This window comes from Trematomus bernacchii, unplaced genomic scaffold (genome assembly GCF_902827165.1).
Source record: "Trematomus bernacchii unplaced genomic scaffold, fTreBer1.1, whole genome shotgun sequence".
NCBI lineage: Eukaryota > Metazoa > Chordata > Actinopteri > Perciformes > Nototheniidae > Trematomus > Trematomus bernacchii.
The window spans coordinates 12667-156845 of NW_022987637.1; the positions used below are offsets into that span (position 1 = coordinate 12667).

The following is a 144179-nucleotide window of genomic DNA, read 5'->3' on the forward strand; positions in this document are numbered from 1 at the left end:
TCCATGGGTTACCACCTATTGGCAGTAGTTTACAGTACCAGTCAAAAGTTTGGACACACCTTCTCATTCAATGGTTTTTGTTTATCTTACATTTTTTCCACTTTGTAGATTAATACTGAAGACATCAAAACTATGAAAGAACACATATGGAATTATCTAGTTAACAAAAAGTGTTAAACAATCCAGAATATGATTTATATTTTATATTCTTCAAAGTAGCCCCTTTTGCCTTGATGACAGCTTTGCACACTCTTGGCTTCTCTCAGTCAGCTTCATGAGGTCGTCACCTGGAATGGTTTCCAATGAACACGTGTGCCTTGTAAAGAGTCCATTTGTGGAATGACTTGCCTTCTTAATGTGTTGAGACCATCAGTTGTGTTGTGCAGAGTTAGTGCACAGTGGAAAGCCCTATTTGACTGCTGTTGTAATCCATATTATGGCAAGAACCACTCAACTCAGTAAAGAGAAACATCATTACTTTAAGAAATGAAGGCCAGTCGATCAGGAAAATGTCAGGAACTTTGAATGTATCCTCAAGTGCAGTCTCAAAAACCATCGAACGCTATGATGAGACTGGCTCTCATGAGGACCCCCCCCCCGGGACAGGAAGAGCAAGAGTTACCTCTGCTCAGAGGATAAATACATCAGAGTTACCAGACTCAGAAACTGCTAATGAAAGCACCTCAGATTAGAGCCCACATAAATGATCACAGAGCTGAAGCAGCAGACAATCTCAGCATCCACTGTTCAGAGGAGACTGCGTGAATCAGGCCTTCATGGTCCAATCGCTGCAAAGGTCCACTACTGAGGATGAACAACAAGAAGAAGAGAATAGTTTGGGCCAAGAAACACAAGGACTGGACATTAGACCAGTGGAATCTGGACTTTGGTCTGATGGGTCCAAATCTGAGGTTTTGGTTCCAACCTCCGTGTCTTTGTGAGACGCAGAGAAGGTGAGCGGATGGTTTCTGGATGTGTGGTTCCCCCCATGAAGCATGGAGGAGGAAGTGTGATGGTGTGGGGGGGCTTTGCTGGTGACACTGTTGGTGATTTATTCAGAATTCAAGGCACACTTAACCAGCATGGCTACCACAACATTCTGCAGCGCCATGCCATCCCATCTGGTTTGCTCTTACTGGGAGCATCACTTGTTTTTCAACACACAATGACCCCAACGAATATCGAATCCAAGTTTTGCGCTGCATTTTGAAAATATATATTAGGAATGACATGAAAAGCGGGAGAGATAGAGGGGGTGTGATGCATGTCATACTAAATCAGTATCATCCAGTGTGTGTGAGTGTCTCTCACCTGGGAGGTTGTTGACATCCTCATCTTTATTTATATATATTCAAACTATCATTTGTATTGTCTATGTTTTAAATTATCTAATTGAACATCAATTTAAGCACACACAACAAAACAGGCTTGTGTGCATACTATGGTTTTGAATAAAACACATCAGTATTTTATAAAGTAAAATTATAAAGTGCATCGGACAACTCAAATAACTCCATTTGAGCAATTTATTTAGAATGTCACTAATTGAACTAAAGTGTATAACCTAAGTGAAGCCAACCTGAGGAGTGGGCACTACAGTCAGGAACTAGCTTACTTTTTAAAATTCCACTCCAAGGGCCAGTAAATATGACCTCCGCCAATCGCATGGCCCGGGTATATGTTGCTATCCCCGGGATGACCTTTACCTTTAAAAGGTAACCTCTCAGAGTGACAGTTTTTCACTCCGTTTATACCATTTTTTTAATACACACACACAGTACAAATACACAAAGGTTTAGTTGCATTTAGAGAGGCCAGGGAGCAGTTCGGGGTTTGGTTCCTTGCTCAAGGACACCTTGGCAGTGCAGGAAGTGAACTGGCACCTCTCCAGCTACAAGTCCACACTCCATATTTTTGGTCCGATCGGGACTTGAACCAGCAGCCCTTAGGTTCCAAGGCCATTTATTTGAAATGTGCAACAGTCACATTACAATTTTAGCAGCACTGTTGAGCATTTTGAAAATGTATTTGTAAGCCTCTTTGCATTTCTATCTTTATAGCCAGTGGTGTAAAGTAACTAAGTACATTTACTCAAGTAAAAGTACAATTTTGAGATACTAGGGCTGCAGTCGAATTGTCAGTTTCTCTTAGGAACCTTCCTAACGGAGTGAAATGACCCGGAAGTACCTCAGTAGCAGCCATGATAAGAGCCGTTCTAATTCTAGTCTAAATGATAGGAAAGGAGGTTTCAAACTTCCTTTATAACCTCCTTTAGCTTAGGAAACACTGGATCTTCCTTTACGAAAGAAAAAGAGACAATTCTGCCCCACAATGCCTTGCGGCCGCAACATTTAAGGCGAGGGAATATTCGGCCGTTCACGGAAAAAAACGATTATGACCGAGAAATGATATCATGAAAGTTACGGTGCTTATTAAGCATTTTAAAACGTATGTAGTAAGTTGCTTAAGTGCTTTTTTTTTTAAACGTTCATCAGTATTATAATCAAAAAGAGAAATATGAACGTTAGTTTTTACTGAAATGATCAAATAAAGTCAACATTTCACAGTCTTTACTGAGCTGTGTGGGGTTTGTTCAACTTTGAAAAGATGTTTGAATGGTGATATACACAGTGATAGATGTTAAGGACTAACGTTTATAATAAATACATTTGTATTGATTTTAAGATCTTTTCATACAATCATACGTATTGGGATCATTTGTATTAATGTGGACCGGAGGGAGAGGGAGACGAGCATAAGTTTCACTTTCCTTTTTTATTTCAATTCCAACTTTGGTCATGAAGAATATGTTTCTCTGTTGTCCACGTTCATAAAGCATAAAACAACAGCATCAGAGCACGGTGCAGAGTCTCTAGATGAGTTTACAGTAGTCCCTCATTCTTATTATACATCCATGTAGTCTGATCACTCCGCTGTATAGAAAACTGTAGTTTCCCACAGCAGCAGATGCATATTCATGACGTCCGCTGGCGCATCATAAACACGTCGGATAGTGAAAGTGCAATCGGATTCTCTAAAGTACCGCAGTCTCTTCTCCTAAATCCTTTTGAATTCTCCTATCCACTATTCCTTAACCCCGTGACGTTTCCCCACAGAGGTCAAGGGATAGACGATAGGAATAGACGATAGGAATAGACGATAGTAGCAGATTTTTGGACTATTCGACTGCAACCTAGTACTTTACCCGAGTATTTAATTGTTTTGCTACTTTATACTTCTACTCCACTACAGTTCAGAGGTCAATGGTGTATCTGCACAATGAATACTTTTACTTTTGGTACTTTCTGAATGCAGGACTTTTACTTGTAACAGAGTAATCCTACACTCTGGTACTCAAGTACAAGATCTGAGTACTTCTACTTTGACTTAAGTACAAGATCTGAGTACTTCTACTTTGACTTAAGTACAGTATCTGAGTACTCATCCCACCTCTGTTTATAGCCTTAATGTGGGTTTTAAAACATATCAATATTGACATGTGATAGTGTGTAACAATGTACCCATGAAAAGAATCAATTAGAAAACACAAGCTTAAGCTAACGTTAGGAGTTTGTGACAATGTCTGCTAGATAGCAGGCTAAACGATTTATTAAATCATATTGCGAAACATTCACTACACATCACTGCTGCTCCGACACTGAGCCCTGCTCACACAGTGCTCCGAGACCACCGACGCTCCGACACTGAGCCCTGCTCACACAGTGCTCCGGTTCCTGCCGGAGTGACTCCGGCGATCACAGTGACCAATACCAAACGTAGTTAACGTACCTTTATACGGTCTGTGTTAACGTAGCTGCCTGAAGGGAGTCCGTAATCAGGAAGAGAAATAACACCCTGCGCATCATGATGGCATAGAATAGAAAAACACAGACGGTGTCTTTATTCTTTTTAATGTTTTTGTAACAAAAAGACAAAGGTGAAGAGGATGAATTGTAATGACTGTGAGGATCTTCTCATTTAGCTCCACCACAAGTTAAAGGTGTCATTTGGGTTGTTTATTAAGACTAAAAGCATTTACACAGCAAAAACACCAAACAAGCTGTTGAGTTTAGGTGGGAAGGAGTACAGGAAGAAATGACAACTTAAATGTTACATTATTTTTTATGAAATGAGCTCTGAAAACCGTTTCACCAACATCCCTCTCCCATTTCATGCGAGTCATGGGTAGAGTGCACACACACACACACACACACACACACACACACACACACACACACACACACACACACACACACACACACACACACACACACACACACACACACACACACACACACACACACACACACACACACACACACACACACACACACACACACACACAACACACACACACACAACACACACACACACACACACACACACACCACCACACACACACACACACACCGATTCTGCCGTCCATCTTTCTCCACAGCATCTGAAAACACACATCAGATTGAGTTGAATGGTAAACAAAAGGTACATCACAAAAATGTGGGGAGATCTAAGAATTTCTACTCAGATTGACCTACTGTAAAACCCCACTAAAATCAAACTTTTTAGAATTGTTTAATAGTACTATAATTTGCTTTAAATTGGAATAATGCTACCTACTAGCTTGAAGCCCTAATTACTAATTGGTGTCAGAAAAGTAATGGAAATAAAATATGTGTGTATTCTTTAGCTTCAAAGTCAAATGGAATAACAAATATAAATACACATCTCTGTTTCTAAATCTTAGTTTGTTTGTGCTTATACTTTTAAAGGAATTGGTCAACATTGTGGATAATAATTGTTATTTCAAGATTAATCTTGGGCTAGATACCCGATGGTTAGCCCAGCTTAGCCATCCTGGGTTCTTTCAAATTTCACAATACACAAAACCTCTTAAGCTCACTAATCATTATTATTATATATTTATTGAACAAGGACTAGAATAGATGGCGCCTCAGCGGGGTAAATCTCCGTTTAGAGCAGATCTTTTGTTCTGCTCCGAGTGGGGACAAAGCTTCTCAAAGTGCAGTGGCATGATATCTGATCTTGGAAACCAATCACATCTTTGAGAACAGAATGAGATCGTCAAAGCTGAGGAGATTGAATTTGGATTGTATATTGCAATGATGGTGTTTTACTGAATTATTCTAAAAATGTGAAAGCTTGTTTGAAAAGAATCTCAACCGGTTTAAGCAAAGTCTTACTGACCTGAGACCAGCAGGTGATACAATGCTGAAGATATGAGTCATGCTGTGTTTGATGCTTCTACTGTTAATGAGTTCCTAATATGTCTACATTCAACTGGTTAACACTATGGACAAGCTTTACGTGATGCCATCTTGGCATCATTTCACCAGATCTGCACTGCCTGCCCTATATGAGAAATGCCGTGGGGAAGTTGAAAAAGATGTGGCTTCAACTGAATACTTTGCAGTTGAATTATACTTAAATGTAGGGTAGGTAATTTTGGAGAAACCAGCTCGAGTGCTCTAGAATTTGAAAATACACAACCAGAAAAAATCTGCCACTTCCTTACAGAGCCCATCCTCCAACACACACGAACGCGCACATGACCAATGAGGGCACGAGATAAGTTTGTGCACAGATGGAAGGCTGACAGGCAGGTAGGCCATCCAGTTATTTTAGCGGGGCCGGCTAAAATGATTGGTCGTGCTTTTTACAGTACTACGGCTTCCACAGATGATATTTTTGTATGGATTTTTTTGTCAAAGCACTTAAGATATTCATTGCTATCGGGATGTTAAGAGCATTCCATGGAATATAACAAAGAGTGTATCTCGAGCCGGTTTCTCAAACTTACCTACCCTACCTTTAAAGTTCAGGGGGTAATCAACTGTTAAAAAGATACTGTTCAAATTGTTTTTAAAGTTCAATAAATGGATGTTTTCAAAGTCAATGAATAATCGTATTTAATAATCGTGATATCAAAATTGACCAAAACAATCGTGATTATGATGATCAGCCCTACATCTACATCTTCCATTCCAGTGATCTTCATGCTGTGTTCAATTACTTTTCAATGTATTGGATATTCTGCCATTATCTGGACGCTGGTCGCTTTCACTCCCAAATCACTGTTTAGTTTATAATAGTCCATGTTTGTCCTACTGACGAGAACAATGTACACTTTACCCTATTCTGTGTGTGTGTGTGTGTGTGTGTGTGTGTGTGTGTGTGTGTGTGTGTGTGTGTGTGTGTGTGTGTGTGTGTGTGTGTGTGTGTGTGTGTGTGTGTGTGGTGTGTGTGTGTGTGTGTGTGTGTGTGTGTGTGTGTGTGTGTGTGTGTGTGTGTGTGTGTGTGTGTGTGTGTGTGTGTGTGTGTGGTGTGTGTGTGTGTGTGTGGTGTTGTGTGTGTGTGTGTGTGTGTGTGTGTGTGTGGTGTGTGTGTGTGTGTGTGTGTGTGTGTGTGTGTGTGTGTGTGTGTGTGTGTGTGTGTGCACCTCACCACTTGGCAGCAGTGCTCCTCCTCTGCTGAGAAACACTGTAGATCTCCTGCAGCTGTTTCTTCTGGTCGTCGCTGAGTGGCGCAGTCAGACTCTGGTACCATGCTGCATCAGCATTCTGGATCCCTAACACACGTGGGTTTGGATCAGGAAATGTCAGATCAAATAAATAGTAAGTGTTTCAGTGACAAAAGCAGCTGTGGTAAAAACAAACCCGCGTGTGATGTAGCATGGAGACAAATCCCTAAGCAGTATCTGAACCTGAAAACTAAATTAAAAAAAAATTATATCTGCAGATAACTCCAGCTAACAAATATTGGGTATTCATTTTTTTGTTTAGAAATAATACCTTATCAGTTTGTTTATATGTTCTACATTGCTTTTTATAAATTGTTTCCTTCTTATTTATTTTCATCGTTATGGGGTTGAATTATTATTTCAGCCCTGGAAATTGCCTTGCAATATTTGTATTGGTGTATACGAGTGCATGTGTGTACTTATACACTTGAACATATGGTGCTTATGTATATTTTGTGTGTGTGTGAACATATGAATGTAAAAAAAGTAACTTGAAAATAAGTGTTCACAATGTTTATATGCATATATTATTATATGCATATATTATTATTGTTGTTTATTTGCCAAGTACATGTGTACATATGTATATATTTATATATAGTATTTTCCTTTTCAAAAAAGATAGTCAACTGCTATTGACATGTGCAGAAAATGACCCTATATCTAGTTTTCATATATATATATGCATTTCTTTTTTTCTTGCCCTAACTTTTATTTATTTTTTCTCCAGTTTTCTTTATTTCTTTGTACTCCTTAATTTCTATACGTTTTTGACGCAATAATGCCAATGTTGTATTAGGATGATTCACGGGAGGGCTACTTCCCATAAGCTATGCTTCAGCCCTCCCGCTTCTACTAATTGTGTTCATCTTTGTGTTTATGAATTATACTTTTTTTTATGAATTAGTAGAATAAAAAAAACCCTCACTTACTTAGCAGGGCGGAGGTGAAGAAGCTATACTCGTCCTCTCCGTTGTCGTAGTCCAGCGGAGTGCTGTACTCCTCCAGGGGCGTTCCCTCAAACCCGTCGTCATCCCAGTAATCCTCTTCGTCGTCGTCGTCCTCCTCCTCCTCCTCCTCCTCCTCCCCGGCCTGACTGCTGGACTGATGCTGCATGGCGCTCTGGTTCTCGCTCACCTCATCTTCATCACTGGGAATCTCCTCTGTCCATACACAACATCATACAATCATTTGGATCACAGCCTTCATAATTCCCTATGTCTTCAGACTTCACTCTCTTGAACCCAACGACAGACACTTTACTTTACAAAACAAGCGCACGGAACGGCATGATACGAATGTTTATCTCATTTTTAGCAGGAACCGTACTGGCAGCAAAGCCTGGCAGCTGTTAGGTCACTGTAGAGCCATTTTACAATGAAAGGTACATTTAACATCACATCATCTCACAGAACACAAACACAACTACCTCACTCATTGAAACACTTATTCCTACACACAAAGTCAAACGCAATGCGATCTGAATCTGCTCGTTCATGTTCAAAAAGTATTGTTTTCCCTGTAAGGAAAACATGTCATTTTGCTTCTGTTGAATGTGATGAAATCCATGTACTTCAAATACCCGGCCGCAGGAGAAACTCTGAGCTCAGTGTGCTACAAGATTAGTAGACAAGCCTTCATCACCGAGCCAATCGGTTTTCTTCCCTCTGCTCTCTGTCTTGTTATACTTAGTGTACATACTCTAACCCTGTCCTGCACACTTCTTTTATGTTATCTTCATTATCCTCCAATCGTCCTGATTATTTTCTCACCATTCTGGTCTTCGTCCTGTGCCCCTGCATTGGCCAGCAGCTCTGGTTTGTTGACGAGGCGGGAGGCGTAGAGGTGTTTGAGGCCCAGGAACAGAAGCAGAACTGAGGGGAGGATCTGGGCAGAGACCCCCTCCAGCACTGGGGGCCGGTGGGGCAGCTCCATCAGCACGCTCAGGCCAACGATGCACATCTTACGGTCATGGAGCCTGGGGAGTGGAAGAGAGCCCAACGTTTAATTAAAGACACAACATATAAACGGACATAAATATGTTGACCAATCAAACCTAAAAAAAGCAGAGTTTGTCAAGGATCAAGGTCGATTTATTATTGTTTAACAGTGCTGACCAACGGTTGGAGGGGTAAATAACTCAACGATATGGCCACAGCAGCTTGAATTATTGTCTAATGTGCTATGCTATGATCAATCTGGCTGGAATTATTATTTATTTATTGGGGGGGTGCAGACCTGGTACACTTTCAAGAGCCCCTGCTTGTCAGTGTGTGTGTGTTAGTGTTTATTTGAGCACTTTGATAGTGATCTCTTGTTCCATATCCAGCCAAACGCAGGTAGGGCTGCTGCCCTCCCGCCTTATCCTCGCAGGGGAACTTTTCTGATCTTATGGGATTTAAATATTACAGTTAAAAAGGGAAAATAATTGAGTCCAGTTATGTAAAATATAATTTGGTCAGATATAAAGGTCTATTTTGAAAGAAGTACGACAACTGAGGGAGAAAGATCATTTAACTGTATTGATTGTACTGAACGAAGACATTTGTTTTCCAAAATTTTAATTTGGTCCTAAATTTGTCTGAAATGGCCAACATTAGCTCCAAAGGACGACTTTTTGGGGATCTCTACTACGCGTCGTTGCAATGTTCAGGCAGTCCAGTTTTTCTTATATCCCAAAAAACGATTCTATTGTCTCTAGTAAAATAAGTCTGTGGGCTGAATATAAACATTCAAAATAAATTGTCTGAGCAAACACTAAGAGCACATCCCTACCAATTACCCAGTTTAGGTAAGGATTCCCGTATTATGGTTGGAATATAGCGATTTAATCCATGAGATAAATCTCACTCCAAATTAATTTTTTCAAGAACTTTATAGATTAAGGACTATTACTATTACCTGGCAGCCTCTCTGCCACCTCTCCTATCTGCATGTGGGTTGTGTGTGTGCATGTATATCCTCTGTGTTTCTGCATGTATATCCTCTGTGTGTGTGCATGTATATCCTCTGTGTGTGTGCATGTATATCCTCTGTGTTTCTGCATGTATATCCTCCCCTGTGTGTGTAATGTGTGTAAACATAACAGAGTGGAGAAAGAAATGTCCCTGTAAGGGATTAATGAAGTATATCTTCTTCTACTTCTTTCTAAACACAATCAAAGGCCATTCCTTAATCTAAACTCAAGATAAACATATCCTGTTTAGTGCGTCTAGGAGAGCACATATTATTTAGAAGATGTCAGAAATTATGAAATGAGTGTCCTTCGGGACCGTTTGGTTATTGTTTAAGCAAGTCTTTTAGATAAGGTCTTTGCCACTATGTCCAGGGGCCTCATTTATAAAACTTTACGTAGGGTTCACGTGAAAAGATGGCGTACGCAGGAACAAAGGATATTCAGCCCGGTTGTTGGCCCGGTAAGAAACTCGATTTTGGAGGGCCAGAGAAAAGGAGAAAAAGTAGCCCTGAGCCGGAACTACACCAGTGGAAAAGCAAAGAAAAGGGGGCCGGGTTTGGCACGGCACGCTTCAACCATGCTACGCGCTGCAGTGGAAATGCGCAATAAACGTCCCATGTGGCCCCGGGCTTTTAGCACTTTTAAGGAGTAAATTGTTTTTTTTATTTCCTCCATGTCATTTCCTTCTCCAATCTGCTTAAATGTAAGGAATTAACATGCCTATATAAATGAGTCCATAACTTCAGGTGGTGCATGGACTTGAGGTGAACAAATCTTCATATAAATGCCAAAACGTATTTGTGATATGGCTATGAGGGGTCAAAGGTGAAGTAAGTCTGTTTAGTAAATATAAAGGCTTTAGATTTCTTAAGTGTGTTTTATTTTGATTATGCAACTCAGTGGATGGCTGGGCGGCATGTTCTGCACATCTAGCTTTTGCATGTGGTCCTGTAAATGTGACCGTTCTAAGTGGTCTTGTTTCTATCTTGTCAATTTGTCAAATATTCATCTCTCTCGTGTGAGCGGAGAGGAGGACTCGGTGATACTGGCGGAGATACGCAAGCTAAGAAACGAGCACACAGAAGCTGCTAACGACAACAAAAAGGCTCTGGCACGACTAGACAATGTCTTTAAAGAACTGGTGGAAAGAACAGCCTTGTTAGAGCAGCGAATGGTGAATACTGAAGAGAGGCTAGGGGACACGGAAGACAGGACGGCGCGGCTGGAACAATCGGTTGCCTTCCTGCTTCACCAAGAGGCAAAGTTAGCTGCCAAGTGTGACGATTTGGAATCAAGGTCGAGACGCAACAATGTGCGGATACATGGCATACCCGAGGGCTCTGAGAAAGATGACACAATAGGGTTTATATCTGGCTTTATTCGTTCATCACTGCAAATGCCGGCGGAGGTGGATATTCTCATCGAAAGAGCGCACCGCTCGCTGCTCGCCAAACCGAAGGAGAACACGGCTCCTCCGAGGGCGATAATTGTTCGCTTTCTAGACTATAGGGTGAAAGAGCAGGTCATACAGCAGGCATGGAAACAAAAGACCACATGAGGGACGGACCATCTACTTCAATCAAGATTACACGAATGAGGTTCAGAAAAAGAGAAAGCAGGTGCGGGACGTAATTAAAAAGTTAAAGGACAAGAACGTCAAGGCACAGTCCCCATATCCTGCACAGCTAAAACTTTTCCTGGTATCAGGGACTAACCCCTAATTTCCACTGGGTCCGTCTGCGTCGCGTTACGGCTGCTCCGCGGCGTTCACAAAGATCGCGGCCACTCTAGTCAATGGGTGCTATTCCACCACACGCGCGCGTTACGTCCCAGAAGCGGCTCGGCGCAGGGCTCCTCTAAAATTAGGATGAATCCTATTTTTGACGCGACGCAGCCGTAAGGTAATGTCGGGCAGGCAGGAAGTGGAACGTTCAGAGCATATAGCATATGTATATATATATATATATATACACACACACACAAACTAATTTTGCAGACCCTATCCCTCCGTAGTCTTTCAAGAGGAGAAATGCCAGCGTTCTCCTCCGGTTTACAGGCACTGTGTCAATTATATATATAGAATAATTATGATGATGAATGCATTTATTTACCACTAAAATACAGCAACACATCTTTGATTCATGTCGTTTATAACTGGAATATTACAGTTATTATTAACTTTGTCTGTACAAAGTAGCCTGTCCAGGAAATATGCCCAAATCAACAAAAACTGCGAGCTGGCAGGCAAGACGCTCCGCTTCTGAAATGCTTCTGGAATGCGCCCGGTGGGTTATGATGCTAGAGGAGGTCGGACCAAATCCGCGGCGCAGACGGACCCGGTGGAATCTAGGGGTAAGACATTCACTACATTAACGGAGGCTGCGCCTATGCTGAGGGACATGGGGATCCATGTGCAGGAGGAGGAGAGGGATGAACTACAGAGGCTGAGAACGCAAAGCAGTCGGACAATGGTGACGAGACAGAAGGAGAAGAGGAGTCAGCCTCACACCACAGGGCCAGACCCACAGGCCGTCACTGAATAAACTCACGGTCATGATCCCCATGGTAAGGACGAGAAAAAGGACTAGATACAAAACCAGGAGAAGGTCCTGAAACATAGTGAGACAATTAGAGATATGCCTAACATAATGTACATATAACACGAGCAGAGCTTTTTAGAGTAATATACTCCCTGTGCAAACTACTGAACATGTTGGTAATATAGAGCAAATTCACAACTCACTTGGAGTAAGTAGCAACTTTACATAACAGCTGGAAGTTGCAGGTGCACATAGTGCTATTTCCCCAGGGAGAATTCGCCACACCTCTCTGGTTATGGGACTTTTGGGAGTCATGTTGTTTTGTCATTGTTTATGTGTTCTGATGGAGATGTTTATTGTTTACCTTTTTCGCTGTGTGTCGTTTTGCACAGTTGTTTAGATTTATATGAGGTGCAAAGCTGAGGGGTTTCAACATAAATCAATATGAGTAGGTTTAATATTGTATCCTATAATGTCCACGGTTTAAACCACCCCGTAAAAAGGAAAAAGATAATGAGCCAACTAAAGAAACTAAAATGTTCAATTGCGTTGCTTCAAGAAACCCATCTTGTCGAGGTTGAAAGCCAAAAGCTAAAAAGAGAGTGGGTAAACCAAGTATTTCATGCTTCATATGGCAAGAGAAGGGGCGTGGCCATACTAATGAATAGATCTTTGCCATTTTCAGCAGAGAAAGTGATAAAAGATAACATGGGAAGATTTGTGATGGTAATTGGCTCTATTGGAGACATGGCTATTTCCATACTGAACGTGTACGCCCCAAATGAAGAGAACGAGGATTTATTTTTAAACATAGCTAAGATTATTACTACTAATGGAAAAGGCATGATAATAGTTGGAGGGGATTTTAATACTGTACAGAACGGCAAATTAGACAGGTTGCCACCAGAACAAGGACCAACTTCCAAAAAATCTAAGGTGTTGAACAATGTTGTTAAAGAGCTGGGTCTCACAGATCCATGGAGAAACAACAACCCCAGAGGGAAGCATGTGACTTTCTATTCTAATCCACATGGTAGCTATTCAAGGATAGACTTGTTTTGTGTGTCACAACAACATATACACAAAGTCTTGAATTGTGAGAGAGACTATAACCATAAGTGACCATGCTCCTATAACATTGACTATAGACATGGGAAGAGAATCTTTTTTCAAATATTGGCGGCTTAATGTGTCAATTTTATCGGACCAGAAAGTGGTGAAGGAGATCAAACAAAATCTAATGGAATACTTTCAATTTGAATGATAATGGAGAAGTATCACCATCAACTTTATGGGAGGCTGGAAAAGCAGTTATTAGAGGGGAAATAATTGAAATAACATCTAGGCTGAGAAAGGCTCGTCTGGAACAGCAAAACAGTTTGGAGAGTACAATTAGAGAATTGGAGGCAGAACATAAAAGAACATCCAACAATAGCACCTTACTTGAACTAAAAAGAAACAGATGTAAATTGGATGAACTTCTGACATACAAAGCAGAAGGAGCTCTACGTTAGAGATACTATCAGATGGGCAACAGAGCAAGTCGCCTTCTCACATTCCAACTCAGAAAGGCCCAGACAAATAGGATCATAATAAATAAGACGCCCTAATTCTAAACAAATGTTTGCAAACCCATCAGAGATAGCAGGAGCATTTGCAGATTATTATGAAAAGCTATATGATGACTCAGACTCTGAGTTTACAGAATCCAAAACACAACAATTTCTTCATAGATTACATTCACCATCATTAACAAAGGAGGAGGCATCTCAAATGATACAGCCAATTTCATTGCAGGAAATATCTGACACTATAAAAACTTTGAAAAATAACAAATCCCCTGGTACAGACGGGTTTCCAGGTGAATTTGTTAACGTCTAAAAGAAGAGATTACACCAATATTATTTAAAGTTTTTAATGATGCTCTATCTTCAGGTAATCCACTGAAAACTAGGTCTGAAGCCATTATATCTGTCTTACATAAGGAGGGCAAAGATCCGACTTCATGTGAGGGATATAGGCCAATTAGCTTGCTTTGTAACGATCTAAAAATATTGACGAACATACTGGCTCGGAGAATGCAAAGATGTATAACCAAACGTATCAAACCGGATCAAACAGGTTTTATCCCATGTAGGCAAGGGGCTAATAATATTAGAAGAACATTAAATCTCATATCATGTACTCAAAACAATCCTCAGCCAACCATGTTACTAAGCTTAGATGCACAAAAAGCTTTTGATCGGGTCAAGTGGAGCTTTTTATACAACACACTGGATGCTTTTGGGTTTCAATCGACCTTCATAGATTGGATACAAATTGTGTACAGCTGTCCAAAATCACGTATTAGAGTAAATGGTTGTTGCTCAGATTTTTTTAACCTTAAAAGAAGAGTTAGGCAAGGAGATTGTTTAAGTCCGTTACTATTTGCCTCAAGTATCGAACCGTTGGCCGAATTAATAAGACAAAATAAAAACATGAAAGGAATAAGAGACAATGGGGGGAAAGAACACAAAATGTCATTATTCGCGGACGATATATTAACATATATAAGTGAGCCTTCCTCATCTATTCCAGCTTTGTTGAACAATCTTATACGGGGAGATATCAGGTTATTTGACCAATGAAGCAAAATCTGTAGCTATGATGATCTCAGGTGACCGTCCAGCAGGGTTGGAGGGTCAGGTTAAATGGGCCACAAAAGGATTCAAATATTTGGGTATTAGTATTACTCCTGTCACATCTCAGCTATTTGAGGCAAACTATGGGAAACTGATAAATGAGATAAAAAAAGATGTTGACAGGTGGGGAATTCTACCTCTTAATCTAATGGGGAGAATAGAAACGGTTAGGATGAATATACTGCCAAGACTTTTATTCCTGTTCCCGTCATTGCCTATTGTGATCCCTGAATCTATTTTTAAATTACTGGACAAAATAATATCAAAATTCCTGTGGCAAAATAAAAAACCGAGAATTAAATATAAGACACTTCTATGTACAAAAGAGAATGGTGGGTTGAATCTACCTAATTAAAAAAATTACTATTGGGCGACACAAATTAGAGCAATAATCATGTGGATAACTGAAGACACGGAAACAATTTGGGTTGATATTCTTTTTAATGTCCTCAACTCGATCATTAATCCCTGTGATGTTTCTTCTATTGTGCCATCACCGACTCTCTGTGATAAGTTTCTTACATTTTTTATTGAAAAAGTATCTGCTCTTAGGCTAGCCCACACTAGTGCTACCCCAGATCCTGCTCCTTTTCTGTGCCCTGCTGTCCTCGACCACTTTGAGCCTGTATCCCTCTCTTCTCTCTCGGATGTAGTCAAGCACCTGCGGCCGACAAACTGCACCTCAGACAGCATTCCCTCTCGCCTTCTCAGAGATGTTTTAGAATCAGTTGGTGCAAGTATGGGATGTGTCCCAGCTGCCTTCAAACATGCCGTGGTTAAGCCACTACTTAAAAAGAAAAATCTCGACCCCTCCATTCTCGCAAATTTTAGGCCCATCTCCCAGCTACCTTTTTTATCTAAAGCCCTGGAGCGAGTAGTCTACGCCCAGCTGCAGTATTTCTTAACCATCCATGGAATCCATGAAAAGTTTCAGTCTGGCTTCAAACCCATGCACAGCACTGAAACAGCCCTTTTAAGAGTTTTTAATGATCTGCTCCTAGCCGCCGACTCAGGTAGCCCAGCTGTCTTGGTGCTGTTAGACCTGACAGCTGCCTTTGACACTGTGGACCATAGCATCCTGCTGTCACGGCTTGAACAGTCCGCTGGCATCACAGGCTCTGCCCTTGCATGGTTCAGGTCCTACCTGACAGACCGTAGCTTCTCAGTACAGCTAGGTGCCTTCTCCTCTGCCAAAGCCCCTCTTACCTGTGGGGTTCCCCAAGGCTCTATTCTGGGCCCCATCCTCTTTTTACTGTACATACTGCCCCTAGGTTCAATTCTCACTAAACACAATATTCCCTTCCACTGCTACGCCGACGATGTACAGATATATCTGCCTCTCAAAGCAAATGTCAAACACTCACTACAGCAGTTGATGGACTGCTTAACAGAGATAAAATCCTGGCTGAGCAAAAACGTTCTCAACCTCAACGAGAGCAAGACTGAGGTCATCTTTTTTGGACCCCAACCTCCAGCCTCTCCGGTTGATATTCTGGGCTCTCTCAATAAAAACATCCTCCCCTCTGTCATGAACCTTGGAGTGACCTTCACTAGCACTTTTAAATTCGACAAGCAGGTCAGCACCGTAGTCAAATCCTGCTTTTTTTAAATAAGACTATTGGCCAAAACCAAGTCGTATTTATCTTGTAATGACTTAGAAAGGGTTATTAACGCCTTTGTTACCTCGAGACTGGATTACTGCAATGCTCTGTATGTGGGTATGGACCAGGCCTCTATTAAAAGCCTGCAGCTAGTCCAAAACGCTGCTGCACGTTTGCTGACTGGCCACAAAAAGCGTGACCACATCATCCCAATTCTGGCCTCATTACACTGGCTTCCAGTTCGGTTCAGAATTGATTTTAAAATCCTTTTATTTGTTTTTAAAGCACTAAATGGGCTGGCTCCGGCTGAACTCCTCCAGCGCTACACCCCAGCCAGAGCTTTAAGGTCTGCTGACCAGCTGCTGCTGGTAGTGCCCAAGACCAGGCTAAAAACCCGAGGGCACCGAGCCTTCGCAGCAGCTGGCCCTAGGCTCTGGAACACTCTGCCCCTCCATATGAGGTCGGCCCAGACCCTAGGGGTTTTTAAATCTATACTAAAAACACACTTCTTCTCTCTGGCCTTCTAGTCAGAGCGGAGCACGACTCCTGACTTTTCCCTGTGATTTTTATATATATGTTGTAATTTATTGTCTTTTATTGTGATTGTAGTAATGTGTTCTTATTACATGTACAGCACTTTGGCTCGACCTAAAATCGCTTTTAAATGTGCTTTATAAATAAACCTTGATTTGATGGGGAAATAAGGGGTTCATATATATGACACAACTCTTTACTGGACAAACCATTAAATTATTTGAACAACTGAAACAGGAATTTAACCTACCATCCTGTGACTTTTATAGATTCCTGCAACTGAGACATTAGCTTCAGAAGCATAGGGAATGGGGAAACATTCGCAAAGCCCCATCTAAACTAGAGGAACTGTTTGTTTGTAGCCTTTATTTAACCAGGTAAAATCCCATTGAGATCAACGATCTCTTTTTCAAGGGAGACCTGCAGCACATTGGTTACACATGTAACAGAAAACAAAAAGGACATCATACAACATAATTACAGGGGTACAAATTACAACCTATTCACAATGACAGGTATCAAATAACATTTCATCTATCCGAGCTTTAAAATGATGCAGGGGAACCAAAATGCTCAGTTTAAAAAAAAAAAATGGCATAGTGTTCCAAGCTAGAGGAGCTGCACACATAAAAGCTTTTGTACCTAAAACAGTCCTAGCACCTGGCACATGTAATAAAAACACATCCTGGGATCTTAGGCAATAGCTACCTGCCACTCTCTGTGAGATCAGAGAGCAGTTATAAGATGGTAGTTTACCCAGCATGGCTTTATAGATGAACATGTACCAATGACTGAGCCTCCGAACAGTAAGTGATGGCAGACCTGCCCTGGCATACAGGGTACAGTGATGAGTAAGTACTTTACAGTTAGTAACAAATCTCAGCGCACTGTGATAGGCGGCATCTAACTTGATCAGGTGCAGGTGCATTCATATAGATCAGATCCCCATAGTCCAGCACAGGTCAAAAGGTCACAGAGACTAGCCTTTTCCTGGCCTCAAGTGAGAAACAGGACTTGTTCCTGAAAAAGAAACCTAGTCTAATCCTCAGCTTTTTAAGCAGGTTATTGACCTGAAGTTTAAAAGTAAGACAATCATCAAGCCAGATACCTAGGTATTTATAACAGGTAACCACTTCAAGTACTTTTCCTTGCGCAGTAACAATATCCAAAGCAGTCTCCGGTGTCTTTTTGGCTTTTGAAAATAGCATTACCTTGGTTTTATCAACGTTTAAAATAAGCTTAAGCTCAGAGAGCTGAGTCTGAATAATATTAAAAACAGCCTGTAATTTAACACCAGCCTCCTTAATGGAGGGACCTGCACAATACATCACGGTATCATCCGCATAAAAATGTAAAGTAGCTTCATCCACATTTTCACCTAAACTGTTGATATATATGGAGAACAAAAGTGGACCTAAAACAGAACCTTGAGGAACACCATTAGCAATGTTTAACCACTCAGAAGACAGCCCATCAAAGTGAACACATGTGGGACCTTTCAGAGAGGTAGTTCACAAACCACCCCACTGCATGGCTGGATATGCCAATACTGAGTAGCCTCTGCTTTAGGATTTGATGATCGACGGTATCGAACGCTTTGGAAAGATCAATAAATAGAGCTGCACAACTCTGCTTTTTGTCTAAGATATTAGCAATATCATTCACCACTTTCATTGTCGCAGTGATGGTGCTATGTTGCTTTCTGAAACCTGACTGATGTTTACATAGTAGGTCATTTTTACATAAAAACACCTTTACCTGTTCACTCACTAGGCTTTCAAGAACCTTGGCCAGAACTGATAATTTAGAGATGGGCCTATAATTATTTAATAAAGTGGCCTGCCCTCCTTTTAGTAAAGGCAGGACATACGCTGACTTCCACATTTTTGGAATTGTGTTTGTGCTGAGGGAGAGGTTAAGAAGAGAAGTGAGAGGTGGTGCAATAAAATCTGCAGCTATCTTTAAAAAGAAAGGTTCTATGTTGTCCGGACCAGTTAATGACATATACAGGGGACGAGACAAAAAAAGGGGCTATATCAAAACTTTACAAGGAACTACATTATGAATGTAACAGCAACAATAAGGATGTCAAAGAAAAATGGGAGTTAGAAGCGAATATTATAATATGTGACGAGGATTGGGAAGAAACATTCAAGGTGGGACATACAATAACAAACGGTCCAACATGGAGGGAATTTGATTGGAAGGTGAAAATGAGATATTTTAACACCCTATCTATCATTTCAAAATATAGCAATACCTCTAATTTGTGCTGGAGGGGCTGTGGACGGGTGGGAGACTTCACACATATATTTTGGGACTGTCCAAACATTCAGGGCTTCTGGAAGGATGTTCAAAAGGAGATGAAACGGGTGCTGGGCATTACCTTTACTTTGGACCCAGCACTTTATATACTGTGTATACTGCCCAGTGAAATGGACAGAAATGTAGCTTTCTTACTAACAATTCTTCTTCCAATTGCGCAAAAAATTATAACGGTCTCGTGGCTGAAGCCGCAGCCCCCCAGCATAGTCCATTGGAGAAACAGGGTAAAAAATGTTTATTTAAAGGGGACCTATCATGCAAAATGCACGTCTTTTATACATGAATATGTGTCCCCGGTGTTCCAGGGAACTCACCAAGTGTCAGAAAACACAACCCTCTCTATTTTCCTCCATACCCAAATCTCTAAAAAAGGGGCTGCAACGGATCTGATAAAAACTGATCCAGATTTGAACACTGTCCTGACGTCAGGACAGTGGCGCTACGGCTATTGGGCCAACTCCACCAATTGTTTGTTTGTAGCCTTTATTTAACCAGGTTAAAAAATCCCATTGAGATCAACGATCTCTTTTTCAAGGGAGACCAATCAGGAGGAGACAGCCACGGCCATTGCCGTTCGAAAGCGCTGGAGACGCTGTAGTACATATGCCAGGCCAGTAGGTGGTGCTGTTCTCACAGAATCAGCCCTTGCAAAAACAGAGCTAGAAATTGTCAAATTGAGCAAAATGAGGCATGGCTAAAATGCATGATCTGTTTGGTATTTTGAAAAAAAAAAGTATGCCTTATATAGGCATGGTCCTACACTATATTATTCAAATATATCATGATAGGTCCACTTTAATGGAGAAAATCACAGTAAGACTACAGCTGAAAACGGATACATTCAAAGAAAGATGGTCCCTAATACAAGCAACACCAGAACTCTACAGTAGCAGCCCCTCTTTATTTATTTTTTTCTTTTTACTGCACTTGTACTTGTTTCATCTGGATGGTAAAGCACTGGCTCTTACTATCATAATGGTTCAGGTATTGTGCGATCATGTTGCCGATGAGGTGGAGTGATAATGTCTGTAATATGTTGATAATGTTTGCACAATATGGAAATTGATATCAAGAAACTGTATGTCCTTTTGGTGCCCAAGGAGGGCATGGATGATTAACCCTGATGTAGAACAGCCGCAGTTATGTAAGCATATCCATGTATGTTCTATTGATGTTATGTATGAAAAATAAATAAAAAGTTCAACAAAAAAACAAAACAGTGTAAGTTTAAAGTTTCAAATGATCTTAGACTCCAGCACTGTGAGCCTCCTTTATTTCATATCTGGAGTACGAATGGCGCTCTGTATACCAACAAGCCTCCCCTGGATCCACAAAGAAACCCTCTGACCCGTAGTGTGAAGTCCAACTTCTGGCTGAGGTGAAAACTGTCCACCGAAGATCTGTTGACCTTGGAATGTCAAATCCTTAATGAACATCTCCTTTTGTATAATGCCTTTGTAACGGAGGTGATCTCTGGGGCCGTAGATCTCGGTCTCCGTTACGTAGGATATAGCTTGACTATTGGCGAAGCATATTCATTTGTTCCACGCTAAAACATTGCACAGGAAGCATGTGAATATATGTAATTTATGCATCTATTTGTCACGATCTGTCTATGTTTTAGTTTGTCTGTCTCGGTTTCCTGTTTTAGTTTGAAAAGTGTTCCCTTCTGCCTGATTACCCGATTGTGTTCACCTGGTGCCCCTGTGTTCTCTCCTCCCTCCTCACCTGTGTCTTGTTGGTTTGATTAGTCCTGTGTGTATTTAGGTTCTGTTTTCCTGTTAGTGTGTGTGTGTGGGAGATCCTTGTTGCTGGTGACTGTGTTCACGTGAGACAGTAATATTGAGGCTGTGTCATGTACCACAATGAGTAATAAATGCCCACACCGGGTTGTATTTGGACGTTCTGCCTCTGCCTCCTTGCTTGGTCGGGCCGCTCAATGGTCAGCCTCACAGTCTTCATAACCGTGACCGTGATGAAAACTGCAGAATGGAGCGCTGCCATCACAAACAGTATGTCTCTGTTGTCCACTGTACCAGAGAGCTCTGGTGTTTCCTTTAGAAATTGAGCACAAGGCTTCATTCGTGACTACTTCGCTGCTCAGGTCAAACTTTTGACAGGTTTCTCTCAGCCTTAGTTTCTACAGTTGCTTAAAATACAGTTAGAAAATGTCTTAGCTTACACTTAAAAATGGAATTTTAAGCAAAAGATCTGCTGGAGCAACCAGTGAGTGTGTCCTCACTGCTTATCACTCAACCAGGAAGTTCTCTGGGGTATTTTTTACCTGAAATTATTCTAACGTGTCCATTTGCCAACAACAGAAACCTCCCACTCACCCCAGAAAGAACTCTGTGTCGTTCATCCACTGGTTGATGAAGTGGGCAGTAATGGGCTGGGGGTTGTGCTGGAAGTGCATATTGTCCAGAGTGTGGATGAGCAGAGCTGGGTTATAGTACAGAGCAGCAATGGCTACCTGCAGGCACATGGTCCTCAGCTCACTGGACTTCACCCCCCGCATCAAACGTTCCAGAACTACCTCCACAAACAGAGGGATGCACTGCAAGCAGGGAAAACAGAGGAATGAGGGAGGGGTTACTCTACAGATAAATCTTTGGTGGGTCAATCCATAAGGAGTACTTGTATTCTACAATTTAAGGCTAACACAGCTGGTAAGCAACAGTCTCATTTTATTATCTTACTCTCTGAAGGATAACAAGTAAGGACATTTCCCAAAATGTTGAACCACTGCTTTAACATGGTAATTGTAGGATGGAACATGTTTTTGTTCAATAAGTGTTGCGTGCAGGAATATTTGTTGAAAAGTATGATGATAGACTGTAAAAACAGTCCTGCATGTAGGTTAAACTGGTTCCAGTACACCTACTGTATTGAATGTACCATAGTTGTTTGTAAAACCAAATGTTTGGCGAGTGATTTAAAAGGAATGTATTGTGCTCAGTCAGACCTGGTCAATGCCTCTTCCTCTGCACTGCAGGATGATGACCTCCAACAGTTTGGCAGCGTGACACTCTGCATCCTCCCCTGCATCTATGGTTAACACCTATAATATGACAATGGCAGAGTAAGAATAACACAGGATCATGTTCACATTATATGGACTAGTGAACAGCAGGTAAGGACAGTTATAGCCTGACCTTTTTGCACATGCTGTAGATGACTTCCAAGTGCTTAGGGTTCGACAGGAGCATATCTGTATCCACGGTAACATAGTTGTGCAAAAGAGGCATCATATCTGTAACAAAAACACAGAGCACCTTTAACATTACCACCATTACTTTAGGGTTGATGCATCGACAAACAGCAACATTTATTTTAAAACGTGGATTAAGTATTACGGTTTCATTTTTTTATAACACTTTGAAACTCAGAGGAAATGAATTTACAAGGACAAATATTTGGGAGAATGTAAATAACATATCTATATGTAATAGAGCAAAGCAACTACAACGTAGGGTGTTACAACGTCTTCAGATATCGCCTCAACTCAGGAATAAGATGGACCCAAAGAAATCAGCTTTATGTATGACGTGCATTACAGAAGTGGGTCGTCTTTTTCATACTATATGGACCTGTGTGCATATTCAAGATCTCTGGGGGAAAGTTGTTTCAAAGTATAATTACATTTTTCATAAAGAACGGATACAAATGTAAAACTTGAGTATATTGGATGATACATCATTTATGCACAATTTATAGTAAAGATATTTTCCCAAAAAATATTTAAAAAACTCAGATGAAAACAAAGTGGTTACTAACATGAGAATGCAAAAAGCAGCACAACAGTAAACCTAGTCCTATTTGTACCATACATTAACACCAACCAAAGGATGGCATCTTCTACTGAAAGCGTTGAAGTGTTCACATACCTGTGAAGTAGTCAAAGCAGTCGTGCTGGAACACCTCATACAGTACGCCAAGTAGCTGCCACATCTGAGGGGAGACGCTCTGACAGGTGAGGCCGAACGCCAGGGACAAGATCTCCTCGTAGAACTCTGCACAGTTCAGGGATACTGTTAATCACTCTCTCTCTCTCTCATGTATGTATACTAATTCACAACAGAGACTGTATAACTTCCCCTGGAGTGGGGATCTGTAAGTGTAATGATAGGTGTTTGTATATGTGCTCAACGTGTCCTGAGTGACATGAACATGGAGCCGTACACACAGCTGAAGCTGGAACGTGTTTGAAAACCACAATGAGATGTTCACTTGTGGGAAATGTGTGAAAAGCATGGTGGTGTCTTGCTTATGGGAGGCATGGTTAAGAGTAAAGTGCTTATTTATAATAAATTAATTTAGCCATGGAATGACCTCAGACGTACTCAATAACAACAACATACACCGATCAGCCATTACATTATGACCACCTGCCTATTATTGTGTAGGACCCCCTTTTGGGTCCAGAACAGCCCTGACCCGTGGAGGCATGGACTCCACTAGACCTCTGAAGGTGTGCTGTGGTGTCTGGCACCAAGACGTTAGCAGCAGGTCCTTTAAGTCCTGAAAGTTGCGAGGTGGGGCCTCCATGGGTCGGACTTGTTTATCCAACACACCCCACAGATGCTCGAATGCATTGAGATCTGGGGAATGTGGAGGCCAAGTTAACACCTTGAAATCGTCGTTGTGTTCCTCAAACCATTTTTGCAGTGTGGCAGGACGCATTATCCTGCTGAAAGAGGCCACTGCCATTAGGGAATGCAGTCTCCATGAAGAGGTCAGCATGGCCCCTGACAGGTCTGCAGCTACGCAGCCCAATATACAACAAACTGCTCTGTATTTTCTGACACCTTTCTAACAGAACCAGCATTAAGTGTTTCAGTAAATTGAGCAACAGTAGGTCTTCTGTTGGATCGGACCACACAGGCCAGCCTCTGCTCTCCACACCCATGACCCTGTCGTCAGTTCACCAGTTTACCTTCCTTGGACCTCTTTTGGTAGGTACTGAACACCCCACAAGAGCTGCAGTTTTGGAGATGCTCTGACCGAGTCGTCTAGCCATCACAATTTGGCCTTTGTCAAAGTCGCTCACATCCTAATGCTTTTCAATTTTTCCTGCTTCCAACACATCAACTTTGAGGACCTAGCCTAACATATCCCACCCACTGACAGGTGCCATTGAAACGAGATCTATGCTCTTCACTTCACCCGTCAGTGGTCATAATGTCATGGCTGATCGCTGTATAAGCCTACGGTTTCAGAATCAAACAATACATTTATTTATCATACATTTATTTATCAGACTCATTATTTATTTATATGAAATCTGAACCAACAGACAGATCTTAGACATGTATTGGAGTATAAAGTTTTGAAATTTAAAAAAAGAATCACAACACTATTTCTCTGTGAACTATGTTGTGAAGGAGATCAGTTGGGGAACATTACTTTTATAAATGGACAATGGCGCTTTGGAGGAAAGGACACAAGAACAAACGTTTCAATGCCAGGTTGCCATGGGGGCAGCAGAACGCCAAGAAGGAACAGCCAGAACCCTGATTGAGAGTATGTTTGTAGGAATGAGTACGTTTATGTAACACCGAGGCGCCTGTGCAAACACACCTGCCATACCTATGATGGGCTTTTGCAAGACCAGACCGATCACCTGCAAACAGATCCCCTCCAGCTGCTGAGTGATCTGAGAAGAAAAATATATAAAAAAGGTATCAAATATCACATACAAGAGCAAAACAGTTCAAGTTTCTATGTGTGTGTGCATGTGAGACCTCCTTGTGGTCCTCCATGACGGTGAGGATTGTGTCGATGGTGCTGAGGATGCCCAACGCCATGACGGTCTTGTCCTCGTTCTCCTCATACTCCTCACTTTGTAGGACTCTGGTGAAAATATCTGCCTGCCAAACATACACATGCACACACAGTAGTTACACACACTGCAGATCCACCTCACAATATGTCTTTAGCTGTAACGGATGCAGATAAAGAGACCAAGCCCCCAGAAAGGGAGCCAGGCATTGAATCCAATTTTCGTAGTGGCAATATGGTAGCAACATGCACAAAAAGCAGAGTCCAGTTGTTATCCCTTTATTGAACTGAGCCGATACGGGACATGACGGTGCCGATTGGGGGCGGGCATGAGGGTAAAGATGATTGCGCATGCTCTATCTATGAGCCTCATGGATGTGGAAGATCCAGGGAAAAGGAGGGAGGTTGTGTTCTTAAGAGTCAGGCTGTTTTGGCTTCATGCACCACAGAGCAACTCTCATAGTGTCTGCAACACTGAATCCAGTTCTTTATACATCCATGGTACAATCACCATGCATCCAAAAGTTTCAGGGATCAAAATGAAGACTATTGTAATACTACTATCTATGCAGCGTTGAGGGAATGCCACCCCTCTGGTTCCCCCCTCGTTTGAGACCAGTTTCATTCTTCTTGCTGCCAGCAGAGTGGGCGCAGTGCCTGCATGAAACAGTTCTGTTGGGTTCCATTGTTAGCAGTGTGTGCTATGTGCCGACTCATCCATCTCATAAGAGACATGTAGAGGCATACCTCAATAATAGATATGCTCGAAATTAGATATAAAGTACCTTTATGAATTTGTCCTTGGTAAAATGATAAGAAATGTGTTTGTGATTGTGTGTCCCTACCAGGTTCTGTGTCATGTCCACAGCAATGGCAGCCACCTCCTGGTTGTACTCGCAGATCATCTTCTGAATGACATTGGTCAGGTCGTCATTCTCCGTCTCTTTGACCACGTGCAGCAGCTCCTGCATGACGGGCCTGATGTGGGCTCTGATGTAGATCTTGGCTGCACACAAACACAAAGCATGTGGTTGCAAGAGGACCTCTTAAACTCATAGGATAGTTATGCTTATTATTATTTTGAAAAAATAGTAGAAGTAATAGAAGTAAACATAATTATTGAAATCAAACTTCAAGTACTTAAGGCAGGGACGGACTGGCCATCTGTTCAGGACAATCACAGAACCAGCAGCCATACATTTATGTTTTTTTCCCTTTAAACATCATCATTTATGTTGCACACTGACAGAGGACGACAGGACTAATACAAACATGTAGTGCTTACTCGACAAGTAAAGACCTCTCTGATAATATTATGAGTGCAGATTATTGTGTTGTGACTCCGCTGCTACGGACTTCCATGTGCAGTGCTGCCGGAGCGCACCAGAACAACCCCGGACTTTGTTTCAGAGGAAAAATATTATTTGTGGTTCACAAGGGGCCGTACACATGGCTTTTCTATGTGATCAAGTCCAGGCACAGGGTCATTTGATATGTAATGGTATACACAGATGAAGGTGGGATTGAGCAGTGGGAAGGCTTGTGTTTTTTTTACCAGGGCAAGAGAGGAGGTAAAAGCTGCTGTTCATTGTGCTTCATTTTTGTTGAAAAGAGTATAAACAAACACGATCTTCCTCTCTGGACATTGGATTTAATCCCTGCTTAAGATATAGATCTATCTATATATCTATCTATATATATATACATTATAACATATACAGGCCCTTTAAGCGATGCAATGCAGCTATATATATACTGTATGTTGACCCTCCCCTTGCTTTTTGCCTTTATGATATAGAAGGCTAACCACTTCCTGACTCAGATTGACTGATCTCTCTTTGTCACATGCACTTTTTTGTATTAGCCATATTTATCCAGTAGTTTGCTTCATCCTTTCAATTACTTGACCTTTTTTTCTTTATAGAATCTTAGAGCAGTAAAAGCTGATTGAAGTGGTAAGGTGGTTGATGTTAGTTAAACAAAAAAGTATATGCCTCCAATGACCTTGTTCCTGGTTGCTGACCAGGGTCTGCAGAGCAATGGCGGCTTCAACCTTGACAGGCATCTCTTTGTCCTCGATCAGATCCTGTTTGACCAATTCCACAGCGTTCCTCAGTACGAGCTCATCGTGAAAACGCAAAGGGCTGAAGGAGTGAAGCACCCAGCACGACTGGCAGGACACAGCAAAGGAGCAAACATTAGTGCAACAAACAGTCTTCAAATATGATTCCAATAGTTAAGAGGCGCACACCATTAACACCAAAGAAGATCAAACAAACCAATTGTAAGTGGCAGCACTGAGAGGGTTTGTAGTGTCAGCTACAGTTCAAACATTAAACAGATGTGTCAGTTGTAGTGTAAGAGCAGAGCTTAAGAGTCAGAGAATATGATCTATGGTCTGGTTACAGTACCTAATCACCCAGTGCTTGTATGTTCTGTATATAAACTATCCAGGTTAAAAGCATTCTCCAGAGAACTGGTGTCTCTCTCTTGTATACCGTGGACAAAGAGATATAATCCCTGTGAAGGAATGATGGGGGGGGGGCACTCACCCTGGCTCGAAGGTAACCCATAGGAGAGTTGAGCAGAGGGAAGACATAGTTCTGCAGCATCAGCTCCATCTGCTCCTTGTACCCCCGCTTCTGTAGGATGAGAAGCATACATACAGCACATCCAAGACAGATTAACACACGAGCGGTGACAAGATCATTTTAATCACTAGCAAGGCTCTGATGCAGGGCTGACCTTCAGTAAGAGCTCAGCCAGAGCTCCAATGCAGTGCAGGGCCCCGTCCTTCCTGCGGGGGTCGGCCGAGGGGTCCCTCAGTATCTGGTGGCAGAACTCCATCATCTGAGGAAGAACCTGCCAAAAGGAAGCGCAAAGGTCACATGGAGGAAAGGCTGATGCAGTCATTGATGCGGTATTGGACATTTCAAAGTCAACTTTAATGTCAATCTTTCAGTTTGTGTGTACACAGAGAGATCGAAATAACGTTTCCAACAATCCCGAATACAAAAATACAAATATAATATGTATACAAATATGTATTAAAATGTAAATATTAGATGGGTTTCACTGTAATAGAAATATACATTTAATGCGTTTTGCTTATTCTCTCTATCCAAGAGACAAAAAATGCCTCATCTGTGTGTTAGTCACCCCCAGTGTTTCCCCTATATATAAATAGTATGCGCTGGTAGCTCTGGGAGGGGAAAAAACATGCCAAAAACATTTTTGACCGTTGGCGCTCATCCTAATTTTCGGCCTTGATGTAACAACATTCATAATTAAGTAAATGTAACACCCTTTTCACCCCGGTTACACTTTTCATTTGCCCTGTACGATGGGCGCTGTAAGTGATGAAAGTGGGGGATGTTTGCTTATCAGGCGCCCGCAGCTCACAGCCAAAGTGCGAGCGTGGGAGCGAGAGAGCGAGCAAGGGAGAGAGAGAGAGGGCGCACCGGTACCGGCGCTGTTGTTATTAGAATCTGGTGCTAGCTGCGCTAACAGATATAAGAAGTAGATGTTTCTACAACCAGGGTGGAGGAGAGCTCTCCTGTCAGACTGAGAGGCTCAGTGAGGTAAAGGACTCTCTGAGTGTGTCAGGGTTGAGCGAATCAGGCAGGACCCAAATGCAGATTTAACAGAAAAAAACTTTATTTCAAGGCTACAAGAACATACAGAGCAGAACTCTCTCCCCCGTGAACACAGTCAACAACAAACAATCTCACAACGACAGACAGAAAAACAGAACTTAAATGCACACAACACTAATCACACAAACAAGACACAGGTGAGGAGGGAGGAGAAAACACATGGGCACAAGGTGAACACAATCAGGTAATCAGGTAGGAGGGAACACAGAGGCAGGAAGCAACAGGCAAGACGGCGGGGGGGGGACACTTTTGAAAATAAAACAGGAAACCAAAGACAGATCTAGACATGACAAAACACACCACAGACAGATCGTGACAGAGTGTTTAGATAGGTCATTTTAGTCTAAGTTATCTCAGTGGGTCTCAAACGTTTTGACCACAAATGATGTAAACACATATTTCCAAGGCACTCCTTTATAATTATTAGGATAAATAAAAACAGGTTTGAAATCAGTCCAATGTATACTATAGGACAGTAAACCAAAAATATTTGTAAAGTTGGAGAGATACAAAAATATGCATAAATAAATAAATGTTAACAAGGTGAAATAAGATATGAATGAATAACAAAAATAAAATAAGTTACATTTATTTGTTATTGGCTATGGTAGGTTATTGGTTATGTTCACATACTTATTTGATTATTAATATGTAAACCGATCTTTTTCATATGGGTGTTTTAGAGTTGTACCTCCTAGATCAGGTCTCTAGTAATTGTGTGCTCAAAGTGCACCAGATTGAGCATACCCCCGGACCCCCCTAGAGGATGTGACGTCCACCCCCCAATTCAAACATGTTCATACAATACTGAATACATTTGAAGCCATTTTGACGTCTATTACCTATGTCAATAAGTTTCTGTTTTTGTAGTGTATTTGTCTTTTGTAGAGATTTTTCATTTATTCTTTATATATAAAATCTCGCCTGGGGCAGCAAATTGGCTAGAACTAGGCCTCAAGAGCCTTTCTTGTGCTGGCAGACACATAGAAACTAATTGGCGGGGCACACTTCGCACGTGCACACACTAAAAAATTCCACACGCTCCGCGCTCCCATTATGCTGGACCCACGTGCCTTAGCACCGCTGCTATGACTCCATCCTAGGGGAAACACTGACCCCCTCAAAGACCAACACTGGATAGGCTTCTGGGCTTGAATCCACATCACTGACATCAGCAATGAGGGCAGACTCTAAAGGAAAGTTTCACTATACAATGAGGATGCCTGTGACGGGGAGATGTGAGACATCAACTTCTTCCTCGAGTCCGTAGCAATCTCAGATGTCGTTCTGCCAGTATCGGGCACAGGCCACAGCTGATGGGGTAGGTTCTGCCAGGTCTTCTGGACTGCACCGGGGGGCATCGGCACATTCCAGTAGGTGGGACATTGTCTGCACTGATCCACAGCTGCACGTGTCTTCTGTGGTGTAGTTCCACACTTTCATCAGTGCTTTGCACCTCCCCTGTTCCACACGCAGTCTATTAAGTGACTTCCAGGTTGTCCAGCCAAGGTCGTGGCCACTAGCAAGGCTTTCCGTTGGTGTGATTCCTCTGTCCAGCCATTCAAGAGCTCGTGTGTCATGTCTTTGCCATTCATCTTCCCAGATGTTGGTCCTTGCTGCTTGTTTGGTTGTCTGGAGGGGCAGGACTGTCTGCACAAAACTGGCTCTGGATCGGAGCCTGCGTGGGGGTGCTACGTGGCCATGCAAGGGGTGTCTGATGTCTGTCTCCTGTGTTCTCCGTTCATCTTGAGCGATACCCAGTCGTCGAGACATCAACTGACCTGACGTAAGCATGTCACACCTCCCTCTCCTTTGTCAGAGAGGGGCCCACATTTTAGACCAACTACAGCCGAACTCTGAAAACATCTGAGGAAACAATTGTTTCCAATGCTCATTTAACATTATTGGTATTGGAAAGACAAAAGTAAAATGTAAAAGGTTTAAAGAAAGATATTGGTCAAATCAAAGCTTTCCCACATTAAACACATTCAGCAGGAGCTTATGTGAGGGCTCCATGATCGCTTCGCCTCAGGCTCCATGATCACCCTGTCGGGTGTTATTTGTTCAATTATGGCCTCCTCGCTGCACATTATCCCGCTTATTACACGGCGCCACATACTAAACAAACTAACGACTTGACTCCCAATAGTAATTGAAAATTATTTTATTGACTTGAAAATAATGGTATTGCTTTCGCTAAGAAAAAGACCGCCATTGCATGGCGCACCACCAGCTGGAGCTGTGACCACAATAACTTAGTTTAAAATGACTGCAGCACTGATCGAGGTTTTCTGTAACTGTCCGAGTCTGTTCACAGTTTCTGTTCCACCAACAAGTCCTTAAACACTGCAGAGCCCATACCGTGTTCCTGTTCCCTAGATCCCTTGATTTGGGCATATTTCCTGGACAGGCTACTTTGTACAGACAATGTTAATAACAATTGTAATAGTCCAGTTATAAACGACATGAATCAAAGATGTGTTGCTGTATTTTAGTGATAACATTTTTTATTCATCATCATAATTATTCTATCAGTGGCGGCCGGCCCATAGGGGCGCCGCCCCCCCTCTTCCCACATTAAATTTAAAAAAAAAAATATATATATATATATATATATATATATATATATATATATATATATATATATATATATATATATTTAAAAAATATATTTTTTATTTTTATTTTTATTTTTAATAAACAAGGTAAATATTATATAATTGGTATCAGTAAAATGTATAATCTACAATAAAATCTCGTTTAAAATTGTGTTACGATGTCTAAAGTTACTGATAAGTCACATGTTTCCTGCCCGGCCTTGCCCGTGTATCATTACTCCCTCTCGTCTGGGCGCTATGCACAGCGCCCAGACGAGAGTGCAGCAAGTGCAGCAGAAGCCAACTGTTGCTATCTTTAAACTATGCCGCCGAAACATAATTTCAGCCAATCAGCGTCGTCAAATCTGATGGTCACAGGGCTCCTACGTGAGCGGCGGTGCAGTCTGTGAGTTGTTTGGACTCGTATCCAAGGAGACAAAACAGGAAGCTGTCATACACTCTGGAAGCTACCATTAGCAGCTAATGAAAACTCAGTTTTTGACATAAAAATTGAATTATGGATCATCAATCCTTTTTTCAAAGTGACAGACACATTGGATTAACCTTCAGCTGCGTTTTTCTCGTTTTTGATCAGAATTGTTATTCTGCAAAAGGTGAGCATATCTCCGTGTTTTGCTACCTAAAGCTGCGTCGTGTGATGTCTGTATTTGCTTCCCCTGTCGCGAGTTCTGATCGCTCAGTGATGATACTTATATTTCTAGAATCTGTGGAATCTCAGCTTGTTAGCACAGTTTATGCTGTAGAAACTATGTCCAGGACAAGGTGTTTGGAAGTTTTGGAAGATTCATAGCTAACCACACTGAAGTTATGGAGGTATTAATCAGTCTTCTCATATTTTTAAGCCTCAAATTGTCCTTCCCCCCCCCTCTAACATCACCAGAAGTCATAATTTAGGGGGTCTTTTCTCAAAAAAATGTACCGCGGGACCCCCCTAGTATTGTTTGATCACCATTTCCACAGCCCCACCTAAAATATTTTCCACCAGCCGCCACTGTATTCCATATATATAATTTACACAGTGCCTGTAAACCGGAGGAGAACGCTGGCATTTCTCCTCCTCCTACCATTGACTAGAGTGGCCACGATCGCTGTGAACGCCGCGGCCGTAACCCCTAGATTCCACCGGGTCCGTCTGCGGCGCGTTACGGGCGCGTAACGGCCCCTACACACGGCGGCGTGCGGTGACTCTTCAACGCTTCTGCCCATTCACTTTGAATGGGGTGACGTCACGATTCGCCGAACTGCATTCTGGGAGCAAAGCGTAGCTTTCCTCGCGGTGCTCGCTGCAAAAGTAGAGAATGTTCTACTTTTGAAGCTGAGGCGGAGGCGGCAGCCAATCAAATCCCGCGTATGCAAATCTGACAATTCACGCGCTAGCCAATCAAACCGCGTGTATGCTGGCAGAGCCAGACCGCAGTTCATTTCCTCATATGCCAAAAAATTGAGGAGAAAATAATCGTAGCGGTAGGGAATCACCCGATGCTTTCAGTCCCTGTTCACCTACCGGGATACAAACCGGAGGAGCCAGGCATGGAGGGAGGTGGTAGAGACAGTGGGTGAAACTGGTAGGTTTTCGCCTGTTTGGGGAGTTTATATCCAGTGTACTTCGTTTGAATGGACAGCAGGCATAGACAGTATATTTAGCCACCATGCAATGTTGCATAAAATAGCACCATAGACATGAATTAAAAATCGCTTTTTAGATATTAATGTCTATGGTGAGATTCATACACGGGAGCCTTTTTAAAGCCTTTTTACCCCGCTGCAAACAGAACCCCCCCCCCCTTCCCATCACAAACTTTACACAGATCCCCCCTTCCAATTATCAACTCATGTCTTGTTTCCGCAAACTCTTGTGTCCTGCAGCAGCTAAACGTTTTGCAAGCCCCCGTTCGTTTAGTACCTAAAATAATAGACATCGCTTTTTCCAGCTGACAAACCCGACTTTCTGGTCACTTCTTCAATTTTCCAGCCCTTGGGGAGAGACACGGGAGATTCATGTGATTGGTTGTTGGTCGCGTTGCTCGCGTAAACTCCCCAAGCTCAAGACACGCCCACCGCCAAGCGGCAACGCACGCTGCCGTGTGTAGGCTGCGTTACGGCTGCGCCGCGGTGCTCGTGGCGATCGCGGCCACTCTAGTCAATGGGTGCTATTCCACCACACGCGGCGCGTTACGGCTCAGAAGCGTCCCAGAAGCGGCTCGGCGCAGGGCTCCTCTAAAATTAGGATCGAATCCTATTTTTGTCGCGGCGCAGCCGTAACGTAAGGTCGGGCAGGCAGGAAGTGGAACGTTCAGAGCTATATAGACCTATATATATATACACACACACAAACTAATTTTGCAGACCCTATCCCTCCGTAGTCTTTCAAGTAGGAGGAGAAATGCCAGCGTTCTCCTCCGGTTTACAGGCACTGTGTAAATTAAATATAGAATAATGATGATGATGAATGCATTTTTTTACCACTAAAATACAGCAACACATCTTTGAGTCATGTCGTTTATAACTGGAATATTACAGTTATTATTAACTTTGTCTGTACAAAGTAGCCTGTCCAGGAAATATGCCCAAATCAACAAAAACTGCGAGCCGGCAGGCAAGACGCTCCGCTTCTGAAATGCTTCTGAAACGCGCCTGGTAGGGTATGACGCCGGAGGAGGCCGGACCAAAACCGCGGCGCAGACGGACCCGGTGGAATCCCGGGGTAAGGCTTAAAACACATTATTATTTGAACACATTACTATGATGAAACTCTTATGAGGACCCCCCAGGAAAGGAAGAGCAAGAGATACCTCTGCTACATAAGAGTTACCAGCCTCAGAAACCAGAAATGAACAGCACCTCAGATTAGAGCCCACATAAATTATTGTAGGAGACACATCTCAACACCCATTGTTCAGAGGAGACTGCTTGAATCAGGCCTTCATGATCCAATTGCTTCAAATAAGCCACTACTGAGGATGAACAACAAGAAGAAGAGAATTGTTTGGGTGTGATTGTGAAGCGTTTGTGGTTTGCAAGGGAGCTCGGTCGGCCCGGTTAATTTGGCTGTGCGTGGATGAGGACCTTTTTAATGGTTAAATACATTTATCATGTGAATGTTACGTCACATGTGAGGGATTCCCTCTGGTGGCAGTTACGTATGTGGCCTTTTATGGTAATGTGGTTGCGCACCTGAGGGGTTTATTTTGAAGATATCCAGTGGCGTATCCTCAGTGGGAGAAACCATTTAAACTTTAAGTGGATGCAAATTACGTGGGTGCAGGGGCAGTGCTGTTACAGCCTGATGATTTAGGTGTGGATAGGCAGGTTTGTTTCTTTTCAAAGAAGTTTAACAAACATCAGCTGAACTATTCAGTGATTGAGAAGGAAACGCTAGCTTTGATTTTGGCATTACAGCACTTCAGTGTGTATGTTAGCTCTGTGCCTGTTGTGGTCTTTACGGATCACAACCCGTTAACCTTTCTGAGTTCTTTGCAGTGCCCTATCCAAAGGCTGATTCGCTGGGCCCTGATGCTCCAGTATTATAATTTAGACATGTCATATCAAGGGGGGGAGCAATGTGGTGGCAGATGCATTAGGCGCTTTCACACCGGAGTACTTTTCCCAGGAATAGTTCCAATAGTTCCTGGGATTTTGCGTTCACACCAAAAAGATCTGGAACTAGAACTTTTTTTTGCGAACCTTTTCACTCCTTTTTAGTCCCTGCTCTCTAGCAGGGACTTTCCTGGGGAGAAAAAGGTTCCACTTTCTGATTGGCTGGGCGAATTGCAAACCACGCCCCCTAAAACTCTGAAAAGTTTTTGTGAAGCCGCCATTTTATTTGCTCGCATTAGCATTATTAGCATTAGCATTAGCCCAGCGCACCAACGGAGAGAGACTAACTTATGGCAACACAAAAGAAAACATGGGAGCGGTGGAGTGATGAGGAGGTGTCGGCGCTTCTGGCGATTTACTCGGAAGGCTTCAGTAACACAACTCCGGGGACTTCGGGTAGCAGTATACACCGTGAAGTTGTTTGCGGCCTGCCAGTAAACCCAAAGCAGAAGAAGAAGAAGAAGAAGTGACGTCAGCGGCTCCGTCAGGGAGTTAACGCGATTTTCTAGATAGTTCCAGGAAATAAAAGTTCCAGGGAACTAAGTTCCGGGAACTATTCCTGGGAAAAGTACTTGGTGTGAAAGCGCCTATTAGCCGCGTTCACACCAAGTACTTTGCCGTACTTAGTGCCGGCACTCAGTGCCCCGGCACTTATTACCCCAGGGCCCTTAGTACAGATCGCGTTCACACCGGAATAAGTTCCCTGAGGGAAGATTACGCAAATGAGCCGCTGACGTCACTTCGTCTTCTTCTGCTTTGGGCTTACTGGCAGGCCGCAAACCACTTCACGGTGTATACTGCTCTCGAAGTTCCCGGCCGGAAGTCCCCGGAGTTGGGGACTGGCTTCAGTAGAAGCCTTCCGAGTAAATCGCCAGAACGCCGACACCTCCTCATCTCCACCGCTCCCATGTTTTCTTTTGTGTTGCCATAAGTTAGTCTCTCTGCGTTTGTGCGCTGGGCGAATGCTAATGCTAATAATGCTAATGCGAGGATAATAAAATGGCGGCTCGACAAAACATTTCAGAGTTTTACGGGGCGTGGTTTGCAATTCGCCCAGCCAATCAGAACTGGGGCACTTTTTTCCCCCAGGAAAGTACCATCTTTCAGCAGGCACTAAAAATGGGGGTAAAAGTTCACGGCACTAAGTACTCTTTATGGTGTGAACGCGACATAAGGGGTACTAACGGAACTAAACGCGAAAAGTACGGGCCAAAGTACTCCGGTGTGAACGCGGCTATTGTCTCTGGCCCCCGGTGAGTAATGCCCTGTTAGTGTGTGTTTATGTAGCCGTTCTAGTGTCCAGTTGTCTCTTCTCTTCTTTTTTTCTAAATAGCTTCAAGGATCCGGTTGCAGGGGGTCGAGAGAATGGGGTGGGAGTTGCAGAGCAGTTGGGAGAACAAACGGTGAGGCATTTCTTTTTCTCGTTGTGGGTGGAGCTGAGGAGGCCAATCAGCCTAACTGGGGACACCTGGCCAGTGCCCCAGGATCTACGTAAGCCCAGCTGCCCGGAGTCACGGGGCTGACGCTCTCTCCAAGATCCCCTTCCCCTCGTCCAGCCTGGGCCATTTTAAGTTAAAAGAGTGTTGACAGAACCCCACTGCAGTGACATTTCTGATTTATATAAATAAATGTGCCGTTGTTATTGCGGAAATCCTTGTGCGTCTCCCTCTTTTTTGTTTGTCATAACCGGTCAAACTTGCTCGCCTACAGCTTCCACTGGAGAAGGGGGGCTTAGCTGTTCATAACATTAAACTGCATCAACTCTCATGTCTCTGCAGATATATTACAGACTGGTTTAAAGAGGACCCAGAGTCTATATGGCTTGATATTGAGGCTGACCCAATAAGCCCAATACCTCTGAAAAATGTTATATTTACTTCCAGGAAGTGGGTTGGTTCAGCTGTTAAAGGCAACTTTCTTTTACAGAATACCCTTAACGTTTGGAGATTAACTAGGGAGATGGAGGGCATGGACGGCACTACATCCCCGCTGACGCCCCTGTACTCTAATCCAGACTTCCCCCCTGTTCTGGAGCATAACTCTTTCTGGTCTGATAAAGGCATAAAGACACTGGGAGACATTGTGGAAAATGGCTAAATTATGACCTTTGATATGTTAAAAGATAGTCACAAAATCCCAGCCTCTCATTAGTATTTTGGTACTTGCAATTACACAGCTTTTGTATATCCAGACTCAAACCATTTTAATTCTGTGGTGAAATCTTCTCATTAGAACAAATACTTATTAAGAAGGACTCAACACAATTAATAACACGGTTCTATGGGTTACTCTCCAGGATAATGTAAGATAAAACATTGCGTTTTACTAAAGTATGTGTCGGAGGAATCCCCAAATGTCACACAGTGGATAAGTAGTGTGTTAGAGTTCCTGCCTCTTGAAGCTCTCAGCTTTTATTTAAGAGATGAACCATTTCAGTTTCATAATGTTTGGAGTCCCTTTACCACTTATTTAGGACCTGAGTTCCAACAAACTATAACAGCAGGGCTCTGTGGTCTGGCATGGGGACAATAGATGTTTTGTCTTTGTTTTTTTTTATTAATGATATTATTTTAATGTCTATACATTCTTGTATAATGTGGTAAACATTTGTTTCATCTATTGAATCTGTAAACCTGTCTTGTTTGGTTGTAGTTGGGTTAATGTTGTGCATGTAAATGTGTTCAGACCTAATGCAGCTCCTCACCTCCTTCCTCTTGCGAGCAGCTTTACACAGGAAGCTCTGGGCAGCAGTGGCTGGTAGGGCATGGTCATCATAGAGGTCTGCAACAGACAAAAATACACACTCTCAAAAAGAATGGGAAGAAAGAATGCGTTCAAAAACATGGTGGACATCCTTCCTCCACCATTACATATAACTGAAATGAATTAGCTGAAAGTATACACAAATATATACATATATACTCACGGGCCACTTTATTAGGTACACTTAATTACTTGTGGCATAGACTCAAGGTGCTGGAAACATCCCTCAGAGATTCTGGTACATATTAAAATGATAGAATCATGCAGTTGCTGCAGATTTGTCCATGATGTGAATCTCTTGTTCCACCACATCCCAAATGTGCTCTATAGGATTTAGATCTGGGGCCCTTTGAGTACAGTGAACTCATTGTCATGTTAAATAAACCAGTTGGAGATGATTTGAGCTGTGTGACACGGCGCGTTATCCTGCTGATCTACACTGTGGTCATAAAGGGATGGACATGGTCAGCAACAAAACTCAGGTAGGCTGTGGTGTTTAAACCATGCTCAATTGTTACAAAGGGGACCAAAGTATGCCAAGAAAATATCCCCCACACTATTACACCACCACCCCCAGCCTGAACTGTTGGCACAAGGCAGGTCGGATCCATGCTCTTATGTTGTTTACGCCACATTCTGACCCTACCGTCCGAATGTCCCAGCTGAAATTCAGACTCTTCAGACCAGGCAACATTTTTCCAATCTTCTATTGTCCAGTTTTGGTGAGCCCGTTGAATTGTAGCCTCAGTTTCCTGTTCTTATCTGACAGGAGGGGCACCCGGTGGGGTCTTCTGCTGCTGTAGCCCATCTGCTTCAGGGTTCCACGTGTTGTGTTCAGAGATGGTCTTCTGCACCTTGATTGTAGAGTAGTTATTGGAGTTACTGTTGCCTTTCTATCATCTTGAACCAGTCTGGCCATTCTCCTCTGAGCTCTGGCATCAACAAGGCATTTTGTCCCAGAGAACTGCCGCTCACTGGATATTTTCTCTCTTTCGGACCATTCTCTGTAATCCCTAGAGATGGATGTGAAAACCCCATCAGATCAGCAGTTTCTGACATACTCAGACCAGCCCGTCTGGCACCAACAACCATGCTACGTTCAAAGCAGTGACGTGCAGTGAGGTTCATGGCTGGTGAGGCACTGACTCTTTCAGAGTCAGATTTACAAATATTATATTTTGACCTTAATCTGAATATTCTGTTATTTTCAAAAGCTTTTTTAGTCTGATGCTTCGATTAATTTTAAACAGACCGTTCAACAAAAGGATACCCAAAATCTAAATATTAGATTGTTCTTCTTAGTAAGATCCCATTTTCATTACAGTTGTGGTCTTACCTTGACTTGAAGATGAAGTCCATGCTATCCTTCTGGACAACAATCTCTATTACTGTTTTGTAAAAGTCCTCCTTATCTTCCTCTAGTTTCAAAAGTCTAGCTTGTTGTTTGCGTCTACCGTCTCTGCGTAGAATAACAGTAGCAACAAGAACCTGTGGGCTCACGTGCGCCCCCTTCAGTGCGGCAGAGGTTATGGCTGCCTCTCCTGGTGCTTTTTTCATTGCCGTTGTATGATGAGACCAGCGAGCCTAAATATCATATATACGTGAAATAAGTTATTTAGAGACTATGGATGGCGAGGATAAATGTAATACAAGGGATCTACAAACATTACATTTGTGACCTACAGTGAGATGGTAACAGGCATGCGCTTAGGGCCCGCTTTCCAGCCAGTTTCTGTGGGGTGACGCATCTGAGATGAGGCCGATCTCATCTGTGCCTCACCTCACCCCACAGTAACTGGCTGGAGCGCGGGCACAAAATAAGTGCCCGCACTAAATTAGTGCCTGCGCTCCAGCCCGTTTCTGTAGGGTTACGTGAGGCAGAGCTCGTCCCTGCCTCACTTCTCATCGCTCCCATGTAGTTGTAGCGGAGCTCGGTAAATTTGCCGATTTTGACTATAAAAAGTGATTGGAATCATACAGAAATCACATTTACAACACAGATCAGTGGAGACATTTTATTATTATTATTATTTCTTTAGTTTTTTTTCCGTTACATTGGAGTATGACAGGTGAGGCTCTGCCTCCCCTGCCTCCCCTGACTGCACGTCGCTGGTTCAAAGTCACTTAAATCACCTTTCTTCCCCGTTCTGATGCTCTGTTTGTACTTCACCAGGTCGTCTTCACCATGTCTACATGACTAAATGCATTGAGTTGCTGCCCTGTGATTGGCTGATTAGATATTTGCGTTACGAGCAGTTGAACAGGTGTACCTAATAAAGTGGCCAGTGAGTATACATATACATTTTCATACATACAAACAGTATATTTAGGTATATGTATACACGCAAACATACTATATACATATACATTATTAACATATTAATTATTTGTGTGCGTTTGTTGTGGAAATGATGAAGAATGACATCCATAGCCTACATTCTGGTGACTTTAAGCCACAATATACAAGTCATACTATCATACTCATCTGAAGCCTATGATAGAATACATTAGTATAACAACACAATCCAACACATTCTATTAAATAACTTGCTGGCTCATAGTAAAGGATGAAGGTTTATTAAATGCTTGTTCCTCTCTCCTCCCATGCTTCCCTTACATTTCCCGTCGGCAGCACTGACGTGGTGAGAGGAAAGGAGGCAAACTGGGAATTGGGAAAGGCTATGGTGTTGCCGGTTAGCCAACCACTCTTGCATACTGGTTTTGATAGTATAATATCACAACGGAATGTTGCAGTACTCACTGAACTTCATGCGGATGTACTCATAAGGGTCTTCCTGCCAAAGCTTCTCATCCTCATCTTTGTAACACATCAGTGGAAAAATGACCTCCTGGCATATGGTCTGTAAGAGAGGATGATTTTCATAAGCTCAGGAGGAGTATTACATGGGCTTAAAAACAACAAACAATACCAAGGAGAAAAATCAATCACAAAGATGGATGAACATTTGCATTCCTATGCCCACCTTTAATGTAACGTGGACAGAGATATGAATGTATGAGGTTTGTTCAGGTCTGATTCTTAAGCATATAAAAGAAAAACTTTAAATTAGAGCTGCGAGCAGCATTTAGCGGGCCCTCGCTCTCCCACGTGAGTCAAGGTAACTGGCGGGTAAAGTTTCCATGCCAACCCTCAGCTGAGGTAAATTGTCCCTCCCGCAAGTGTCAATGGCCAACAGTTCATGGGTTCATAATGACGTAAACACTCCCGACTGTTGATTGGTCAGAGAGAATCGTCACAATTCTTCGGTGAGACAGTCTCCAAGCGTTGCATAAGCACCATTTTTAAAAACAGACGAGCTACCGTCAACAAATCCATAAAGAAATGGCAGCAACAACAAAAACACGCCGTGGTCGTTGGACGAGGTACAGACGTTACTCCATCTTGTTGCGGATGAAAAAATACAGCGGGGAGCTCGACGGCACAACGCGAAACGACGCCTGGACTCGGCAACGACAGGGACAGTTGAAATAAATAAACATTGCAGTCAATGCGCCAGTTAGCCAAGAGGCTACTTTCAATCTATAGCCCCTGGACAGATGCTAAAAACGTAGTGTTGGGCAGCGATGAGAATGAATAGATCTTTGGGTGTTTATACAAAGGCAATAGTGGTTTCATACTTGTACTGGCCTGTGAGAAGTTGTTAGACAGTAAGTGATGTGAGAGAGGACCATATAATACATGTACACCATATCTATAGTACCTGTCAAAAGTTTGGACACATCTTCTCATTCAAAGGTTTTTATTTATTTGAATATTTTTCTACATTGTAGATTAATACTGAATACATCACAACTATGAAATAACACATTACTACAATTATGTAGTAAACAAAAAAGTGTTAAACAATCCAGAATATGATTTATATTTTATATTCTTCAAAGTAGCCCCTTTTGCCTTGATGACAGCTTTGCACACTCTTGGCTTCTCTCAGTCAGCTTCATGAGGTCGTCACCTGGAATGGTTTCCAATGAACACGTGTGCCTTGTCAAGAGTCCATTTGTGGAATGACTTGCCTTCTTAATGTGTTGAGACCATCAGTTGTGTTGTGGAGAGTTAGTGCACAGTGGAAAGCCCTATTTGACTGCTGTTGTAATCCATATTATGGCAAGAACCACTCAACTCAGTAAAGAGAAACGACAGTCCATTACATTTCACTTGTTAGACGCTTTTATCCAAAGTGACTTACATACTCAATACTGTGGGCAATCCCCACAGGAGCACTTTGGGGTGAAGTGTCTCAGGGACACAACGACATGCTGACTGCAGTGGGGTCTGATCCGAACACCAACGCACAACCCACTGCACCACACGCCTCCCACCAGTCCTGTCCATCATCACTTTAAGAAATGAAGGCCAGTCGATCCGGAAAATGTCAGGAACTTTGAATGTATCCTCAAGTGCAGTCTCAAAAACCATCGAATGCTATGATGAGACTGGCTCTCATGAGGACCCCCCCCCCGGGACAGGAAGAGCAAGAGTTACCTCTGCTCAGAGGATAAATACATCAGAGTTACCAGACTCAGAAACTGCTAATGAAAGCACCTCAGATTAGAGCCCACATAAATGATCACAGAGCTGAAGCAGCAGACAATCTCAGCATCCACTGTTCAGAGGAGACTGCGTGAATCAGGCCTTCAGGGTCCAATCGCTGCAAAGGTCCACTACTGAGGATGAACAACAAGAAGAAGAGAATAGTTTGGGCCAAGAAACACAAGGACTGGACATTAGACCAGTGGAATCTGGACTTTGGTCTGATGGGTCCAAATCTGAGGTTTTGGTTCCAACCTCCGTGTCTTTGTGAGACGCAGAGAAGGTGAGCGGATGGTTTCTGGATGTGTGGTTCCCCCCATGAAGCATGGAGGAGGAAGTGTGATGGTGTGGGGGAGGGCTTTGCTGGTAACACTGTTGGTGATTTATTCAGAATTCAAGGCACACTTAACCAGCATGGCTACCACAACATTCTGCAGCGCCATGCCATCCCATCTGGTTTGCTCTTACTGGGACCATCACTTGTTTTTCAACACACAATGACCCCAAACACACCTCCAGGCTATGTAAGGGTTATGTGAGGGCTAAGAAGGAAAGTGATGGAGAGCTGCGTCAGAGGACCTGGCCTCCACAATCACCGACCTCAACCCAATTGAGATGGTTTGGGATCAGTTGGACCGCAGAGTGAAGGAAAAGCAGCCAACAAGTGCTCAGCCCCTCTGGGAAGTCCTTCAAGACGGTTGGAAAACTATTCCAGGTGACGACCTCATGAAGCTGACAGAGAAGCCAAGAGTGTGCAAAGCTGTCATCAAGGCACAGACATTAAATAATCTAAAATATAAATCATATTCTGGTTTGTTTACTACATAATTCCATATGTGTTCTTTCATAGTTCTGATGTATTCAGTATGAATCTACAATGTAGAAAATAATTCAAATAAATGAAAACCTTCGAATGAGAAGGTGTGTCCAAACCTTTGACTGGTACTGTATATACGCAATGGAAACAAAAGTTATATGGACAAAAAACAGAAGAACGTTTTATTGACAAAGTAGTTAATGTATTTGAATTATAATTTTTTTTCTTCTAAATTTAGAACATAGTTTGTTTTCTCACAACAGAGGCGCATCTTAATTATGGCGGGTAGTGCCAGTGCAGTCAGATTCACTTATGGCGCTTTTCCACTGCAGGACCTAGCACGGCTTAGCACAGCCTTGGTAGGCCAGGCTCACTTTGCGTTTCCATTACAGTTTAGTAACTGGGGTAGTTACTATAGTAACGCAGTGTAGGCGGGGTGATCGGCTGTTCGGCGGGCGGAGCGACGCTGCGTAAAGCTGCCGTGACGTCATCTTCAATGCGAACCAGAAAACCAAAACATCAGCCGTTAGCTGTTAGCACTCAGAGCTCACAGCTCCTCATATCTGTTCAGAAACTAGACAAAAGTTAAACAAGTACAAACCACAGACTGTCTGTGTCATGGTGAATACAGTCGCTGGTTTATTTATGTCTGTCGGACGTTGTTGTGAGTGTGGACGGAGCATCAGCATATACAACGTTAGCTTAGCATGATCGATCCGATCTCCATTCAGAAAACACGCATTTTAAAAAGGTTTTTCGCCTGCCGTCTTGTCTGCAGACCGGTATCAGTATGTTGTTACTTCGGCATCATTTTGAAACGTGTATTACAATTAAATCACGGTCAAATATGTTCATGTTGTTGTAGTTGTAGCCCCCTTGCCAGCGATTCTCTCTGACCAATCAGCAGTCGAGAGTGTTTACGCCACTAGTTTAGCATATTCAGCCCGGTTGTTGGCCCGGTAAGAGCCTCGATTTTGGAGGGCCAGAAAAAATGTGAAAAGGTAGCCCTGAGCCGGAACTACCCCTAGTGGAAAAGCAAAAAAAGCTTAAACCGTGCTACGTCCAGTGGAAAAGCGCCATTAGTGTACCCCTGATCAGTCCATATCAGGGGGTCAAACTCAATTTCATGGCGGGCCACATCAGCATTATGGTTGCACTAAAAGGGGCGGTTTTAACTTTAAGACTATATAAATATACATATATAATATATATCAAATAATGTATTACATTACATTATTGCCTCTGCATTGGATTATTATCGGTTTTGGTAATAACTTAATAAATAACTACATCTGAAAGCTAACCCCAAGATATTTTTCACTAAAGTTGAGGAAAACTGATTTCTTTTTAAAAGTCAACCATGACCAATGTTTTCTCCTGAATGGTGACAGGCACGAGGTCTCCAGCTTCCCTGGGGTCAAACACCATCTCCTCTGTGCTTTTAACATTTGGGAGAATAAACCTTTACATCTCTTCATAATAGTCAGATAGGTCACTATCCTTTTAAGAAATCAAGATAGAGGATTAACTGAGATTGAATGATGTGATCATTATGGTTATATCTTCTACACTAGTTTGTGTAGAAGGTCAAAAAGGAAAGAGGAACAGACACAGCCCTGGGGGGCTTCTGTGCTCAAGGTTCTAGTTTCTGTGAGAGTTCAACAACTGCTGACCTAAAAATAAGTGGTACCATTCAATAAAGAGAGGGCTTGTGGCAACATCTTATGGTAAAGTAATGGCAGCTCATAGTAACTTCTTACAATGAAAAATATAACTTTTCAATATAATTATGCAGCATAACCATATGTCAATTCTTAATGACTGTCCTACCTGCATATGTGGTTTCATGTGTTTCCAGGTCAGTGAGTGTGACAGGCCCAGGTTGAGGTAGTTGAGGCACTGCTGCAGGACACGAGGGGTAACGTACTGCTTCTGTCTGTACTGGTCCACCACCTTCAGCAGGACCTGGACACGCAACACACACACACATGTTGTTTGATGGACTACAACGTAAAGACACCATCAAATCCTGGATCAAACACTTGCAAAGCACTTTAAATTACCTTTTTTTGAAATGTGTTACATAAATAAACGTGCCATACCTTTGTAAATTGACACTGTGATATTGATAACTGAATTAAACTAAAATGTTTAAGTCTTAGGAACACATTCTTACCTGCTGTATGCCCATTGCGTATGTCTTTAAGAAAAAGTCTGCAAACTCGTTATACTCCTTTGTCACATTGCCAGGGCTTCCATACCTGTAAGTGACACGAGAAGCATTTGAGTTTATGTGACTGTCCCTCTGCTTACCACAAATCTGTCTTTAGTGAAGTGAGAGCAGGTCTGGACCCACCGTTCAAACAGTCTGGTGATGATGCGTAACGCCCACTTCTTACACTTCCACCATGCCAGATCAGGCCGGTCGTCCTCATCCACCTCTAGGGTCTCCTAACACACACTTCATTTTAGACATCCAGCATATATTGTTAAATAAGACTTCTCCTAATAATATGATAAGTTAGCATGTTGTAAAAGAAAGTTCCTTTTGATGTTTAAAACAGGATTGGTTGAGCTTCTACTGCCCACTGCAGCGGGAGGGGTCTGGGAATAGCTAATCATCTTCAGTGAGGTCACAGTTACCTTGACCACAATTCTAGATGGTTAATCCTAGAGTCAGAGTAGACCTGTGTCACAAAGTCCATTGCCAGATCAGAAGCACACACATTTAAGTAATTAAGAGTGAAGTCATTGTTGAGCTATTTCCTATCTAAATAAATATTTGAGAGGATTGCTGGGCTTCAGAATGGATGGCAGCATGCACACATCACTGTGTTTACCAGTGTCATCCACCTTGATCAAGCTTCAATTAAACCTTCAGTTTGCCAGACATCGGATCGCTCTCCAGTCTCCATCACAGTAAGTCAAACTATTAGTACAAGTGGCCTAGTGTGTGTGTGTGTGTGTGTGTGTGTGTGTCTCACAGCTGGGACGCCTCGGTCCATTATCGCTCGAAGGATTTCCATCCACTGAGTCATCACTGTGTTGTTGATCAGCTGGAGAGGCAGCGAGTACTGTTGGACATCATCATTATCATCATCATCATCATCATCATCACCACCACCACCACCATCACCTGAAATGTTGTTCTTTGACCATCAGGGTCACCATAGCATTCCCAGTGCAGACTCTAAAATGTATCAATTATGAATTTGAGGGACACTTGTTCCGTTCTGACAGTGTGACAAATGAAGTTGATCTTAATACTGCAAGTGTTGCTTGGATTTGGAACCAACAATGCAATAGGAAAGACAAGGGTTTTCATTTGGGATTGTTGTTTGATTAGTTTCTCACTTAACTTCAACTCCTAATACACTAACCCCTCGCCCCTATTCCACCCAGCTAAGCACTTAATTAACTAAGAGGCAGGCACGTTAAACTAACAGGATGACTGAGGAGTAGGGTTGGGTACCGAAATCCGAAATTTAATTTCCATCGGTATCGTTTAGAAATGTTAGTTTCGGTTCTGCTTATCGATGCATCTCGCCGCTTTCTGTACTGTTACGGGGGTGGGGCGGGCCGTGTAGCACAGTTGCAGGCTTGGGAAGCAAAACTTTAAAATGAATAGTTGTGAGGACAGGAGGACCACAGCTCTCTCTCTCTCTCTGCTGCGGATCAGCTGATCGCTGCACGGTGCAGCTCAGAGTCTCTCTCTCTTTCTCTCTCTCTTTCTACACACAGCGGCTCCGCTCCTTTCTTGTGTTCTTTCTCTAACACGTAATGAAGGTTATTAAGCGTTTTAGCTCCTATGCTGTTAATATTGACCACCATTTCCTCTATGAAGTAAACCAGCCTCCCTGTCTGTGTTCTCGCGCTGTCCTCCCCGGACTGTGAGACAGACTCGGAGGAGCACAGGGAAGTCAGTATTGTTTATGACGCAGGGTATAAAAAGCACATTATTTAAATGAAAATACTATTTATTTACTTTTACAAACAGTGAGCAGCTGGGCAGCTGTAGCATGTGTATTGCAGGTCATGTGTTGGACACAGACTGTATGGTTGGACTCTGTGTCACACAGGCAGGTTGCAGTGTAACTTTAGAGAAGACTGGGCCAATTGTACATTCTCAAACTGCACCACTTAGAAGTAATTAAACAATGCAGAGATTATTTTTATATAATTTATTTTCGTTGTTTTGGGCAATACTAAGCACTCCCTCAGACCTTTTTGCTCAGAAAAACTCAAGTGAAAAGTAACAAATAAAATAATAAAAGTCTTGATCTCTAACTGCTTTTAGCATTTCATTCTTCCATACCTGCATTTGTCTTTCCACCTGCAAGAAACTAAACTACAAATAAATATGTTCCTTTTAAACTTGTGATTAATCACAGAATTTTATTGTGATTAATCCGATTAAATATTTTGATCTATTGACAGCACTAATTTCTTCATAAAGATATTCCCAAGAACAGGTCTTAAGACATTACGTTTCTGAATCAAGTCAAGCTAAAAAAAAACACACACATGAACACATGCACACGCACACACACCTGTACGAGAGCGTGAAAGGTCTTAAGGATCTGTTTCTGGATGAGGACAGAGAAGATGGTGGCGTCGGCCAGCAGCTGGCTGATGAGCTGCTGAATCCTCGGCAGAAAGATCTGCATTGCTGCCAACAATGGTTGCCTCTCATCCGCCTTCCTGTACCTGGAACATGTAGATATGCACACAATCAATAATAGAATGGATCTCTTCTGCACATTTTTTTTTTTTTTTTACTTTAAGCGTTCATTTTATCTCCTGTTTATAACTTCTGCTAGTAACTTATTAGGATGTGCCTTCTATAAGTTTTGGAGGGAGAGATTTTGAAGTTTATTTTGCCATTGGGTGCTGCTGTTGTGCATCCATGCCACTGTTGTGCAGCAACCCCACGGCTGTCTGAAGCCGGCTAGCATGGTCATATTTACTGATTTGAATATGGTGCAACTGTCACGAAACCTATTTCCCCGGGGATTAATAAAGTATTTTCATTGATTGATTGTACAAAAAGTAATGTTTTAATAATTGTAATGGCAATAAAATGCCTGATCGTAATGAGACTTGTGTGTTGCCAATTAATGCTGCTTGATTTGGGAAAAAGGTAACAAATATGTTTGACTGATATTGTGATAGGGTGGTAAATTACCTTTTTTTTTTTTTTTTTACACACAATCATGGAAAAATATATTGAAATGGTGATTTTGTACAAAAAAAAAAAGATTTTTTATTTCATACCTGCAAACTCACAAGATAAGCATTTTTGTAAATTGAGCATTCTGGTAAACTACAGACTTATTGAGCTCATTTCTTCTGTCTTTTTGCCTGCATAGACTTCTCAAAGCTTGTTGGTATTTGTTTCAGAGGAAAAATATGATTTGTGGTTCACAAGGGGCCTTTGCAAGTCAGAAGGAGGACTTCTCCATCATCAGGAATCAGAATATGAAGTACTAAAGTAATAACCGAGCCTGTGTATAGAGTTCGCTGGTTATACTGTAGCAGCAGCTGTTGTTTTTAACAGATCTAATGAGGGTTAATAGTGTCCGTCCTGCATGCTTCCGCAGCACTCGGACAATCTAGTATTGTTGTTTGTGCTGGTAAATGTGACTGGTCTTCCTAAAGGTATTCAAGAAGGATATTTGTATGTGGTGTTGAGGCTGGATTTGTATTAAAGGGGTAGTTCATTGAAATTGATTATTTTGCTTTATATTGGAAATAACAGAGTTCAGAGTCATTCTCCCAGCATGGGAGCCTCCTCCTTTAAACCTGTAGTTGTGATGTGAGGGCTAATGACTCCCCAGGAGGGTCCTTCTCAGCAGTGAGGTGATGCAGATGAAAATGAACAGCTTACTCACTCGTATGTTTTGACCAGCTGGTAGAGAGCCAGCAGGCTGCCGTACCAGCTGCCGCTGCTCTGAGACTGCAGGTACGCGCCGATCTTATCCACTATGGCTGTCCAGCGGCCTGGGAAGTCGTGTTTGATGACAACTCGCAGACACATGGTCAGCTGCGAACTGTGGACAGTGCATAAATATATGAAGTCAGTTATTGTATTAGTCAGGAGGAAAGTGTATTCTTTCAATGCATACATTTCAGGTTCCCACTGTTATCTAAATATAAAACTAATCGCAATGTTTAAAACGATTTTATAGATTAACAGGACTATCCATTACAAACACTACAGAAGAGATGCAGACATCTGTGATGAATGGCAAGTATGTGTGCTATATATGTGCGGCCATGTTCTGTCTATTTACCGTATTGACTCAGGACAGCGGATGATACCCTCCACTAGGTGGTCTCTGATTTGCTGCCGGTCGTTCTCGTGGATGTTGAAGGGAAAGATCACTTCCCCCAGAGAGGGCTCCCTGTCCTGCCAGTACTGACTCACCATGTTCTTCAGGTAGATGGCCGCTACACACAGAGACAGACAGAGTCGGACAGACACAGACAGAGTCAGACAGAGACAGACAGAGTCAGACAGAGTCAGACAGAGACATAGTCAGAACCCTAACCCTGTTAGGAGAGCTCACAGAGCAGCAGAATATGTTTTTATACACACATACATGCTTATGGCCTTTATTGATCCAACAGGAAGACATTAAATGTGTATAAAAGTGAGCATGTGCCAGCCGTGCAACAGCCTGTTGCAGTGGCTCCTGCTAGATTTGTAATCATTTTAACTTTATGCTTTCTTAATTGATTTGGTATTTTTCTGTTAATAACTTCTATTAGTCACTTATTAAGTTGTGCCCTCTCTAAACTTTGTTTGTTTTGATTCGCCGTTGATTTGATGCTTTTGTGCAGCCACACCGGTGATGTGCAAACTAAATGTGTACTTTTACTCAGATACATTTCCCCTAAACATGCACCAGCACGGAGCTAGAACCAAACTGACTTTCAGTGGAAAAGGGGTACGTTTGGGGCAGTGTTTACACATTCTGACAAAATAACTGTTTAGCAGGGATATGCGAAGCAACCAAACAACAGTGTGAGGTTATGGACTACTGAGCCTTACCTGCCTGGCGAACAGGAAACTCCACCTGCTCCGACACGATTATCTGAAGCAGGGTGGGGGCGAAGTTGATGATCTTGTACGACTGCAAAACAGAGAAGTAGCGTGAAACAACCAATTTTTAAGATTGGATGGGATGGATGGATGAATTTTCAATTCATTTAAATAAGTATCACCAGGTTTCAAATCTAAGATTGTAAAACATTGATGATTGTGAAATCAAATGTCAAAGAGATGGTTTACTGTTAAAGGTCCCCTATAATGCAAAATGCACTTTTTAATTTACATAAATATCTGTCCCCGGTGTGTAAGGAGACTCACAAAGCGTCAGAAAATAAAAACCCTCTCTCTTTTCCTCCGTACCCAAATCTCTAAAAACGGGGGTACAACGGAGCTGATCCAGATTTGCGTCCGATATGACGTAACATTGGAAATGTGGGCGGGCTTTACACCAACGGACCTATCAGAAACGTCGCTGTATCAGACACAATGCGTGACGTGTTTTTGAAGTAATATGGTCTGTGTTTACATTAGCAAGCATCACTAACACTCAGAGCTAACGCTGTACTGGAGAGAATATGTTTAAAGAAGCTGACTATAAAAAAGGTAAACCCGCAAGAGAGAAAGCGTTTGAAATAATGCTTGATGTGGTTTGGAAGAAGTCTGACTTCAAAGGCTGTAACACCCGGAACATGTGGGCGGGACTAAGAACAATGACAGATTACAAAGGAGCAGCAGGGGGTGCTGCGGGAGTGTCTGCGTGCGCATCTCTCCCAGATGAGCTGAACAGTTTTTTTGCACGATTCGAGAGCAGCCAGGCTGTGGAGGCACAGAAGGATCAGGGGCCCTGCCCTTTTGTTTTAGACAGGGCAGATGTGTGCAAATCCTTTAAAAGGGTTAACCCACACAAGGCTCCTGCACCTGTTCTCAGGGTGTGTGCAGTTCAGCTGGCAGAGGTGTTCACAGGACATGAGTGAGAGTGATGCGCACGCAGTTTGCCCAAACCGAAAGCTACGTTACGCTCTGAAAACTGAAAACTAGGCTTATTGCCATAAATATTACGATGGATTATCAGTAATCATTTCAAAGTGACACCGAGACATTGGATAAACCTTCAGCAGCGTTTATATGCGTTTTAATGCCATTGAACACAACTTTTGATCAGAAAACAGCAAAGGTAAGACATATTTGCCTAACCACCCTATAGTTACCTCAAATCATGCCCCTGTATCTGTTGAAATCCACTTCCCTCTTATGGCACATTTCCACTACAGCGCGGTGTACGCTCTAAGCGTGCTGTGCCCGGCCCGTTTTTGGTTGCGTTTCCACTTGGCGTAGTACCGGCTAGCAGGTACTATTTCACCGTTTTTCTGGCCCCATAAAATCGAGGTTCTTTCCGGGCCAACAAACAGGCTGAGTCGGGCTGAGTATGCTAAACTAGAGAGAGAATCGCTGGCAAGGGGGCTACAACTACAACAAAATGAACATATTTTACCGTGATTTAATTGTAATACACGTTTCAAAATGATGCCGAAGTAACAACATACTGATACCGGTTAGTAAAAACCATGAATTAATGCTTTGACAAGTCTGCAGACAGACGGCAGGCAAAAAACTTTTAAAATGCGTGTTTTCTAAATGGAGATTGGCTTAAGCTAACGCAGTATATGCTCCGACCGTCCACACTCACAACAATGGCCTATACAGACATAAATAAAGCAGCGACTGTATTCACCATGACACAGGCAGTCTGTGGTTTGTACTTGTTTAACTTTTGTCTAGTTTCTGAACAGATATGAGGAGCTGTGAGCTCTGAGTGCTAACAGCTAACGGCTGATGTTGTTTTTCTGTGGTTCTCATTGAAGATGACGTCACGGCTCCGCCTACACTGCGTTACTATAGTTACTGCCCCAGCTACTAAACTGTAATGGAAACGCAGCATAAAGTGAGCCAGTCCTAACGAGGCCTAACGAGGCCTAGCCAAACCGAGCGAGGCCCTGTAGTGGAAATGCCCCATTAGTGTATCTCCTTCTAAAGTATGGCGGTTCAGCTCTCACCTACTGTCTGGTTTCAAATTTAACGATTTTGTGGCCTCGCAGGTTCCTCTCTATATTGAGTGTAATGACGCGTTAGACGTTAGCAGTGGTACGCTGTGGGAGGCTCTCAAGGCCTACTTTCTGGGGCACGTCATTTCATATGTTTCACAACTAAGAAAGACTAAAAAGGCTCGGCTTTTGGAAATAGCAGATGAGCTACAGAAGATTGATGAAACTTACTCCTCATCCCCTTCAACTGCCCTTTATAAATAACCTCTTTTATTGCATTCAACACATGACCTTTTAATGACACAAATGGTGGAAAAACAATTAAGACAAACCAAGAAACGCTTCTTTGAACAGGGGGACAAGGCTGAGAGGCTCCTGGCTCAGCAGGCTCGTGCAGTTTGTGTAGTAAGTCCCCGCATCCCAGTCGGATTTTACAAGGCATATTCGGCTCTTTTGGTCCCAATTCTAGCAAGGATGTTTAATGATTCCCTTGAGGTAGGCCAATTACCTGCAACCCCATCGCTGGCATCCATCTCTCTGCTTCTGAAGAAAGGCAAAGACCCTACTCTTTGTAGTAACTATAGACCAATCTCCCTTTTAAATGTGGATTGTAAAATACTGGCTAAGATCTTGTCCCTCCGCCTCCAACTAGTGTTGCACGGTGCACCGATACTAGAGATACTTTAAGAATGACATTGTTTTAATAAGAGCCGTATTTCCTATGTGTGTTCAGCGCTCCGTTTCCACTCCCTGCAGCCGTGCCTGCAGTGCCTCCCTGTGACGTGACGGTTTTTTTCTCTCATGCAAGCTCTAGCTGTCATATCATGTGACAAAACGAGAAGCATGGCTGCAAGTGCGAGTGCTATTGCCGATGCGCCTCAGCTTGTAGACAACAAAGACGCAAGAAACGAAATTTTGAAGTATTTTGGTTACATCTCCGACAGCGAGGGCAAGCCTATATGGACACCACGAGGCGTTCTAGACTGAGTGAGGAACATTTAGAAACCCTTGTTTTCTTGGTCAAAATCAGGGGCAGACTGGCCATCTGTTTGTTCAGCGGGCCGTTGACGGCCGGCTCGGCTCACTGACGTTTTGTTTTTTTAACGCCATTTTTCATAAAAGTGGCGCTGACAGGCGACAGAGGTCCACAGTTTCCCCGCAGCGTGGCTCCCCCCGCCCCCCGTTGACAGTTCACGTTGTTCTCTCATTGTGTTGAATGTCATTTCTTATTGTTTAAAGGTCCCATGACATGCTTTTCCGGTTATTACCCGTCCCTTTGTGTGTTATGAAGGTTTTTATGCTTGTAAACGGTCTGCAGAGTCAAAAACCCTCAAAGTACACCCTGTAGGGAGTAAAATTCTAACACAGAAAAGACCTCCCCAAAACGCCTCGTTGGAGATTTCTCATTTTCCAATGTTTTCTTCCTGGGCATCGTGACGTAGGGATACCCAGTAGCCACGCCCAGAGCTATAGCCGCACCCTCTGCCAGCCGAACATATATACTGTTGGAAGCTCAGGTTCATTTCAAAACTGTATCCAGTCATGCCAACGAGGGTCTGTTTCCTGTCTTGTGAGGGGAAATCTTCAATGTATGCCTTACCGAGGGCAGAACCACGACGAAGTAATTCTTGTTAACACTGTTCCTTCAGATGTTTGAGCCGGTAGTGTACTGTGTGTGCGGCATTTCACGGACCAAAGCTTCGCAAACATTGCAGCGATTCATGCCGGATATGCACAGCGTAGGGCACTGAAGGACGATGCTGTTCCTACTAATTTGTTTGGACCAGCGGGAGATTCGGGTACACAACCTGTAAGTATGCATTGTTGTTTGTGTATTTATGATGTTTAAAACAAACAAGGTATCTACCACGACTGTTTAAATGGGTAAACGTTTTTCGGGCTGCTAAGCCATTGACACAGTGCTAACTGGGCTAACTAAGTTGCTAGCGTTACCATATATCAACTCCAATGTCAGCAGATGGCCTTACATGCATCTCATAGCAGGAGAATGTCTGCATTCACACACGAAATACTCATAGACAGTATACTCCGGGTGATTTACCGTACGGTCAGTCGCGAAACTTAATTACATTATAGTTGGAGTTCCTAGCGTGTATGCTACCGAGCTAAACAAGAAGGCTACCAAGAGCTAGACATGCTAGGGAAAACATTGTTTTTATGCCAGCTACAATGAATGACCGAACGTAGCAGACTACCCGTATAAGATTGCAATTGTAAACATGTTCTTGCTAGCCTAATATGAAGTGCCACTAGCTGTTGTTCATAGTAGGTTGGCATATTACACTGAACAACTAGCAAACGTAGGTTAGCATATTAATCTAGCTGGCAAGCTAACAAACCTAAAACAACTAAGTTTCTCTAATATTTTGTGATTTGCATTTGATTTCGTCCAGCCAGATCAGGAAACTCCTGGCGTATCCGGCGGACAACACATGACGGGACAGGGCTCGACAGTAACGGCAACCCTTCAGAAAAAATGTCAACCACTTCTTGGACTTTGGTTGCAATCAGTGGCAACCAGTTTTTAACATAAAGAAATAAGGACAGCAAACAGCTAAATGTGCACCCCAAAAGAGATAATGTTAATTATCTATTGTATTAAGAGTGATATTTAATTATTGTTGTGACCAGTCGGAACCTGATACTTAAGTTGCACGTGCATTGGTGTGATTACGGAGCCAGAAAGCGCTGCACGTTTACTCGTGTGCGCGGTGAACGCATAAGGCAAAACGCATAGGATTAACGCAAACGCAATCGCCAAAAAGCTTAAAGTTTAAATCTTCCGTACAAAATTATAAAAGTGCCGGTCAAAGGTCTTCTTTGTTATTTATTGAGCTTTAAAACAAATGAATAACGACTCTATATAATGATATATAATAATAAAATACACGGAGCCTGTCTCTTTTTCCTCTCTTCTGACAGCGTCAGTGTCTGTCTCATGCAGCAGCTGATCCAGTTATGATGACTCGACAGTAAAGATAAACATATTTATAACTAGTTTAGGTAGTTTGAGAGGTAATTAAAATAGCTAAGGGTGATGATCTGACTTGAAGTGTGTGTTTTGCTCCCGCTGCATCACAGCGGGAGGAGCTGCGTGTCTCCGTCCTGTCAGATTAGACTTCACTCGCGTTTATGTCCATATCGAGATAAAGATAAATAATCTGAATTCAGTGTGCAGTGTACTTTTGCGGGGTTGAGCAGCAGAGGTGGGGAGAGGCGGGGCTATTGCGTCGTCATTATCAGAAAAGGATGACCGTATAGGCTACCACACGGCCCCGTTGGACCCCCCCAGAGCGCTCCATTCCCAGATCTATCCACCTTTGGACCCGTTGTCGTTTGCAGGGTCCGTTTCTACCGTTCCGTTACGGCGTCGTGTAGCAAAAAGGGCTATACGCAAGAGAAATATGCGGATACAACCCGTTTTCGTTCCCGTGGGGCCTGGGCCTAATATTAAGAGTTGCATGAATTTAATTCAAGGCAAAGCAACGCAACTTTATTTACTTAACACATACAGAGGGTAAATTCAAAGTACATTCACTGACATGAATGACATGGATATGGCGCCACCTTGTGTCCATGTTTACAATGCCGATTATTAACATTAGGTCTGGCAATACAGTCAATCATTATCCTGGTGATTATTTTGCAGATAAACCTAGTAACCCCGCCCCCTTTAAAAAGAAGGGGGCTCTTTTGAACGGCTCTTTTGAACGGCTCTTTGAAAGGAACGGAGCCATAAGATCTGGCTCCCTTCAAAGAGCCATAATTCCCATCACTAATGTACATTCTGCTCCGTTGTCCATTCACTTTCGGTAAAAGTTCCTTCAAAATAAGAGTCCCGATCTTATTACTACCAAAATAAAATTCTGTGCAAAACGAAACTTTACCATAGGAAAATATTGGCATAAAAATGTAATCACTTTTATAAAAAGGTAACACGTTTTAAATATAGTTAGACATATTAAAGGTAACTTACAGCATTAATAATTCATATCTAATTCTTAACTGTGAATGGTTTTCATTTATTTAACATTAGAAATATATTAGTCTGGGCAATCCAAGACTTCAATGCTGAAGGGCCAATGGATCTATGGTGGGGTCAGCACAAAGGTCAAGGAAACCCACATTTGAAAGGGAGACAACGGATGACCAAGAAACTAGTGATCTAGTTTAGTCTAGTCTAGGGCATATACAACACCCGCCTCACCCGCAAAGCACTCAGCATTGTGGGTGACTCCACCCACCCCTCCAACAGCCTCTTCAGCCTCCTGCCTTCAGGAAGAAGGTTCCTCAGCCTCAGCTCGCGCACCTCCAGGCTGGGCAACAGCTTCCTCCACCAGGCGGTCAGGATGCTGAACTCTCTCCCCTCCCTCCCTCTCTCCCGCCCTCTGACATCTCTCCGCTGAACTCTCCACCCTGCCTCCGACCTTTGTCCCATGCCCCAAATGGTCCTGGACTATAACCCCCTAACTCACTTTTCTGCCCATCTCCGCTGCTACTGCACTGAAACTGTACTTTTGAACACTTAAATTATATTATTAACATTTTAAACTGTATACCCCGGTTAACTAGGCCCTTTGTTTTGTTTAATGTATACCATGTTTATCTAGGCCCTTTTTGTTTTTTGTTTGATGTATATATATATATATATATATATGTCACACTGTAGGACTGCGGGAAACGATATTTCGAGATTTCTGGATGTTCAACATGTAGAATTCTTGACAATAAAGCTGACTTTGACTTTGATCTGTGAAGAACAGAACAACAGCTGCATTACTGGTGTTTTGTATACCAGCAATTGAGGGTGGACAAGTTTACTACCACTTAAGTTTCAAATAATTGTGTTAATTACTTATTGTAAAGCATTTGAACATTCTTTTGTGTCACATGTTCATTATTAAGTTGATGTATAACTGTATAGTATCTTAATTATTTAAAATGTAAGGTGACTAAAAATGGCAACCGTATTTTCAGTTTTGGCAACCAAAAGCTGATGCCTGGTTGCCTGCCTGGCAACCACTTTTAAAAGTTAGCGTTGAGCCCTGCGGGATGACCACTCTGATGCCTCGTCCTAAAAAGCCCCAGCACCAGCTTATAAAGCTGCGATAGGCAAGATGCCGAAAACGCCTATATGAGGAGGAATGGATGATATACAGTGTATATATGTATATTTACACATGTTCATTTTGTACATTTCTAAAAATAAAGTTTGATGGAAATACTTAGTAGCCTTTCTTCCCTGAATTATTTGCTCCTATAACATATCATTCATATATAGCAAACCATGATTTGATTTTTCATCAAAACACAGTAGTAGTTTATTACAGGTAAACATAACTTACTCTTCTTCCGTTCTACGCCTCAAAGGTCTATAATCGAATCTGTACATGTAATGGAGGTTCTGCAGGGTGTGGGGTATGTATGGTGTGTTGGGGAAATATTTTCCAAGGTCCATAACTTTGACCCAGTTTATCAGTTCATACTGTCCTGACTGAGCAGACGCACCTGTAACCTTGGCTGCTGTGCTCTCAGTGTTTTGTCTCCCTGTTCCTGCCTGTTGGCGTCAGCTGATAGAGGTGTTATGATTCTATCTTGTTATGCACAATGGTGATTATTCCCTCTGAACTAGCTAAATACATGGGTCTGGGGTAGGGTTCTTCAGAATTGACGTGGCAACTCTCCCGTGAAGTCAGACCCTCTGGCTCGTGACTTGTGATGTGAATTCTCCGGCCGAAACTCCTAATAAACCATCAGTGTTTGACATCAAAGCTCCAGCTCTACCCCGTGTCTCCTTCCTGAGTCGGTGACTCCCACTGCATTGCTACACAGAAGTTTTCCCCCACATGGTGTAGATCTTGGCATATAATGTTGTGTGCTACTGTTGGTGTTTTCAGCTAGCTGGCTACATAATGTTGTAACTGTCAGCTAGGCTACCTTTCTAATTTCTTTGCAACAGACGTTTTCCACTTCGGTAGGCATCATGGCGCAGTTTCCACAAGTGCACCTAAATAACAACAGTTGTAGGTACAGTTCGGTTAGTTAGTATACGGCTGTACCGACGCCATTGTAAAACTGATGTTCCGCTCAGAGCCGAAAAAAGCACTGTGTTTAGACATGGGCGGAGTCTCCCTGGTGGTTGACTAATCAGAACAGAGTGGCCGAGCTGACTGACGGAGCACACTGGGCTCACAGGGAGGGGGGGGGGGGGCAGGAGCTCCAACAAGCCGTTTAGGACAGAGAGTGAATACACAAACTATACAGAGATGCTGTATGAGAAACCAATGTGAGTTTGGAAAATTGCACAGTATAAATCTATTTTAGTAAACCTCAACAATGGAATTATGATCAGTATAAATGGACATGACATGGGACCTTTAATATACAAATCTATTTAGAATTTTGACAAAAAAGTAGTTTGAGATGATGCTTTATGTTCTCATTGTTCAAAAGTTTGTGTTATGACTGAAAACACAACACAAGGAGACGCACAATAAGGACATTTAAGACGGGTTCCCCTTTTTTAAGAAAAGTATCGAAAAAGTATCGAAATCGCAATTCTTGACTTGGTATCGGTATCGAAACAAAAATGTTGGTATCGTTAGGCCTGTCGCGATAAGCAATTAATTGACTTATCGTACGATAAATAAAAATGAACTCGATAACTTTTCTGACCTCGATAAATTGCCGTTTACATGCGTGTTTGTTTACATAAGGATGTGACCAGCATTTTTTGCCAGGCGCGCTGTGGCTGCCGGCCAGGCGTGCTGTGAGGGGCGGGGCTCACACACAGCCAGGTCAGGACAACCAGAAGCCATGGCTGACAGGAGAGGTCCACGGGCTGCTGAGGGCCCGCAACATCGCCTTCAGAGAGGGAAATCCAGCTGGTCTCAGAGCAGCCAGGGCCGACCTATCCCGTGGCATCCGGAAAGCCAAACGACAGTACACCCGGAAGATTACAGCACACTTCAGTGACAGCAGAGACACACGGAGCCTGTCCTCAGACATATTCAACATCTCCCTGAGCCAGGCTGTTGTTCCCTCGTGCTTCAAGGTAACCACCATCATACGTGTACCGAAGAAGTCATCACCTTCCTGCTTCAATGACTACCACCCCGTAGTAGGGATGCCAGCGATTATTCGATTATTCGATTATTCGTTATAGTCTCCATAATCGAATATTATTTTTAAAAATCGATTTTATTAATATATTTTTTTTATTAATATTTATGTTTTTCTTTTTTTTCCTGGTTTGGTTTCAACCAAAATATAGACTAATGCTAATAATAGTAATAGTATTAATAATTGTAAATGACCATTGATCACACCACCAGTTTGTTTTACTGTAAACTTGGAGGAAGCCAGCAGCGCAGAGTGCAGACTGCTGCTGCACACCGACCCCGCCCCTCCCTCTCCGTCACACGTGCGATTGATTTATTGGCGACAGAACAGTGAGAACACAACGAAAGATGAACAGAGCGGCACGTCCAAAGAAGAGTTCCTCGTGGAACTACTTCGAACTGACATGTGCCAAAGAAGTCAGATGCAAGCTCTGCGAAAAGACGTTGGTCTACCACGGCTCAACGTCATCAATGCGTTCGCATTTGAGTGCGAAGCATGCCAAAGAAGTGCCTACAGACACAGACGCAGCACAGCCGGCCATTACCAACTTCATTTCAAGGCCACGTCGTTGTGATAACAGGCGTGCAGGTGACATAACTGCACTTATCACCAATATGATAGTGAAGGACATGCTGCCAATAAGTTTCGTGGAAGGAGGCGGTTTCCTTGAGCTTATGGCAAGCGTGGAACCAGATTACAGGGTCCCGGGCCGTACTACAATGACCAAACGAATTGAAAAGCTGTACAAAGATAAGGCAGAAGATCTGCGCAGAAGCTTATCAACTGTCTCAAAGGTGTCGATAACCACCGACGGGTGGACGGCACTCACAACTGAATCTTATGTTACCATAACCTGCCATTATATCGATAGTGAATGGGAGATGAAGAGTGCGGTTCTACAGACCCGTGCAACGCCCGAACGGCACACGGCAGAGAATTTAGCTGAGGGGCTCCGCAGTGCTACCGAGTCCTGGGGGATACTGGAGAAAGTGACTGCGTGTGTGCATGACAACGCGAGCAATGTTACTCTCGCCAACAATGAGTACTTGGATTGGGATTCAAGTCCATGTTATGCCCATACACTCCAACTTGCAATAAATGATGGATTCAAGCTGAAGCCCATACATCATATTGTCGCCGGTGCCAGTCGACTTGTGTCACATTTCCACCACAGCACAGTAGCAACACAGGCGCTTTGTCAGAAACAGGTTGATCAAACACTGCCAGATCACCGCCTGATACAGTACTGTCGTACGAGGTGGAATTCCATCTACGACATGTTTGATCGCCTGCTGGAGCAGCGCTGGGCTGTTGCTGCGGTTCTTTCGGACCGAAGTGTCACAACTCTGTCAGACGCTAGGACCCTTGACCTGGCCGATGACAGCTGGATCGTGATGGAAGAGATGCTGCCAGTGTTGCGCTCCCTGAAATGCGCTACTACTGCCCTGTGTGGAGAGTCAGGGGTTTCCAGCTCTATGATTTATCCTGTCACAGCAACTTTGCTGACCAAACACCTGCCTGTTGCTCCAGAAGAGTCTAAAAAGGTTGCGGAGTACAAGCAAACCGTGTCTGTGTCACTGAAACGGCGACTGAAACCCGACGAAGTGGAGAGTGCCAAGAAAGTTCCGTTCATCGCATCGTTTCTTGACCCGCGGCATAAACATCTAAAGTTTGCTAACGATGCGCTCAGGGATGCTGTCAAGGCCAGAGTCAAGGAGCTGCTTTCAGCCTTAGCTGTGGGAGCAGACGCCAAACCAGAGATCACCGAGGAGGACTCCTCTGAGTCTGAATCAGCGGGGGGGTCTGCAGCGGGGGGGTCTGCAGCGGCCAAGAGACCACGATACGACAACAAGTCTGCAATGCTAACATTGTTTGGCGAAGAATACCACGCGGAGACACCTGTAACGCCTGAAATGGAATTAAGCCACTACTGTGATGAAAAGTGCATCGCTCCCCATTTGGATCCCCTCGATTGGTGGAGAGTAAATGAGACGAAGTACGAAAGGTTGGCACAACTTGCGAGGTCATATTTGTGTGTGCCAGCCACGTCTGTGCCCTCGGAAAGGGTTTTTTCGGCGGCAGGACTAATCCTTAACCGGCTGCGCTCTCGCCTACACCCTGACCACGTCGACCAGCTCATCTTTTTGAACAAGAACTAAATAGTAAGACGTTTTGTTGTTGCAAGTGAAGCTGATTTAATTTGTATTTGGAGCCTAATTTTCAATCTATAGCCTAAAAGACTCACTCGCTACTGTTTGTTAGAATGTTCAATACAATAGGCCTACTGTTATTTATAGACTATAATGCCATTTTGATTTATTATTTTGATGCATAAGCAAGTGATGCTATTGTTTTTGTTAACTGATTACTGCAGTATTATTTTATTCGTGATTGTTTACTAGGCTATGAAGGTGAAATTGTACGGCCTATTGTTCTAAAGTGCCTGCCATAGCCTTTAGTTGAAGATGCGCGATGCACGCACACACATAAAGTAGGCTATTTATTTCAATGATGCTATTATTAATACTGTTCTACCTGAAGAGCCCTTTTGTACCATGTACACGTTCCAGTAAAAGAAAACAACGGAATACCATTTGTCAGTGTTTTTTTTTCCTCCTCCGGGGGGGGGATGGGGGGGGGGCGATTAATCGATTAATATTCGCCAGGGCTGTCCGATCTTCGATTTTGGTCATGGTCAGTTTCTGGCATCCCTACCCCGTAGCGCTGACTTCCACCATCATGAAGTGCTTTGAGCGGCTAGTCATGAAGCAAATCAAATCTGATCTCCCCCCCTCGCTGGACCCGTTTCAGTTTTCATCGTGAGTGAAGCGGTCCACTGAGGATGAAATCTCTTCTGCTCTCCACCCAGCCCTCACCTGGACACTAAAAACTCTTATGTTAGGATGCTGTTCATAGACTTTAGCTCAGCGTTCAACACCATCATCCCCCAGCAGCTGGTTTGCAAACTAACAAACCTGGGCTTCAGCCCCTTTCTCTGCAATTTGGCTGCTGGACTTCCTCACTGCCAGACCCCAATCTGTACGAGTCGGCAACAACACATCAGGCACCATCACACTCAGTACGGGGGACCCCCCAATGGTGTGTGCTCAGCCCCCTGCTCTTCACCCTGCTGACCCACAACTGCACACCCACCCACTTCATCAAGTTTGCGGATGGCACAACTGTGGTGGGTCTCATCAGCAACAACGACGAAACCCACTACAGGAGGGAGGTGAACCAGCTGGCAACGTGGTGCAAAGATAACAATCTCTTTCTCAATGTGGAGAAAACAAAGGAGATTGTTCTCGACTTCAGGAGAACCTACGCCCAACACCCCCACCCATTGACCATCGGTGGTGCTGCTGTGGAGAAGGTGAGCTGTATCAAATGATTGGGGGTGCACATCACCGAGGACCTCTCCTGGAGTAACAACACCACGTCAATCACCAAGAAAGCCCAGCAGCACCTCTACTTCGTCCGCAAAACTGTGGCACGCTTCATTGCGCCGCATTTGCGCATAGGATGAGGCTCCCTCCGCAAGATGAGGACCCACGCAGTCTGCGTGATCTGCGTGTAGGGAGGGGCGGCCCTGTTCATATTGACCAATACTCTGTGTATCCTTTATTGTTCTCCCATGTCTTTGGGTATTTTTCTTTCCTTTAACAGACAAATTGTCTTGTACTTTGTTTAACTTGCTGAAAGTGCCATGTCTGCAAAAAAACAAATAAAAAGATTTTGAAAAAATAAAATAAGGTCTGTGGAAAACGAACCTGTTTGATAAATGCACGTTTTGTTCAGCCGGATAATCTTCACATGTCTACCCTACTTTTATAATTTGCGAATCATAAATCTAATCGCCATAAGCAAAATGCTAACGTTATGCTATAAACGAACTACAGCCGAGTACAGCAGGGTCGCACGACTTCAACGTCACGCCAACTTAAAGGTCCCATGTCATGGCCATTTCTACTGATCATAATTCCATTGTTGAGGTATACTAGAATAGATTTATATTGTGCAATGTTCCAAACTCACATTGGTTTCTCATACAGCATCTCTGTATAGTATGTGTATTCACTCTCTGTCCTAAACGGCTTGTTGGAGCTCCTGAAACCAGGAAGAAAAAGAGAAATGTCCAACGAGGCGTTCTGGGGCAGCATAGACAGGTCTTTTCTGTGTTAGAGTTGTACTCGCTACAGGGTGTACTTTGAGGGTTTGTGACTCTGCAGACTGTTTACATGCAGAAAAACCTTCATAACACACAAGGGGACGGGTAATAACCAGAAAAGCATGACATGGGACCTTTAAGATCGATATTCAAAAATACAGATTCAAAATTGTACAAGTTAAAGCGTTTGTTTTAACAGTTTGCAAGAGCGCAGGTAGTTGCTTTCAAGCAGAACAGGGGCAAACAAACTTAGAGGAGTGTTTACTTGTTCGGCGTAATGACGTACAACATCCTCGACAACTTCTGAAGTCCTATTCAGCCAATTGTTAACAACCATCGTTTTTCAGACACATAACTCTTCAAAAATCACTGCTGTGCTGATGTATTTAATGTCGTAGAAAAAAAACGTGATCAGTTTCTTACATTTGTGTCAACCACAGAACTTATTTCGAGCTATTTTCCAAAGTCCTATGGAGAAATCCCATTGACTGAGACGAGGGAACCAGAAGTGGTAAAATGCTAACTCACTTCCGGGTTTTAGGACTCGTTCCTGCACCACTCTATACGTGATGTTCATACTTGCAGCCAGTCTCCAGTGGTTATGGCAGTTCACTGCTGCGTCCACAGGGATCCTGGATGTACCTGGAAGTGCATGGATTTGCGAAGGCCTGATTATTGCTGCTTGAAGCTTAAATTTGAATTGACATCTATGTCTTCCATTAGGATAATCAGATGGAGAATTAAATCCAGCAGAGAGGGGAACCCAGCAAAGTCCCAACAGGCAGGAACCAAACTGTGTTCAGCTTGTTGAGGTAACTCATTTCATGAGAAGTATCAGAGTGGCTGAGTTTGTAGAGTCAATGACCCAACTGCATGCACACCCTCAAATACCTGGTAATGTCTTCATGTACACAGCGGAACAATTACCTAGGTTTTTCCTTTTCAATACACATTATGCAAAATGTTATCAAAATCAGGATCAGTTTCAGAACAGTAGATAGCTCGCATGTAAACATACTCACTTTCTGACTATTGAGTGTTTTTAGCTCATCTTATTCTATTTTACATATGTATTTAATTTACTTAAATGTAAAAGTAAATGTAGTCATTGTGCAGATTGGTCCATGTCAGAATAATATATATAATATGTTTTATAATGATTGATCATTAAAGTGTTCTCAAAGCTGGTGAATTTTCAGCTAGTTTGAATGACTTTGCAGGGTAGCTTGTGAATTTACTCCAGGTGGAACTAAAGTCTGATTTAACACTTGATTAGATTTCACATCATTAATCAAAATCTGTAAAGTAATTAAAAGGTATTAAATATATATAGTGGAGTAAAAGAACAAAGTAGCATGACACGGAAACACTTAAGAAAATAATAAGTCCCTCAAAATGTTACTTGAGTAAATGTACTTAGTTACTTGTTTACACCATTGCCAATAAGCATCATATATTGACCCAGCCGGTCCGTGCAGCCCCCCCCCCCGCCTCTCAGCTCACCTGGTTGAGCTCATGCTCCCCCGCTATCCTCAGGTTCGGGTCGATGGTTCCCTTCAGGGCCTGGATGATCCGGTTAGGATCCATTTCAGCTGAATTTCACAGTTCCTTCCGTGTTTTTAGTATCACATACATGTAGCGTTAGCATGCGGTGCTGCATTCACTGCGGCCGGGACAGCGTCGGCGCTCCGAGGCACACACAGCTCCCGGGCGTCACATGCAGCACCCCCGGCGGACGGGTGAGCTCTGAGCCGCCTTATTCTTTCCTCTGGGAAGTTCTGGCTGTCTTGACGGAGACGATGGCCCTGCCCGGTTGTACCGGCTGTCAACTATCGGTGGACGTAAAGCAAAGTAAACAAACGCTTTACGGTTTCCTCCTCTTCTCTGTCCACATAGCACAACACTGGGAGTGCTGCTGCCCCCTGGAGGGCTGGCGTAGTTATTGGCTACTTTGAATGAACAGGCAAAATGAGACAGTTGATAAAGCATGCCTCTAACAGTTAGAGGCATGCTAATGTTTCTGTGCTTACTGCACAAAAGCCGTCTTGACTTATACATTGATGTAGTTTTTAGATATTAAATGTAATGACAAAAAAGAAAACATATCTTCCAAAAATATTCAAGTAATTCTATACTGTAATAGAGATGAGAACCAGTTACCTTCCACCAAAATGTTAAAGAAATCTATTTAAAATCATGAATGAGATTTACCCTTGCAATAATTTCCTACACCGATCCAATTCAGTAAAGACTTAAATAAATGCTCCTTTTGTAACTCAGATATTGAAACACTTCAACATATTTTCTTTTCATGCATTATAGTTCAAACATTTTGGGATGCTTTCCAGTATTGTTCAACTTTGAATGAGCAAAACCTTTGCGATCTTATCATGTAATTATTTAAAAGTTGACCTTCAATTTGTAAAAGAAAAACCGTATTAATCTGTAGGCTGTCTGTCATTTTGACAGATTAGAAAAATGGGAGCTATCCACCCTTATCCACAATTCAAAGTCATTTACTCACGCCTTCTCTCTCTTCTCTTCTCTCTCATTAGACCAGTCAGTACAGTCGTCTATATAAATAAAACTCAGTTTTGTAAGATTGCATTAATTTTCCTGGTGTGGCACCAGGGCAGCAGTGTATTTAGTCTTATTTTTCACGACCTTTTAAATGCATCATCTATAAGCTTGATCTGTAAATTAACTATATAAAAGGCAAAATGCATACGATGATGGAAGTGAGTGCTGTCAGAGGGATTTATTATTTTTGGGGACAGGAACGATGGTGGAGTGTTTGAAACATGTGGGGATTACAGACTTCAGCAGGGACCTGTTGAAGATGTCCGTAAACACCTCTGCCAGCTGAACTGCACACACCCTGAGAACACGGCCAGGGATGCCATCTGGTCCAGGAGCCGGTGTCTTCCCGTTTCGCCCCTTCCCTATTCGCCCCTAAATTATTCCCATTTGGCCCCTTCTCCATTTGGCCCCTTTCCCATCTTGCCCCTTCCCAATTCGCCACTTCGCACCTTTCCCTTGTCGCCCATTTCCCAATTCACCCCTTACCCATTTCGCCCCTTCCCATTTCGCCCCTTTCCCATTTCGCCCCTTTTTTTACATCAGGCCACATAAGAAATTATACTTGTTTTGCTTGGTCGTGGGTCTTAGCTTTCTAGACACCCTTCTTACAAATACTTCTCAAATGAGCTACATTTGACATGTACTGTAACAGGTGCTTTATTAAAGAATACAAATAAAACAAAAAACAAAAAAAATGATCAGGTCATTTGACTTTAGAAAAAGATGAATGAATCGAGGGAAAATAAGGGACATGAATATCAAAGACCATATGATAAGAAAGAAACTCACTTAAATCTTGCACTGGTACCCTGTTGCACATATGCATACGCAGCAGAACTTGTATTGCTGGTCAACAACCAGGCTTTCCGCTCCCCGGTTTGTTTGAATGAATTCTATTGCATTCTCCATCATGCCTTTAGACTTTGTTTGGCAATTCACTGATTCTGTGATTGCAGATTCCAGGAAACAGACTGCAAGGGAACAAGTTTAAGTTTAACTTTTAAATCCACGATATAGCCCAGCGCCACACCTTCATTATAAATGTTGCCGCTTGTTTGTACAATTTTCAGGCAATTTGTAATCTATTCTAGAAAAACAATGTTTTTTTGTTTTTTTCAAGAAGTGTATAAACAAACAATGGATGTCTTTTATGAACATTTATCCATGTTGGAAGTATATTTAGATGTTCTAGGAGTTAGATAGAGTTTATAGATCTAATGATGCATCCCATGAAGCATTAGGCGCTTTCACACCGGAGTACTTTTCCCAGGAATAGTTCCGATAGTTCCTGGGATTCACCAGGCTCACCGTTCACCCACACACTAACCTCCTTTTCCCCTCTCTCTCCAAGTGAGGTTCTTACCCTCATTACCTCTGCCCGTCCTACCACCTGTCCTCTGGACCCTATCCCCTCAAACCTCCTTCAGACTATTGCTCCTGATATTCTACCGTTTCTCACCCATTTCATCAACACTTCTCTAACTTCTGGTCACTTTCCAAACAGTCTCAAGGAGGCAAGAGTAAACCCTCTCCTAAAGAAAGTTTGAAACCCACTCTCAACCCGTCCAATGTTATAAACTACAGGCCTGTCTCTCTCCTCCCGTTCCTGTCTAAAACACTTGAACGCGCTGTCTTTAAACAACTCTCCTGTTATCTCCATCAGAACAAACTTCTGGATCCGCACCAGTCTGGTTTCAAGGCAGGTCACTCAACAGAAACTGGTCTCCATGCTGTCTCTGAGGAACTGCACACTGCTAAAGCAGCCTCCCTCTCCTTTGTCATCATCCTTTTGGACCTGTCTGCTGCATTCGACACGGTGAATCATCAGATCCTCCTTCGCACTCTCCAAGAACTTGGAGTTTCAGGCTCTGCACTTTCCCTCCTCACCTCATACCTCGAAGACCGCACCTACAGGGTAACTTGGAGAGGGTCCGAGTCCGACCCTTGTTAATTAACTACAGGGGTCCCTCAGGGCTCTGTCCTTGGTCCCCTCCTCTTCTCTCTGTACACAAACTCGCTCGGATCGGTCATTAGCCCGCATGGTTTTTCATACCATTGCTACGCTGACGACACCCAATTAATTCTGTCTTTTCCCTGTTCTGAAACCCAGGTCGTCGCATGCTATCTCTCTGTGGATGTCTGCTCACCACCTCAAGCTCAACCTTGACAAGACTGAGCTGCTTTTTCTTCCTGGAAAAGATTGTCCCACTCTTGACCTAACAATCAACATCGGCCCCTCTGTTGTTTCCCCGACTCAGACTGCAAGGAATCTGGGTGTGACCCTAGATAACAACCTGTCCTTCACAGCAAAATCGCTGCCACAACCCGCTGCTGCAGATACACTCTTTACATCAGGAGGATACGTCCCCTCCTGACCCAGAAAGCGACGCAGCTTCTGGTCCAGGCTCTCGTCATCTCACGCCTAGACTACTGCAACTCCCTCCTGGCTGGTCTACCTGCATGTGCCATCCGACCTCTGCAGCTCATCCAGAATGCAGCGGCTCGTCTGGTCTTCAACCTTCCTAAATTCTCCCACACCACACCGCTCCTCCGCTCACTTCACTGGCTTCCAGTAACTGCTAGAATCCACTTCAAGACACTGGTACTTGCGTACCATGCTGTGAATGGATCTGGCCCTTCCTACATCCAGGACATGGTTAAACTGTACACCCCAGCATGTGCACTCCGCTCTGCATCAGCCAAACGGCTCGCTGCACCCACACTGCGAGGGGGACCCAAGTTCCCATCAGCAAAAACACGTTGGTTTGCTATCCTGGCTCCAAAATGGTGGAATGAGCTCCCCATTGACATCAGGACAGCAGAAAGCTTACACATCTTCCGGCGCACACTAAAAACTCATCTCTTTCGACTCCACTTCGAGCGATACAATTACTAACAAAGCACTTATATACTAATAAAGGACTGGCTTATCTAAAGCTAGTTGAGTAGCACTTGAAATGTTTTGGCTCTATGAAACCTGATGTACTTATATGATTCTGTTTTCTTCTAGTTTGTATCTTCTTGGTCGAATGCACTTATTGTAAGTCGCTTTGGATAAAAGCGTCAGCTAAATGCAATGTAATGTAGTAAGGTGAGCGTCAGGCAGGACCACAGCAACATGGACAGCCTCGACTCAGGATGCAGGCAACACCTCAATGCTGACAACTGCGAAGTGACAGACACAAACGACTCCAAGGATGCTGGGTTAGTAGCATACATATTTGGGACGAGAGTATACAGGTACAGAGAAAGAGAAGAAAGAACTAAGATTACGAATACGATACCATCTGTCCTTGGACCTTCATTTCGGAGAAGGAAAAACTTCCAACAGAACCCCACAGTTGACGGGGGAAACAGACAGTCCTCGGGGAGAGCCACAGAGGAGGGATCCCTCTCACAGGACGGACAGACACGCAATAGATGTCGTCTGTAAAGGAAAAAGATAATACATATACAACATATGTAGAAGATAGGAGAAGGTACAAGATGAAGATCAATCCAGGTGGATGTCAACATCCTCCTGCTGCCATCAAAGAAGTAGTAAGGTGAGCGTCAGGCAGGACCACAGCAACAGGGACAGCCACGACTCAAGATGCACTTGAAAGACTACGAAGGGATGGGGGGGTCTGCAAAAGTTGACCGGTCCTGTTTTAACTGCTATTACATTAACACAAAAACCATTAATCATCACCACATTTCATTTAACACCCTTTCAAACTGTAAATATTGTATCAGACTACTGGCATACATGAACAACTGCAGTAAATATGCGTGCGTGCGTGCGTGCGTGTGTGGGTGTTTGTGGTTACTAATTCCTTTACTTTATGGCGACCGGGAACACCATGGGTGTTACAAAGTTGACTACATCATCCAAAATGCAGTGAAAGTGGTGATCAGCAATTTTATATTTTCAAATGTCTACTGTGAAGGATATCATAAAGCCTTAATGCAATCGAATCTAAAACAAAAAAGTTATGATTGATGAAAGTAGTAAATCGGTCAGATTTGACCCGAAGACAACAGGAGGGTTAAATACAGATAATAGTGTAGTTTCATTTTCAAAGTTATACAAAAAAATATATTACCAAATTCACATACTGCCGTGGGTCAGGGGTCACAGGCCGATGTGGCCTCTGGAGGTAGAGTCTGTTCAGAGGAGAAAAACACAATGTAGGCTTTGAATTGATGCACTTCATTGACATGTTCATTTTCAAATGATTTAAAGTGGACCTATCATGCTATATTTGAATAATATAGTGTAGGACCATACCTATATAAGGCATATTTATACTTTTTTTTTTTCAAAATACCAAACAGATCATGCATTTTAGCCATGCCTCATTTTGCTCAATTTGCAATTTTTTTGCTCTGTTTTTGCAAGGGCAGATTCTGTGAGAACAGCGCCGCCTACAGGCCTGGCATATGTACTACAGCGTCTCCAGCGCTTTCGAACGGCAATGGCCGTGGCTGTCTCCTCCTGATTGGTGGAGTTGGCCCAATAGCCGTAGCGCCACCGTCCTGACGTCAGGACAGTGTTCAAATCTGGATCAGTTTTTATCAGATCCGTTGCAGCCCCTTTTTTAGAGATTTGGGTATGGAGGAAAATAGAGAGGGTTGTGTTTTCTGACACTTGGTGAGTTCCCTGGAACACCAGGGACACATATTCATGTATACAAGACGTACAAAAGTGCATTTTGCATGATAGGTCCCCTTTAAGTTCAGCAAGTTCAGGCAAATGGTTGAAGACTTTAATTCACAATCAGAATACTTTTTTTAATACCGGGGGAAATTGGGTTTCATTATAGATTTTAAAAGATGTCCCTGGAATGGCAAATTCCTCAAACGTGTTCACATACTTGAGAAGAGACAGATCACGTTTTGTTCAGCCGGATAATATCCACATGTCTACTCTACTTTTATAATTTTCTAATCATAAATCTAATTGATAGATTTATCATCGATAGATTTATGACCTCAATATATTTCAACAAGCAATATATTTGATTGTTGAAATATGTTGCTATAAATATTTCCTTTCCGGTTCTTGAATGTACTGCAGTGAGCAAAAGGGAGCAAGCAATACCTAGCATGCCATCCAGTGGTTTCGCTACGTTGGCCGACACGGGCAATCGCTCTTGAACGGCCCAAAACACTTACATTATGACAAACGTGCTGCACTGGGACCAGAGCGCTTGTTGGCGCTCAGGGATTATAACTTGCCTAAAATGTACGTTTTATTGGCTAATCTAAAATGTGTGATCGCATGATTCCTTCCAATCTTATTGCAGATATGCTGTAAGCTAGCTAGCTAACGTAGCTAACCTAGTCATTTCAAATATACTGACAAAACACTTCCGGAATTCCGTTATGTGGAGATTTGACATTTTTTCCATAGATCTCAAGGACAGACATCCATACGGAGAGAGAATCAATTCCATTTAAAGTAGATGACAACATTGACAGGTCTCTCTTGACATTAATTTGATTTACGAGTACAATGTCATTATTAGTGATGGCCACAAGTATAAAAATAAATTTGACACGTACTATCATTATACAGATGGTCTCTGCTTTCCACAACAGGGAGGAATCTACTACTTTCACCTTTTTTATGGCTTTGTTTTGGTTTCCTTTATAAAGATCCTAAGCCTAGTCTTTAGCTGCTAAATGCTCATGGTGACCAGCTATTCTTTTTTTTAATGTCTAACATTTGGTGCTGGGTAGGTATTATGCAGTGGATTTATCATCGCCAGCTAAAAATAAGGTTAATGAGAGCGTAAACTGTACACAAACATTTACTTTGAAGGCAATAACATAATAATGAGCAATGTTTTTCACATAACATATGATTTGAACCTTTTTTTTATCATGTCAAAGTTTTGCAGCTTCCAAGACTATCACTACCGTGCATTGTTTCTCAAATATTTAGTACTGCAACAAAGCCTGCATATTAGAAGTGATTAATAATAATAATAATAATAATAATAATAATAATAATAATAATAATAATGCATTACATTTTTATTAAAGCACTTTTCCAGGTGCTCAAAGTGCTTTACAATTACACATTACACATATTAGACATGTAACACTCATATACGTGTTGCCCCAAACTTCTATACAATAAATAAAAAATGGCAAAATGTGTGAACAGTACAACATTCTCAATGCCTTGTAATCTAGCAAATACTTGTTTAGAACAGAAATATTCCTAGACACTTTAGTTTAACATGTGCTATTTGTGATTTCCACGTCAGGTTTTCATCCAGTGTCACACCTAAAAATCAAAATTCAGAAACCCTTTCAATAAAAACTCCATCAATGGACAGTGACATTTTTTCATCTTTTTTTCTATTAGCAAAAACCATAAACTTAGTTTTATTCAAATTTAGGGTTAACTTATTTTCATCAAACCATCTTTTAAGTTTGACCATTTCATGTCCAATACACTAATATACAAATAATCTCTTGAACAAAAAATGTTTGTGTCATCTGCAAACACAAATTGCAATAATGTGGACGTTTCACATATGTCATTGATGCACAAAATAAAAAGTTTAGTCCCTAAAACCGAGCCCTGTGGGACACCACATTCTATGTTATACACTCCGATGTACTACCAGCAAATTGTACATATTGTTGTCTGTTATCTAAATAACTTTTTAACCAATCTAGAACTACTCCTCTCACACCATATCTATGTAATTTCAAAATTAATAGGTAATGGTCTATGGTGTCAAATGCCTTTTTGAAGTCAATAAATACACCTATTGTGTATTTCTTTTTTTTTTTATAGCTGTTGTAATTTCTTCTGTTATTTTCATTAAAGCTAAAGATCGGTTTTCCCTAAATCCATACTGACTCTCACTCAACTCATTTTTTTCAATAAAATTATCACATTTTTGGACAAACTATTTCTCAAGGACCATTGAAAATTGTGAAAGCAAGGACACTGGTCTGTAGTTAGTACATTGGCTTTTGTCCCCTGTTTTAAAAAGTGGGATAACTTTAGCTATTTTCATGCTATCTGGAAAAATACCTGTCTGAAGTGAAAGATTAAAGATGTAGCTTAGCGGTTTAATTATACAGTCAATAGTCGTTTTCACTATGGTCATGTCGATCCCATCACTATCAGTCGAAGTCTTATTTTTACATTTGTCTACAATGGATCTAATTATTTAGTTTATCTCTCCCAGACACATTGACTGCAACACTTTACTTCCCCCGATTCCGCCACCTTCTTTTTGCCCATCGTTTTGTTTTGAAATAGTCTTTGCAAGATTAGGTCCGACATTTAGAAAAAAATAGTTAAATTCATGTACCACTTTATTCATGTTTTTTACAACCTTATTTTTGTCATTAATGAAATGACTGAGCAGGCCAGTGGATACAGATGTATTTCCAATAACATTATTTAAGATTTTCCATGTGCCTTTGATATCATTTTTCTTTTAACATATAATATTCTCTTTTTGCTCGTCTCATAACTGTCAACTTATTTTTATATGCCTTGTATTGCTTTTCAACTGCCTTTGTCCTAAATGTTATGAAGTCTTTATAAAGTTTATTTTTGCAAGCATTTTGTAAGCCCTTTGTTATCCAAGGCTTTTTATAATAAAGTACCTTTATATTTACAGAGTACAGTGGGACAATGTTTATCATAGTGATATGTAGATTTTTATATAATTTACACAGTGCCTGTAAACCGGAGGAGAACGCTGGCATTTTTCCTCCTACAGTACTTGAAAGACTACGAAGGGATGGGGGGGTCTGCAAAATTAGTTTATTTTGGGAATTGACCAGATGCTTTTGCCCTTCCACTTCCTGCCCGAAGCTATGCAACGCCTCGCGTCTCCGTCAAAACTAGACCAGCCGCATATCTTTAGTGGAGCCCAGCCCAGTTTGATCCATTCACAGCATGGTACGCAAGTACCAGTGGCTAGAATCCACTGGTACTTGCGTACCATGCTGTGAATGGATCTGGCCCTTCCTACATCCAGGACATGGTTAAACTGTACACCCCAGCACGTGCACTCCACATCAGCCAAACAGCTCGCTGCACCCTCACTGTTCATTAGAAAATTCAACCTTCCTAAATTCTCCCACACCACACCGCTCCTCCGCTCACTTCACTGGCTTCCAGTAACTGCTAGAATCCACTTCAAGACAATGGTACTTGCGTACCATGCTGCGAATGGATCTGGCCCTTCCTACATCCAGGACATGGTTAAACTGTACACCCCAGCACGTGCACTCCGCTCTGCATCAGCCAAACGGCTCGCTGCACCCGCACTGCGAGGGGGACCCAAGTTCCCATCAGCAAAAACACGTCGTTTGCTATCCTGGCTCCAAAATGGTGGAATGAGCTCCCCATTGATATCAGGACAGCAGAAAGCTTACACATCTTCCGGCGCAGACTAAAGACTCATCTCTTTCGACTCCACTTGGAGCGATAGAATTACTAACTAAGCACTTATATACTAACAAAGGACTGGCTTATCTAAAGCTAGTTGAGTAGCACTTGAAATGTTTTGGCTCTATGAAACCTGATGTACTTATATGATTCTGTTTTCTTCTAGTTTGTATCTTCTTGGTCGAATGCACTTATTGTAAGTCGCTTTGGATAAAAGCGTCAGCTAAATGCAATGTAATGCCGAGACGCTTCTGAGCCACGATGGACACGTTGACTAGAGTGGCCACGATCACTGCGCACCGCACGGCGCAGACGGAACGTGGCGCAGGCGGACCTGGTGGAATCCAGGCGCGTGACTCACTGAGCAAGGGTTTGACGATTTGGTTTCGATTGCAATATGAACATTTTAGCAGTTTTCAGAATTTTTGTTTGATAACTCTTTAACTACGTCAGAGGAACAGGTAAAAGGCCCACAGTGCCTGAAGTAAGTTATAAAATGAGATGTACTGTGCTGAATACCTTTATATTAAATGTATGTTACTTGCAGACATTCATTGGTAAATTATAAAAAAATAAAAAATTAACCACCAAAAATGCACTGCTCCTCTTTATTTAGACACATCAATAGGACCACAACGTCTCTTTAGGCCAAAGCCCGATTGGTTTAGCACCATTCCCACCACCAACATCATATTTTCTTCCTTAGCGTCACATTCAGTTACACTGAACACATAAGAGCCTAGCAACGAGAAGATAGTAGTCAACTAGAAATTAATTAGATAAATCAGACAATGATTAAGTTCATTATACATAAACCCATCTAGTAAGTTGTCCAAAGCCTTCCAGAAAACAAAAAGGCACAAACTCATAAGATTGAAATCAATGACCTGGTGAATGTATAGGTGATAGAACACAGATTTATCAGTTTATCATTGTGGTAGTCACCCTTGCGACTGTGAAACTAGTAAACTGCATTCATGGACATCAACTATATTTGGTTTATGTCAAGTCACAATTCCAATTTTGTATATAGATAATGGCTGTGGGCACTGATCATACGATTAATGGGCTTTATGCTGAAAAAAGGCCATTGGCATGCAGCCTGACCAATATCTTGAAATGTCCGTTTTTGTATTGATGATTAAAGGGAACTGGTCCTCACACTGGAAGAATATAGATGTTCAGGTTGCATCCTGGTAGAGCAGGAAGCCAGAGAAGGTGCTGTACTTCCAGGTGCTTCCATAGATTGCCCCGCGATGCAAACGGAGCCACACTTGGTCTCCCTGAAAGAGGGGCAGGATAGCGTGGTTGCTGGCTGTCTCGTGATCTGGGGCCCCATCGTTGGCGTATGCAGAAACCATCACCTCTTCGTTGCGCATGAGGTTAATATAGAGAGGCACGTTGATGGCAAGCTTCAGGATGTGGAAGAGGAAGACATAGGTTCCATTGACAGGGGAGGTGAAGCGGCCAATGCTGGTGTCAAACATCTCTCCAAGGTTGCTGTGCAGTTGGTCGAAGGCAATGGGCTGGTCCAGATTGCCTGGGGCAAAATTGGCAGTGCGAGAGGCATTGAAGGCCACTCTCAATGGCTGGGAGAGTGGGTAGAGTTGCATTGGAAGCAGGGCTTGATGGTCGTCGTGGGGAGAGAGAGGGACCTCCATGGTGGACACCGACAGAGAATCCCCCTGACCCGAGTCCACAATTGTAAATGCTCCCTCCCGGTCTGGGGTGCTGACCTGGGAAGAGTCGCTCCAGGCTGCTCCAGAGTCCAGACAAAAACAATATTCAGCGATAACACAGTCCGGGGTTTTCAAACTCTCATTTAGTCTAGTTGAATCTTAGTTACATCACATGTGAACACAGCAATCTTATTCTGCTGCTGACCAAAACAACCTCACCCAATCCTTAGACAAAGTCAAACTCACTTATCTCTAATTAAAAAACATTCCACCTCTCCAAATTCAGTTACTCTTTCAAAGAGGACTTTCATGACTCATTTTACACACGAATAACACTGGCTGATAAAATGTGTCAAGCATATCCCATTTTGTCTTCTGGCTCCAAAAGCTTTCCAAATTCAGAATTGATGCACTTCTCTGATCTGATATGCCCCATAAGCAGTGCTTATTAAAGTAAGCGTATCAATTCATTTAAAACATTTATTCCTTCTAATTACCGTTCTTTAGGGAATCGCTTTAGCAAGTGTTGATACAAAGTAGTTTCCAAGAGGAAAATTATACTCGTTAGAACTTGTGATCTTACCACTGAAGTTATGCCTCCCTCCTCCACATCTATGGCCATGATGGTATCCAGCGTCCTGGAAAATACCAGAGGAATTTTAGAAGTGTATAGAATAGAGTTAAAACAGTGTTGCGTGCATCTGGTAAAGATGAAAGGAACCACTCTACACATTTATTTAAAGATTAAACAAAAACAATGGACGACTAAGCAAACAATTCACAATTCCAAAAGGCGAAATGTAGGGACAATTTTTCACAATAATTGGACAAAGTGCTTAAGACTTGGGTAGGCAACACTTAAGACAGCAAGAAGATATATTTTCAAAATGATTCAACCAACAAACCCAGCCCATTGAGCCAACTCATTTCCAATGCAAGTAATTAGCAACATTAGCTCCAAAGATTGCTTAATAATAGTATTCAGTAGTCAATTTGGCCCTTTGACTGCCTTTCCCTAAAGCCTTGGAACATGGCTGTTAATTCTCACAGCTGTTAAGTTGGCAGCTTTTGGATAAGCATTTGTTTGTCAGACAGCCAAGTTTGCCCATTTCATTAAAAAACGGTAATTCACTTACTCTCGCAGCATAGAAGGTGGGGCCACAGTCCCTTAGATGAGTCTGGGGAATGTAGGATCCTCCTGAAGAGAAGAAATCAGCAGAGGTTCAGAATTACCACATAGTTGTCGAGAGTTTAGAAGCAAACATTTGATTTGATCAACATACCTGGTTGTAGTTCGTCTTCCGGGGGATAAAACTCAGCTGGTGTTTGGGTACTGGCAGTGCTGTACCTAGGTTCAGCAAAAACTGAAGAATCTGGTTTGTATTTCAATCCTCCATTCTGAGAAAAGTTAGCATTCACCTTGAAGACCTATAGTGAGAATAACATGGGCAACAAAGAATCAGATTCAATCAATCAATTCAATTATGACTAAACGTTCTTGATCATACAGGCAAATCAACGGTCATGCTGCAACTGTAACTGGCAGAAATAGTTTTTACCGACAAGACACACATGTGGACAATGTCTGAGGTAACTTAGACAGCCAATATCTGAATAGACATGTCAATGCATATAGTTTTAGAGACTGACAGAAATTGAGTCATCCATCTTTGAGGAAACATTATTATTCTGGTAAATCATAACCACAGCACCTTTTCTGAAAAAAAAGTCATGTTAGGCCAGAGACCGGGGCTACTGCAGAGAGGCCTTTGGGTGTCCCATGACTGTCTCCTTGCATGTTGTGGCAATCCCTACTGCATCATAACTACAACCAGTCTGCCAGCTCCACCAACATGATTTATATATATTGAGATTCTACACAGCGCAAATATAAGAGATAAGGATACAACTTGACATTTTATGACTTCCAATATATTTCAGATACCTGCAGACTTTCGGCCCTACATTGATTTTGCCCAAAAGAAAAATGATGTATGCTTTGGTGAAACTAACCTGCTGGATATTCTGAAACTGTGAAGAAGTCAGAGTTCGTCTGGAGGGAGGTGTGGAGAAAGTCCTTCCCTGAGGAAGGTTGACAGTGCACGACTCAATCCTACTGCAGGGGGGATGCTTCTTTGACTCTGGAGTCTGTGGAATACCAGCATGCATTAAAAGCATAGAAAACACTTCACATCAGCCCAATACTTTGTCCCATTTACATAAGCGCAGCTCTTCTCCAGGCTGACAGGAATGGTGGCCTCCCTGCGGTACAGCGGAGGTGAAGGAAACCCCTTTCTTTCAGCCAGCTGCAGCGGCTCCTGCAGAGAAGAGAAGGATTCAACCACTGAGAGACAGGATAGGATTATGTTGCATCTTAAAAAGGCAATATGATGCTTCTTACATGAGGCAAGTCCATTGAAGGAACTTTTAGTGCACAGGTCTCCAAGCACTGATCCCCATTAGTCTGACTGGCTCTGCGCTCAATAAGCCTGGTAGGCAGTGGGGTGGACTAAGTGGGGGGGTAAATTAAGTGATTAATGGGCCAAGTCATTTTACACTTCATCAGAACTGAGTCAAAGACAGAAAACTGTCCGCTTACATGCATTGCTTTTGGCAGGACATCAACTGGACTTCCTAAGTCAGCATGTCCTGGTTAGAATAGAAGCATTTATTGTCATTATACAAGTACAACGAGAATAGGAAAGCTACTCCTTTTAAGGTGCCATCAAAACATTCATAAACAAAGACACGCAGCATTCATACATAAAATAACAAAATAAAGGGCAGGAAACTGAAAACTGTCTTTGCTTTAAAGATCTGTAGCGCCTCCCGGAGGGCAGCAGCTCAAACAGGTGAAAACCGTGGTGTGAACTGTCCTTTACAATGTTGGTGGCTTTACTGAGGCAGCGTGAGTTGTAAATATCCATCAGCGAGGGGAGAGGGCAGCCGATGATTTTTATGACTTTTGGGCCTCTTCCCGTGTGCCTCAGTGCAGCTGGCGTACTGTAACTGTTCTGTAATCAGTATGATCAGGCTCTGGATGGACGGGCGCTAGCGGCTAGTTGAGGAAAACCAAATTAAGAAATGAATCGGTGAAAATCTCCAACTCTTAAAATGATGCAGTTAAAAATTCATTATCATTGCAGAGATAATACATTTGCAATACTAACATGTGGTGAAAAAATAAGGACCAAGCATAAAAACATATTCCAAAAAGGTCATGTTAATGGTATGATTTGAAAGAAATGCCAACGATTGTTATCAGTTTGGTTATAGAATCGAATAGAGAGGGATGAAACCCTCTTTAATGGTCACACATGCAGAGCACACAGCACAGTGACATTTGTTCTCTGCATTTAACCCATCCTAGTACCAGGAGTCTAGTACTAGGAGCAGTGGGCAGCTATTGTACAGCGCCCGGGGAGCAACGGGAGTGAGGGGGGAAGGGGGTGTCATTTTCCCTATTTGGTCCAAGTTACCTAAAGGGGATGGAGATTTAGATGACCTCCGCTTCAGTTTTTGGTGGCCATTGATTGGAGAGATCTCACCCTCTAGAAGAGAGTCCTGAACAGGAAAGAGTCGTTCATTATATTTTCATTGGTTTGCAAACAGCCAAACGATAGTTACGTATTTAACTACGGTTCTATGAATACTGGATGACCGCCAGAGGCGGTGCTTTAGCACTGGATATCTTCTGTCTCGCGCATGCGCAGGTCGATTATTTATATCAACAAAGTCACGTTTGACCTCGTATGACCCCGGAAGGCATAAGTTCCGGTGCTGTCAACGAGTTCAGTCCTATGGAATCTTCTCGCAGAAACACGAAATTCCGAGTGACCAAGAACTCTGGCGGTCATCCAGTATTCATAGAACCGTAGTTACATACGTAACTATCGTTCTATTTCATCCTTACTGACCGCCAGGGGCGGTGCTTTAGCACTGGATGACCTATATCAGAGTCACGAGGAAGTCTGAATACTCACCCTATAAGGATGGCCTAGGCGGACTCTGCAGGAGGACCACACCCAGCGGGTGAGGGGCGGCAACATTCACCCTGTAATATCTGGCGAATGTGCTCGGAGATGCCCATGTGGCCGCAGCACATATGTCCTCCAGGGGCACACCTCTCAAGGTCGCCCATGACGTGGAGACACTCCTGGTAGAGTGGCACTTTACTCTGGGTGGCAAGGGACGGTCATTCGCCTTGTATGCCTGGGCAATGACGTCCACGATCCAGTGGGACAAGCGCTGTTTTCAGAGCGCACAGCCCCTTCTAGGACCACCGTAACACAGAAAGAGCTGTTCAGACTGACGCATGCCTGCGGTAGTCTGGACATAAGCTCTAAGGGCCCGCACCGGGCATAGGAGTCTTGACCTCTCTTCCCCCCCCCCCCATCTCCTGATGGGGGGTCAAACCGTGCCAGCTGGATAGGCCGATTAAAATGAGAGCGTGCCAGCACCTTAGGGAGGAACGCTGTGTTCGGCCATAAGGTGACACCTGAGCCATCTGAGTTCCACCTCAGACACGAGCTGTTCACGGACAAGGCCTGAAGCTCGCTTACACGCTTTGCTGAGGTGATGGCAAGAAGGAAAGCAGTCTTGGCTGAGAGCCACCACAGTTCTGCCTGTAACAAGGGTCCAGCACCAAGGGCAGATCCCATGTAGGGGCCCTTGGGATGTTCGGGGGGCGAAGCCTCAGTGCTCCCCTTAAAAAGAGGGATACCAGCCTATGGCTCCCCACTGTGCTGTTGTCAACCCTTGCGTGTTGAGCTGATATAGCAACCACATACACCCTGACGGTAGCCACATACACCCTGACGGTAGCGGGACACCGGCCGTCGTCCAGGAGGGACTGCAGGAACTCAAGGGTAGTAGGCACCGAGCAATGTACTGGGTCCTCATTTCGCCCTTGGCACCAGTCAGAGAACAGTTTCCACCTGTTTTCGTACTGCTTACGAGTAGATGGTGCCCTAGCATTGAGAATAGTCCTCCTGACAGGCTCTATGCAGTCGCTCAGCAGTGGGTCGGGCCCTCCAGTGGCCAGGGGTGTTTTCGTACTGCTTACGAGTAGATGGTGCCCTAGCATTGAGAATAGTCCTCCTGACAGGCTCTATGCAGTCGCTCAGCAGTGGGTCGGGCCCTCCAGTGGCCAGACCCACAGCTGGAGGCGGCAGGGGTCGGGGTGCCACATCCGACCCTCCAGCTGAGACAAGAGGTCCTTCCTGTTGGGGAGACGCCAAGGTGTCCCGCAACAGAGTCTGTGCAGCAGGGAGAACCAAGTCCGGGCTGGCCAGAAGGGGGCCACCAGAAGAAGCCTGTGGCCCTGATGAAGCACTCTGAGGAGTGTTGGTAGGATCAGAGGAAGGGGTGGATAGGCATAGAGAAGCCTGTAACAAGGGTCCAGCACCAAGGGCAGATCCCATGTAGGGGCCCTTGGGATGTTCGGGGGGCGAAGAACAACCAACAGCCCAACCAATGAAGGTTGGGCTGTCCTGTTTTCCCACACCGCACCCCATCCCGAGAGGCTGGCATCCGTCGTAACGGTCTCTCTGCGGAAAGGGACGGAGCCCATGGCCACGCCCCTCGACATATACGACCTCTCCCTCCATGGGGATAGAGTGGAGAGGCACTGTTGTGACACCCTGATTTTTCTGTGCCTGTGGAACTTGGGGTCTAAGTGGAGGCCGTTCAGCCATCTCTGCAGGGGGCGCAGTGACAACAAGCCCAAGGGAACGACAGTTGAGGCAGCAGTCAGCTTGCCCAAGAGGCGGAGAAACAGGATATATGCCAGAGACCTGCCCCTTTTGAAGAGGGGAAGAAGCTGGAGGATGTCGTCCAGGCGCTGAGCAGATGGACAGGCCCGCATAGTGACTGTGTCCAGAGCCACCCCAATGAAGGTTAGGCTCTGAGAGGGGTTCAGACAACTCTTCTCCATGTTCACCCTGAGGCCTAGCCGGGCGACATGAGAGAGAAGGAGAGCCGTGTCCTGGGTCGACTGCAACCGGGATGGTGCACAGATTAGCCAGTCTAAGTATGGCAGAATCTTCATACCTTGAGACTGCAGGGGCGAGAGGGCTGCCGCGACACACCTGGTGAACACCCTTGGGGAGAGGGACAGTCCGAATGGGAGCACCCTGAACTGGAAATGACGGCCTCTGAAGGCAAAGCGAAGAAACTGCCTGTGATGAGGCACAATAGGCACATGAAAATAAGCGTCCTTCAAATCGACGGACGTGAACCATTCCCCCCTGGCAACGGTATGAAGAACGTCCGCTGTGCTCAGCATATGGAAAGGTAAGATCTTTAGGAACTTGTTGAGTCCCCTCAGATCGAGGATTGGGCGAAGTCCACCGCCTTTCTTCCTTACCAGGAAGTAGGTCGAGTAGAAACCCCCGGGCTTTGAGATGGGGTCCACAGGCTCGATTGCACCCTTGGCAAGGAGGACTGACAGCTCCTGGTTTAGGGCGATTTCTTTTGCCGGGTCGCTTATGGTGGTTATTTTGACCCAGCTGAAGGCTGGGGGCCGGCGTCGGAACTGAAGCTTGTACCCCTGGGTTAAGGTGGAAACCACCCAGGGGTCTGAAGCTTGAGCTACCCAGTAGTTGAGCTGCTGCTGGGAGAAATAACCGACAGCCGGCCCCAGACCCTCAGTACCTTGCCCCCCGGCCTCTGGAGGCGACGGTTAGGCACCGGATACCGAGGCTGCCTTGGGGGTGAGTTAACAGGACCGTAGCGGGCCGGCCCCCTCGTGGGATGCTGAGGCCCATGGCGGGCACCGGGGTGAGCCGGTGGATGGGAGCGGCCTCGGGAGGCAGACGCGGAGCCTCTAGGCCTACCGGGGGGAGGGCATGTCTCTGCGAAGAGCTGATAACTGTTGCCTGGTCTGACTAGCTTGGACAGTCCGTTCGAGCACCTGTACGGCAGCTGAACCGAACAGCTCCCCCGGCTCCACTGGGAAAGCACGGAGAGTCCTCCTACATGCCTCTGATAAGGGTGACTGTGCCAGCCAAACCTGGCGACGAGTCTGGACGAGAGTGGACATCAGGCACCCAAGCTCTCTAGACATCAGAGCAAACGCCTGTAATGAGGCGTCACTGAGGCTGGTAGAGGAAGCGCTAAGAGCCTCCTGCTGCAGGGAAGCTGAGAGGGCGAGCATGAGGTGAGAGGGAATTGCCTATACGGCCCATGCACGCCGCTGCATCGTAAGCCTTAGTGAGCAGGTCATCAGTGACCCGACATTGGGGTCGAGGGCACCTGGCCTCCGACCTCAGGGGAAACTATGAGGGAAGCAATAGTAGGCTCAACAGCCGGCATGTGGTCAAGGCCGACTTTTGCCGCATCCTGCATGGCTGCCAGGGCTCGGCCATCGGACGTAAGACGGGAAAGAGTCTTAGTGTCCCTCCAGCATGCATGCAACTCCCTCAGATACTCACAAGAGGGAGGAACTGCAAAGGTGGCGGGTGCCAAAGTGCGCCTGAAGAACGCACTGGCAGGCGCTGTTTCGGGCTGCTGTACATCCAGCTGCTGGCGAGCCAGTGCCATGCGAATGACGGTACCCATGGAGCCGTCATCTGCCCCCTCCGAGGATGCATGAGCTGAGGTACAGGAGCCAGGCCCAGAAGCATGGGACGGGCCCTCTCCGTCATACTCATTAAATTGAGTGGCTGAAGCTGCCATCGAGAACACATCGTCATCTGGAATCAGCTCAGCCATGGGTGGACTGGGTGCAGCGGTGTGCTCTGTACGGGCACCAGAATGGAGAGCCAAGAGGAGTGACTTCATCTGGGCTAGCTCAGTAGTGAGTAGGTTCACCCTAGAGGACAGCCTATCAGGCTTAGTCCTCTTCTTGGGCGGGGCACCCGCAGCCTCTGCTGCCCGACACCTAGGACGGGTAGGTTGGGCTGTAGTCGTCTGTGCAGGGGGAAGGCCACCCTCAGTCAGTAGTTCAACCTCGGCTAGTCTAGCAGCTCTTTCCGCACGAGGCATGATGGTGCAATTCATGCACGGGTCCTCCGAAAGGCCCTCCCTCAGATGCTCGAGGCCAAGACAAGAGGGGCAAAGGTCATGGCCATCCTCTGGTTGAAGAGAAGCCATACAGGTGTTACAGCCGTTAAACATAGCGCCAAGCTTAAGGCAGTCCGGGGGAGAGCACACTGGGCCAGGAAACAAACTCCGCAGTGGAGGGGAGTGAGCACAATAGTAGTTAGCGTGAGCGTGAGCACTCTGCTAACTGGGGTGAGAAAAATGAAGTCAGTTAGTGGTATATATGCTGTGAGAGGAGAGCGGGAATACTCTCTCCACTAGCACCGTAGCGAGTTAGCCTGAGCGAGAGCACTCTGCTAACTGGAGATGGAACGGGTATTAAACCAACTGTGTGCAGGGAGAGGGGAGCGGAAACACTGTCTTCACTAGCGCTGTAGCAAGTTAGCTTTGAGCAAGAGCACTCAGCTAACTGGAGGATGGAACAAGAACCAATTGTGCACCGTGAGAGGGGGGCGAAGACACTCTCTTCACTAGCGCCTTAACAGTTAGCTTGAGCGAGAGCACTCCGCTAACTGGACGATAGAACAGGTAAGGAACCAAATGTATGCAGTGAGAGGAGGGCGGAGACGCTCTCTTCACTAGCGCAGTAACAAATTAGCGAGAGCCCTCGGCTAATTTGTACACAATTATCTCATTAGTTTGAGAATATATAGCACAATCAGCAATAAATGGTAGCGATCTCACCGGCTGACGTGCAGGAGCGTCTGCTCTTTACCGGTCCGGAGCTCCTGGGGTCCGAGCGGTGAACACCGCGGTCCCCTCCCTTGGGAGGGCGGACAGCTCGTCGCAGCCTTTGGAGGGCGAGCGTTTTTCTAGCCCGCAGCTCCGATCGAGACGATCACAAGGCTACAGGTAGCGATGAGCTAGAATCTTAATTTTCAATAATCTAGCTTGGCTTCTACTCATAAAGTAGTAACCTGTGCAGCGAGAAGATGAAAAAGGACTGAACTTGTTTACAGCACCGGAACTTATGCCTTCCGGGGTCATACGAGGTCACACGTGACTTTGTTGATATAAATATTCGACCTGCGCATGCGCGAGACAGAAGATATCCAGTGCTAAAGCACCGCCTCTGGCGGTCAGTAAGGATGAAATAGAACACCACCTGCATAAAACTGAAGGAGCCATGGATCTTTGTCACAAGGTCCTCTAGGTGCTGTTTTCTGAGGAAAGGGTCTTTGGGTAAGGCATATGTAGAGTTGAAAACCTCCACAGGCATATCCATGTAAACTGCCTGTTGGGAAGAGTAAAGTTGAACAAAAACAGACATCTCTACCCAACATACACAATTTGCAAACTAACCACTCGTACTCACCGAGTTGGCGGGTTGCACTCTTTTGGCTCTCCCTTTTCTCTGTGGGACACACACACACACACACACTGACATATGGTCCTGCAACCCCTGCATCAGCTGCTGTGGAACACCACATTTGAACCATCTTTGTTTATTTGCTAGGGTTGTGGGTTCCTGAATACAAACAAATGATCAACTGCTACCATACCAACTTGCAAAATATCCATTTTCGTTTAGCTTAAAAATATCAAACAGACACTTTACCAATAGACGTGGATGTAAGACACGTTGTAGCATTCACTATCAAAAATAATGTGTGTTGCATTTTAAAAAGGTCTCCTATTATACTATTTTTAGGCATACATTATAAGTCTCAGATATATAAAAAACATGTCTATGAAGTGTTTTGCCCAAAATGCCAAACAGATCATGCATTGTAGCATGCCTCATACCCAGTGGCGGCCGGCCCATAGGGGAACTAGGGCGCCGCCCCACCTCTTCCCACATTCCAGATTGTGATTAAAAAACATTTGAATTTGCATTTACATTTGTTTGTTTTAACATTTTTTAATGAACAAGGCAAATATTATATAGTTGGTGTCAGTTAAATGTATAATCTACAATAAAATATCGATAAAAATTGTTTTACGATGTCTAAAGTTACTGATAAGTCACGTGTTTCCTGCTTGGGGCGCATACATCTTTGCCCATTGACTCTCGTTATAAGTGGTGCATGCGCAGTCCGCACCTCTTCAATACAAGTGATAGGAGCAGCTCGGGGCGCACCAAACTGCGCCCAAAGCAGCTGTTGACACGCCAACAACTAGGGAGCAGCAGGAGCGCCAGAGTGAGTGATTGACGTTTGAATGAGAGAGAATTAGATGGAGACGGAGTGTAAACAATACTGATCTAATAACAGAGTTTTGTTCATGAATCAACCTTTTTAATGAAAAATCCTTTATGTAATTAATTTCCCTTTTCCAGGAATCACAACAGAAACAGTCTGCCAGACTAATACATTTCTAATTTTACATAAAATGAAAGATATTTACAGTTAAGAATTAGATAATAATGAATGCCATAAATTATTGGATAAATGTACAGTTTCTTTTTTCTTCAGTATGATAGCTGTCAAGTACAGTCTTAGAATAAGTGAGAAATTGATTTAACACACTAAAAGGATTTATTCTCAAATAATCGGGTTATTACGTTGTAATAACTCATCTCTCTCTCTCCTTCAGATTAATGTGGTTGGGTTTATTTTTCTTCTTTGCGAAACGCCGCTGTGTCAAATGTCCTACTTGGGTTGCTGTTCAACATGGAGGACCAACTCTGTGCAAATCGGGTAGACGCATGCTCTCCTCTGTGACGAGCAGGCTGTCTGCTCAGATACAGCTCAGATACATTAAAAAGTGCATTTTGCATAATAGGTGACCTTTAATACTCAAGTCAGACTCTGATTCCAGTGTTATGATCCAGAACACAGAAGGTCTCATGCTGCCTCACCTGTTTGCAGCCAGCAGATTGTTTCTTGGTGGTGACGGGGCCTTTGGGGATGAAGGTGGCAGCTCCTCTCCATGGTCTGTGAACTGCAGCTGGGGGGGAACAGGGTCCAACAGATGAGTCCAGATCCCAGCAGTCAGGAGGCTCCCGCTCCCTGATTTGGAAGCCCCCCTTCCAGTTCTGAGTTGGAGTTTTCATACAAGTAAGGTACAGTCAGTTGAAAAACTGCCATCCAAATGGAGTCTCAGTGATTCCTGGGTTACAGTCAAACTGAAATGCAGCTTTAAACATACAAACTGGATATCTGGCTTACCTCCTTGGAAACTTCCTTTGAGTTTGATGTGGCTGACGGGACAAATAAATAGAAAATTCACCATATTCAAACAAGGCACACAGTAGTTTCAGTAGTCAATTCATCTTTATACTAGCATGATTTTTAAGTTCAATTTCACCTATAGGGCTGTTGGCTCTCAGAAACTCCTCTGCAGGGTTATTGGGTGGAGATGGAAGACAAGTGAAGTACTTGCAGTTCATCAGCTCAGCGAGTTCTTCTTTGAACAGCTTATCTAAAGAAATGATAAAACACTGCATATTTTATTCTTTTTACCAGTTTTTCCTTTTCCGCAAATAAATCATCTAAAACAAACATGCCCATTTGGAATTTTGGAGAAATGTCAGTAGTATTTTAGATAAGCTGATCATTTTGTAGGTTTATTTTATTTTTCCAGGAGCTGTATGTACAAACACTAATTCCCTCAGCTGGGATCTATATCTCTCATAGAAAATATTGTCAGGTTTCTTCAACAGATCCATTTGGTCTCAAAATGCTCTCCCTTCCCCTGAAGGTTGGTTCAAATAATGCAATCACTGAGGGCCCAAGATTATGCCAAAATGGTGTGGACAATCCAAAGAGATTGGTTGGTATGATACACTTTTTATAATAGATTAGAACCCAACCAAGTTAGGTCCGGTACATTCTATAGAGTTGAAGGTGCTCATCACAGCATTTTGATGAGGATTTGTCAAAAGAAAATACGAGACCATTTTTGGACAAAGATCATACATTAAAATGGGTTACATTCTTTAGATTGAGTTAGTATCAAACTACTGGTAATAATCATATTTTATGAATTGTAAGGTTTCCTTGGGTGCTTTGAAAGGCACCTCTAAATAGAATGAATTATTAATTCAGGAAATGTTATATCTTGACTCAAAAATCTCAGGCTTTACATGTTTAAAAAAAACAACATTCTTCATATCTTATTAGAGACTTGTGGATCTAGGTCATTGTTGGCTCTGTTACTCACATGTGGATCCAGCCACCGGCTTGTCTTTCCCTTCCAGCAGGTCCAGGTAGGCCGCAGCCGCCCGCTCCATCTGCTCCTCTAAACTACAACATGACAGCTGAGGTCATCAACATCGAACTCTTTATACCAGTAAAATTGTGTTATCATGTACTACAATTTGCATCAACTACTCTTAAAGAAAATGTAGCTTGAAGCCAATCTATGAGGTAAATATTCTTGGCTGAGGGAATAAGTTGTATAAACTGAAGCAGTAACGATACATTTATGCCACTGATCAGAGCTGTGCAGTTACAGCAACACATTCTGTATGTGATGCATAGCCTCAGAACAAGATATTATCAGTATGAGGTTTTCTTGCAAATGGAATGCTATACAATTCCTTCAAACCATAATAAATGGTTTTATGACCTGTCCCTATATACTAAGGTCCGTTTAACACTGCTGGTATATTGTAGTTACATAGCCGGTTAGTCAATGTATCACAGAAACATTTCAATCATTTCATTTTGATATATATATTTCATATTGTATTTCTCTGTATCCTCTAGGGGACAGTGTCCGACCTAAATGCAATTTGAAATATAGATCTCCTGACTCATGTTTAGAGATTAAGAGCTGTAGAATGCGCAGTTGTCAAATTAGAAATAAACGGGAAGTGGTTCATTAAATGTATCAGTCACGAATTTACACAATTAGTACTAACCCAAAGAGAAAACCTGGCTCTTCTACAGGTGCACCATAGAGAATATCCTGACCTTCTACAGGTGCACCATAGAGAGGGTCCTGACCTTCTACAGGTGCACCATAGAGAGCATCCTGACCTTCTACAGGTGCACCATAGAGAGGATCCTGACCTTCTACAGGTGCACCATAGAGAGGATCCTGACCTTCTACAGGTGCACCATAGAGAGGATCCTGACCTTCTACAGGTGCACCATAGAGAGCATCCTGACCTTCTACAGGTGCACCATAGAGAGCATCCTGACCTTCTACAGGTGCACCATAGAGAGGATCCTGACCTTCTACAGGTGCACCATAGAGAGGATCCTGACCTTCTACAGGTGCACCATAGAGAGGATCCTGACCTTCTACAGGTGCACCATAGAGAGGGTCCTGACCTTCTACAGGTGCACCATAGAGAGGGTCCTGACCTTCTACAGGTGCACCATAGAGAGGATCCTGACCTTCTACAGGTGCACCATAGAGAGGATCCTGACCTTCTACAGGTGCACCATAGAGAGGATCCTGACCTTCTACAGGTGCACCATAGAGAGCATCCTGACCTTCTACAGGTGCACCATAGAGAGGATCCTGACCTTCTACAGGTGCACCATAGAGAGGGTCCTGACCTTCTACAGGTGCACCATAGAGAGGGTCCTGACCTTCTACAGGTGCACCATAGAGAGGATCCTGACCTTCTACAGGTGCACCATAGAGAGGATCCTGACCTTCTACAGGTGCACCATAGAGAGGGTCCTGACCTTCTACAGGTGCACCATAGAGAGGATCCTGACCTTCTACAGGTGCACCATAGAGAGGATCCTGACCTTCTACAGGTGCACCATAGAGAGGATCCTGACCTTCTACAGGTGCACCATAGAGAGGATCCTGACCTTCTACAGGTGCACCATAGAGAGCATCCTGACCTTCTACAGGTGCACCATAGAGAGCATCCTGACCTTCTACAGGTGCACCACAGAGAGCATCCTGACCTTCTACAGGTGCACCATAGAGAGCATCCTGACCTTCTACAGGTGCACCATAGAGAGGATCCTGACCTTCTACAGGTGCACCATAGAGAGCATCCTGACCTTCTACAGGTGCACCATAGAGAGCATCCTGACCTTCTACAGGTGCACCATAGAGAGCATCCTGACCTTCTACAGGTGCACCATAGAGAGCATCCTGACCTTCTACAGGTGCACCATAGAGAGCATCCTGACCTTCTACAGGTGCACCACAGAGAGCATCCTGACCTTCTACAGGTGCACCATAGAGAGCATCCTGACCTTCTACAGGTGCACCATAGAGAGCATCCTGACCTTCTACAGGTGCACCATAGAGAGCATCCTGACCTTCTACAGGTGCACCATAGAGAGGGTCCTGACCTTCTACAGGTGCACCATAGAGAGGGTCCTGACCTTCTACAGGTGCACCATAGAGAGGGTCCTGACCTTAAAGAATATACATCACCTAAAACAACAGAGATAGGGTGCTGCCATGAATCTAACCTCAGTGTGTGATCTCTCTTGACTCCCAGCAGGGTGGCCAGCTGACTCAGGCTCTGCAGCTGCTGGGCTGTGATGGGGGGGGCCTGGTTGTGTCCAGCCAGCAGGTCTGTCCTGATGTGCTCCAGCTGCATGATGTGGAGAAGGTGCTGGAACTGCAGCACAGAGGTCAGATTCCTCCTCTCAGTCTCCGCCTTTGCCACTTTTTCCTTCTTCACTGCCTTCCTCTGGGCTCTCAACAACTGTAGAGGCAGAGGATTCAAGGAGCAGTTTAAAAACCTGCCATTGAACTTGTTACAAAAGACTTTTGAGTTTCAGACTACAAACTGTTTATGAAACGTTGTGAACCCAACGTTTAACTGCAGGATATTAGAGTACAGATCTCAAGTGAAAAGGCTACTCAATCCAGAGGGGTTTTAAAAGGGATGTTGTGGACAACAGCTTTACAGATTGTGTAAAAAAGACACTTGGAGAAAAGTTTAATTTGGGATATTGGAATATACAAGTGAAATGTGATTAATAGTTGTGTGCTATAGAAAAGATGAATAATGACTTTGTTTCTCAGACTTGCGTGTACCTAATGTGCAAACTTTAAGTTCCAAAAAGTCCTCATTCTTTGAGCAAAACAAAGCACAGGCTTCAAACTATCCTTAAAGGAAACCTATCATGCTATATTTAAATGATATATTGTAGGGCCATACCTATATAAGGTATATTTATAAGTTTCTGTTTTCAAAATACCAAACAGATCATGCATTTTAGCCATGCCTCATTTCGCTCTATGTGCCGTTTGCTGTCTACGGGTCTGATTCTGCTGACCACGCCCCCCTGCAGGAGAGGGGAGACGTGCTCTGATCAGCTGCTGGGCTGTCAGAAGAGGGGGAGAAAAAGACATCTCCGTCCTCCGTGTTTTATTATATAGAGTCGTTATTCATTTGTTTTAAAGCTCAATAAATAACAAAAAAGACCTTTGACCGGCACTTTTCAAATTTTGTCCGGAAGATTTAAACTTTAACGAACATCTTGACCGGCGAAACAAACTGAAACTGAAACTCTGCCGCACGGTCCCCTCGTTCCTTGGAAGAGACGGAGAGGTGGGTGTTTGTCATCTGCTGGTGGACTAACCGGAGAGAATTACAGTGCTTGCCTCGACGGGGAGGGATTGCATTGAATTAAAGCAGCGGGAGCAAACGCTTGCCTCGGGGAGGGAGAAAAAAAGCCACAGCGGAGAATAAACAGAAGGGTAACCATGGTAACTATGGGCGGGAAGTCTTCTTCGCTGCTTTTGTGGCAGACTACAGCGCCACTTACAGGCCTGGCATATGTACTACAGCGTCTCCAGCGCTTTCGAACGGCAATGGCCGTGGCTGTCTCCTCCTGATTGGTGGAGTTGGCCCAATAGCCGTAGCGCCACCGTCCTGACGTCAGTAAAGTGTTCAAATCTGGATCAGTTTTTATCAGATCCGTTGCAGCCCCTTTTTTAGAGATTTGGGTATGGAGGAAAATAGAGAGGGTTGTGTTTTCTGACACTTGGTGAGTTCCCTGGAACACCGGGGACACATATTCATTTATAAAAGACGTACAAAAGTGCATTTTGCATGATAGGTCATCTTTAACATGCAATTCAATCCCATCCAATGCCCAAAAAGAAATCAAAAGTGAATGGTAGTCGGATTGCCAAAGACTTACATTCCGAGTCAATTCATCCAGGGTTTTGTGCAGCTCCTGTGCAAATGCCAGGTTATGAAGCACCTCCTCGTATTTTTCCGCCGCCGCCTTGAAAATGATAAATTGGAGAAAAAAAGCCAATGCACAAACCCCAGACAGAAACAGAAGATAATATGCTTTGGGTGCCAGTTCATAGCCAGGGCTTACCATCTGATCATGGTTAAGTTCCTCCCCCCAGGTCAGCCTCCTCTTGTAGTCTTCAAGTTTCAGCTGTGGGCACACAAGAGACATCACAAAGTCCAGGTGCCTGCCACCTGTCCACTGAAACTGAAATCAATTCTTACCTTCTTTTTCTCCAAGTTGCGGACTTTGTTTTTTAAGCAGATGAGACCATCTTCGATGTAGAGGTCATAGCCGTGGTAGATAGTGGAGGTCTCCATGTTGAGCTGCTCGTTGCTCAGACCCAGGTACGAGCCCCCCTTTGGGCCATCAGCCAACACAAGGTCCCCCCGTCTGTCCTCCCCATCCTCCAAGTGCTCAGGTGGTGTGACCTCCAGGTTAGGGGAAGGAGACAGCTGCACCATGGTGAGCTTTCAAACTGGAAGGTTTACACCTTTTAGTCAAAAAAAGAAAGAAACAAATGCAAAATGTCCGGCCCTCTGGTTCTGTGCCCTGAAGCTGCTGGTACCGTGTCTACCAGCCCTCCAGAGCAGACGTGCTCCCACTTCGCCTGTTTTTAAATCTTGTTTAAAGACCCACTTCTCCCGTGGGTTTGCAAACCATGTATAAGACCTGTCGGTTTGTGCTTTTAAATGTGGGTTTATTTACTCATGTTTTATATTGTTTTTATGTCATGTACGGTATGAAAGTTTCCAGACTGTGGCTTTAAGAATGGTTTTATGCAATTATGATGTTTTTATATATCGATTGATGTACAGCACTTTGATCAACTCTGTTGTTTTTAAATGTGCTATGGAAATAAAGTTGGATTCACTGTATTAACAGAACCACTGAACAGCGGAGTCGTAAAGCGTCAGCGCCACACACCAACAGAAGCACGATGCAGGAGCACGCTGTGTTTGTTTAACCACCTCAATTCCCCAAATGTTCCACAATTATAAGAGAGGCTAATTTACACAGGTGACTGATTTAGATGTTTCATCGGTAACTGAAAAAGCTTAATCTCATTTTAGAAAACAGCCTATTTCCCCTTAAAGGTGGTAAATTTGAGAAACCGGCTCGAGATACACTCTTTGTTATATTCCATGGAATGCTCTTAAGATCCCGATAGCAATAAATATCTTAAGTGCTTTGACAAAAAATCCATTAAAAAATGTCATCTGTGGAAGCCGTAATACTGTAAAAAGCACGACCAATCATTTTAGCTGGCCCGGCTAAAATAACTGGATGGCCTACTTGCCTGTCAGCCTTCCATCTGTGCACAAACTTATCTCGTGCCCTCATTGGTCATGTGCGCGTTCGTGTGTGTTGGAGGAGGGGCTCTGTAAGGAAGTGGCAGATTTTTTCCAGCTGTGTATTTTCAAATTCTAGCGCACTCGAGCTGAGGCCTGGGTTGCGGTCGAATAGTCCATTTAGTTTAGGAACCTTCCTAACGGAGTGAAATGACCCGGAAGTCCCTCAGTGGCAGCCATGATAAGTGCCGTTCGAATTCTCTAAATGATAGGAAAGGAGGTTTCAAACTTCCTTTATAACCTCCTTTAGCTTAGGAACCACTGGACTTCCCTCACCGAAAGGAGAAAATGCTGCCCCACAATGCCTTGCGGCCGCGGCATTTGTCGTCACACAACAGTCGGCCGTTCACGGAATCAACCGATTATGAACGAGAAATGATATCATGAAAGTTACGGTGCTTATTAAGCATTTTAAAACATATGTGGTAAGTTGCCAAAGTGCTTTGTTTTGAACGTTCATCAGTATTATAATCAAAAAGAGAAATATGAACATTAGTTTTTACTGAAATGATCAAATAAAGTCAACATTTCACAGTCTTTACTGAGCTGTGTGGGGTTTGTTCAACTTTTAAAAGATGTTTGAATGGTGATATACACAGTGATAGATGTTAAAGACTAACGTTTATAATAAATACATTTGTATTGATTTTAAGATCTTTTCATACAATCATACGTATTGGGATCATTTGTATTAATGTGGACCGGAGGGAGAGGGTGACGAGCATAAGTTTCACTTTCCTTTTTTATTTCAATTCCAACTTTGGTCATGAAGAATATGTTTCTCTGTTGTCCCCGTTCATAAAGCATAAAACAACAGCATCAGAGCACGGTGCAGAGTCTCTAGATGAGTTTACAGTAGTCCCTCGTTCTTATTATACATCCATGTTGTAGTCCGCTGTACAGAAAACTGTAGTTTCCATAGTTTCCCCACAGCAGCAGACGCACATTTATGACCTCTGCTGGCGCATCATAAACACGTCGGATAGTGAAAGTGCAGTCGGATTCTCTAAAGTACCGCAGTCTCTTCTTCTAAATCCTTTTGAATTCTCCTATCCACTATCCCTTAACCCCGTGACGTTTCACTCCGAGGTCAAGGGATAGACGATAGGGTTAGAACTTAGGAGCTGATTTTTGGACTATTCGACCGCAACCCTGTACTACGAAGCTGGTTCAACCTAACCTGGATATGTTTGAGTTAGCCGGTTGGCCCAATCCAAAACATACGCGCTCTCGCTAAACTGTACTACGACGCTGGTTATCAAGTGGATCGCTCAAGCCAGCCGTGTTCTATCTAGTTAGGTGCACGTTCACATGAAAGGGGTGGTATTTGGAGCATTCAACCAATCTCAAACATGGACAAGCGTACTGACAGCGCAGCGTCATACTTCCTGAATGAAAAGTGAACTTTAATATTAGTCAAATATGAAGAAGTTAAACTTTAAACATCCATGACTTAAACACTTTATCCAGGATAAAAGCCACATAGCTGCAGCTGCAAGGTGAATACAGCTGGTAACAGAAAAAGTGTTTGAATGCGTACATTAACAGGTTTATGATATCACTGTCCGTCCAAGACACGAGTGGATCTGACTTTAATTACATTTGACTCGAGTGTTTCGTCAACTTAATGTGTTGCTTAAAATAATACTTCTGCATACAGTATGTGACACTGAGTGTTGCACGGCCAGATACGGCTCAAGAAGCTGACTCAGATAAGGAAATATATGATACATTATGATGTGATATGATGTGAATGATAAATGGGACACATCGACGTCTGCACTCACAGTGCCGCGGACTGTACTTAATGTTACTCTGATCCGGTTACTTATGTTGTGGCAGATATTTAAGTAAGCTTTCTTAACACTAATGTTATAATAGTCAGATTGCTCTGAAGATGGGAGGTGATATTCTATTCATTTTCACACAGTCAGTTGATTTTTGCTAGGGGTGGGCGGATCGATCCCAAAATATCGATACTTCCGATATTACGTTACGTTTCAAAATATCGATACTAGAACCAATAGGATCGATACTTTTATACTTTTTTCCCCCTCTCCTCTACTCGTCAATTTCATCAAAAACTATGTGCAGACGAACACAAGTAGGCCTACATACGCTCTTTTCTTCTCTCTCCACTGCTGTCCTCCTCTCCAGAGGCTCGCGCACGCGCAGCGCGCTCCCTGCCTGAACGCCGATTATCAAGCTGACTGACAGCAGCCAGCAGGGCAGGACAGCAGCAGCCAGCGACTCGCCAGTGCGACACACGCGCATGATGGCTGAGAGAAAGAGGAGCGTTGTGTGGAGCTATTTTACAACTGTCAATGAAAACTTAGTGAACTTTGATGTGTGCAAGAAGGCAGTTCGCTACTGTGGCCACTTTGTATTGTTATTTTTCATGTTTGCACTTTAAATTTGCAAAAGTAAAACGTTTATTTGTCTATAAAAACTTTCCTGTCTTTAATCATGAAAATGAATTCAGATGTAGTCTATTTATGATGCATTCAGCTCAAAAATCATGTCATGCAGGTCTCCCCTACATGAAAGTACATAAGAAGCTTTTCATTTAAAAAAGTATCGGTATCGGTATCGGCGATACTGGCCCTGAAATACTTGGTATCGGATCGAATCCAGATTTTGTGGTATCGCCCACCCCTAATTGTTGCCGGTGTTGTGCCAAATTATGCACCCCCGTCATGAAATGCCCCCCTTGTCACGGGAACGCGCATTTCTAAATGACACGTTTACACATTAAAACGATGTTTAAAACGAAAAGTACACGTTCAGGGTTTTTATTAATGGTAATTTTCAGACTGTGAGTTGTTTAGTGGTAGCTCATATAGTCTTGATTCTTGTGGTTAAACTTTTCGCTCCGTATTTGATGGTAGTGGTGTCGAAATTCATTCGTCACTTCCTTTTCAGTTTTTTTTTTAAATCTTTTTGTTTTGTTATTGTTACGTCCTGTCTGTATACACGTGCTTTAAAATGTATTGTTTAATTTTACATATTTGTCATATAATAATCAAAATATATGTTTACAAATGTTAGTCTTTGTCAGCATATTTTTAAGGGGGGCATTTCATGACGGGGGTGCATAATTTGGCACAACACCGGCCGTCTTTCCTGCAACGGCAGTTTTTCTGTATTTCCTCTATCCTGTAATATGACTTGATCGCTTTAAACTCCGCACACGGAGCTCTGATTGGTCAGCAGGCGGTGCTTTCACTGAGTTGATCTGCAACCTAACCTCCTCCCGAGGAGGTTAGCCGCTCAGCATAAGTTACCATGGAGATCTAGCCCGCTAAAAAGAGAACCAGCGTCGTAGGACCGGAAAGCCCGAGTTTTCCCTGAAGTCAGCCGGCTAAGCGAAAATCCAGCTTCGTAGTACAGGCCTCTGGTTTCTGCAAAATTACCTACCCCACCTTTAAGTAACAGACAGATTTTAAAATCATCCATAAATATCTACCCGGTTTCTGAATTTAAGATTTAAATTCGAAGTGGACCCTTGTTCTTTTTGTAATTTTCAAGATGAATCATTGGAACATTATTTTTCTCATGCCCTTTTTCTAAATTGTTTGTCTAATGTGTGAGTTGGTTGTTGCTTAGAGTAACAGATAGTCCTGTTTCAAAATATGTCACATTTAATTATATTGATAATATGGAATCTTCCATGTGATTTGGATATAATTATTATTTTGGGTAAATACCATATACACTGCTGTTAATAGAGTGATAGCAAGCCATCCTTTCCTCGTTTTATTAATGAATTAAAATAGTCTAAAAATACAGTCCTGGAAAATTGGTAAAAAGATTCATAGTGATATTTCTACATTTGTATTATTTTAAGTAAGCTCCTTAATGCCTCTTTAATGCTTTTGTGTCTTTTTTGTTGTTGATGTCATGCTGCCATCATGCAGCCGATGTCCTGCAGTCCAGTTTAAATCCACACACTTTGCTGCACAATCCTCCACTGGTTCATTGGCAGTTTAATCACCAGGTTCAGCATTTTTTTTAAACAAACGCCACGCCAATGAAAACTGCTGACTCACCTGAAGTGTTTCACGCGCGTGCAGACTGAGCCCCTCTCACCGGATGTCTCAAAGGGCCTTTTGGTGTCCGCTCAGACCTTTATATACCATGCCGTGCCGTTACACCGACGATCCAGCCTGATCACATCCGGTCCTGGCACCTGTCACGATGAGAGAAACGACTCCCGTTCCTAAAACAATCCGACAGGATTTCGTGGTAAGTGGTCCGGAATAATGCAAATGTACTTTAGAAAATAAAACCGTTACAGCTGGTTGCCTGTTTACCTACTTGAATTTCAAATGCAATGCAAATAAATACAGGAGCGAAGAAATATAACTAGAATGGCTTTTACTCAAGTGTATTATGTGGGACAACAGAACAAAGTAAACCTAAAAGAAGAAACAAAGATATTTTGAACCATAAATGTTTCATGTTTAATGTTCATCGATATTCAAAAAAGAAAACCCGCCTATTTTCGTTTACCAAATCATGTGTCCATAGATAGCCTACTGCATTAAACTAGATTCAACAGATTTAAAGGTTAACATTTAAAAAATACTTTAGGTCGGATACTGTCCTGTAAGAAGAAACCAGGAAATCAATACATTTTTGGGCCAAATTAAATCCAAGAGATAATCAATGTATTGATTGCATTTGATCTGTGATATACCAATAGACTAATTTTCATCTGCTATCATTATTTTCAATATAGTGTAATACGTAGCCTACTTCGGCAAATCAGGAGTCATTTTAACATGCTGCCATGAAACAGTGCAGAATGAGCTACTGCAGGGCTTCATTCAGTAGGCTACCATTAATGCAACGCTACAGTTTACATGTACATGGGGAAAGAAAACGTTTGGAATAAGGTGCATTTGTGTATAAATGTGTTCTAAAATATGGTCTGATCTTCACCTTAGTTACAATAATCAACAAACACAATCTGTTTTACTAATATCACACAAATTGTTGCTTTGTTCTTGTCCATATTAAAAAAGGTAATTCAAAGATTCACATTGTAGGTTGGAAAATGTGAACCCCTAGACTATAACGCACACCAACTGAGTGAGGAGTTAGCAAACGTCGTTTTAATCAGTGAAACAAGATTATAAGTGTTGTTCGAGCTATTTTGACTTATAATAATCACTTTAAAAAAAACATTAAACATTTTGAGCTTGCTATACACAAGCATCTGCTGATGTGAACCACACTGTAAAAAAAGATCTTAATTTGACAGGAAATAACTTTATATTTTTATAGTAATTATCATGTTTTTTTAAATAACTTGCAAAATCCTGTAAAATTACAGATATTAACTATAAATTAACAACCCAAAACATTATTTTAAGTATTTTGACAATAACAACAAATAACATTTATTTCATTTTTTTTTACAGTAAATTTACTATATAATATTTACAGTATTTTTGCACTTTCAGAAAATACATGCAGATGTACCTAAAATAAAAATTATTATCTGTAATTAAATATGTAACTCGTAATATAAAAGTGCATTACAATTATAAGACTTTAAGATATGTCTTTGTAATTTTAAGGTAAACTGTAAAAAAAAGTGTCAAATAAAAAAAAAGGAAAATGTAAGTAAAAAGCTATGGCACTTGAAATAGAATCCAGCCATACAACGGCAGACAAGATGAGAGTAACACCTACGTCACTTCCGGGAGAAAATTACGGCCCCGCCCACTTTTGGGGGAAAACAACGCTGTCATTTGAATGGCGGTCAATACAAATTCTGAAGTTTTTGCCAATCCGATCAGAAATTTAAGAAAACCGTGGATTTTTGGATCTTCAAAGAGCCCGATTACGATGGCCAGTCAGGCAAACAATTACATTAAATCATTTGAAATCGACTGCTGTCAGTTGGAGTGATGACATCATCGTGTTCCATTACACAGGTGTTTATAGTTGAGCTAACGAGCTCTGTAGAGATCAAAGGTTTGCATTGTTCTGAATGAGAGATACACCTCTTACATGTGAACGTTTTGTGGAAGAAAGGAGGCGGTCAAGGAGGAGGACCGTTTCAACCGACAGCAGGCAGCCTCCGAGGAAACCTCCACGAAATTCCTTGAGCTCTTCGAACAATTAGTTCGCAAAGAATAGTGCCTGTTTGTTTTGTCTTTTGCTTTGGATTTGTTCATTTGTTGTATGTGATGTTTTGGATAATATTTAATTTTGAAATACATATTTAAGTTTGACGTTAACCCTTGTGTGGTGTGTTCATATTTCTGTTATTCAGCCAGTGGTCGTGGGTCTGGTGGACCCACTGCCTTTTTGGGTTTCAATTCAACACAATCAAACTATTTTAGGTTAAAATACTCAACAGATGCTTACTTAATCCAAATTCCAAGCAATATAAACAGCATATATGGTTAATATTTGCCCTTTTACATTTGTTAAATCACATAAATGAATTAAAGTGCTACTTGTTTGTTTCGGCTGTAACTAGCTGATGCTCAATCTCATCCTCTTCTTCAAAGTCACTGTCAGACTCAGATTTCTCAGAAATATGATCCTCACATTCTGAAACCTATTTATCTTCCTCATCATCATCAAATGGTTCTCTGAGCAGAGAATCTTTTGGCCATCTTGATCAGTTGTGATAAGGACCCAAACTGGCAAAGCTTTATTTATTGTGTCTCGCCCCAAATTTGCAGCTGGGATAGAATGTGAAAAAAATTAAGATTGGTTCCCGTAAGACATAATGCGGAATGTGAGAGCAGACAGGTGTCGGTGCTTGAATTTATCAACAATGTTGCAACCTTGTGCGGGAATGGCAGGGGCAGAAACACAAAAGTCTCACACACACACACACACACAGGTGTACAGGACCTACAATTTCCACACTTTTGTTAGCCCTGGGTATGTAATGTAAATGTGAAGGGGGGGGGGGGTACAGTGGGTGGTCATTGAAAATGTGTTCTGATATATGTTCTTCACAGAAAATGAGCCAAGGCCATTGAGTGTGAGTGCGAAAAAATTATTTATCATGTCATTTTTCTTTAGATGTATAATGAAAACGGGTCCCTCAGACCCGAACACCATACAAGGGTTATATCAAGCATGAAGCCTTCTTTACAAGTAGAAATACAGAAAAAATACAACAAATGTGTTTACTGTAAAGATACAAGGAGATCTTTATTTTAGACAAAGCTGAATATACATTTTATGATTGTGACATGACTAAAAAGCCAACGTTTTTAAAGTCATTGTGCAACCCAAGGTATAACTGTCTATAGTCTACTGAAACTCATAATGACCACTTAAATTTCCACCTCAAATCATTCTGCGCATAAACCAACCGTGTGTAAAGTATCCAAATGCAATATCAGGGATGTTTTATTAAATAAATAATATATCAATTAAAATGGAGTCATGTTACTGCATGTAGCTCAAAACCTACATAAGTCAAATGACTAACACATGTCTCTTCTTTCTTTTAACGTTCAGTCAAAGCATGACAATATTCTATCACTGAACATGGCTCAATTTCAACACTAAATGTAACAGTTTCTGACGAAATTGTGTGATGGCCTATTTTACATACAATTTGTAATAAAGACATGGGTCTGTAAAGTCCTTTGCTCTAAATAAACTTGAGCAAGGTGAAATTGGAAATAAGGTATATAAATGGCACAAACAAAAGAATAATGCATCTGGCCAATAAATGCATTTTTCTTCTGTCAAGCAAACAAACGGGTAACATAAAAACTGGCCATAAATGAAATTCCTCTCAACAATAGTCGTGGTCGTGCAGCTGGACCGGGTTGTGGTCAGGAGCCGAGATTTGGTCGCCAGTCTGTCTCTCCGGCCCTGTCCACCTCGCTCCCCCCTCACAGGACGAGGTGGAGACCTCTCTACCCCCTCCTGCTCCTCCTCCTCCTCCTGCTCCTCCTCCTCCTCCTCGTCCTCCTCCTCCAATAGTTCAGTAATGTCTCCTGCAGTAATGCTAAGGTTGTGTAAGACACAGCAGGCAGTGACCACAGCAGGGACAAAGTTATGGTTCACCTCCAATGACTTCGACAGGAGGCACCTCCATCGCCCCTTCAGTAGCCCGAAAGTGCGCTCTATGATGCTGCACGCTTTGGCATGGCAGCCGTTGAAGCGGCTCTGTACTCTCCCCTGTAGTGGCTCCCGATACGGAGTTACGATGGTTATTGGGTGTACTATGTAGGGGTAGCCACTAGGGCTGCACGATTTGGGGAAATAATCTAATTGCGATTTTTCTGACAGATATTGCGATTGCGATTCGATTTGCGATATTTGTTTTTAAGCGACCCAACGGAAGATTATTGTAAAATGCGGCCGTATCTCCGGCTAGGAAGGTCGTATCAACGTGCTCCCGTCTCTAGCACCCCCGCAGCCAGAGCTACGAGTGAAAGAACTAAACTTACATGAAACTTCCGTTGGGTTGCTTTAAAGTCAAGCTTCAGTTTAAGATTCACCCTGTAATAGAAACATGTGATGGAGCATCACTAACCTGACTCAGATGCTTTGTTTCACCAAACCATCTAGGAAAGCTCCATTGGAAGCCATTTGGAAAAGGGCAGGCACTTTCAAAAATACTTGGCAGGTGATTGGATCAATCTGTCTATCACCTTCTATCATGGGCCACCTCTGATTGGTTAACAATGGCTGGTACATGTGGAGCACAGCACTTCTGATTGGTGTGGATGACTGACATCGCTTTGCAATTTGATAATCGCATAATTTAAGATCGCGATTTAGATTTAAAATCGATTAATCGTTCAGCCCTAGTAGCCACCATCCTCCACAATTAAGTTCCCTGGTGGAGGGTACAGAGCCTCTTTATATAGGGCACTGTGTTTTAGTCGGTGGACTGACCCCAGAAATCCGACGAAAGTTTGTAGGAATTTCCCCTTCCTGGATGGAAATAGCTTCTGATTTACATAGTCCTGGCCACTGGGTCCGGGTGGTGTCTTGATCCTAATGTGGCACCCATCAATGGCACCCACACAGGAACTGAATGTAGGGCTGTTGGCCAACTGCTGGAAGCCCTGCCTGACCTCCTCCAGCTCTGGACCAGCAGGCAGCCTGATTACAGATTGCTTCAGAGCTGTGATGTCCTCCACTCCCTGATGGACCAGTCTGTGGACAGTAGACAGGGGTACCTGAAAAGCCTGGGACACCACACTGTAGGACAAACCGTGTGCCAGCCAGTACACGGTCGTCAAGACAGTCATGTGGTGTCCCCAGGCCTGTCCCCTCTTAGACCCCAGACACCGAATCAAGGCCTCCAAACACTCTCGGCTGATCCTGTAGTCCTTGAGCATGCAGCCATCCCCCTCGAGGTATAGTTTCAGCACCGGGACACTGCTGTTCAAACGTTTGTACATGAGACAGTGTGTGTGTTGAACCTACAGGAAGAATAAAATGTACAGAGGTCAATACCTTTATCCAGCCAACTACACTGCACATAAATATTATTATTATTAAGAAATTCATCAATTTTTGTATTCCAATGAAAAAAGCCAGCTATTTTTGTACTATTTAAAACAATTTTAAACAAACAGTCATAAATACCTCACGATGAAGCAGGATGGCATTGCGCATTCGAGCTTTCCAGCGCTGTGACCGGCGTCTTTCCTCACAGCATTTGTTGGTCTGCAGCTGGTGCCACTGCCATAAGGCACACGCTATTGCGGTTTTCATCTGTTCACTTTGTTTTTTCTTCTCACTATCTCTTTCGTTGTTGAGATTGAAATCAGAGGTGTGCCTGCCTGGACCTTATATAGCCTGTCAGGTCCCTCATGATTAATTAAGTGCTTGGATTAGAAATTCGTTGCAGGTGTTTTGTCAAAGAGGTGTGACTTGCTGTAAAATGTATTATCTCTTCGCTTTACACACGGCATCTATTGCACGTCTGTCCGTCCTGGGAGAGGGATCCCTCCTCTGTTGCTCTCCCTCCTCTGTTGCTCTCCCTGAGGTTTCTCCCATTTTCCCCTTTAAACTGTGGGTTTTTCTCGATTTTGTACGATGTGAGGGTCTAAGGACAGAGGGTGTCGTATTGTCATACTGATATTCTGCACAAACTGTGCTGTTGTATTTCCTGTAAAGTGTCTTTACTGTAGGGTATTTTTATTATATGTACAGCACTTTGGCTCGACCAAAAATCGTTTAAAAATGTGCAATATAAATAAAACTTGATTTGATTTGATTTGATGATTAATAATGACATTTAGCCTAGTTTAAAAAGGTAAACATACTGTGTATAGTGTAGGCCTATAGACAGTCATTTGTTTTTTTGTGTGTTTGTGTGTGTCAAACGTATATAAGCCTACTGTAGCCTATATAGGCGCGTTCACACCAAGTACTTTTCCCACAATAGTTCATGAGAACTTTAGTTCATGAGAACTCTTTTAGTTCTGATGAACTAAAGCAGATCGCGTTCACACCAAAATGAGTTCCTGGGGGTGGATTAGGCAAATGAACCGCTGACGTCACTTCTTCTTCTTCTGCTTTGGGTTTACTGGCAGGCCGCAAACAACTTCACGGCGAGTACAGTAGGTGGCGGTATGCACCTTAAAGTTGCAATCCGCCAAAAAACCGAGAGAAAAAGAAGAAGAAAAACCTCCCGCGTATACTGCTGCGCCCACCTGCTGTATATGGCGTCTGTTTACCTTCCGACCTCAGACATGAGCTTCGTCTGAGTTATTTAAGCAAACACAAATACAGATCGTCGACCACTCAAATGCAATAGCAATGCTGATTCGGAAGCGAAGGCGGTTAAGAAGGATTGACAAAAGGATTGGACGACGACATGCAGGCGCTACGCTACGTGTGAAATGAATAAACTGTGCCAGGTGTGTCGTATGCACACTAAATAGGCTCAGCAGCCAGTGGCGGCGCCAGGGTATGGCTGGGGTAGGCTACAGCCATACCAAGAAATGGCTTAGCCCCACCTTAGCCCCACCATGAAAAATGATGTTAAAGTAAGCTAAATAAAGTCCGCCAACTCGCGCGGAGTAAATTGCACAGACAGCAGTTAGTAAGATTGATTTCAGTAGCCACTTGTCTGGAAATACCGAAGACTAGAAACGGTTTTGAAAACTTTTGTCACGTAGTGATCGTCTTCTCAATAAAACATCTTTGATAATGTCTTCTGGCCAATCAGAATCACGATAACGGCGTGGTGTTGTTGCAGGAAATCCCGACGGAGAATACTTTTGCGGTAGTACACCTCTATATCATACAACATTATGTGTTGATAGAAATCAACACGTAATGAAATAAGACCCCACGGTTTGATGATTGATAGGTGTGTGGGCTGTCTTTCATTTTGACACACAGAACAATGGGGGCTATCCACCCTTATCCACAATGTAAAGTAATTCACACAGCCTCTTCCCTCTTCTCTCTGGTACTTCGTGCCCTGGAGTAATAAGTGCCGGGGCACTAAGTGCCGGCACTAAGTACGGCAAAGTACTTGGTGTGAACGCGGCTATTGACTAGGCTACTTGTAGCTTGTTGCTATAACTTGTGGCATCAGTCGTTTTCTACAGGCACATTTTACCGGCGTATTTTTCATTATGATTCTACTTGTGAGGCCTGACATGACAACCTGTGCAGCCCATGTATTGATTCCATCTGATAGCTGCTATAATACAAAACGTCTGCCCCCTCCACAATGATCAATAACAGCGAACGGATGGCCAAATAAACAGAATCACACGAAGCCTGGTTACTGGTTAGTGTTGCCTGACTTTATAAAGTGTGTGGTTGCGTTCTAGTCACTTTGTTCAGCGCTACTGCTTGTTTCAACTTTTATTTGCCGTACTCTCCATAAACTGAGGGTTCAGGTTAATCTAGCCCCCCTCCGACGTAAGCGTGACGTATGCGGTTCTTGCCTAGACCAACACTTTTTTCGAGCTTGGTAAGAACCGGTTTTGGGGGAAAAGAGCCGTCTCCGCTGCGGCGTGAACAGGAAAAACCGGTGCTTATCAGGCACAAGCTCCGAACCGGCCCTGGAACCGCGTTGGTGTGAAAGGGGCAACATGCAGGGCCCCGCAATTATCCGGTTCGACCTGACATGGCTGTGTGACTGACCCGAGCTTGCGCCTCCTCGTTCTGATAGCTCCGCCCCTTCGCTCCAACCCCCCTTCCTCCCCATGTTCCTCCCCCCACATCTACAGGTGAAAATTACTTTAGCGACACATTCATCGCAAGAAGTGTAGCAAAAGTCAAGGCCGCAGATTCGTCGATGTATACTGCCACAGAGCAGGTTCGTGAAGTTGTAATGACTGATTTGCGAGATTGTAATAACCAAGTTGCAGTTGTAATGGAAAATATATTTAAAAAATATATATTTTTCTGCAAGTGAACATTTCATCACTAAGTTCATTTTTTCTCTAGAAGCTACAGAACTTGTTTTTTTCTTCTGGGACTTCACATTTGGTTCACAGATACGTGGATATGTTATACAAGTGTAAATGTATGCACACAAGCTCAGATTTTTTTCCTGCAAGTGCTCACATCAGGTTTTACACGCTCTCGCATTTTGCACCATATCTACCTTCATACTCTCATTCTCATACTTGTTTGATTCTGAAATTGTATATATTTATATAAATATATGTGTGTGTACTGTATATGTCTGCATCTGTAGCCTGTTATTGTCTCATTATACCGCACTGTCAATGAATTAAAAGTAAATATATAAGTCGTCATGAACACATCTGTCCATCAGACTGAGGGTGTTTCTCAATCGCGAGTACGCTTGCTTGGTAGCACATGTCTGCCGAGCATCTTGCTTCAGAAGCGAGTCAAGAATACTTCCTGGCATTCGGAAAACGAAGTGTGGAACACGCTAGCAAGTGTGCAGGTGTGCGTCATATGAGAGGCCCCGCCTTACATCTTCCGCCACAGATTTGGGGAAATTGGTCCGTGCGCAAAGCATTGTGGGGATTTTAAGACCGTGAAGTCTACTCATGTGCAGACTCGATATTTCTCCAAACGGAGTACGCCGGGCTCGGTAGATTTCCAAGTATACTGGAGATTGGAACAGTACTTCGGCGGCACTCGATGACGTAGTATGCTTGAAATAGTGGCTCTGAAGCAGCTTTACATGCGATTGAGAAACACCCAAAGAGTGGAACAGGCTAGCAAGTGTGCAGGTGTGCGTCATATGATAGGCCCCGCCTTACATTTTCCGCCACAGATTTTGGAAATTGGTCCGTGCGCAAAGCATTGTGGGGATTTTAAGACCGCGGAGTCTACTCATGTGCAGCCTCGATATTTCTCCAAACGGAGTACGCCGGGCTCGGTAGATTTCAAGGTTCAAGGTTCAAGGTTCAAGGTTCTTTATTGTCAATCTGACATAGCTACAGAGTAATTATGCAGTTGAAAATCTTATGTCACAGGCTTCTCCAACAATGCAACATAATAACATAACATAATAACAATAAGAGCAAGAGCAATACAAAAATAATAATAGTTATAAAAATGAAATAAAGTTATGATGTGGAATAGTGCAGTATGAGTCTATATACAAGTTATTGGAATGATATATATATATTAGGTATTAGATACATACTACTGAGTAGCAGTTGAATGTTTGAAGTTGTTTCAACAGTTCAATTTTTTAACAGTCTCACTGCCCGCGGGAAGAAACTGTCTCCGAATCTTCTTGTCCTTGCCCGGATGCTGCGGTAACGTCTGCCAGACGGCAACAGAAAGAACAGTTTGTGGCTGGGGTGATGGGGGTCTTTGATAATCCGTAGTGATTTCTTCCTGAGCCGCTGGGAGTAAAGGTCCTCCATGGATGGCAGCTCCGTCCTGGTGATGTGCTGTGCAGTTTTCACCACCCTCTGTAAAGCCTTACGATCGAGGTCGGTGCAGCTGCCGTACCAGGCCGTCATGCTGCCAGTGAGGATACTCTCTATCGTGCACCTGTAGAAGTTGCAGAGTATCCTGGAATCCATTTTGAACCTCCTCAACCTGCGGAGGAAGAAGAGCCGCTGTCGAGCTTTCTTGGTGATGGTGGTGGTGTGAAGAGACCATGTCAGGTCCTCAGTGATGTGGACCCCAAGGAACCTGAAGCTTTTGACTCTCTCCACCGTAGTCCCATTGATGGCGATGGGGGCGTGTCCCTCTCCCTGCTGCTTCCTGTAGTCCACAATCAGCTCCTTTGTTTTGCTGATGTTGAGATGGAGGTTGTTCTCCTGGCACCAAGATGTCAGGTTTTCGACCTCCTCTCTGTATGCCGTCTCGTCATCGTCTGTGATCTGGCCGATGACGGTCGTGTCATCAGCAAACTTCACGATGGTGTTGGAGCTGTGTGTGGCCACGCAGTCGTGGGTGAACAGGGAGTAGAGGAGAGGGCTGAGCACGCAGCCTTGAGGGGCACCGGTGTTAAGAATCAGGGTGGAGGATGTGATATTTCCCACCCGCACTGCCTGGGGTCTGCCCGTCAGGAAGTTCAGGATCCAGTCGCAGAGGGCGCTGTTGAGCCCGAGGTCTCTGAGCTTGATGGCCAGCTTGGAGGGCACAATGGTGTTGAATGCTGAACTGTAGTCAATGAACAGCATTCTCACATATGTGTTCCTGTTCTTCGGGTCCAGGTGTGAGAGGGCAGTGTGGAGGGTGAGGGCTATGGCGTCGTCTGTGGACCTGTTTGCTCTGTAGGCAAACTGCAGGGGGTCCAGAGATTCAGGGAGGGAGGAGGGTGATGAATAATTTGACTAACCGCTCAAAGCACTTCATTATGATGGAGGTGAGTGCTACTGGGCGGTAGTCGTTGGGGCAGGTGATGATTGTCTTTTTGGGGACAGGAATGATGGTGGAGTGTTTAAGACATTTCCAAGTATACTGGAGATTGGAACAGTACTTCGGCGGCATTCGATGACGTAGCATCCTTGAAATATTGGCTTGGAAGCCAATATCCTCGCGATTGAGAAACGGCCCCAGTGTGCTGCTGTGCCTCCTGTCATCATTAATGGACGTCTCTTTAAAACCACTTAGAGGAGAGGATTTCTCATTTCTCTAACCGCCTGCTGCTTCCACTCCTCTCTCCTCGGTTCCCCTCCTCGACTCCTCCGCTCGCATCTCCTGTGGGCGGGACTAAGACACGAAGATAGGAGTCGAGGAGGGGAAATTAGAGAATTGAGAAGCCTTCATGGTGTGGCCCTTTAAGACTCCGGCAACGTCCTGTGACACGTGTCGCGGACGTCTGACGTCAGCTGCGGAAATATCAACATGGAGAACGGGAGAGAAGGTTCCACGAATTCACTTCTGAAAGATGGTAAAAACAGCTATGAGCAGTGGTGTGTGTCGTAATAAATTCGTTCATGGATATTTCTAAAACATATTCTCGACAGCTTCATCATATCTCCACTGTCCCTGCGCAGCTATAACCTGCAGAACACTTTCCGAGGCTAACCCTGTATCTTCATTCCAACAGTGACGTGTGTTATTGGGTTACTGACGTGTTATCCGTACCCGTCCGTACCACACACTCATGGGTTAGTGACGTGTGCCCAGCGCCAGCTTCTAGCAATGTTTACATTTACATTCTACTGCTGGGACCATTGGAATAGCCTGTAATGAACTATGGTGACCACACCACAGACAGACAACAGAGAACAGAGAGACAACAGACAGAGAGGCCAGAGAGACAACAGAGAGACAACACAAACACAGAGACCAAAGAGACATCAGACAGACCAGAGAGACAACAGACAGACAGAGAGACCAGATGGACAACAGACAGACAGAGAGCCCAGAGGGACAACAGACAGACAGACAGACCAGAGAGACGACAGACAGACAGACAGTCAGTCCAGAGAGACAACAGACAGACAGACAGACAGAGAGACCACAGACAGACAGACAGAGAGACCAGAGAGACAACAGACAGAGAGAGAGACCAGAGAGACAACAGACAGACAGACAGACAGATAACAGACAGAGAGACCAGAGAGACAACAGAGAGACCAGAGGGACAACAGACAGACAGACAACAGACAGAGAGACCAGACGGACAACAGACAGACAGACAGACAGAGAGACCAGAGGGACAACAGACAGACAGACAGACCAGAGAGACAACAGACAGACAGACAGAGAGACCAGAGAGACAACAGACAGAGAGACAACAGAGAGACAACAGACAGACAGAGAGACAACAGACAGACAGAGAGACAACAGACAGACAGAGAGACAACAGACAGAGAGACAACAGACAGATAACAGACGGAGAGACCAGAGAGACAACAGACAGACAGAAACAACAGACACAGTGCAGGTGTGTGAGATGAACTGCTCTGCCTACTGAAGGAACGACAGGTGCAGCTGAATGGTTCATTGAGAAAGAGAGGTGTTGTTTCAGAAACAGGTCAACTCAGGATGAGGTTGTGAAATGTCCACAGTGTTCTGAGAGATGTTGGATGTGCTGCTGTGTTCCAGGCTGCTACGCTGACTTCCTGGCAGAGGACTTTGATGTGAAGACGTACACGGCTCAGGCCATCCAGCATGCGGTCCTCGCGGAGCAGCTGGGCCGGCTGGCTCAGGGCATCAGTCAGCTGGACAAGGAGCTGCACAGCCAGGTACAGTTCACCAAAGACCAAGGTTCAGGATGTCTCGCATGAAGACTGCTCAATCAAATCGCCATCTACTGGTGAATCAGTGTGCTGCGTATAACCAAACGCTAGGAATGATTCTTTAAACACCAGAGCTTTTTGTCTCAGGATCATATGCGATCATCTTACTCTGAGCCGGGTGTGTGATGGTGGTCTTTTTCAGAAGGTATTCAAATTTGACAATAATATTCATATTCTGAGAATATTATTGATATGGAGTGTTGGAAAAAGTGCTGCGATGATTAGAGGTTTAATCATTTTTCAAATTGACACAAAATGTATCTGCAGTTATTATGACAATTGTTTGTTGATTTTGAGGTTTCTTTTACAAAATGTCGAACTGATGATGAAATCATAACAATGATGTGTATTCATAATAATACAGTCAAAGTCAACTTTATTGTCTTCTGTGTGTGTGATAGACAGGGAGATCGACATTCTGCTTATCATCATCACCAAGAGTAAAAAATATATTACAAAAAAAAATAAAATGTGTTTGTAGAGTGGAGGAAATAAGTATTTGATCCCTTGCAGATTGTGTTAGTTTGCCCACTTACAAAGAAATTAAGAGTGGTAGGTTTATTTTACTAATGAGGGAGAGAATATCAAAAAGAAAATCCAGAAATTGACATTATATAAAAGATAACTTTAAGATTATTTGCATTTAATTGTGGGAAATAATACACAGACTCTTACATTTTCCCAACAGACACAAATAGACTACAGTTCTCACCAAAATGTGATAATAGAAACAAGCATTAATATCAAACGTGATAGACACATCAAGACATGGTGAAGTTGCTTATGTCCGGGTTTGTTACAGTAAACCTTACCTGTGAATTCGCAAAATCTCGCCAGTACCACCACCACCACCAATGTGGATAATCTTTTATCCCAATAAATGCAAATCATTAGGAATACTTCTGGCCATTTCCTAAAGTGTGTCATTTGTTTAATTATTCTGTGCCCTTCGGGCAGCAATGTGGTTTAACTAATAATATCGTTTAGTTGAAATGAAGCATAAACTTGTTTAACACTAGAACCGCCAGAGGTCGCTGTATACCTAAAACCGCCAATGGGTCAAATTTACCCGCTATTGATTTTCAAGGTACAATGTTCTTTTATTTATCATGTAGAACAGTGAGTTTTGATCGCACAGGGATGAAACTTATACCAATAGAATCAGCTTTTCATATGATATAGTTTGTGCAGATAGCATGAAGTATAAAATATCGCTACCAGTGCTGATTTAAACGCTTGGTGTTAGACTTTTTTGTTTTGTTTAGGTACAAATCTCTCTCTCTATCTATAACTATCTATCGATCCATCTATAACTATCAGTCTATCTCTCTATCTCTCTCTATCTATCTATCTATCTATCTATCTATCTATCTATCTATCTATCTATCTATATATCTATCTCTCTCTCAATCTATCTCTCTATCTATAAGGAACCGCAGTAGACAAAAGGCGTTGCTATAGCAACACGTCATGCTTACGCTGCATTTTCTATGAGGTAAATATTACCCGCTGGCGGATATAGGTATAAATGGCATTTCTTTTGGGCGATATTTTCAATCTGACTTCATATTGACCATTTTTAACAACAGAGGGTGCTACATAACACACTTTCAGGAAAAGTCACGGACTGGGAGACTTGAATATTTTATTGAAAAAAAGTTACATACAATCAAAAAGACAGCTGCGGGTAAAATTGACCCTTTGGCGGTTCTAGTGTTAAACCACATCCCTGTGGTAACAATAATTCTTATGTGTTTATACTTCCTCCATCCAGGTTGTGGCCAGACATGAAGACTTACTGTCTCAGGCCACTGGGATAGAGTCCCTTGAAGGTAAATAATTAACATTGTTTTTCCTTTTTTTTTATTGATTTTCATCACAAATTGACAGAAATTACAGAGCAGTTGTGATTGACAGTGTCACATTACAGTTGTGCAGATCATAACAAACAATACATTAGTTGGCTTGGTCATACAACAAAAAAAAGCAAACAAATAATAACCTCATTCTCTCCAGGTCAGAATAAAATAAAATGTTTTAAATAAATGAGTAAAGCAAATAAAAAAAATAATAAGATATTCTGGAATATCTGGGAAGGTCATCCTCTTTGCATAGTTCAAATAAAGGCCCCCAGACATTTTTGAACTTCCTGGAGGAGCCTTTCAGTGTGTAACAGATCTTTTCAAGCTGTAAATTATAACAAATGTGTCTTATCCACATACTGTAGGAAGGTGGTGTTGATTTCTTGTTGGTATTAGGCGTCTTAATGGTAATGTTACAAAGGCTATAAGGTCCGCTTAGAGCCAGGCAAAGGCAGGTTCGAGACACCGATTACTGCAGTAATGGCATTGGGCTCTATAAGCGTCCCAGTTATTAGGGATGCTCCGATCGTTATCGGCCGCCGATCGTAGTATTTTAAGGTGTCCGAAAATGGCAATAAAATAGCGGTATGCAACGTGTGTGAAGCAGAAATCCTGCAGCTCCGCCCGCTGTGACGGACCGCTGAGCGGAGCAAAACACACACTAAGAGTTAGACCTAACAGACTTAGCTATTTTATCTACCTCTGGAACTAGCTAAACTAGTTATAAATATATTTATTCTTCACTGTCGGGTCACTCATTACTGGATCAGTGAGCTACAGGAGATACTGACGGGCTGTCAGGAGAGGGAGAGAAGGGGAGAGAGAGAGGGAGAGAGGGAGAGGGAGAGAGAGAAGAAAAGAGAACGCTTCCGCTAATTTCTCCCGTGTTATTATCCAAAGTTAATGTAAATTTGAATAATGTACTTCATTTGAATGTAATAATTATGTTGGTTGTTTGTGGAAGCGCATCATGTATTGAAAAATTCATCTGAACTGTTCGATCCGTTACGATTATAAACTGAAGCAATATGAAAATGAGCCCCATTAACTGAGTTTTAAACATCACTTTAAATGGAAGATCCCCATAGACCCCACCCACCCGATCGGATCGGCGATCGGTATCGGCCGATACTGATTCCGGCGATCGGCCCCAAAATTCCCGATCGGAGCATCCCTTCCCTACCAGTTACCTCTGCACAACTACTGGACTTTCAATACTTTGTCAGAGACGTACATGACCAAAACATGTGCACATGGTTTGCAGGTGTTTGATGACATTTTTCACAAGAAGGATCTATATTGTCATACACTTTGAACAACCTGACTTGAGTCCAATGAGTGCGGTGAACAAGCTTACACTGAATCAAACCATGTCTGCCGCTGACAGATGAGGTGGGCACACGCTTAAGAATATTGCCCCAAAGATCCTCTGAGATCTCCTGCCCCAAAGATCCTCTGAGATCTCCTACCCCAAAGATCCTCTGAGATCTCCTGCCCCAAAGATCCTCTGAGATCTCCTACCCCAAAGATCCTCTGAGATCTCCTGCCCCAAAGATCCTCTGAGATCTCCTGCCCCAAAGATCCTCTGAGATCTCCTGCCCCAAAGATCCTCTGAGATCTCCTGCCCCAAAGATCCTCTGAGATCTCCTGCCCCAAAGATCCTCTGAGATCTCCTGCCCCAAAGATCCTCTGAGATCTCCTACCCCAAAGATCCTCTGAGATCTCCTGCCCCAAAGATCCTCTGAGATCTCCTGCCCCAAAGATCCTCTGAGATCTCCAGCCCCAAAGATCCTCTGAGATCTCCTACCCCAAAGATCCTCTGAGATCTCCTGCCCCAAAGATCCTCTGAGATCTCCAGCCCCAAAGATCCTCTGAGATCTCCAGCCCCAAAGATCCTCTGAGATCTCCAGCCCCAAAGATCCTCTGAGATCTCCAGCCCCAAAGATCCTCTGAGATCTCCAGCCCCAAAGATCCTCTGAGATCTCCTGCCCCAAAGATCCTCTGAGATCTCCAGCCCCAAAGATCCTCTGAGATCTCCAGCCCCAAAGATCCTCTGAGATCTCCAGCCCCAAAGATCCTCTGAGATCTCCTGCCCCAAAGATCCTCTGAGATCTCCTGCCCCAAAGATCCTCTGAGATCTCCAGCCCCAAAGATCCTCTGAGATCTCCTGCCCCAAATCCTCCTCCCAAAGAGCTTTCACAGAGTTTAGAGAGGTTGAAGATAGGGTTTGGATTTCATTATAAAAGTATGAGATCATTCCTTTCATCACAGGGACCTGAGTGAGAGAAGCATCTAGAGGCATGTCGCCAGGCAGGTTGGGAAACTGGGCATATCTATTTCGAGCAAAACTCAGAATTTGCAGGTATCTAAAAAAAAAACTATTCCGAGAGCTGTTGAAAAGATGCAAACCTATTATCAATATGTACATCTTTAAATTGTTTAATACCAAGGTTTGACCATATAGTAAATGCACAATCTGATATGGAGGTGGAAAAACATGATTTGCAACTAGTGGAGCCGAGGTAGAGAAAGCTTGCAGACCGAAGTGACGTTTGAACTGATTCCAAATCCTTAAGGAGGTTTTATCAACTATATTTTTAGCATAAAGGGAAATGGGGCTGTTGATGGGGGAGTGTACAAGCGATGTCAGTGACACAGGCTTAGAGGAAAAAGACTCCATAGCCAGCCAAGCTGGGTGAGGATGAAATGTTTCAGATCTAAGCCAATACTGTAAGATTCTAAGGTTGGAAGCCCAATAGTAAAACCTAAAGTTTGGTAAGGCCATTCCTCCAAGAGGCTTTGGCCTTTGGAACAAAAAACCCTAGACTACGTAAAGACTTTCTACAAATAAACTCAAAAATTAAGCTATCCGTTTTTCAAAGAAATGCTTAAGGAAGAAAAGTAGGTATACAATGAAAGAGAGAGTATTCATTTTGACCGAGTTGATCCTCGCGGCCAAATTGAATGGGAGCAGTGACCAGCGTTCAAATTCTTGTTGCATACGTTCTAAACAGGGTGTAAAATTGGCCTTAAAGAGACTTTTACATTTGCTAGTAACTTGGATTCCAAGACATGTAAAACTTTGCAGATATACTTTAACCTGTTAAGCAACATCTTGCAAGAAACAGCGTCTGAGGGCTTCTTAACATTTAACAAACTATGAATGTGTCATACCCACTAAACGGGAAGAAACTCAGCTACCTGACGCTATGAACCATTTGTACCGAAACAAAACACAACTCTAACGCCAAGCGTCTGAATTAGCACTAAGCGAAAGAGTGCTAACGCACTTAGCACATAACTCACGGTATAAATATTGTACACTTCATCGGATCTGCACAAACAAGATATCACATGAAAGCTGAGATCCCACAGATTCCAATGGTATAAGTATCATCACTGTGCGACCAAAACGCAGGGCAGCGAAGGCAAGCAAAGACAACACACAACTTCACTTTACGTGGCCAAAACGGCAAATATGTCTTACCTTTGCTGTTTTCTGATCAAAAGTTGTGTTCAATGGCATTACAACGCATATAAACGCTGCTGAAGGTTAATCCAATGTCTCTGTGTCACTTTGAAATGATTACTGATAATCCATCATAACATTTATGTCAATAAGAGTAGTTTTCATATATAGCTGCTATGAGAGTGTATGAGAGCTTCCGGTTTTGGGCATGCTGGCTGCGCATCACTCTCATTCACCAATGGGTAATGTTTAGATGGATTTAGGAACTCCCTCTCGATTCTATTGGCTCTAACGGTTCAAAAGTGGTGTCAATCATCAAAATCGACCGATGGGTTCCAGAGATATGGCAAATCCACCCAAATGACCCCAGAGGTGTTTGTTTTTTTCTAAACCTCTCTTAAAAAGGTCAAATGTCACTTGTTTTGCATCAATCTTGATACAGGGTACTTATTATATGTTATAGTTTGGATTCCTAAAGTCTACTATCCCATCATTCAAGGGTGGTTTTCACTACAAGTAATGGTTTCTTTTTGGACGGAAACTATAATTTACATTTTTTTACTATGTTCAATCTGAATTTACTTTAATTCTGACTTTTCTACATCCAACTCACAGGTTTATCATTGCTTTGAGAAAAAAGATGATTAATTTACCCCATTTTAGAAGTGAAGATATAGTCATTTGTTCTGGGCATGTCATTTTCGTGCCTGAAAACAGGCTCAGGGCTTAACAGGTTAAATGGGAAGTTATGTAACGGAGATGTACGTGCGGTTGTGTTTAGAGAAATAATTCACTTTTCGCAAGATTACGTTTTGTCAAAAAAGCCACATTTGTCTAAGGAGTAAAAGAGATAGACGATTAAAGCTTTCTCTGCATCCAAGGATATTAATGCTTCTGGAGCAGTACAAGGAGATGGGTTATAAATTGTATTAAATAACCGTCTTAAATTAAAAAAGGAATGTCTATTTTTAATGAAACCCGTTTGATCAGGGGAGATAACAGAGGGAAGTGTAGACTCAAGGCGCAAAGCTAAGAGTTTGGACAGTAGTTTGAAGTCTACATTCAGCAAGCTTATAGGACGAAACGAGGCACAGGACAAAGGGTCCTGATTATTTTTCAAAATAAGGGAAAGCGAGGCCTGCGTGAGAGTCTGGGTTAATTTAAGAGATTCAAATGAGTCATTAAACATGTAAATTAAAATAGGGGCTAATTTGAGTAAAAATGCCTGATAGAATTCAGCAGTGTAGCCGCCTGGTCCTGGACTCTTTTTCCCTGCCGCGCAATACATGGTAAACATCCCCACTGGCATAAGGGGAACAACTTTGGCTCAAATGTAATGTAATGTGATTCATTTGCGTTCATTTTTTTAATGAATTTTATTAAGATTTTTCACCGTTTTTTAAAATGTTCGTTCACTGTGGAGGCATGCAGGAAGTTTTTCTTCAAGAACTAAAGGTAACTCGGAGTGAGCAATTGGTATACACCTTTTGATTCTGGGAGAAGCCTTTAAAGTGATTGCGGACCATGCCTGTTTAAAATATAAATGTTATAAAACAAGTTATCAGCTTTAATCAATGCAGGTCCCAGATATGTACTGAGATCTTTAAAATGTTTGTGGCAATGTTAATGAAACCACAGAGGGATTTGAACGGTCTGCCACTATCTTACATTATGTAACTGATTGCTTGTCTACTTTTAACATATTTAATAAGACCATAGCAACATATAATTTTGGTGGCAAGTAAAGTGCAATGCATTTTCATGAATTATAATTACTTACCGTATGCTGCAGCTCCAGTGTAGATCTCTTAACTTTACTTACAATGCAATGATCATTTATATTACTGCATGGACCTTTATTGCATATTGAGAATCCTTACTACTGCTTATTGGTAAGATGTGTATCGACAGTAATAATGCCTTATAAGCCCCATCAGCCAACCTCCGGGTTAAAACGAGAACATCATTAAGACACCTGCTGCAGTAGAGGACTCTAATAAAATACATCAACATGTGTCCCCTCTGTGTAAAGAGACTCTGAAAGTTTCAGGAACAAAGATTCTCTCACTTTTTGTCCTGATCCATTTCTATAAAAACCTGTCTGGAAATGAGCTGATCAGATTTTGGCCACTTTTTTTTTGGCTTGTGTAACCATTAGCCAATAACCAACCAAGGTAACACCCCCCCCCCCACCCCCACCTTATCACCTGAATGTCCTCCTCGAGCACCATTGTGTTCTTTGTAACCAAATCTCTCTCAGAGGGGCGTGGGGAGGGGCTCCTTATTTTCATCTAAAGTAACAGACAGAGAATCAGCACTTTGGAAACAGGGCTGAAACAGAGGGGTTTATGGGAAGCTACAATGATCTGTTTGGTATTTGGAGCCAAACACTTCAGAGACATGTTTTGTATATATCTGAGACCTATAATATATTGATGAAAAACAGTATAATAGGGGACCTCTTCAAATAAGTGTGAAATTGTACTGTACTGACAGCAAATCTTGTTTTTCAGGGGTCCTTCAGATGATGCAGACCAGGATCAGTGCTCTGCAGGCAGCTGTGGACAGGTAAAGTGTTTCCTGTGGCTGAATGATTGGAGTCATTCTCACACTGCTTACAGCCACGGTCTCCATTCTGCACTGGTCCTCTTAACTGGGCATGAAAATGATATAATTGTTTATTCCATTTCAGTCCATAAAAACCCTCAAAATGTACTTTCAGAATAAATCTCAGAATCATCAAAAAAGTATGACTATATCAAACTATATTAAAGTTGACATTTTGTCAAAAACTCTCAGCTAATCCTCTTCATCATTATTGGGTGGATATGGTTTGATCATATTTCTGCCATTTGCACATGTTGTCATTTTGATTTGATCAAGCTTAAGGTGCATGACAAGACCTTTTTCTAACCTTGACCAGAACTTGGTTGAGAAAATCAGTTTCAAATAGAATTTAAAGCTGCAGCATGCTGTCAGCTCTCTCTGCCTAATGTGCCTAACGTTCTTTCTACAAACATCCTCACATTTATAGGAAAACCTTGTTTTGAAGATTTGTGTTGACTTATCGGCAGTATTTAACAAAACGCTTTCTCCATGATCTCTTGGCGTAGCAAAATCCAGTGAAGAAACTAAGGCCTTTGATGTGTCTAATTTAAGTTTGAACCTAAATGGGTCATAGGTTCTGCTCTTCTAAGATGACAATAAAGAATCACAATGCACACAGTAAAGCAAACAAAAAAACAACAGTGATTAAATATGTTGGATTCTGTTTTAACTTTGTAATTGTGATAGAAATCAATTACAATATCAGCACCACCTCTTCCATTGTTGCCTGTCCCCCTAACTTAACTCACTAAACAGCTCTTGTACAACCACTCAAAAGCCAGCCTCCACCAACATCTTTAAAAGATGTTTGAGCAAAAATGGTGTTACAGAGAATGCCCGTCTTAAGCCTTGAATTACTCATTGTTAACAGGTGATGCTATATTTCTAAACTCATTATCTTATTTGTTTAGGTTTGTCTTATTGGGTAATTTTTTTATAGTGCTAAACGAATAAAATGTTTAATAATTATTAATTTACCCTCCCACAAAACAGCTGAAAATAACTTTTTGATGCAATCTGAAACAATTGTGGTCAGCTGATAACAAGTCTCAGATGACAGGTTCATAAAAATTATACATAGAATTTTTATATAGTGCTTTTCGAGATACACAAAGATGCTTCAGGATTTGTGCGGTGATGCTTTTATGAGCAACTCTCTGGTTCCTAATGAAACGTTGCAAATCTCTTCAGGATCAGGACGAAGATTGTTGACCCGTACAACAAGATAGTGGCCAGGATCACCCAGCTGGCCAGACTGCAGGTAACTCCCACACACACTGCATGGTGATGCTGTTATATTTGCTGTTCAGTGGCTGTGTTTGAATCTGGCCCTGTGTCCACATAGCGCCTTCTCTTGGCAGAAAGATGCCAGCACAGCGTCAGGGAGCTCCTCCTCTCAGCCTTTCATCAAAAAACGCTACCAGCGCTTTTTCATTGTTTCAGTGTCAACAATATCCTGCCTGTGTATTGCTCTGTACTGTACCTTTGTTTGACTTAGTTTTTTTATCATGAGCACCAAACACTTTGAATGAGTGAGCTTCATCTCATGGCAAGAAAAGTACAACACTCACCGGCAGCAACATCCAGGGTCTGCCGGCTGATCTGCTCAAACAAATGAGCGTTTCTCTCTTTGTTATGATGGTCTCGGTACGAAAGACACAGCCAATAAGGAGCTTCCCCTCCAATTTGTACACTGACATTACCAGTCACCAGCGCTTAAGTGTTCAGATCAGCTGGTGCATAGAATGAGGTGCTATGTGGACACAGGCCCCCAGTCAGCTTCTCTTTTGAGCTGGCTCAAGAAAGTGTGTGGCAGTATTACCAAAGAACCAAGCTTTCCAAAACCCACAGAGAGATCAACTCTGTGTAGGAGAGTGGTTCAGCATTTCTGTTTACATGGAGATGTTTGTTGTGTGCACAGCTCCATGCTGCTATCCGTGCACAGCAGAGTAACATGTGGGGGCAGGTCTCCTGTTGGTGCAGCTAAGGGAAATCATGATAGATCAAACAGCAGCTGTAAAAAGGTCAGCAGGATTGTGAAGTGTCTCAGCTGAGCTAATGGCTTTGTTTCCCTCGGATACTCTGAGATCTCTAGATCATGTTTGCTACCTGAGCCTTCAGTACGAGTCCAATCTGACTCAAACATTAGGTGATCAGTCATCATCAAAGGTCTGTCAGCTCGTAAAACAGCACAATATCTTCCTTTCTACCTCACATAATGAACATGGACAAACTGGAGATAGCTGTACAATAAAAGAAAACAATGGATTTCAGATAATAAAGAATGAACCCATCTCTTTTCTTTTTTTATATATATGGAATGCCACACAAGCAGTGAAATCCCCCAATCACCTAACCTCCCCCATCTCCAATTAGTTCATTTGTTTGAAGTGAAACTGGTCATTCGTTCTGATTGATTTTGATTATCATGCCACTAACAGGTGACTTGAGGTTTGTTAAGGTAACTTTTTATTGTATTTTATTATTACAAATAATTTCTTCCCGCCCGTAGCACAAGAATATGCCTCAGGGCCCAGCAATGTGTTACTGCGGCAAGCTGCAACTCCCTGTTGTGCATTAAGATAAGATAATGTAGCACCTGTAGTCCTATCTCACACAAAGAACAGAGACACTTGGCGCGTTTCCACTACACGGCCTCGCTCGGCCCCGCTCGGTATGGCTGGGCCTCGTTAGGACTGGCTCACTTTATGGCGCATTTCCATTACAGTTTAGGAACTGGGGTAGTATCTATAGTAACGCAGTGTAGGCGGAGCCGTGACGTGATCTTCAATGAGAACCCCAGAAAAACAACACAGCCGTTAGCTGTTAGCACTCAGAGCTCACAGCTCCTCATATATGTTCAGAAACTAGACAAAAGTTAAACAAGTACACACCACAGACTGCCTGTGTCATGGTGAATACAGTCGCTGCTTTATTTATGTCTGTATAGGCCGTTGTTGTGAGTGTGGACGGTCGGAGCATATACTGCGTTAGCTTAGCCAATCTCCATTTAGAAAACACGCATTTTAAAAGGTTTTTCGCCTGCCGTCTGTCTGCAGACTTGTCAAAGCATTAATTCATGGTTTTTACTAACCGGTATCAGTATGTTGTTACTTCGGCATCATTTTGAAACGTGTATTACAATTAAATCACGGTCAAATATGTCCATCTTGTTGTAGTTGTAGCCCCCTTGCCAGCGATGCTCTCTCTAGTTTAGCATACTCAGCCCGACTCAGCCTCGTTGTCTCTGGCCCTAGAACCGCGATTTTATGAGGCCAGAAAAACTGTGAATTAGGACCCGCCGGCCGGTACTAAGCCAAGTGGAAACGCAACCAAAGACGGGCCGCTGACGTCACAGCTCTCTTAAACCGTGCTCCGCGCTGTAGTGGAAACGCGCCATAACATCTACCTAGGTCCGAATAGTGGTATGCCTTGAACAACTCTGGGGAGGAGTTAGATTTAGTTGAACAGTTGACAATTTTATTGGCAGCAATATTTATCAACATTCACATTAGATTGTGTGCCCACAATGTGAAAAATAAATAATTAAAAATAGAGCTCTTAACATACTTCAAAATAAATAAAACTAAACAAATAAAAGAGTCCTTTCCCTTTTTAAATAAGATAATTCAAGATCTCTATAGTTCAGTTCTGTGTGTGAACTGCTATTGCTCCTTCTACCTGGGTAGAGCTAATAGTGTACTTGTTCTTATGTGTAATCAGTGCGAGTGAATTCTTGTTTCATCTGTATCGTTACTTTGTTTTTCAAGTAGTTGTCACCTACCTGTTAGTGATCAACTGCTCAACGGTTCCTAGCCTGCTAGCTACCAGCCCCCATCCGGCCGCTATCACCAAACTCATCTGATCCCTGCCATCAGCTGTCCTGGCCATTGGATACCTTCGTCTCTGTACGGCACAGCTACTGTGAGGTATTTCCCGGATAGTCTCTCAGATATCCCGGTGCGGTCAGCCCTGATAGCCGGGATTGCTACCTCTACAGCTAGCACTCAGCTAGCCAACCTCCAATCACCGGGTGGCTAGATGCTAAACGCTAGCAGCGGACCCGTCTACCGGCTTCGTCTCCTCGCCGTCTTTCTCCCTCCCACTCCCGCTGTCTCATTGGCAGTTGACTCAACCTCTCGGCCCGATCACCTGCCATGCTGTGGAGATTCCTGCTGACTCTGTCACTTATCCTCTCAATAACTTCACTGCAACAGGCAAACAACTCCTGTCTCGCATCCTCCCCGTCTGGCATGACTACTACTCCAGCTAAAACAGTTTTCCACTCCACTATGCCCAACGATAATCTCCGCCATCAGAAATCAAGGACTGCAACAACGACCAAAATACATCCACAGAAGCTCCGGAAGAACGTTTTTTACTCCCGGTCCGGTCATTCCATCCCATCCCTCTGGTCTGCTGCGCGCACTGACACCACCCCGCCGCCACCATGTCATCATCACAACAACCAACACGTGCACTCTGCCTGCCTACAACCCCCTTCCCAAAGCACCCCAGCCTGTTAAAACTCAACATCTCAAACTTGCTCTATTTAACACCCGGTCTCTGAATAGCAAGGGTCTCATTCTCACAGCCAATAATCTGGACTTTCTCTGCATCACTGAAACTTGGCAAAAATCACAGGAATACTTCTCCCTCAAACAGACTACACCCCCCGGATACAAATACATGAAGAAACCACGCAACCATGGCTTCTGGGTGATTTCAATATTCATGTTGACTCACCTGACTCCAAAGCCACTACATAACTCCTGGACATCCTCAACTATTTCAACATCACACACAGGGCTCTCGACTAACTTTTTTCACCATCCTCCCGGAACCGTCCCGAAATACAATCTAAGCCGTCCCGAAATTAATGTGGACCGTCCCGAATTTAAAATATTTGTTTTTCTACATTATCATTAGTTAAAATCATTCAAAGTGACCTTTAACATAAATAAAACATCATACAAATCATTAGATGATAATTCATCAACCTTTTTATTTGAGTAAATCAGTCAAACACAGAAACAAAGGCCAAATATATTTAAAAAAAACACACAAGCGAGAAAGTTACTCTAATATTGAATCCAATCAAGTCCCATCCGATTAACAAAAAAATCCAACACTCTGTCCTGAAGACAGAAGACAGAACCAAGAGTAACCACTAACCAGGATGACAGTCTGTAACACAGTCAGGAGACCTTTACAAACTGCCCCGCCCCCTCGCACACAGACGGGGGAGAGAGCTCTCTCGTCTGGATTGGAAAATACATCATAGACGCATTTTGTAGTCTTATTGCATATTAGAAAAGGAGTTGGCGAAACTAAAACTGCAATGTAATGTTCATGTAGCAATAATACATATGACATGTATGTTTTAAATGTCTCCAGTACCGATAAAAAGACCACTGTTGGTACCACTGTCTTTAATAATTCCGGCCCGGGGCCCGTTTAATACCGGGGCTCGGTACCCATCCCTACATGGGGAGAGGCGCAGCATATTGCTAAGGACTAAATGCGATGGAGAGTTCTCATCTCAGCTGCAATGACATGTCTGGAAACCCCCTCTAGGGTGCCCCATGCATAGCGCGTCGTCAAAAGCTGCTTCATAAGTTAAGTTTAGTTTCTCCGCACCGCTCCGGGGTAAAAAAATTGTAGTTACATCACAGCTGTGCGGCTGGCTGACAGCTGTAGCTACGTACTGTGTGTGTGTGTGTGTATTTCGCGGGTTGCTAAATGCTTTGTGTGTGTTTATGTTGACAAGGAGGTTTAATAACTGTGTGCTACACAAAACGTGCAGTCAGTTTCATTTTCATCGCCGTTCGTAGTAGAGTTAGCAGGGTATTTTTATTTTAACTCTCGTCCCAAATTCGTCCCAAAATTAATTTGTATCCTCCCCGACCCGATTTTTTTCGGCCCCGGGACGACGGGAGGTCCTTAAGCTCGAGCCCTGATCACACAGCATGTAGACTTTCCCAACCATAAAAAAGGTCACACACTGGACCTGGTCTGCAAGTCTGGCATTTCCATCAGCAATCTGAACACCTCTGACCTCACAATCTCCGACCATCTGGCAATTACCATGGACATCCTCACCCCAACCCCCCTCATCAAGCAGAAGCGCACCATAACTTTCTGGAATCTCAAATCCATAAACCCCTCTTCCCTCTCCTCCCTATTGGCTGACACCATCCCTGACTCAACCCTCATCCAGTACGATTCACCTGCTGACCTGGTCTACACTTACAACAATGCTCTCTCCTCCTGTCTCAGGCCTAGGCTCCACGGGAACGAAAACGGGTTGAATCCGCATATTTCTCTTGCGTATAGCCCTTTAAGCTAGACGACGCCGTAACGTAACGGTAGAAACGGACCCTGCAAACGACAACGGGTCCAAAGATCTGGGAACGGAGCGCTCTGGGGGGGTCCAACGGGGCCGTGTGGTAGCCTATACGGTCATCCGTTTCTGATAACGACGACGCAATAGCCCCGCCTCTCCCCGCCTCTGCTGCTCACCCCCGCAAAAGTACACTGCACACTGAATTCAGATTATTTATCTTTATCTCGATATGGACATAAACGCGAGTGAAGTCTAATCTGACAGGACGGAGACACGCAGCTCCTCCCGCTGTGATGCAGCGGGAGCAAAACACACACTTCAAGTCAGATCATCACCCTTAGCTATTTTAATTACCTCTCAAACTACCTAAACTAGTTATAAATATGTTTATTTTTACTGTCGGGTCACTCATTACTGGATCAGCTGCTGCATGAGACAGACACTGACGCTGTCAGAAGAGAGGAAAAAGAGACAGGCTCCGTGTATTTTATGATTATATATCATTATATCGTCGTTATTCATTTGTTTTAAAGCTCAATAAATAACAAAGAAGACCTTTGACCGGCACTTTTATAATTTTGTCCGGAAGATTAAAACTTTAACACACGTTGACCGGCGAAAAACTCTGCCCGGTTCCGTCGGCCCCCACCGCGGAGAATAAACAGAAGTGCAGCCATGACAACCATTCTTCTTCGCTGCTTTTGTGGAGGAAGTTGCTGCTTTTGTGGAGGAAGTTACAGCGCCACGTACAGGTTCGGCATATGTACTGCAGCTTTTCCAGCGGTTGGATCTAAACGGAGCCGTCTCGTGGAGCTTGACACAATCCGGTGTATATTGCGTGTGGGCGGAAGCTTTTTGGCGTTTGCGTTTGCGTTACTCCTATGCGTTTTGCCGTATGCGTTCCTGTGGAGCCGGGGCCTCAATCAACGTGCTCCAATAAAAACCAAATCTGTCTCTTTCACTCACTCCACCCCCTGGTACACTTATCATCTCCGACACCTCCAATCTAAAGGCCGGCCAGCTCGAAAGACTTGCAAATAGAACCGGTCTTACGATACATAAAGATGTCTACAAACCACACCAACAGCAGTACAAAGACGTCCTCAACAGCGCACTCTCCTCCCACTACTCCTCCGTCATACAATCTGGCAGCAACTACCCTAATACACTTTTAAGCAAGCATAAGCAAACTCCTCAAACCTATGGACACCATCTCCAACTCCTTCACTGCCACCAAATGCGACTAATTTTATCTTGGGTTTTTAAGGACAAAATTGAAATACACAGCCAACTGGCCAACATTACATTACATTGCATTTAGCTGACGCTTTTATCCAAAGCGACTTACAATAAGTGCATTCGACCAACAAGATACAAACTTGAGGAAAACAGAATCATATAAGTACATCAGGTTTCATAGAGCCAAAACATTTGAAGTGCTACTCAACTGGCTTTAGATAAGCCAGTCCTTTATTAGTATATAAGTGCTTTGTTAGCAATCCTTTGTTAGTAATTCTATCGCTCCAAGTGGAGTCGAAAGAGATGAGTTTTCAGTCTGCGCCGGAAGATGTGTAAGCTTTCTGCTGTCCTGATTTCAATGGGGAGCTCATTCCACCATTTTGGAGCCAGGATAGCAAACCGACGTGTTTTTGCTGATGGGAACTTGGGGCAGCATGGTACGCAAGTACCATTGTCTTGAAGTGGATTCTAGCAGTTACTGGAAGCCAGTGAAGGGAGCGGAGGAGCGGTGTGGTGTGGGAGAATTTAGGAAGGTTGAAGACCAGACGAGCCGCTGCATTCTGGATGAGCTGCAGAGGTCGGATGGCACATGCAGGTAGACCAGCCAGGAGGGAGTTGCAGTAGTCTAGGCGTGAGATGACGAGAGCCTGGACCAGAAGCTGCGTCGCTTTCTGGGTCAGGACGGGACGTATCCTCCTGATGTTGTAAAGAGTGTATCTGCAGCAGCGGGTTGTAGCAGCAAGGTTTGCTCCTCCACCACCCATCCTTTCCTCGAACCTTCCTTCCCTCCTCCTTCGAATCAACCTTTTACATAATTCACTCAAATCCCCACTGCTGACCTAGCTTCCCTAGTCACTGGCATGACAATTTCAACCCTCATCCTGGACCCCATCCTCTCCACCCTTGTCAAAGCGTGCTTGTCAAAAAAACTGCTCTACTCAAGGTCACAAATAACATTCTCCTCTCCATCCTCATCTTTCTTGACGTAACCGCCGCCTTCGACACCATAAACCACTCCATCCTCATCACCCACATTCAGTCCTTCAATGGCATAACCGGCACCGCCCTCTTCTGGCTTAAATCATATCTCTCTGGCAGAAAACAATTCATTTCCATCAACAACCTCAAAGCCCCTACCGCTTCAGTCACTCACGGCCTCCCCCAGGGCTCTGTAACTGGTCCCCTGCTTTTCATCATTTACATCTTCCCAGACAGATCCTCCGTCAACACCAACTCCGGTTCCACTGTTATGCCGACGACCAAAAAAAACCGCCTTCTTCCACTTAAAGAACATTGCCCGCATCAGACCCTCCCTCTCATCCACCGCTGCTGAAACTCTGATCCATGCCTTCAATACACCCCGACTGGATTACTGCAACAGCATCCTCTATGGTTCCCCTGCATACATCCTCAATAAACTGCGATGTGTCCAATACTCCGCTGCCCGAACTAACTAACTAAAAGAGAGTGGCTTTAAGTAAAACGAGAGCAATGCTCCCTTAATATTTAGCTATGCTATCAGCATGGTTAGTCATTAGCTTCTGCCAGCGTTTAGCATCAGCTCACAGTAAACGCTAGCTAGCGCTTAGCATAAGCTAGCGATTAGCATAAGCTAACGATCTTATTCAAATGTATTTATAATCAGGGGTGCACATAACTTTTTTTTTTGTGAGTTACTCAGATGAGTACCAGGAGACAGCGTTTGGTACTCACCCCACACGAAGCGTGGTCCTCCTCAGTGTCTCCTTCACTGTCCTCTATTTACACTTGCATGCTAGATGATGAAGATGCACCTCCCTGTCTCTTTTTAAGCCTCCGATTTGCTTTCTCCAAAACTTGTTGCCAAAACTGTGAAGTCCTTGCATTTCCTGAGGCCAAGTTGAAGGATCAAATACTAAGAAATTATCACATGACTTGAAGTCAGATCTGATTTCAGATGTGGGAAGTTACTAAGTACACTTATTCAAGTACTGTACTTAAGTACAATTTTGAGATATTTGTACTTGACTTGACTTTGATCTACTTTGTAAAATTAGCTGCACCTTTACCAGCTTTGAGAACACTTTAATGATCAATCATTATAAAACATATCATATATATTATTCTGAAATGGACCAATCTGCACAAGGAGTACTTATATTTTGATGATAATACTTTTCTAATTTTACTTGAGTAACATTTGGAATGCAGGACTTTTACTGTAACAGAGTATTCCTACACAAGATCTGAGTACTTCGTCCACCTCTGTCTGATTTCAAACTCTTCCATTAACACCGTAAGTAAGTTTGCAATTGTGTATTTCACTCCACTTTGGTGTAAATACAACTGCAGCAGCTTGAACGTTGTGATCAGCTGATTTTGTGCAATTCTCCAGTGTGTGCACAGGGGAGTCTCCCACTGCAGCCAATTGGCGGAGTTTTGGCACAATTATGTTGTTCATACTGATGTTAACCCTGTCTGTGCACACGGTGAAGAACTCTGTCGTCCAGTGATCTAAGCCTCTGCCTCCTGTAAAGCTTCACAGGTCCGTCGGTTATGTCCTGCGCGGCTCGCCCAGCTCTAGTTCAATCAGTCATAGAAAGTCAGAAGATCTTTTGCAGGGAGCGAAACGGCAACGTAGCTGCTTTATGTCTTTGGGTTTTTTGACATGTCTAGTAGTTTACTTCATTGAGTGTTGACAAGAAACACGTGTAGACAAAATATGTGTTTTGTTTTGATGTATTGAGGTACGCAAAGGCGCGTAGTGACGCAAGTGACATTAAGCAATTCGGATTTTTGCCGCGCATGCGTACCAGTTATGTGCACCCCTGTTTATAATGATACAATGTGCACCAAAGTACATACAAAACATAATACATCACTTTCATTACCCTGATTGGTTGATGGTTTTTACATGAAATGTATCTTGACCATTACTTGACAACAAAAATGAAGTGTCATTGTCATTGCCATTGTTGGGTGGTTTTGGCACAGTGGGCAAGAGCGTTGATCCTCTGATCAAAGGGCATTGGGGAACACCAGTTCGAAACCTGCCTCTAGCAGTTGTGTCCTTGGGCAAGACACTTCACCCTAATCTGATCCTGTGGGTATTGTCCACAGTATTCACTGTTACAAGTCTGATATGTGTAATATGTTATGTAAAGTGCTTGAGCATTTGGAAAAGCGCTCTAATAAATGTAATGAATAATTATTATTATTATTATTAGCAGGCTAGCCCTTCACAGTGCTAACAAAGAGCTGAAGCCTCAACTCAACGGAGTGTCCACACTTATAAATTGACACTGGCTGTCGTTTCCTAGTTTGGATTCACACAGGGGTTCTGGTAAAATGATAGTTTGTTAACTATCATAGTTTGAATACGGATTACAACTTTGTTAATGCTGTTATGTAAAACTTTACCAAAAGCTGCTCGACCGTTGTCTCTACGTCTGCAGGGTGTTTACAGGGAAAGAGAAGGATAGAGGCGGAGTGCTTCGCGCCACTCATCACCCTTGGTGTACATTCTAGAGCGCTCCGAGCAGAAGCAACATGTATTCAGACAAAATGACAAAAAGGGGTCTAGTAGCCCTATATTTCATATGGGTTACAATAGGATATACTTTATTGATCCCAAATTGGGAATTGTTTTAGTCACAGCAGTAAACAAGGCATTGCTCATCATTTGAATAATATAAAGAGAAGAAAATAAACAAACATAAAATAGAAATAGAAAATAAATCAGAACTGAAAAGTTAAATATATACAAGTCGACCGTCTTGGGCTTAACAGAGGGTTGTTTTAGTTGTTTGATCTGAACCAGCCCACACGGACCTCAGTTTGTATTTACATAACCCCAAACAGGTTCGGTGTGAACAGTTTGTTTCACCTTTTTATTACACGCTAAGTTGAATACACAATTATTTTGGTCAATTTGGAATTTCAGATGTCTCGCTAGAATACAGCTGCTCGGATGGCGGGCCGTTTCTAAGGGTGGTCTGATCCAGGGACTATATGCGGTCTATCCGAAAGAAGTCTGGTCAATTCATCGTCAGCGGTGGCTGAAAAAAAACATCTGTGTTCCTCCGTCAGAAAAGACTGTGGGATACTATTTGAAGATACACTTTTTATTTTTGTGGAGAGAAACTTTGGATTCACTTTGGCTTAGCTTCTCCAGTGAAAAAGAGAATAGAGGAAGCAATAAGATGATTTTTTAAATCAATAAAAGTATTTTTAAAACAATATTGGGAGTCAAGTCATTGGTTTAATTGGTATTTAGCAGTAAGCTGGAACAAATGTGCAGAGTCCATTCGAAATGAACGCAAATGAATCACATTACCAAGTTTGATCCCAACTTACTCCTGTATTTCGGCGGGATACATTCTATAAATTTATACTTGTGATTAGTCCTGATTAATCAGATTGTTATAGTGGTCAACGCTATTAAATATTTGAATCGATTCACACCATATATATATATATATATATATATATATATATTATACTCATACTCAGTCTGATTGACAGGTGGACACAGCATCACAGAGGCCCTCACCCCCTAGATACACCTTTGTTCATCCTCTTCCTCCTTCTCCTTCTTCTCCAGCTTATCCTTCACCCCTCCTCTAACCACCTATCATTAAACTTACATCCTTCTTGCTGTCAGTTATTTAAAGTGGGCTGTCCTTCTCTCAGGGTTTTACACATGCACAACTCAATAAACCTTTTCTTGCTTTCCATCTTTGTTGAACTTGGTCTACCCAAAATGAATAAGTTCTGTATTTCCTCCAGATACATGGTGTAGTTAAAGAGCAGGAATATATCCATGGTTACCATTGCTATGCATTGGCATAGCAACCATAAAGTGTAGTATTTGTAGCTCTGCCTGGCTTTGAAAGCAAGCATTACTGACAAACCAGATCGCTCAGTGTTTTCTTAAAATGTACACTATGTTTTTGAGAAGAGGAGAGAACCATTTAACCAAAGTGCTGCTCCCTGATCAAACAAAGTGAATTATTCAATAATAATTAATCTTTCATTCTGATCTGAGCTATATTTACTGCTTATGCCCTGGATATTGGGTTGAAGCTTGCGTCACGTATCTCACCATGTTTTCTCGTCCATCTCTTCCTGCTCCAGGTGGCCTGTGACCTGCTGCGGAGGATCATACGGATCCTGTACCTCAGCAAGAGGCTGCAGGGCCAGCTGCAGGGGGGCAGCAGGGAGATCACCAAGGCTGCACAGAGCCTCAACGAACTAGGTAAGGACAGGCATCTTTATTTAAGGTACAATTCTCTTTCTACACAACTACAACAGTTGCTGTAGTGTACCAGCAAGCAGTACATCCAGTAGGTTTGTCCCTTCACCAGTGCAGATTCTTACAGAAAACTCTACAAATCTACTACAGAATTATATCTAAAACTGAAAATCCTCCTTTAGGAGTGGCCCAATCAGTGCTCAGACATTAGCCCCATATGCCCCTTTCACACCAACGCAGCTCCCGTTCTAGCTCCGTGCTTGCGCTCTTCTGGTTCGGAACCGTTTTTTCTTTTCAGCCCCCGTTTTGTTCACACCGCCCAGAGCCCGACTGGTGCTGCCGCTGCTGCGTCATGACGTCACCGTTTACGTCGCTGATTTTCTCCCCAATGGCGCTCATAACAACAATTCATTGTTTATTAATGCGTTTCAGCGGTATTTACCGACCGCTGCAGTGCTGCTCGTCCACCGGAGTTTATTCTCCCGCTAACTCACAGCAGCGGCTGGAAAGTATTCACTGTCTGACTGTCACACAAGCAGCTGATAAATATCCCCAATTCCCCATAAATTAATGTGTGTCAGTATGAATTGACGCTGTTTGGCATCACAACTAGGGGTGTAATGGTTCAACACAGTCTCACGGCATTTCGTGTTATAGTCACGAAATTAATCTATTGATTCGTGTTCACCAACACGATTTTGCCATTTTTTTCGTGTCACACAGAACGATTTTAAAAGCAATGTAAATAATAACAAATTAGAAGGAAAAACAGATAAAAAAAAATACAGATTTCAGTTTTCTGACACAGAACGATTTTAGAAGCAATGTATTTCTATTGGTAGTATGTTTCGTGCCTGCACCAAATAATAACAAATTAGAAGGAAAAAAAGATTAAAAAAAATACATATTTCAGTATTCTGAGGCTCTGAGCCATTTCTTTTCCTCGCGGACGGCAAAAAAACTCAGACATTATACAATTTAAAATAAAAGGGATAGGGTTAGGCTTAGGGTAAGATATTGAGTAAGAAAATGTTTTTATGAACCACACAGCTTCTGGTATTCCAAGACCCGACCGGACAAAAAGACGTGGTGCAGGCACGAAACATACTACCAATAGAAATACATTGCATTTAAAATCGTTCTGTGTGACACGAAAAAAATGCGAAAATCGTGTTGGTGAACACGAATCAATAGATTAAATTAATTTCGTGACTATTACACGAAATGTCGTGAGACTGGGTTGAATGGTTCACAGAATTCACGGTTCGGTACGTACCTCGGTTTGGGGGTCACGGTTCGGTACGCGTTCGGTACAACAAGAAAAAGCAAAAAAGAGTCCCAAATGCATAATTCCAGGTTTGATGTTATTTATTTTGAACAGTAGAGCAAGTTTCAGTATACAAATAAGGAACATTTTGAATAATTAACTGTATTACACAGTTAAAAACAAACCACAAACAGTACCACACACACTCAGATGGCCATATTATCTACAATGGCTGATGTCAAACAAAAAGGTTTCATCAAGCTGTAAAACTAAAAAGAATGTCTTGAAAATATTACATAATAAATTATAAAGTGTTTCAAGGGCGCATAGCAATTGAAATATATATGCCAATAGCTTCCGTTATTTATTTTGGTCTCTCGGCTTTCATGTCTATTGGCTTCTTAAAAACAGCGGGGATAAGCTGTTGAACTGCTGTTGTCTTTTGCCGGGCTCCGGTGATTGGCAAATCTGGGTGATGCCTTCTGATATGATTTAGCATGTTTGGCGTGTGTTACCATTAGCATACCGCACCGCTGTCAACGCCGACACACCGTCCTCGTCCGATCCACCACTCGCACTCCATCGTTGTTGTAGTCCACAGGGAACCCAAAATGTTCCCACACAGCTGATTTAAAAGAAGCAGGTGGGTCTTCTAGCTCCTGTGTGTTATCTGAAATCGCCATACTAACTTTTCTTCTTCTTGTATTTTGTTCGTTTTGTTGTTTTCTTCTTGTTCTTTGTTGTTTAAGGGCGGCTGGCAAACAGCTTTTAGGCGCAATACCGCCCCCTGGATTATATATAGTGTAATGGATACTGCCCTGAGTGACAGACTTTTTTCCCACTCATAAAAAAGGCGTATTCGTTGTGTGACTGCATGTGCCGAACTGTGACGGTTCGGGACGAATACGGATACAGTTACACCCCTAATCACAACGCTTTTATGAAAGTGTCTCTGATATAAAATGGGTGATGTTAGCATAGCAACCGAAGCTAAACTGACTATCTTGACTACTTGTTGCTGTCCTAATGTGGCATAAGCCGTTTTCTACAGTCACATTTTACCGGCGTATTTTTCATTATGATTCTACTTGTGATAGTCGGACATGACAACCTGTGCAGCCCATGTATTGATTCCATCCGATAGCTGCTATAATACAAAACAAAACGTCTGCCTGCTCTCCACAATGATCAATAACAGAGAACGGATGGTCAAAGTAAGGTACAAATGAACAGAATCACACGAAGCCTGGTTAGTGTTGCCTGACTTTATAAAGTGTGTTTTTTTTATAAGTGTGTGGTTGCGTTCTAGTCACTTTGCTCAGAGCTACTGCTGGTTACAACTTGTATTTGCCGTACTCGCCATAAACTGTTAGCTTAGGTTAATCTCGCCCCCCTCCGACGTAAGCGTGACGTATGCGGTTCTTGCTTCTAGACCGACAATTTTTTCGAGCTTGGTAAGAACCGGTTTTCAGGGAAAAGAGCCGGCACCGCTGCGGTGTGAACAGGAAAAATGGGTGCTTATCAGGCACAAGCTCCGAACCGGCCCTGGAACCGCGTTGGTGTGAAAGGGGCAATAGAGATGCTTTCTCTCAAGAGAGCCTTTCACACCACACTCAACTGGTTATTCAATCCAATGATTCACTTAGCATAAGCACATTACGTTTGTCTATACTTGATGAACTTGATGAAGATCAGATTACATTTTATGACCAACTAATACAGAAACTCAGGGAATTTCAAACAGTTCACATGATTTTAAGCATATTATTTGCTGTAAAAGTCATTGCTAATTCGAAATTAAATGTTTTAATTGGAACTTGAAAAACAAATTTGCCAAGCAGGGTCTTTGCTCATCTGATGATAATACAGTGTGACTATAGGAGGCTTCTCATTGCTGTATAGTACAAACATACAGTGGAGGAAACAAGTATTTTATCCCCTGCAGATTTAGTAAATGTACCCACTTACAAATAAATTAACAGTCTGTAATTTTAATGGTAGGTTTATATAAACAGTGAGAGTAAGAATATCAAAAAGAAAATCCAGAAATTGACATTATATAAAAGATACACATGTATTTGCATTTAACTGGGAAATAAGTATTTGATCCCCTTGCAGAACATGTGTTAGTACTTGGTGGAGAAACCGTTGTTGGACACACAGAGGTCAGACGCTTCTTGTAGTTCAGGGGTTTTCAAAGTGTGGGAAGGTGAGCCTCCCCTCAGAGAACATAAGAACAGCCGCGCCCCCCCTCCCAATTATTATTGCTATTATTATTATTATTATTATTGTTGTTGTTGCTATAATGCAGGGGTATTCAATTGCATTTCAAAGAGGTCCAGTAAGAGAAAATGAAGACTGTTTCTCTCCTCTTGTCTCGTATCTGTGTGTGTGTTTGAATCTATCGTGCTGACTCACTGACTGCACCGATTTGATTGGCTGAGTAGCGTCACCTCCTTAAAACATTAAACAATAACTTTTTAAAACCTTTTTATCTTTATGTTTTAAACATATTGTATAAAACTCCCCCACTACTTGGACTATTCCTTGCACCCCAGAATAAGCCCGAATGGTCTCAACCATATTGCATCAGTAACGTGCACTTTGTTGTTATAACAAGATCGCAAGGACAGTGGTAGCGATCGGAAAATTGAGTGTTGTTCAGTTTGTGTGTTGTGGAACATGCGTGTCCGTGCACGAAAATATACCACACACCCAATTACAATAGCATGTTCAATTCACTACCCTGGAAGTTAATAAAGTTGTTACAGTTGGAACAGCCTGTGGACAGCCGTTCTTCCTTGCATGTCAGTCGCCGACACCTTCTTACAGAGGACAGGAACATTTAGCTGTAGCACGACCCGTATATTTTTCGCACGCCGTGTTCTCAACACATATTTTTTAAACATTTTTTACAGTTTCAACATCGTGGATACATCCTTATATGCTCCCGGCAACACACTGAACGTTAACTGTGCCTCCTTATTACACTCACCCCTACTTTAGTGGGAACAATGAGTCTGCGTCTTTGATGCACACAGGAATAAACGATCATCCTCTGGCTGCAGCCTTGACCGGTGTTGTGCCAAATTATGCCCCCCTGTCATGCCCCCCTTAAAAATATGCTGACAAAGACTATGTAACATTTGTAAACATATATTTTGATTATTATGTGACAAATATGTAAAATTAAACAATACATTTTAAAGCACGTGTATACAGACAGGACGTAACAATAATAACAAAAAAAAAAGATTTAAAAAAAAATTTGAAAAGGAAGTGACGAATGAATTTCGACACCACTACCATCAAATACGGAGCGAAAAGTTTAACCACAACAATCAAGACTATATGAGCTACCACTAAACAACTCACAGTCTGAAAATTACCATTAATAAAAACCCTGAAAGTTTACTTTTCGTTTTAAACATCGTTTTAAGGTGTAAACGTGTCATTTAGAAATGCGCGTTCCCGTGACAAGGGGGGCATTTCATGACGGGGGTGCATAATTTGGCACAACACCGGCACTTGCTTTTGATCAAAGTCAATGCGGAAAACCCGCACTCACACAGGTAGGTGGAGGTGAAGGGAATGAGCACTTTTACAGCCCTTTTGGCGAGGTGGGGGAACTCGGTCTCCACAGACAGCCAAAAGTGTGCAAGTGTCACTTTACTCGTCTTTTTCTCGTTGTTTTTTTTCTCACGCTGCGCCTCCCCTGAAGCTCTCTGGCGCCCCCCAGGGGAGGCGCGCCTCACACTTTGAAAACCGCTGTTGTAGTTGGTCTCGAGGTTTGTGAACATCTCAGGAAGGATGTTGGTCCACTCCTCTCTGAAGACCCTCTCCAAATCCTTCAGGTTTTCAGGCTGATGCTTGGCCTCTGGAAGCTTCAGCTCCCTCCACAGATGTTCTATGGGATTAAGGTCCGGAGACTGGCTAGGCCCCTCCATCACCTAAATGTGCTTCTTCTTTAGCCACTCCTGTGTTGCCTTGGCCGTATGTTCAGGGTCATTGTCCTGCTGGAAGACCCATCCATGACCCATGTTCAGTGTCCTGGCTGAGGGAAGGAGGCTATCGGCCAAGATTTGACGTCCCTGTACATCCTCTCCTCGATGCAGGGAAGTCCTCCTGTCCCCTTAGCAGAGAAACACCCCCAAAGCAGAATGTTACCACCTCCATGCTTGACGGTGGGCATGGTGTTCTGGGGGTTATAGTCAGCATAGTAGCCTCCGCCATGGAGCACTGGCAGGTTATTTTCATGCTGCTGTTAATCTGGAGAGCATATCAACAGACTCTAGTTGACGGCGCATATGATTATATAATCAGACGACGTGCGATAAAAAAACATTATAACACATATGATATAATGAGACGTTCTGCAGTAAGGAGGAGGTTTCACCGACGACAGGTGGCTCTGGCTTTTATGTATAGTTGACGGAGCATTTTTAGTTTGAACGACACTGTTCAACACTTCATTCTGCTTCACTCTTCCGCTAAAGATTTTGAAGACATCCGCGTTCTTGTGACTCGTAAATACTACACTTCCTGTGTTTTGGTGCGGACTGCGTTCACACCAGCTACCGCTCCAGTTCACTTGCAAGCGGTCCGAGACCACCTCTTTTAAGCGGACCTGAGTCCGGTTGTTTAGTTCACTTCAAAGGTCTCGGACTGTGTTCAAACCAACCCAAACGAACCGCACCAAACGGCTGAAAGCACCAGGGTTCGATTCAACCGGACTATACAAGGCTGGTGTAAATGCGACTTAAATCATTCAGATATTCATTGGCAAATTTCAGACGGTTCGTACATGTGCCTTCTTGAGCAGGAGGACCTGGCGGGTGTTGCAGGATTTGATCCATTATGGTGTAGTGTGTTACCAATAGTTTTCTTGGGGACCCAGCTGCCTTGAGATCATTAACAAGTTCCTCCTGTGTAGTTCTTGGCTGATCCCTCACCTTTCTCATGATCATCAATACCCCACGGGGCGAGATCTTGTGTGGAGCCCCAGCTATTGATGCTAATTTTGTCTTTCTTCCATTTCTGAATAATCATACCAAGCTGCTTTCTGATGGTCTTGTAGCCAGTCCCAGCCTTGTGCAGGTCTACAGTCTGGTCCCTGAGGTCCTTAGACAGCTCTTTGGTCTTGTCCATGGTGGAGAGGTTGGAATCTGATTGATTGATTCTGTGGACAGGTGTCTTTTATACAGGTAACAAGTTGATATTAGGAGTACTTTCTTAAAGGAAGATGACTCATGTAACCGGTCTGTGGGAGCCAGAATCCTTGTTTGTTGCAAGGGGATCAAATACTTATTTCCCACAGTTAAATGCAAATACATTTTTATCTTTTATATAATGTCAATTTCTGGATTTTCTTTTAGATATTCTGACTCTCACTGTTTATATTAATCTACCATTAAAATTATAGACTGTTCATTTATTTGCAAGTGGGCAAACTTACAAAATCTGCAGGGGATCAAATACTTATTTATTTACTCAGATTCTTGGATGCCTGTTAAATATTTAATGAAAGTAGCACTTGAATTGGCTAGCTACTGAAAATAATGTGAATCTTTGTTGTTAGTCCTTAATCCTTTACTAGAAGGTACAAAATATAAAAAATATTTGCGCAACCACCCTTTCACAGTTATTCATGATTAAACCATTTCATGGTACATTTAAGACTGTAATGATGCCATTATTGGGAGGTGTATGATACGTTTGTTTTGTCCAACAATTGCTGGCTAGGTTCAGAAGAATTTGTGACCTTCTGGTGTCAGCTGACAAATAGTGATATTGATGCATTGAATGCAACCACTACAGCTATCTGTGCAGTACTTCCCTTAGTTATCACAGGCATTGTGTGACAGAAGGGGATCAGAAGGGCAAGTGCTTTCAACAGCCTACGCCTGCTAGGCTGTGACCACTTCTTCACACACACACGCACGCACACGCACACACACACACACACACACACACACACACACACACACACACACACACACACACACACACACACACACACACACACACACACACACACACACACACACACTCTGCTTGGGGGATATTCCATTGACTGCAAAGACCTTTTAAATGGGGTCAGCGTCCTGAGTGTTCTGCAGCTCTTGAGGTGGTTCTGGTCTCTGCTGTGCCAGGTCGCTTGTTGTTCAACAATTCCAACAATTTTTCAAGAGGGCTTTGCTGCTCTGTGTGTGTTATGGTTCACACTGTAGTGGCCTGGACACACAGACACATTTTAGATTCCTTACACTGGAGATTTGTAAAACTCATTCAAAGTTGTAGATTTTCCCAAACTGCGGTTACTTGATAACCTTTATCGCCACCTAGTGGCCCTGCGAGCGTTTGAGTTGTCAGGAGGACAGAGATATCTTTTTAGAAGAAAATCCAATTGTTTTCAAGCGCAGAATAAATAAATAAATTACTACAGGACAAAACTGGGGAAAGTTGGGAAGAAACAACATTTTACGTGTTAATCTCCCCCCTCTGGCCTGATGTACTCCCTGTATCCAGATCTACATTGAGAGGCATACAGATTCTTAATTGTTTATTCAAAGAGGTGACAAGCAATATCAAGGTACTCTATCACTGTACATAAACATTTGTCTCATAATGCACTAACCAGAAAACATTACGCACTTCTGCAGTGCTCCATATACTCCATGTAATTCTTAAGTGTATAGCAACAAATGACACTCATCGATCATGGCTCGTACCCTTCAGGGACATTTTTTGTACTGACGAAAAAAACAACTTTAAATGCAATTCTTTAACTCACACATATTCAGCCAATTGTTTCACTTTTTATTTTAACGTTATCTCTTTATTCCTCTGATCTCAAGGAACACATCTTTTCAGAAATGTATTATTCATTAGGTAAACTGCTCAGACCACATTGTTATTGAGCACATGTGTATTTAGCTGGTTAGACTTGTTGAATACAATATTCTCCATCATTGTATTATTATTTCCTGTGTTTTTCCAAAAATATTTCCGATCTCTCTCTTTGCATAAACAATACTCATAATCTTCATCTAAACACCGGTTGTTTGTGCCATGGACTGTTACATTCCTTTAACCTGCTAAGCCCTGAGCCTGTTTTCCAGGTCTCAGACTCGAAAATGACATTCCCAGAACAAATGACTATAACTTCACTTCTAAAAGGGGTAAATTAATAATCTTTTTTCTCAAAGCAATGATAAACCTGTGAGTTGGATGTAGAAGAGTCAGAATCAATATAGATTTTTTTAATTTTAAAGTAAATTCAGATTGAACATAGTAAAAAAATGTAAATGTTTGTCCATCCAAAAAAAAAACATTACTTATAGTGATAACCACCCTTGAATGATGGGATAGTAGACTAAAAGCTTTAGGAATCCAAACTATAACATATAAGTACCCTGTATCAAGATTGATGCAAAAACAAGTGACATTTGACCTTTTTAGAGAGATTTGGCACAAAAAAAAACACTTCTGGGGTCATTTGGGTGGATTTGACCTATCTCTGGCCTCCCCTCGAGGGGAAGTTCCACATACACACACATTACCAAATAAGGAGTGAGAGTGACGCCTAGCCAGAAATCCCAAAACAGGAAGCTGCCATACACTCTGGAAGCTATCATTAGCAGCTAATATGAAAACTCAGTTTTTGACATAAAAATTGAATTATGGATTATCAATAATTTTTTCAAAGTGACAGACACATTGGATTAACCTATGGATTAGCTTTCAGCCACGTTTTTCTCGTTTTAATCTCATTGAACACAACTTTTGATCAGAATAACAGCAAAAGGTGAGCATATCTCCGTTTTTTGCTGCCTAAAGCTACGTCGTGTGTTGTCTGTATTTGCTTCCCCTGTCGCGAGTTCTGATTGCTCAGTGATGATACTTATATTTCTAGAATCTGTGGAATCTCAGCTTGCTAGCAAAGCTTGTTTGTGCAGATCCGATTAGTATATCGATCGATTTATACCTAGAGTTCTGTGCTAAGTGCGTTAGCATTTTCTCGCTCAGGGCTCATTTAGACGCTTCTTGTGAGACTTGTGTTTTGTTTCGGTAAAAATGGTTCATCTCGTCAGTTAGCTTAGTTTCTTCCCGTTAAGTGAGTATGACACATTCATAGTTTATTACATTTTAAGAAGCCCTAAAACACAGTTTCGTGAAAAAAAAAGCCCGTTTAACAGGTAAATTCCCAATTACTTTACATAATTGACAAGTTAACTTTATTCCCATTACTCGATATCCTGAGAGCATAGACACTTTTGTCTGGCTTCCGTGTCCTTAAAGGTCACCTTCTTGTTTCTCCTGGGGTCAATCCAGGAGTTATGGATGACTACATTGTTGGGTGTAGGGTCAGCTTCTACCACAGACACCACCCTCTTCTTCATCTTGCTTTTCAAAACTTTTTGGAATTTCTGTCGTGTGAAGGCATAGAGGAGCGGGTGAAAGATAGTGGTTCCATAGGCCATCACCAGGAAGCCTAAGCGGAGGCGAACAGTTAAATCACTGGGCCCAGTGCTGAGAAGGATGGTGTTTAGCACGGTTATTGGAGTCCAGCAAAGTAAGAAGGTGGAGATGATGAGAAGAGACATCTTGAAGACCCGTCTCTGCCTCTCCCGTCTCTCCCGATGCCGCTTGACTGCTCGTCTTAGTGCAATGATGACGGACACTGACGCTCGCATGCCCAAAGGTGCAGTCCCACCTGCCCGGACTCCTGTGCTGCTCTGTGACGCGTCTGTTGACTCGACTTGAGTCGCAGTGCTCAAAGAGATAGTGTTTTTACTCTTTTGCCTCTTTTTAGGAAGGTTGTGCTGAAAGCGTGTTCCAATGCGAATATTAAGTGCCTGAAGGATCTTGTAGTAAGTCACTAGCATTACTAAAGCTGTAAAAAAGAATATAGGGATCTGTGCTAGTAGGTGATAGTACAAACCAAGCTCTGTGTAATACTCATTAGTATGAGACACTGTGACAACTGCAGTCTGGTTCACAAACTCTGAATCAGAGTTGATGAAGAATCCCACTTCCATAAATGGAACCAGGAAACTGAAAAAGGAGAGAGCCCAGATGGATCCCAGTAGAACCACAGCTCGGCCCATTGTAAGCACACGGTTGGCCGGCCGCACTAAGATGTCATAGCGGTCTACAGTGATGGCCAGGATGGTTGAAGCAGTCGCTACACTTGCAAACGAGACGCAGGCCTCATGGAAACAGCAGATCATGGCTGTGTCCGCCTCCAAAGGAAGTAACACCACCACGGCTGTCAGCGGGATACAGCATATACACACCTGAAACAAGACGGGAATTTAAGTTATATCCCACATTACGTTCTTTTTGGTATTTTTTGTTTAGCACCAGTTATAACTAGAACCAAAACTGTTGTGATGCAATGCGATGCCACAACATGTTTTGACATGCCAATAAAGCTATTTGAATAGAAAGTAATGAGAACCGAGCTAAGTTGATTGGTGTGCTGCTCAAGCTAACTTACAGTATCTCTTGGAGCCTCAGCAGAGCAGAGATCTCCTCCAGCTCTAGTGTGCATAAAGGATATATAAGCTGTGTCTCTGCCGTCTTAACATGGGCAACCCAGGATCACTGGCTAATGGAATGGACGAGCTAACAGCATTAGCTAGGAGTCAAATGTTATATCTGGAGTGTAGTTTAATGTGCTAAATGAAAACGGCTGCACCTTATGGTCTGATGGTCTTACCTGCAGCAGGATATATCTGACAATAACGTTTTTTCTGCCTTGATTTTCATCAACAATATTTGCATCATCAACATTCCCAGCGGTCCATTTGATATGGTGCAACTGTCACAAAACACATTTTCCCCTGGGATTTTTAAAGCATTGTGATTGATCCATCGATCCTCTCTAGCATTCTGCTGCCACAAATGTATTGCTGATGGCATTGTTCTCTCAGACAATGCCATCAGCAATAAACTAGTGGCAGCGGACTGCTGTAGCTCCAGAAGTCTTAATATACCAACCACTTGATGTTAAATCCCTTTGGCAATAACATAACTGATAAATGTAAATAGAGGTCAGGACTCACCAACACATCCACCACATGCAGGTTCATGGTGATGATGTTGGAGACAGAGCTGATCAGGTTCTGTTTCATACAGTAGAGGACAAGCACAGTCAGGTTGGAGCTCAAGCCCAAAACTATCTCCAAAACTAGGAAGCCTGTCAAAGAAACCTACCAACAGAAAGAACATGTTGCCATTAAGTGTCATTCAATGATATTTTGGTCATAATAGTTCATGCTCATTGTAATGTGGAAAATGTAATTTATACTTTATTAACCAGGAAATCTTTTAAACGGTTTGTTGACATTTCATACATCCAAGTTCACGACCCTACAATGACCTGGAAATGTACCAGTTTTCTGAAGATATCAATATCTGAGATGTGAGGCTGCAGCATTACCTGGAAGCTGACAGGGTAAATGGCCTTGTCTGAGGTCATGTCAAGGTCATAGGGGTCAGCAGTGTCCAGCACAGTCATGTTGCTCATGGTGTCTGCAGAGAACCACACTGGGGATGTGTGCATGATCCTGGTAATAGGAAGAGGCCTGGAGAACAGATGGCAGACAAAAGCTGTATTCAACAAATATTCAAAAAATGTGGCATTCCATTTTTTAAAACAGAGATTTGGTAAACCGTCACAGGACCAGGGAACTTAAAGCTGGTGCTGCCTTGGCAATGGGCTTTTGATAATATGGTATTCACCTCACATCCTACATTTTTTTTTAAATATCAACACCTAAAGAGTTAAGCTCATTTAAAGCATACAATGGTATGGCTTATTTGAATTGAATACATCTGCATTTTTCTTGTTGTTCTCAGTGTATCTTAATGGTTTATGCATTTATCTTAAGTCGTTTTGGATAAAGATGAAAGCTAAATGAAATGTATTAACAATATGTTTAAAAAAGAAATCTACTCTTAGTACTATAATTCATGAAGTCACCAGACATGTATTATTTATCTTGGTAAGGAGTGCTTAGCATATAGCTCATCCTGATATCATTGGGATTCAGGGTTCATTGGTGATTTCTTCAGAATGCTTAAATACAATTTGGAGGGAAACTGTTTTCTGTGACAACACCGCTATCGCAAACATTACAAAGATTTCAAAGGGTTTTACTCATTGTACACCTTCACTATATTTTGCACAAAAACACCAAACGCCATTTTCTTTTTTGTAGAATGTGAAGTCTGTGACCATATTGATATTAGAACGCTGTCAACGGCAAGTACTATATAATAGGAAACGTGCCATACTGATTTGCAGATAGTTTTGCGGCATATTGTTTGAATTGTCTAAGGCTAATATTTTTGCAACCCTTTGCCACCTTTCAAACATTGGCATTGGGGGTCTGCGTCAAAGTAAATGTGAAAGTCCACCCCCTTAACACAGGCATTGACCAGTGTACAGATATGAGTACATTTATCTCGTTTTGTGACATGCACACTGAAGAGAGTTGCAATTATTTACCCTGGACTTCTGCTTTCAGACGTAGATCATTACTAAGTTATTACCTTAACCGATAATAATCCAATTCAGAGGCAATCATGTAATATAATACATTATTTTATATATCTATTATATATTTATATATGTATATTTATATAGTTACAACCGGCCCTTTGAGTGCAACCATAATGCTAATGTGGCCCGCGATGAAATTGAGTTTGACACCCCTGCCGTAAGGTTTGGACTGAAAATAACTGAGTATAGGTTTGATATTGGGCTGAAACTCACCACTGCCTCCCAACAGTGTCCTCTACAGTTTAGCAGCAATCGAAGCGACCAGAAGGAACTTTGTAGGCCATGTCAAACCATCCCACCATATTCTGACGTGAAAAGATCGCTCTTCACTTGATCCAATTGATTTACAATTGAACATATTTCGATT

General features: G+C 43.0%; 4 protein-coding genes across 6 annotated transcripts in view; 1 reads left to right on the top strand and 3 right to left on the bottom strand.

Annotated features, from left to right (window-relative positions):
- Nucleotides 1–4327: 4327 nt before the first annotated feature.
- ipo8 (importin 8) lies at nucleotides 4328–65224 on the bottom strand. Of its 2 annotated transcripts, none has more exons than XM_034133140.1 (25): nucleotides 64870–65224; nucleotides 50014–50095; nucleotides 49253–49409; nucleotides 48851–49009; nucleotides 47510–47666; nucleotides 45944–46033; nucleotides 45316–45410; nucleotides 45136–45220; nucleotides 44790–44924; nucleotides 40352–40451; nucleotides 37532–37608; nucleotides 27702–27818; nucleotides 27509–27598; nucleotides 26961–27126; nucleotides 25802–25962; nucleotides 24920–25045; nucleotides 24765–24831; nucleotides 23063–23188; nucleotides 22331–22428; nucleotides 22141–22236; nucleotides 21512–21732; nucleotides 8311–8516; nucleotides 7471–7701; nucleotides 6463–6586; nucleotides 4328–4441 (listed from the first exon to the last, which is right to left on the bottom strand). In XM_034133140.1, coding segments are annotated over exons 1-25 (3051 nt in total). In that variant the 5' UTR covers nucleotides 64954–65224; the 3' UTR covers nucleotides 4328–4440. The 2 variants fall into 2 exon arrangements, with proteins under 2 accessions (XP_033989031.1, XP_033989030.1); XM_034133139.1 differs by having other exon boundaries at nucleotides 24756–24831.
- Nucleotides 65225–74948: 9724 nt separating this feature from the next.
- caprin2 (caprin family member 2) lies at nucleotides 74949–97649 on the bottom strand. The gene is made up of 20 exons (XM_034133138.1): nucleotides 97603–97649; nucleotides 92426–92679; nucleotides 92289–92351; nucleotides 92103–92189; nucleotides 90417–90655; nucleotides 88186–88268; nucleotides 87331–87444; nucleotides 87192–87223; nucleotides 86882–87058; nucleotides 85397–85435; nucleotides 85187–85315; nucleotides 79518–79602; nucleotides 78638–78687; nucleotides 78440–78547; nucleotides 78258–78356; nucleotides 78052–78186; nucleotides 77322–77466; nucleotides 77175–77236; nucleotides 76622–76676; nucleotides 74949–76115 (listed from the first exon to the last, which is right to left on the bottom strand). The coding sequence occupies exons 2-20, from the start codon at nucleotides 92663–92665 to the stop codon at nucleotides 75541–75543; spliced, it is 2517 nt and encodes an 838-aa protein (XP_033989029.1). The 5' UTR covers nucleotides 92666–92679; nucleotides 97603–97649; the 3' UTR covers nucleotides 74949–75540.
- Nucleotides 97650–108785: 11136 nt separating this feature from the next.
- LOC117484723 (conserved oligomeric Golgi complex subunit 5-like) overlaps nucleotides 108786–144179 on the top strand; it is a 37248-nt gene continuing 1854 nt past the window's right edge. For both annotated transcript variants that reach the window (XM_034133136.1, XM_034133137.1), the window contains exons 1-6: nucleotides 108786–108860; nucleotides 110024–110163; nucleotides 111992–112049; nucleotides 118062–118116; nucleotides 119347–119416; nucleotides 130856–130976. In XM_034133136.1, the coding sequence (XP_033989027.1) occupies nucleotides 108815–108860; nucleotides 110024–110163; nucleotides 111992–112049; nucleotides 118062–118116; nucleotides 119347–119416; nucleotides 130856–130976 (490 nt within the window). In that variant the 5' untranslated portion in view covers nucleotides 108786–108814. The remainder of the gene's footprint in view (nucleotides 108861–110023; nucleotides 110164–111991; nucleotides 112050–118061; nucleotides 118117–119346; nucleotides 119417–130855; nucleotides 130977–144179) is intronic.
- LOC117484721 (G-protein coupled receptor 22-like) overlaps nucleotides 140389–144179 on the bottom strand; it is a 4039-nt gene continuing 248 nt past the window's right edge. The window contains exons 1-4 of the mRNA XM_034133135.1: nucleotides 144026–144179; nucleotides 142688–142832; nucleotides 142311–142457; nucleotides 140389–141539 (exon numbers count right to left, since the gene is read on the bottom strand). The exon at nucleotides 144026–144179 is cut by the window's right edge and continues 248 nt beyond it. Coding sequence (XP_033989026.1) covers nucleotides 140487–141539; nucleotides 142311–142457; nucleotides 142688–142810 — 1323 coding nt within the window. The 5' untranslated portion in view covers nucleotides 142811–142832; nucleotides 144026–144179 and the 3' untranslated portion in view covers nucleotides 140389–140486. The remainder of the gene's footprint in view (nucleotides 141540–142310; nucleotides 142458–142687; nucleotides 142833–144025) is intronic.

Excerpts from the sequence above, each read along its gene's own strand:
- ipo8 (XM_034133139.1), bottom strand. The coding sequence starts at position 64,953 with ATGGATCCTAACCGGATCATCCAGGCCCTGAAGGGAACCATCGACCCG. Across the intron at positions 25,963-26,960 it reads GGTCAGCAACCAGGAACAAG|CCAAGATCTACATCAGAGCC; the intron begins GTCATTGGAGGC and ends GTTTGTGTGCAG. Across the intron at positions 25,046-25,801 it reads TGGACATGACACAGAACCTG|GCAGATATTTTCACCAGAGT; the intron begins GTAGGGACACAC and ends TATGTTTGGCAG.
- caprin2 (XM_034133138.1), bottom strand. The coding sequence starts at position 92,665 with ATGGTGCAGCTGTCTCCTTCCCCTAACCTGGAGGTCACACCACCTGAG. Across the intron at positions 87,445-88,185 it reads GCCGGTGGCTGGATCCACAT|ATAAGCTGTTCAAAGAAGAA; the intron begins GTGAGTAACAGA and ends TCATTTCTTTAG. Across the intron at positions 87,224-87,330 it reads GAGAGCCAACAGCCCTATAG|CCACATCAAACTCAAAGGAA; the intron begins GTGAAATTGAAC and ends TTGTCCCGTCAG.